Raw genomic sequence first — 144,179 nt, 5'->3', positions numbered from 1 at the left:
GCAAAAAAACTGTTAACCAAGGATACTTTACCTGGCAAAAGTGTCCATCACAAATGAAGGACAAATAAAGACTTTCCCAGATAAACAAAAGATGAGGAATTTATTTCCAATAGGCCTGCCTTTTAGAAATGCTGAAAGGAATTTGTCAAGCCAAAATGAAAAGATGCTAAGTAGTAACAAGAAAACATATGAAAATATACAACACATTGGTAAAAGTAAATTGGTAAAAGTAAAAAGATTAGAATACTCTAGAATTGTAATGTGGTGGAGTGTTAACCACAAAACTCTACTATAATGGTTTACTTACAGAATATTAAAAATAACTACAGCTACAATAATTTGTTAATGGACACAAATATAAAAAGAGGTAAATTGTGATGTCAAAATATTTAAAAAGGGGATAAAGGGATATCATTTTTGTAAGCAATCAAAGTTAATTTGTTATCAGTTTAAAATAGACTGCTATATCTATAAGATATTTTATGTGAGCCTTATAGTAACCATAAACCAAAAACCTATGGTAGATTTTTAGCATATAAAAAGGAGGATATCAAAACATAACATCACAGAAAATTATCAGTTCACTTAGGAAGGCAGCAAGAGAGGAAGAAAGGAACAAGGGAACTACAAAAAAGGAAGAAAAACCAATAGGATGGCATTAATGAGGTCTTAAATATCAATTACTCTAAATGAAATGGATTGAATTCTTCAATCAAGAGACATAGAGTGGCTAGATGAATAAAAAACAACAAGAGATACAATTATATACTGCCTAGAAGAGACCCACTTCAGCTTTAAGGACACACATAGGCTTAAAGTAAGAAATAAATAAAAAATGGAAAAAGATATTCCATACAAATGGAAACCAAAAGAGTGCAGGAATAGCTATACTTATATCAAACAAAATAGACTTGAAGTCAAAAATTGTAACTGGAGACAAAAGAAAAGGTAAACAAAGGTAAACAATATAACAATTGTTACTAAATATGCACTCAACATTGGCACACCTAAATATATTAAGCAAATAGTAACAGATATAAAGGGAGAAATAGACAACTATACAGTAATAGTAGGGGACTTGAGTACTCCATTTTCAACAATGGATAGATTATTTGACAGAAAACCAAGAAATGTTGGACTTGAACCATACTTTATACCAAATAGTCCTATAAGACATATACAGAACATTTATTCCATTCAACAGCAGCAGAATACACATTCTTCTCAAGCACATATGGAACATTCTACAGATTAGATCATATAATAGGTCACAAAAAATGTCTAAGAAAATTTGAGATTAAAATGATACTAAGTTCCCAATCACAATGGTATGAAACTAGAAATCACTAGTAAATAAGAAAGCTGTAAAATTCACAAATATGTAGAAATTAAGCAACACACCCCTGAACAATTTGTCAAGAAAGAAACCAAGTGGAAAATCAAAAAATATATTGAGACAAACAAATATGGAAGCTAAATATATTAAAGCCTATGGGATGTTGCAAAAGCAGTTCTAAGAAGGAAGTTTATAGTGATAAATATTGATATGTACATTAAGAAAAAAGAGAGAGACTTCAAACAATATAAAGCTACATATTGAAGAACTAGAAAAAGAACAAACTAAGGCCCAAAGTTAGCAGAGGAACTAACTAATAAAGATCAGAGCAGAAATAGAGACCAAATAAACATTAAAAAAGATTGAAGTCAAGGATAGATACATAACTTGCTTAATAAATAATGCACTATAATCTGTCTTCACTGATCAAGCTCACTCTGTTGCTAAAAAAACTTGCCTGTCCTCCAAGCGTCATGTAGCCTAAACAATAAGATTTTGCCCAGATTGTTTTTCAGGAACTTGGAGTCTGATGTGTTCAATTTGAGCTCAAGCCAGTTAAGACTGGTTGGGACCACCAACTCTCCAAATGGGCATGCATGAGTGTCAAATCTGTAACATTTTGTCATCAGAGGGCCCAAAACTCCACTATCACAACAGGCTAATGCCACCATTTTTTGAACATGCATCCAATGAAGCCCTTAGCTTAGTTGTACCTGTGTAGAAAAACATTTACCTTACATTTTTCTTATCTTCAATCACCTTTCCCTATGCTCCCCATGACTCAGCTTTATCACATAAATATCCAAGACCCTCACCTTGGAGGAGGCAGATTTGAAATTTTTTCTTCTATCTCTTCACTTGACTGCCTCATGAATAAACCTTTTATCTGCTGTGAATCTCAGTGTCTCAGTGTTTGGCATGTTTCACGTTGGGCAAAAAAACCAAGTTCAGTAACAAGATCAACAAAACTAATAGCTAGTTTTCTGAAAAGATAAATACAATTGACAAAACTTTAGCTAGAAAAATTAAGAAAACACTCAAATAGATAAAATCAGAAATGAAAGACATTACAGTGATACCACATAAATACAAAAAATCAGAAAATGCTACTATGAAAATTATATGCAAACAATTTGACAATCTGGAAGAAATGGATAAGTTTCTAAGAACACACAAACTAATAACACTATATCATGAAGAAATAGAAAATCTGAATAGACCTATATTTTTTAATGAGATTGAATCAGTAATCAAAACTATCCAGTGTGGAAAAGCCCAGGATGAGTTAGGTGGTTTCACTGGTGAGTTCTACCAAACATTTAATGAGGAACTAATAGCAATCCTTATTAAGCTCTTCCTAAAAATCTGAAGAAGAGGGAATACTCCTGAACTTGTTTTACAAGGCCAGCATTACCCTGATATCACACCCAGACAGAGACACTACAAGAAAACTACAGACCAATATCCATGATGAACATAAATTCAAAAATTATCAACAAAAAATTAACAAGCCAAAGTCAATTTTATATTAAAAGGATCATACACCATGATAAAATAGGATTTATCCCTGGGATGCAAGAATGGTTCTAATATGCAAATCAATAAATGTGATGTGCCATATTAATAGAATGAAAGATAAAAATCATATGATTATCTCAATAGATACAGAAAAAAGTTTTTGACAAAATACAGCATCCTTTCATGGTAAAAATTCTCAACATCTGGTTATAGAAGGAATGTGCCTTAACATAAGAAAGGCAATATTTGACAAGCCCACGTATAGCATCATATTTAATGCTGAGTCATTGAAAGTATTTTTCCTAAGATCAGGAACAAGACAAGGGTACCCAGTCTCACTACTTCTATTCAACATAGAATTGAAAGTCCTAACCAGAACAATCAGGCAAGAAAAAGTATCCAAATCAGAAAGGAAAAAGTAAAATGAAGAAGTAAAATTTACATGTAGATAGTATAAACTTACATATAGAAAACCCTAAAGACTACAATCAAAAACTGTTAGAACTACTCAGTTGATTCAGGAAAGTTGTAGGTTACCAAATAAACATCAGAAATCACTTGTGTTTCTATACACTAACAACAAAATATCAGGAAAATAAATCAATAAAATAGTCATTCAAAATGGAATAAATAACAATAAAATAGGAATAAAATTAAGCAAGGAAGTGCAAGGTCTGTAGACTGAAAACTGTAAGATGTTGGTGAAAGAAATTGAAGAACACACAAAAAAATGGAAAGATATCAAACATTCATGTATTGGAATAAGTAATATTGTTAAAATGCCCATATTACTCCAAGCCATCTATAGATCTAATGCAAACCCTATCAAAATACCAATGGCATTTTTCACAGAAATAGAAAAAACATTACTAAAATTTCTATGGAACCACAAAAGATGTCAAATAGCCAACACAACATGAAAAAGAAGAAAAATGCCAGAGGCATCACACTTCCTGATTTCAAACTAGGTTACAAAGTTATAACAATTAAAACAGTATAGTAATGGATAAAAATAGACAATTTGAAGAGATTGAGAGCCCAGAAATAAAACCTGTAATACATGGTCAACTAATATTTCACAAGAGAGCCAAGAATACTCAATGGGGAAAGGACAGTCTCTTCAATAAACGTTGTTGTGAAAGTTGGAACACCAAATGCAGAAAAATAAAATTTGCCCGCTACCTTACACCACTCACAAATATGAACTCAAAATGCATTAATTACTTAGAAGACCTGAAATCATAAAACACCTAGAAGAAAACATAGAGAAACAGTCTCTTTGACATGGCCTTGCAAAATTTTTCTGGATATGACACCAAAAGCAAAAACAACAAAAGCAAAAATTAAGTGGGACTATGTCAAATAAAATAGTTTCTGACAGCAAAAGATACATTCAACAAAACAGAATAGGCAATCTTCAGATTGGGAAAAATAATTGCAAATCATATATCTGATAATGAGTTAATATCCAAAATATAAAACAAATTCATACAAATGAATCACAACCCACCCCCAAATAATCCAACTTTAAAAATGAGCAGGGGTATTAAACAGACATTTTTCAAAGAAGACACCCAAATGGACAATGGGTAGATGAAAAGGTGCTCGACAGAACTAATCATCAGGGAAATGCAAATCAAAACCACAGTGAGACATAACCTTACACAGTTAGAAAGGCTATCATCAAGAAGGCAAGAGATAACAAGTGTTGGGGAGGATATAGAGTAAAAGAAACCCTCGTGCAATGTTGGTGGGAATGTTAATCCATTTGGTCTCTATGGAAAACAGTACGGAGATTCATCAAAAAATTAAAAATAGAGCTACCATATGATTCAGCTATCTCACTTCTGAGTATATGTCCAAAGAATATGTAAACAGCATTTCAAAATGATATCTGCACTTCTATGTTCATTGCAGAATTATTCACAATAGACAAAAGATGAAAACAACCTAAATGCCTATCAATGGATAAATGAATAAAGAAGATGTTGTATATGTATACAATGGAATAATATTTAGCCATGTAAAATGGAAATGGAAATCCTGCCTTTTGCAACAACTTGAGTGAAACTTGAGGGCATTATGTTAAGTGAAATAAGTCAGATAGAGAAAGATACATACTGTATGATATCACTTTTTATATGGAGTCTTGAAAAGCTGAAAACATAGAAATAGAAAGTAGAATGGTGGTTACCAGAAGCTGGAAGTGGAGAAAATGGGGAGATATTGGTCAAACAGCACAAATTCCCAGGTTTAAGATGATAAATTCTGGAGATCTGATGTACAGTGTGGTGATTATAGTCAATAATACTGCTTTATACATGAAAGTTGCTAAGAGAGTAAATCTTAAATGTTCTCACCAAAAGTAGGAAACAATAATCATGTAATGTAATGGAGGTGTTAGTGAAAGCTGCGGTGTAATCAGTTTACTATATGTAAGTGTATCAAATTAACATGTTGTACACTTTAAGCTTACACAAAATTATATGTCAATTATATCTCAATAAATCTGGAGGGGGGAAAATAGGGTTTAAAAATTTTATTTGGTTATTTGCTGAAAATTTATGTCCTTGTGCTTTGTCTCATCCATTAAGAAAATTAATCCTGAATGAGAAGTAAAATTTTTGTTCACAAATTCAAAGTTTCCTCTTAAATCAAATCAAATTGATTATCATACATCAATTTGTGGTAGCATTTTTGAGGGACTATCATAGAATAAACAGTGTTAAAGCATACAAACTTTGCTTTTCCGACTGAAAGCTATTTCTACTAGTTGTGCTACTCAGAAATCTGTAGACTTGCTACTCTGATTTAGGAACTTTCCTAAAAGTTTTCCAATAATAAACTCCAGAGTTAAGCCAAGATCTTACCTTTCAACTCATAAAAAAGTTGGGTTAGCTATGCCTCTTGCCATTCCCTTAGCACTCAGTGTTCATTCCATATTACTTTTCCCTGATAGTAGATATTTACTCATATATATATATATATATATATATATATATATAAAATCTATCTTTATTGGAGTACACTTTCTTTACAATGTTGTGTTAGTTTCTGCTGTACAACAAAGTGAATCAGCTATATGTATACATATACCCCCATATCCTCTCCCTCTTGAGCCTCCCTCCCATTCTCCCTATCCCACCCCTCTAGGTCATCACAAAGCACTGAGTTGATCTCCCTCTGCTATGCAGCAGCTTCCCACTAGCAATCCATTTTACATTTGGTAGTGTATATATGTCAATGCTACTCTCTCACTTTGTCCCAGTTTCCCCTTCCCCTCCGTGTCCTCAAGTCCATTTTCCATGTCTGCATCTTTATTCCTGCCCTGCCACTAGGTTCATCAGTACCATTTTGTTTTAGATTCCGTATATGTGTGTTAGCATATGGTATTTGTTTTTATCTTTCTGACTTACTTCACTCTGTATGACAGTCACTAGGTCCATGCACCTCATTACAAATAACTCAATTTTGTTCTTTTTTAAGGCTGAGTAATATTCCATTGTATATATGGGCCACATTTTCTTTAACCATTCATTTGTTGATGGACACTTAGGTTGCTTCCATGTCCTGGCTATTGTAATTTGTGCTGCAATGAACATTGCGGTCCATAGATCTTTTTGAATGATGGTTTTCTCAGGGTATATGCCTAGTAGTGGGATCACTGGGACATACTGTAGTTCTATTTTTAGTTTATTTAAGGAAACTCCATACTGTTCTCCATAGTGGTTGTATCAATTTACATTCCCATCAACAGTGCAGGAGGGTTCCCTTTTCTCCACACCCTCTCCAGGATTTATTGTTTCTAGATTTTTTGATGATGGTCATTCTGACTGGTGTGAGGTGATACCTCACTGTGGTTTTGATTTGCATTTCTCTAATGATTAGTGATGTTGAGCATCTTTTCATGTGTCTGTTGGCAATCTGTATGTCTTCTTTGGAGAAATGTCCATTTAGGTCTTCTGTCCACTATTAGATTGGGTTGTTTGTTTTTTTGATATTGACCTGCATGAGCTGTTTGTATATTTTGGAGATTAATCCTTTATCAGTTGCTTCATTTACAAATATTTTCTCCCATTCTGAGGGCTGTCTTTCATCTTGCTTATGGTTTCCTTTGCTGTGCAAAAGCTTTTAAGTTTCATTAGGTCCCATTTGTTTATTTTTATTTCCATTCTCTAGGAGGTGCATCAAGAAGAATCTTACTGTGATTTATGTCATAGAGTGTTCTGCCTATATTTTCCTCTAAGAGTTTTATAGTGTCTGGCCTTACATTTAGGCCTTTAATCCATTTTGAGTTTATTTTTCTGTATGGTGTTAAGAAGTGTTCTAATTTCATTCTTTTACATGTAGCTGTCCAGTTTTCCTGGGACCATTTATTGAAGAGGTTATCATTTCTCCATTGTATATTCTTGTTTCCTTTGTCAAAGATAAGGTGACCACATGCACGTGGGTTTACCTCTGGGCTTTCTATCCTGTTCCATTGATCTATAGTTCTGTTTTTGTGTCAGTACCATACTCTGTTGATTATTGTAGCTTTGTAGATATATTCTGAAGTCAGGGAGCCTGATTCCTCCAGCTCCGTTTTTCTTTCTCAAGATTGCTTTGGCTATTAGGGAACTTTTTTGTTTCCATACAAATTGTGAAATATTCTGTTCTTGTTCTGTGAAAAATGCTGTTGGTAATTTGATAGGGATTGCATTGAATTGGTAGATAGCCTCGAGTAGTATAGTTATTTTCAAAATGTTGATTGTTCCAATCCAGGAACATGATATATCTCTCCATCTGGTTTTACCACCTTTGATTTCTTTCATCAGTGTCTTATAGTTTTCTGTATACAGCTCTTTTGCCTCCTTAGATAGGTTTATTCTTAGGTATTTTATTATTTTTGTTGCAATGGTATATGACACTGTTTCTTAATTTCTCTTTCTGATTTTCATTGTTAGTATATAGGAATGGAAGAAATTTCTGTGCATTAATTTTGTATCCTGCTACTTTACAAAACTCATTGATTAGCTCTAGCAATTTTCTGATGGCATCTTCAGGATTTTCTATGTATAGTATCATGCCATCTGCACACAGTGACAATCTTACTTCTTTTCCAATTTGGATCCTTTTTATTTCTTTTTCTTCTCTGATTGCCATGGCTAAAACTTCCAAAACTTTGTTGAATAGTAGTGGTGAGAGTAGCACCCTTGTCTTGTTCCTGACCTTAGGGGAAGTTCTTTCATTTTGTCACCATTGGGAATGATGGCTGTGTGTTTGTCATATATGGCTTTTATTATGTTGAGGTAGGTTAACTCTATGCCCTCTTTCTGGAGGGTTTTTATCATAAATGGGTGTTGAATTTTATCAAAAGTTTTTCTGCATCTATTGAGATTATCATATGTTTTTGTCCTTCAATTTGTTAACATGGTATATCACATTGACTGATTTGCGTATAAAGAAGAACATTTGCATGCCTGAGATAAACCCTACCTGATCATGTTGTATGATCCTTTTAATGTGTTGTTAGATTCTGTTTGCTAGTATTTTGTTGAGGATTTTTTCATATATGTTCATCAGTGATATTGGCCTGTAGTTTTCTTTTATGTGACACCTTTATCTGATTTTGGTATCAGGGTGATGGTGGCCTCATAGAATGAGTTTGGGAGTGTTCCTCCCTCTGCTATATTTTGGAAGAGTTTGAGAAGGATAGGTGTTATCTCTTCTCTAAATGTTTGATAGAATTTGCCTGTGAAGCCATCTGGTCCTGGGCTTTTGTTTGTTGGAAGATTTTTAATCACAGTTGCAATTTCAGTGCTTGTGATTGGACTGTTCATATATTCTATTTCTTCCTTGTGCAGTCTTGGAAGGTTGTGCTTTTCTAAGAATTTGTCCATTTCTTCCAGGTTGTCCATTTTATTGACATATATCTGCTTGTAGTAGTCTCACGTGATTCTTTGTATTCCTGTGGTATCAGAGGTTATTTCTCCTTTTTAATTTCTAATCCTATTGATTTGAGTCTTCTCCCTTTTTATCTTGATGAGTCTGGCTAATGGTTTATCAATTTTGTTTAACTTCTCAAAAAAACAGCTTTTAGTTTGATTAATCTTTGCTAACATTGTCTTCATTTCTTTTTCATTTATTTCTGTTCTGATCTTTATGATTTCTTTCCTTCTGCTAACTTGGGGACTTTTTGTTCTTCTTTCTCTAATTGCTTTACATGTAAGGTTAGGTTGTATATTTGAGATTTTTCTGACTTCTTGAGGTAGGATTTTATCGCTATAAACTTCCCTCTTAGAACTGTTTTTGCTGCATCCCATAGGTTTTGTGTCATTGTGTTTTCATTGTCATTTGTTTCTAGGTATTTTTTTGATTTTGTCAGTGCTCTCTTGGTTGTTTAGTAGCATATTGTTTTAGCCGCCTTGTGAGTATATTTTTTACAGGTTTTTTTTTTCCTGTAAATAATATCTAGTCTCATAGTGTTTTGGTCAAGAAAGATGCTTGATATGATTTCGATTTTCTTAAATTTACTGAGGATTGATTTGTGTCCCAAGATGTCAGCTATCCTGGAGATTGTTCCATGAGCACTTGAGAAGAAAGTGTATTCTCTTGTTTTTGCATGGAAAGTCCAATAAATATCAATTAGGTCCACCTGGTCTAATACGTCATTTAAATCTTGTGTTTCCTTATTTATTTTCTGTTTGGATGATCTATCCATTGCTGTAAGTGGGGTGTAAAAGCTGCCTTCTGTTATTGTGTTACTGTGGATTTCTCCTTTTGTGGCTGTTAGCATTTGCCTTATGTATTGAGGTGCTCCTCTGTTGGGTGCATAGATATTTACAATTGTTATATGTTCTTCTTGGATTGATCCCTTGATCATTATGTAGCATCATTCCTTGTCTCTTGTAATAGTCTTTATTTTACAGTCTATTTTGTCTGATATGAGTATTTTTCTCCAGCTTTCTTTTGATTTCCATTTGCATGGAATATCTTTCTCCATCACCTCTCTTTCAGTATGTAAGTGTCCCTAGGTCTGAAGTGGGTTTCTTATAGACAGCATATATATGGGTCTTGTTTTTGTATCCATTCAGCCAGTCTGTGTCTTTTGGTTGGGGCAGTTAATCCACTTACATTCAAGGTTATTATCGATATTTATTTATGTTATTATTTTTTAAATTGTTTTGGGTTTTTTTTTGTAGGTATTTTCCTTCTCTTGTGTGTCCTGCCTAGAGAAGTTCCTTTAACATTTGTTGTAAAACTGGTTGGTGGTGCTGAATTCTCTTAACTTTTGCTTGTTTGTAAAGCTTTTGATTTCTCAGTCAAATCTGAATGAGATCCTTGCTGGGTAGAGTAATCTTGTTTATAGGTTTTTCCCTTTCATCACTTTAAATATATATTTGCCACTCCCTTATGGCCTGTAGAGTTTCTGTTGAAAGATCAGCTGTTTACCTTATGGGGATTCCCTTGTATGTTATTTTTTGCTTTTCCCTTGCTGCTTTTAATATTTTTTCTTTGTGTTTAATTTTTGTTAGTTTGATTAATATGTGTTTCGGCCTGTTTCCCCTTCCATTTATCCTGTATGTGACTCTCTGCTCTTCCTGGACTTGATTATTTCCTTTCCCATGTTGGGGAAGTTTTCAAATACAATCACTTCAAATATTTTCTCAGACCCTTTCTTTTTTTATTCTTCTTCTGGGATGCCTATAATTTGAATGTTAGTACACTTAATATTGTCCCAGAGGTCTCTGATACTGTCCTCCTTTCTTTTAATTCTTTTTTCTTTATTCTGCTCTGTGGCAGTTATTTCCATCATTCTATCTTCCAGCCCACTTATCCATTCTTCTGCCTCAGCTATTCTGCTATTGATTGCTTCTAGAGTATTTTTAATTTCAGTTATTGTGTTGTTCATTACTCTTCATTACTATTTGCTTGCTCTTTAATTCTTCTAGATTAAATGTTAACCTAGAAGAATTAAATGTTAAATGTTTCTTATATGTCCTCTATTCTATTTCTGAGATTTTGTATCATTTTTACTACCATTACTCTGAATTGTTTTTCAGGTAGTTTGTCTATTTCCTCTTCATTTATTTGGTCTTGTGGATTTTTATCTTACCCCTTTGCCTGCAATATACTTATCTGTCTTCTCATTTTTTCTATTTTACAGTATTTGAGGTCTCCTTTCCCCAGGCTGCAGGGTCGTAGTTCCTCTTGCTTCTGTTCTCTCTCCCCTGTGGTGAAGTTTGTCCAGTGACTTGTGTTAACTTCCTGATGGAAGGGACTGTTCCCAGTTTTCTGGTGGATGGAGATGATTCTTCTCCCCTGGATGAGCAGGGTCGTGTCAGGTGGTGTATTTTGGGGTGTCTGTGAGCTTAGTATAACTTTAGATAGTCTGTGGGATGTTGGGTGGGTTTGTGTTTCTGTTGTGTTTGTTTTTTGGTGTGAGGTGTCCAGCACTGGGAGCTTCTGGCTCCAACTGGGAGCCATGAGAGCTCTCAGTGATTAATCTTCCCTGGGACCTGGTATTCTCTAGTGGTCTAGCATCCTGTACTCAGTGCTCTCACCTCAGAGCCTCAGGCCCAATTTCCAGTCAAGGAACCAAGCTCCCACAAGTGGCTCATCTAAGTAATAAAGGGGATTAAGAAAAAAAAAGACTAATAAAACATCAGACAAATGGTAAAAAGTAAAATCAAACAAACAGAAACAAGGAAACACACACACACACACAAAAGAAACAAAAACAGAAACAAATAAATCAAAAAGCAAGAGAACAACCGGACAAAGAAAAGAATCCAAGAACAAAATCAAACAATTAAAAAGAAAACTGACAAAACCACAAAATCAAAACATAAAACCAAAACAGAGTGACAACTGAAGAATGAAACCAAGAAAAAAAAAAAAAACCTACAAAAATGATTTTAAAAAAGAAGAAAAGAAAAAGAGTAAGGGAAAAGAAGACAACAACAGAAAAGCAATGTAGAAACAGAAATATATTTTTAAAAAAAGAGAAAATATGTTTTAAAAAAAGACAAACAAAATCTAACTAACAAAAACAAGGAAACACACACACACATGAAAGAAACAAAATCAGAACTAAACTAAACAGAAAACAAGAGAACAACCGGACAAACAGAACTCAAAAAGGAATTGAAACAGTTAGGATTAAAACTAACAAAATCATATAACCTAAAAGCAAAACCAAAAAAAAAAGCCAACTGAAGAATAAAACAAGGAAACAGAACAAACCAATAAAATTATTAAACAAAAATAATAATAAAATAAAATAAAAAGGGAAAAAACACAGGACTACTGAAAAGCAAAATAGAAATGGAAGTATAAATAAAAATATATTAAATAAAAAGAAGAAAAAAATCAGGGAAAAGAACACAGAACAACAGAAAAGAAAAGTAAAAATAGAAATATATAAAAAAATAAAAATGAAAAATATGTTATAAAACACAGAGGTCCTAAAAGACTAAAAAAAAAAAAAAAAAAACTAAAAGAGCAACCAACAAACAAATAAAGAAAGAAAAAAAGCCAGAACCAACAACAGAATGAATCAAAACATAATAAAATTAATTGTAATAATTATGTTTCCCTGGGGTCTCCACTGTAGGTGTCCTTGCACTCGCCATGAGCCACAGCTCACCTCCACCTCCCCAAGAGTCTCTCCTCTGTCTCTGGCCTGGTCTCTGGAACTGTTGTGGTCCAGTGGGTGCCACTCAAACTCTGATCTGGTCCAATTCTTGCATGTGCTTGCCCCCAAAGTCCACTGCTGCCAGAGCTAGACCATTTTCATTTGTGGAACATTCACTCTCTGCTCAGGTATTCCATGGATGTAGGGTCTACCTAGCTAATCACATGGATTTAATCTGCAGCTTGTACAGCTGATGGAAAAATTTTTGATCTTCTTCCTTAGCTGCCCCATCCCTGGGGTTCAGCCTTGTTTTTACCCCCACCCCTGCATGTGGTCCACCCACAGGAGTCTGGTCATGAGGCTGCCGTGGAGCTCTTGGGCCTGCCCCAGTGAGGACAGGCCACAGAGATGGTATGCCTGCTTGGATCACAGGAGCCCTGGTGGTGCCAAATGCTCAGGGAAGCTGGAAGCCATGGGCAAAAGAGATATAGCCCTAGTGAGGGCCTTTCCTGGCTCCCAGCATAAGGTGTGTGAGGGCCAGCCCTGGCTGGGCTTTTTTTTTTTTTTTGTCCTACAGCTGGGAGGAGGATTTTTTTATTGCTTCGCAGCTGGTGCCAGCATGTGGGGAGACAGAGGTTACAATACTGGTTCCTTCCCCTGCATGTGACTCAGCATTAGTGCCCTACTTCCATGGAAGTCCAGTCTTCCTCCTAGGCATCCCCTGCTGTGGATTTCCTCCCTCCCATCCCTTCAATCCATCTCCCCACAGCAGTTATTGCTCTGGGCCTGTTTTCCAATCCCCACACTCCAGCTCCCAGCCCCCTTGCACACCTGTGAACACATGTCCCAGTCCAGGACACATAGGACCATGGTACAGACTGTCTGTGTATTTCTCACTCTGTCCTGTCTGCCACAGATTGGCCACTTCACCCTCTTCCGGCAAATTCTTCCCTTCTGTCCCAATCGATTTCCGCATTGGAGTGGGGGTTTCTCCGAACTCAGGAATCTCTCCCCTGCTTCAGCTCCCCCACCCCAGGTGCAGGTCCCATCCTGCTTCCTCTCCTCCTCCTTCTCCCTTCTTTTTTCCATCCTACCCAGTTATGCAGGGATCTTTATCGTCCTTTCTGGTGTCCAAGGTCTTCTGCTAGTTTTCAGCTGGTGTTCTGTGAGAACTGTTACATCTATAGATGTATTCCTGACGCATCTGTGGAAAGAGATGAACTCCACGTCCTCCTACTCCTCGGCCGTCTTGAATATGACCTATAAATCTAGATATCTACTCTTAAATGTCAATTTTCTCCACCTAATAAATTTTTTAAAGGAAAAGGTTAATTTTGTTTGCCATGGTATACCCAGAATCATGTACATGTGAGTCACCAATAGTTATTTAATGGATGGATAAATGGATGAGTGAATGAATGAATGGATTAATATATAGATTAATGTATAGATGTCTACAAAGGAAGAGTATCTTTTTTCCGTTCTGATCATGAATGCAGAAACGCAATTCTTTTGTTTACATTTCTTTCACTTGAGAGTGTAAGCCTAAAAAAAAATTCTATAACTCAAGGGAAAATTTCTTTCAAAATTATTAGTAAGAAGCAAAACTGCTGGTTCCAAGAGAGTGCCTGGAATAAAACTGTTCACAACTCAAAGGAAACCATGTGCAAATCATAAAGTTGATGGGAGAACCAAAGAAATAATAATTAAAAAAATAGATAACAACAACCACCAACTGAATTTGACTAGTTGACTAAAACAGACAGAATCAAACTATTTAAATAAACATTTTCATTTGAATCAAGCAGTTGGTACTGGGTAGCAATTAAAATCAAGTGGGTTTTTGTGTGTTGTCATGCTTCTCAACCAGGGTTGATTTTGCTTCTCCATTCCTTGAAGGAACCATTGACAATATCTGGAGACTTTTTTTTTTTTTTTTTGGTGGTACATGGGCCTCTCACTGTTGTGGCCTCTCCCGTTGCGGAGCACAGCCTCCGGATGTGCAGGCTCAGCAGCCATGGCTTACAGGCCCAGCTGCTCCATGGCATGTGGGATCTTCCTGGACTGGGGCACGAACCCATGTCCCATGCATCAGCAGGTGGATTCTCAACCACTGCCTCACCAGGGAAGCCCTGGAGACAGTTTTGATTGTCACAACTTGGTTGGTTTCTCATGGACCTGTTGAGTAGGTCCAGGAATGCCAGTAAACATCCTACACTGCACCAGACAGCTCCCTCTCTGTCCCTGGTCCTCAATAACAAAAACTTATATAGTCCAAAATGTCAATAGTGCTGACGTTGAGAAACTCTGATGTAATATGTAACAATTAATTACTTGTTAAAAACCTCTATCTAAATATTACTCTTTAAATAAACAAATTGGATACTAAGGTTTCAACAGTTTTCTAAATTTACTCAAATTTAACTGTTCAAAAGTAATAAGTGTCTCAAGTAAAAGTTTACAAACATTATTTCCTTCAGAGCATATCTTACTTACATATATAAGATCCCTATTATTACTTTTTTATTTATTTCAGAAGACTTCTGTGTTCTTTTTTTTATTCCTGCTGTAACAAATTATGACAGATTGAGTGGCTTAAAACCACACAGATTTATTACCTCATCATTTCTACATGTTAGAAATATAGGTGGACCCCACTGGGTCCTCTGCTTAAGATCTCACATTGCAAAGTTCAAGGTATAAGCAATAATATGATCCTTATTGGATGCCCTGGGAAGGATCCACTTCTATATTTATTCACATTAGGCATACCTACATTAACTAGAATAACTCCCTGTTTAAGTGTTGTAAACTTAATTCCATCCAAAGTCATTTTGCCACATAAAGTACCATATTTACAAGTTCCAGCCATGAGGGTGTGGTTATTTGGGGAGGGGGAGGTGCTTTCTGCCTGCCACACACCCTATTTATTATTTTTAAAATATTTTAGGAATAATGACAAAAGCCTTTGATATTTAATTAATATTCATATATACTAGGTATTTTTAGTTACATACATACACAAATGTATTTCACTCACCACTAAAGAGAACTTTCTAATGTTTTTAATATAAACATCATTTGGGGGATCTTAAAACAATGGTTAAAATAGCAACTGTATTGACACATTAAAAATATCCAAATGTAATATTTGATTATTTTTACCTAAACTACCTTTTTTTCCCCCAAGTAACCCATTGCTATCTGGGATTCTCAATGAGAGACCCAAAACAGTTTGGTTCCCATTCTCAAAGGACTTTAGTGAACAGTTCTCTTCTCAGCTGAGTGGAACTCTTGAGGCTCAAGTTAAGGGCACCTTCCGAAATCTTGCAGGAAGACTGAGGTCCAAAATATCAGGATGAAAGCAATAAACTTGGGAAAGAGATGTTTAAAGGGAAGTATGCAACCAGAATATAATGTCATACATATAGTTCTAAAGTAATAAGGCACAACACGAGGGAATGGGCTCAAAGATCAAGGTTATTGATTTCTAATTGAATTTTCTTGCTCTATTAAGCCCATTCGCTCATGGAAAACCTAACATTTTTTTTATTCTGGAAAATTTCATAAGTGGCTTATTATTTTTAAAGTAACCAGCAACGGAAAATAAAAAGATGTTAAAATTATGAGATTAAATAAACAACTTTTAATGTAGTTTTAAGATTAATTTTTAAATAAATTACTAAAAATCCATAATATTTTCTCTTTAACCCTTAAGTAGAACAACAAAGTAAACTTAATAATTACGAAATATATTTTAAAATGCCTACCTATTCAGATTTAATCTACACCACTACACAGCTGAGAAGAAAGGTTGTTAGAAATGTCTGTCAATCATCAGATCAAACAGAGCTATGAAAATCTGACAAACTACAGGAAATAGAGCAGTTAAGTGGGTTCAAGATGATGGAGCTCCTCAATGATGTCATTTGAGAATAGAGTGTCTATATGACTGTGATGTTATAAGCATTGGAGTTAAAGAGGTGAGAAAGGCATCTGTAAGAATGCAAATCTATCTTTATTATGGCTTTACAAATTATAACAGAAGTAATTATAATTAAATTGAATTATATCATGTTGATGGTGTATTCACAATTCATTTTCCCTACTGCCCCAATATTATTTGGTGACAATGAAAAGACCAACATGATTCTAATGGACTTTGGGTGGATATAGATATGTCCATGGTTTCCTCATACAATTGAAGAATAATAAAATTGTGTTCTTATTAAATTTCTTTCTCTATTTGTCATATAATATGGTGATATGGGTTTCATCTTTACTGGGATATAATTCACAAAAAAATAATGTATTTAAGAAATACAATGTGATGTGTTTTTATTGTTGTTGTTGTTGTTGTTTTCTGCTGTACGCGGGCCTCTCACTCTTGTGGCCTCTCCCATTGCGGAGCACAGGCTCCGGATGTGCAGGTTCAGCAGCCATGGCTCATGGGCCTAGCCGCTCCACGGCATGTGGGATCCTCCCGGACCGGGGCATGAACCCGTGTTCCCTGCATTGGCAGGTGGACTCTCAACCACTGCGCCACCAGGGAAGCCCCAAATGTGATGTTTTGATGTAAGTATACATTGTGAAATGATTATCACAATCAAGCTATTTAACATATACATCACTTCACATAGTTACTATTCTTTTGTGTGGGATGACAACACCTAAGTTCATTCTCTTAGAAAACTCAGTATTAACTTGTTGACAATACTTTACATTGGATCTTTATAATAATTTTTTTCATACTGAATAACCAAAACTTTGTTTCCCTTTGACCAAAATCTGACATTCCTCCTACCACCGAGCCCTGGCAAGCTATTCTACTTTCTGCTTCTATAAGTTAGAACTTTTTAGATTCCACATATAAGTGAGATTGTGTAGCGTTTGTCTTTCTTAATCTTAGCATAATGAAATCTCACTTAGCATAATGTCTTTCAGATTCATCCATGTTGTTGCAAATGTCAGAATTTCCTTTTTTTCTCACTCCCATCAATGTGGTTGTGTTATCAGTTAAGATCATGTGTTGTTTGTTTTCCAATTTGGTCCCCTCACCCACATGCTCTTAACTTCCAAGTGTTTTTATTTTGGATGAAATTTTATCCTGGATTCTCAAAGGTTCTCCAGGTATACTATTATATCAACTTCTGATAGATACAGTTTTACTTCTTCTTTGTCAATTATGTCTCTAATAGTTTTATTTTATCTTATTGTATCACTAATAGCTATGAAAAAAATCACATATTTTTACATACTTAATGGACAAATAATACCAAAATAATTCCTGTATAAATGATTTCCTCTACTAGATTTTATAGAAAATGCCAACATTCAGTTTTACATGTTAGAAAAAGTTTTTCTAACTTCAAGAAATATGATAAGATCTTTCATCTTCTTAGGTAAAATTATTCCTAAATATTTTATTTTATTTTTTCTTCTTCCAGTTTTATTGAGACATAATTGACATACAGAACTGTATAAATTTAAGGTGTATAGAAAATGATTTGAAATACACACATCTTGAAATGATTATCACAATAAGTTTAGTGAACATTCATCATCTCATATAGATACAAAATTAAAGAAATAGAATTTGTGTGTGTGTGTGATGAGAACTTTTAGGATTTACTCTCTTAAAAACTTTCACATATTATCATTTTTGATACTAAATATAAGTGGGATTAGCTTTTTTTTTGATAGTTTATTTTTAGTGTAAAGAAATGCAAATGATTTTCAAACAGTGATTTGTATCCTGCAGCTTTACTCAAATTGCTTATTAGTTCTAGATGTGTTTTGATGGAGTCTTTCTGGTTTCCTCTGTATAAGATAATATCATCTGCAAATAGAGACAATTTTACTTCCTCTTTTCTGATATGTATGCCTTTTGTTGCTTTTTCTTGCCTAATTGCTTTAGTTATAACTTCCAGTACTGTGTTGAACTGAAGTGGTAGGAGTATTTTTCACCTTCTGACTGCTAAGTATGATGTTAACTTTGGGCTTTCATATATGGTCCTTATTAGGTTGGAGTACATTCCTTCTACACCTAATTTCTTGAGAGTCTTTATCATGAGAAGATGTTGTATTTTGTCAAATGCTCTTGCCACATATTGAGATGATCATATGCATTGCAAACTCTAAAACATTGATAAAAGCACTGAAAAAGACACAAATAAATGGAAAGGTATCACATATTCATGGATTGGAAGAATTAATTTTGTCAAAATGTCTGTACTACCCTAATCTTTCTACAGATTCAATGCAATGCCTATAAAAATTCCAATTTGATACCTGGAAAACGTTTCACGGATATAAAACAGCTATCTTAAAATTCATACAGAATTACAAAAGTGATCTGGAAGATAGAATCATGGAAATCATCCAATCAGAATAGCCCAAAGAAAAATAAATAAAGACTAATCTTTGGAAAACTGTACTTTGACTGTATAGAGTAAGTCTATAGACAAATAAGAAAAAAGGGAAGACTAAAATAAACAGTGTAGTATTGGATTGTAATGGGAAGTATCAATCTGAATTCATGATTGATAATATTAATACAGATGATAAATATAAAAATAAGTGCACACATGTGTGTGTGGGGTTTAGAATATACCCATAAATACCTAGCTCTATCCTCTGAGAGTAGCCTATAAGTAATGATATCCAGTAGCAGTGAGTACACCTAGAATTTAGATTTTATTTCTAAATACTATTTTTTTAGTAAAAGGAACCAGGAATTATTAATTCCAAGACTGAGATAAAAAAGTACACAAAGAAACTTCTGCACTCTTTGCTTTCAAAAGTAAGGAAACACTCAAAAAGTGATTGGGGGGAGCTTCCCTGGTGGTGCAGTGGTTGAGAGTCCGCCTGCTGATGCAGGGGACACGGGTTCGTGCCCCGGTCCAGGAGAATCCCACATGCTGTGGAGTGGCTGGGTGCATGAGCCATGACCGCTGAGCCTGTGCGTCTGGAGCCTGTGCTCTGCAACGGGAGAGGCCACAGCAGTGAGTGGCCCGCGTACTGCAAAAAAAAAAAAAAAAAACAAGTGATTGAGGCAAGTTGAGAGGACATAAAAGCCAACATGAAAAGTCTCCCAATAACTAAGTCTGAGATAATTTGTGCAACAAAATAAATAATGGTACTAATAGATTAGAATAAATAAAAATCTAATTAATAAAATAAATATCCACAAGTCTATAATCTAATTGAATAAATTAATAAATGAATAGAAGAGGCAGCTCTTCCTTAATGTGTTTACTACAGAGAGACATAACATGTAAATGCAATGTGGAATCCTAGATTGGATCCTGGACAAGAAAAAGGACTTTAGTAAGAAAATTTGTGAGATTCAAATATAGTCTGTAGATTAGTTAATAACATTGATTCATGTTTAATTCCTGGCAAAGATAATTGTACTATTTTAATGCTGGTGAAGAGTGTATGGAAAACTTGTGTAGAAATTTTGTCATTTTTCTTGCTGTTAGACTTTACCAGCAAAAACCAAAAGTTGTTTTAAGGAAAATATATTAAATGTACAATTATATTTATTTTGATGATATGGTAAGAAAATCAATAGACAAACCTGTATTATGGCTCAAATTTGGTCCCTAAATTGCCATACAAGTAACTGCAAAACAAGTATTGTGATGATTAATTTTATGTGTCATCTTGATAGGGCTAGAGGATGCCTAGATAGCTGGTAAAAGTATTATTCTAAATGTGTCTGTGAGGATGTTTCTGGAAGAGATTAACATTTGAATCAATAAACTGAGTAAAGATCACGGTCACGGATATGAGTGGACGTCATCAAATCCGTTGAGGGCTTGAACAGAAGAAAAAGTGAGAGGAAGGGCAAATTTGCTTTCTGCTTGATGGGGACAGCTATCTTTTCCTTGGACACTGGCATTTCTGGTCTCAGGTTTTCTGACTCAGACCAGGACTCATACCATTGGCCCCATTAATTCTCAGGCCTTTAGGTTTGAACTGGATCTACATCACTGGCTCTCCTGGGCCTTTAGGTTGCAGCTGGCAGATCATGGCACTTCTCAGCCTCTAAAATCACATAAGTCAATCCCTCATAATAAATCATTTTCTATATATTTATATGTATATGTATATATATATACATGAATTACTGAAGTGAAACAATTACTGAAGTGATTACTGAATTGAAATAATGAGTAACACATTTATAAAAAATATTCAATATTTTTCATGTTTCAAACTTTATGTAATATCTAATTCTACTAAATGAATTGCTATGATAAGTGATGCTACCATTAAGGGTCCTTATGGAATCTAGTAAACAGAGTTGTAATATTAATAAAATATTCTAGGGCTTCTCTGGTGGCGCAGTGGTTGAGAGTCCGCCTGCCGATGCAGGGGACACGGGTTCGTGCCCCGGTCCGGGAAGATCCCACATGCCATGGAGTGGCTGGGCTCTTGAGCCATGGCTGCTGAGCCTGCGTGTCCGGAGCCTGTGCTCCGCAACGGGAGACGCCACAACAGTGAGAGGCCCGCGTACCGCAAAAAAAAAATTCTAGAAATTCACTTTGAAAAAAGTTGAATGCTGGCCTAAGAAATTTTTATAATAATTTATATATGTTTATATCTTATTGAAATAGAAAATATGGAGAATTCAATTTGTCTAGTTTGTTTTCAGACCAGTAAAGAATTAACCAAAAGATGTATCAATGGAGCAAAAATATTCTTCTTTCAAATCTGAATATATCTTTCAACACTTAAAATATTAATTAAATATTAATTCCATAATTACTATTTCAATATTTGGGTACATTTAAATCTAAAAAATGATAATTTATATTTATTTGTCTATATAGTCACACAAACATATAGATGTATGTGTGTGTGTATACATGTATTTTCACACATTCCATTGACATTCTGTCCAGCCTTATTATTAGTCTCAATCTCTAAAACTAATCTAGTTCATTTTTATAGTCTATCTTGTAATTAATACAGTATGAATTGGATTGACTGATCTAGTTTCCTCAATTTTAACTTTATGTATTTCACTGAGGAAAACTATTCAGAACCTACCACTTCCAACATGTTTGAGCATTAATATCATTTATTAATTCTTATTAGTATGAAAATGCTGACTATATATTTGATAGAAAGGATTTGATATAATAGAGAAATAAATCATAAATCTGATAATATCTCTCACATTTGCATATGTTTATAATCTATAGAGAATCACCAATTAAACTACCACTATATAAACATATATATTTTAAATTGTAGTCTGAGGTCATATACATAACTACTCTAAGTTTCTGACTTTAAATTTCTTTTTTTTTTTTTTTTTTTTTGCGGTACGCGGGCCTCTCACTGCTGTGGCCTCTCCCGTGGCGGAGCACAGGCTCGACAGGCAGACTCTCAACGACTGCGCCACCAGGGAAGCCCCTGACTTTAAAATTTTAAAGTATTTGTAGATGTTCCCTAAGATGGTTGGGGGGAAAAAAAAACTATTCTCATTTGAAGTATTATTTTTGTTAACATAATTTAGTTTTTGTTGTTGTTGTTCTATCAAAGAAGAGGATATGTGGAAAATATATACAATATTTGAAGAACGTTCCCTTGAGAAACTAAATCAAAAGACATTTTTTAACTGAATTTTAAAATAGCATTATTAAACAAAACTGTAATCAAACAAAAAGTAGTAGAAAAGATTGTCCGCAGAGTACATCACTAAATGCTCATTTGATTAAAAAATAGCATCTAAAAAGCTCAAAATAAACATGGTAAATTGCAAAACCACATCAGAGGTAAAAACAAGTGGGTTGCAACAGTTAACTTTAGTAGCTAAAAAGACTTTACACATCCAATGCCCGGGAGATAGAGTTTTGAAACTTCTTTAGGTTGATAATATTGCTTTTATGATACCATGATACCCACTTGTATTGAATCCATATATATAAAATTCTTAAATCTATCAATCAAATTTAAAAGTCTGGCCAAAAATCCCACAGGCTCAATTTTAAATTTCCCCACATTTGTCAAACCTGCTTATATTGAATTTCCACTTACATCAACCTATTAGTTTCCCCAGCAATGCTGTGTTTTTATAGGGCTTTGTACCACTTCCTGGTGCCACAGAGAGGAGGCGGAACAACAGAGTAGACACTACCAATGTGTTTTCCTACAAATATTGAATTACTTTGTTTTATTGAACTCTCTGTCTGTTTTCTGAAAAGTAGATATACAATCAGCTTATTTCACTTTCTATAGAATTAGAATAACGTTGACTGAAATTGTTAAGATACTAAAGCTTGATGAAATATTTAACTGCTTCTCCATATCTTATCCTAATTTTGAAGATTATTATTTAAAAAAATTCCTACAAGTATTTTGGGATAATTTTCCTCTTGTAGAAAAAGACGGTGGATACATTTAGCTTCCTTTTAGATTGTAAAATGTGGTTTGATTTTAATATATGGAGCAGAAATTGCAGAGAGTCTATTTTGGGGTTATGTTTGGCACTCGCGCCTGTAGAGTGGGCTGTAAAAGACAGGATCTTGTAAAAGTATGGATATCGATATCACAATATTTTTTTCTTGTTGTTCAACCATTCTAGGTTAGGCACACAAATTTACTTTTATTACACTTAAAGTAGAAAAGTTCTTGCTGTTGTTGTATTTTGCCTGATTTTAGGAAAACTTTTTAAAAAGTTTCCTAAGTGATACCATGTAGTTTTCATATTCAGGAGAGACATTTGCATTTGGTTTGGGTTTTTTATCATTTGAACTTTGGCTTAATTTTCATAAAAGTTGCCATCAAAAGTCTGTTTTAAGGATAAATCATACTAAAGAATAATGCATTAAAGAATTATCTCTTTTAAGTAAATAAGTTAAGAAATGAACAATCAAGTTTATTCCAAATGCTGAGTGTCTGATGAAAGATGAAGAATAAAACAATTTAAGGGCAAAAAGAGCTCCTGTTTATAGCCAGCATTTTGCAAACTGTGTTTTATGAGGTGTTAGTGTTTTGTGGGAAGAAATCTTCTGAACTGTTTACAAACTAAAGTGGAAATTTATGATTTTGCATTAGAAATATAAAAGTTTGAGAAATATCTATAATTATTGAAATTAATGGTTCCACTGAGCGTAATTCATTTTTAGTGTGCTGTAGAGATTGAAGCTTTCGAGAGATTACTTAGCCCATCGCCCTAAAACCTCATCAATAGAGACTGTTCTAAGAGAAGTTTCGCTAGAGCTATACAAAGTGTAAAAGCCTTTCTATATATCATTGTATGTAAAGAAATTGACAAATCAGAAATTCTTGGTTTGAATCCTGCCTCTATCTCTTGGGCAAAATTCTTAATCTTAATTTACCTAAAATTTAAAAAATAATGGGTATTAAAATTACCTGTGCCATACACTTGTACTGTGGAAAAATGATGCAAGTAAATGATGTAGAATACTGTGTGGAAATTGGTAAAAAATCAATAAACGCACACACACATTTTGTGTGTGTGTGTGTATATATATATATATATATATATATATATATATATATATATATATACAATTCTTACTTATACACAGTGTTCTCTTACATAAGTCAAAGAGCCAACTCCACTCTTACTCCATGGTTAACTCTCTACACAATTTATTCCATTAATTTATTCTTTCAACAAACAATTTGGGCAACTTTTATGTGCAGGAGACACACATATAAAAACATTACAATATTGTATGATAAGTTCTAGAACATAGACAACTAATTAACTCTACCTGATACAGTAGAAAGAGGACTCAGAGAGGAGGCAGAGGTGACCTTTGAACAGTCTCTGGAAGAACAAGTAATTTCCATGCTAGAGGAGAGGAAAAGAAAGTGTCCTGGGCAAATGGGGAGCACCATGTGCAAGGAAACAATGTGAAAAGTCAAGTGTTTAAGTTTTATCACACTTTTTAAAAATGACATTATTTTCAAGAAAGAGTTACCTATGTAAAATGTATACCCTCCTGGTTCTTGTCCAGGGTATAAATCCCAAATTAAAGAAGATGTACTAGAGATTGGCTATAAGCATAGTGACTTATTTGTCATGAAATATACATTTTAAAATAGCATAAAATGGATGATTTTTTTAATTTTGTGTTTGAGGTATAACTTATACAAGCCATACTAATATTAAGTGTTCAGCTTCATGATTTTTTTTACCTGTATAATCATGTAGCCACCAACTAGATCATGTATGCAAAATTTTAGCATGCCTTTCCCTCTTACTCCCTCTCCCATTCACCACCTACCTACCCAGTGTAATCATTAGTCTGACCTCTATAAGTCAGCTTTGGCTGCTTATGAAGTCCATTTAAATACAATCACACAGCATGTATATTGTGTCTGGCTTCTTTCATCAAAATTATATTTTGAGATTTGTCTTTGTTGTTGCATGTATCAGCATTTTTTTCATTTAATTTGTGTTATATTTCATTTTGGGAATATACCACAATATATTTATTCTATTTCATCCTGGTGCACAGTTAGGTTGCTTCCAGTTTGAGGCTATTAGGTATAAAACTGCTATGAATATCTTTAAAATGGATGTCAGCATACATTTCTGTTGGGCATATACCCCAAAATGAAATCCTGGGTCATGTTTAGCTCCAGTAGGTGTTAGACAGCATTTTTTTTTTGACAGCATTATTTTTGAACTTAAAATTTGCCTTTGTATTTTCACATTGTAGGGTATTATAAAAAAACTAATGCTAATGATGCTGTTATTAGTATGCTAGGGCTGCCATAACAAAATACCTGACTGGGGTGACTTAGACAACAGAAATTTATCTTCTCACAGTTTTGGAGGCTGGAATTCCAAGATCAAGGTGTTGGTAGGTTGCGTTTCTTCTCAGGCCTCTCTTCATGGATTGCAGATGGCTGCCTTCTCTCTGTGTCTTCACTTTTCCTTATCTGCATGCTCCTGGTGTCTCTTTGTGTGTCCTAATCTCCTCTTATTATAAGGAGACCAGTCATATTGAACTGGAACCCACCCTAATGACCTCATTGTAACTTAATTACCCTTTTAAAGGTCCTGCTTACAAATACAGACACATTCTAAGATACCTGGGGAGGAGACACAGTTCAGTCCATAACAGTAACATAGTCAGACATTCTAATTGCCAGATATTTTTTTTAACCTCTAAAAAATCCCTTGTTTCCTGAAGGAATAAGTCCATGAATATTAATACTTAGAACTAAATACATGTGATACTTCTCTAAATATTTTCAGAGAATAATTCAAATACTGTGTGTATTTGATGAAGTATTGAACTCACTTTCTATGTACCGATAAACAAATTAGAATTTCTTCAGACATATTCATCTATAAAGAGGAACTGCTTTCAATTATAAAGAACTTTTATTGGGCATCAAATGATTATATACATGCCACTGTATCAAAGTATAGGTATTATTCTCTAAAAATAGAGTTGAAAAAAGTATTATTCTCTGATTTCATATTAGCTTAGGAAAAAATACTCTTCAAAAGAAAACTAATGGAGAGTTTAAATAACTTTGTATACGGTGTACATATAGTATTTCTTTTTAATTCTTCTCAATACTCAGTGATAGACATATTATATCATCTCAGCTTTACAGATGTGAGAACTAGGGACCAGACTGGCCTCATGTTCTAAGCTTGGGCGGCAACATATTTGCCTTTAAGTTAAGGAGTCTTTGTATAATATCTAAATTTTAATTCTAATATATGTTTCCATAAGACAGTGCCCCTGGTTAATAACCAGTAGGCCATATACTCATCATTCATTCATCAGCACTGTCCATCCAAGCATAAAATAGGTATTCACTTGCTTGTGCCAGAGACTATACTGGGTTGTGAGGATAGGGGAATGAGTAAGATAGAAAATGTCCCTTTCTTTATAGAACTTACAGTTCAGCATGAAGTTAGATAATTTTAGAGAGTCAAATAATATATTCAATAAACATGTATTGCTACCAAGTCACTGTATTATCTTCTTTTAATTAAACTTAAATTATACCTGGCTCCTAATCTATTGGTGGAAACATTTTCTCTGAGGATCTGTCCAAATTCTGGAGCACGCTTGGTGCACCAACCTAGACATGGTGGTCAACGTCATCAGTGTGATGGTGGAGGTGGTGATAACAGCATTTTCATAATCCATCCATCCATGCCTGCCATTTACTGCAACATCGTCAGTAGTTTTCCTCCCAGCTCCATTCTTTGTGTGTTTCTACTGTATTTTGTTTCTACTTGTTTCAGTTACAATAGCTCTCTAAGGAATATCTATGCTGCTTTTAGGTACAGAAACCTATCTGTACAATTCTAGGGCTGTAAGAGAGATTTGACGTTGTTTCAGGGTGGAATGCCTGGAAACAGCATTAAGACTTTTTTTCCTACTTTTTCAACATGATGTAGGGTGAGGGACTTTAGGATTTGGCCAATTTCTTGACTTTACCTATAGACATAGTCCAAGTTTTCTGAGCTTCTAAATTTCCACACCTCTTAAATTTCTCAAACTTTTGGGCTCTTGCTATTGCCTACTCTCCTTACCTACACTGACTCTGGACCCAACAAGGTATAAGTGCTCTTGTTCTCTCTCTGGTTCCTCTTCCTTTCTTCAGTTGGGAAGAGCTTTCTATAGTCATGGGCAATTGAATGGGATGTAGTGACACTTGCTTTAACTTAATATATACTTTCTAGGTGGAAAACTCTCTTTGCCAATATATTAAAATACCACACCACAAGAAAACTAATCGCAAAACTTTAATTGTATTGTAGAACAGACTGACCAGGGCAGAAGGCTTCAGAGAGTGTCCAGGAAGATTCAGAGAAATGGAATTTAGAACAGAGATCTAAAGGGTAAGTAGGGATTGACTGGGTAGAAGGGTTACATGTTTATAAGACTGTCCTATAGTAGGGAGGAAGTTGGTGACTTTGAGAGACAAAGCATTTCTGGAGGGCAAAAAGCAGTGAGAAAAGTTATTAGAGATGAGGCTGTTGAGGAAGGCAAGGGCGATATTGTGCAGATGCTAATAGGCATGTTATGACCAAACAGGCACATTTGGTCTTTGCCCTAAAAGTCATTGAAAATCGTTAATGGTTTTAATTGGGGAAGGGACCTAGTCAGATGTGATTTTCTAAATGATCCTCAAATGAGAATGAGTTAAAGGGGTCCAAGGAAGATGCTGAGAGGCCAGAGACTATTTATAAAATTAGTTCCTTTCCAACAACAACAAAAACAATAATAATTATGCTGTGGATAGATGAGAGCTCGGTGCTTCGCAGGTGCCAAACACTAGGTATCTTCACCTATTATCCCACTGAATCTTCACAAGACAATGAGCCTGATTTTAAAGGTGAGAAAAATGAGAGAGATTAAAGAATTGAAACTCAGGCATTCTGCAGCCAGACCGCATATGCTCTGCAAGGGCACTGTTTTTTTTCAGGTCAAAGAAAACTCATTCCAAAAAATACCTTTATTTCCTCACACTCTTGTAATCAATAGCAGGCATGTGCAAGACGGTTATAAAGAATTAAAAATAGAAGCTATAGAAAACAGTTTTCTTCAGGTAACCTTTAAAACAGCTAGAAAATAAAACTAATTAGATCTAATAGAGGATTAACTTGTAACTTGGCAAGCTTTACTTTCTGCCACCTTATCAATTTAAAAAGACAATTTTATATCAATATTAGTAATGATATATGTTTGTAATATAGAATATTGTCTCATATTTAATTCAAATTACTAAATTTAAGGATTTTTCATATTTATTTATCAATTTCATTAATTTATTATGTTTTGAGACTCCTACTAGATACAATATTAAGAAATAATCATATTCCATGTTGTGTTGAATATTTACCTCTCTGAAAATGAAAACATTTACTTTGCACAAAATCACTTTATATCACTATCTTATCCATTGTTTCCAATCTCATTCAGTACAGGTTAAAGGTGCAGTTTCCTTCCAAGTGAAAATAGAATGCTAGAGGAAATCTAACATTTTTGTGAGTAAAATGATTCTTCATCATAAATGCCTCATATCATAAAATATTTAGAAGTACCAGAATATACCATTTTACCATTTTAACTACAATCCATAAATACAGGATGTGGAATCTCAGAGGTGTTCTTGTTTAATATCAACAATGGAAAAGTGAACCACAACATCTGCTGTTTGTGAATTTTCTCCCCATGATGTCTATTTCAGTTTTCAAACTGAGTTGTGTAGGGGCTGGGATTTTTATTTTAAGATGTAGATTCTTTCCTCCCTTTTTATTTTGGGCTGTGTGATTTTATGAATTTATATTTGATTACTAGAAACTAGTGGAAGGAAAATGCTAACAGCTACACTGAGAGAAGTTAATAAGAGTTTAGGAAAATCCTTTTCTAAGAGCCAAGTATTTTCTAAGTGATTTAATAGTTCTATCAGCAATCGAACTCTATAGCATAATGATTCAATTTCTGGAAGTGTTCCTAATTCAATTTTCACACACCCACAAAACCTTCAAATCTTCTCTTTAAAAAGATGTAAAATTATGTAGAAAAAATAGGATAACACACACACAACTAAAAAATGAAAACAGGGCTTCCCTGGTGGCGCTGTGGTTGAGAGCCCGCCTGCCGCTGCAGGGGACGCGGGTTCGTGCCCTGTCCGTGAAGATACCACATGCTGCGGAGTGGCTGTTCCCGTGAGCCATGGCCGCTGAGCCTGCGCGTCCGGAGCCTATGCTCCGCAACGGGAGAGGTCACAACGGTGAGAGGCCTGCGTACCAAAAAAAAAAAAGAAAACATTCTCTCATAGTTGCATCTGATTATTTTATATTTTGACGATATATCATACAAATAATATTGTAATCCTCCATGTTCCCCTCTCCTGCCCCAGAAACAGTAATTATGATTAAATTTGAGGTTAATCATGCTTTTATATTTTAGAACATATATTTATCACAACATAGATCTATGTATGTGTATTTATGATTTTGATTGACATACAATTATTTCATAACTGTATAAAATAGGCTGCATTTTGCTTTGTTCACTCAGTATTAGGTCTGTGAGTCCAATCAAAGTTGATATATATATATATATATATGTGTATATATATAGTTCTGCTTTATTCATTTTGATAGCTGTACAACATTTCATTGCTCAGATAGTCTCCCATTTCTCTTCTGGTAGATGTTGACTTGAAATGTTCCAGTAAAATCCTTGTTTATGTCTTTTGGGGGATATATAATAAATATTCTTTATAATATTTCCCTATGATGTACCCATAAATGTGAATTTTAAGTCATAAGGCATACATATTTTCAAAAACAATACATAATAATAAATCGTTCTGCAGGGTAGTTGTGGCAGTTCTACCAGCTCTTTTCTTCTTTGTCAACATCTTGCTAATTTTTTCTTGATATTGCATTGCCCAGTTTTGTCTGTTAAACTTTCTTTATATAGATGAATCTGAAAAATATAAAAATAAGAAAATAATAAAGACTATGTTTAATTTTGTAACAAGGAATTATATATTTATCTTTGTCTAGACTCACTGTAACTGTTTTAATACAATCAATGTGCTAGTGGCTCCTAAATTTATACCTAGGCTTCCACATTAACTCCAGACTTATGTAAACAATACTCTCAACCTGAATGTTCCCCAGACCCACCCCTGTAACAGTCTTCTTCATCACGGTCAGTGGGAACTCTAATCTTCCGACTTTGTCTCTTGCCATTATTAACTGTTCTTTTTCTCTTATATTCTACATGAAATTGTTTAACAATCCCTGTTGGCTCTACTTTCAAAATACTGTAGATTTAATATTCAACCACTTTTTATTATCTTCACCATCACTACTGTCACAATCCACTATTAAAAAAACATCTCTTCCCTGATTGTTGTGATAGACTTCTAAACTGTCTTGCTGCCTCTCTCTTTGCCTATTTACAGTGTATTCTCAAAATTGTTGTGGTCTGCTAACATATAATTCACATTATGTCATTCATGCTCTCAAAGTCCTCCAACTACTCTAATTAAAATCCAGTCTTTGCATGGCCTTCAAGAGCCTACTTGTCTTGATTCTATTACCTTTCAGACCTCTTCTGCTACATATTCCCCTCCCTTACTTCAGCCACATTGTCATGTTCACTGTTTGTAAAATACAACAACAGTCCCATGTGTGTACCTTGGGCTAGGACACTCTTCTTCCACACACATACAATGTCTACTCCTATGTGAAACTTAGGTCTTTATTCAAAAGACACTTCAGAGGTGCTTTTCAGCCTCTATATCAAAATTTTCAACAACTTTTCCATGCAACACACCCAAAATATTATATTTCCCTTCCCTGCAATATTCTTTTTTCTCCTTAACACTTATCAATAGCTAATATGCATTATATTTTATTGGTTCCTTAGCCCTTAGCAAAGCACCAGGCACATTCAGTAAATATTTCTTAATTTCATGAAAAATATATCTGGTAAATGTTAGTTTTACTGTAAGTTATACTCCATACCACATTACCTTTAAAATATATAAATTAAACATAATTTACCAATTATAAATGTTGAAATACTTTGGAAATGAGTTTCTGAAGTGATATCTTTACAACATCTTGAAACATGATTTTTAACACAGTTGACATTTATTTAATAAGTATCATATTGGGTCTTTTTGTTACCTTTTTATAATTTTATATTGCTGCTACAAAGAAGATGCAGCCATCTTGTTTTTTTGGATATAGTGAAAAAAATTTTTGCATACTAAAGTAAATATTTAACTATAGAACTATCCATATATTTTCAAAATGCTGTTAGACAGTACCCAACTATATTAAGTATGTCTGTGATATATTAGGCAAAGGATAACTTTCATGATGTAAATAACACATGTATTATTACAGTTCCTTTCTTTCTGAAAAAGAATTATTAGTTAAATACATTTTCCTTTATATATATTTACATGATACAAATTTGGCAATGCAGGAACTTTTTTCTAGCTAAGAATATTACAAGAATGGACTATATTTTTTTCAAGTCTTTGAATGCCTTATGTAAATTCAGAGCACATTACTGAGAAATAGATGCGAGTTGAATTTATTTGAGAATGAAATCTCTTAAAATACCTGCTGTGAGACAATCATTAAAGCATAGTAAGCTGTGGTGTTTGCTTCAGTTTTGCTCACAGTACCTAACTCATTATAAATTTACCCATATTTTCTCTAATTTAATAGTATTCACTTGTCCTCATCATCTCCTACCTCTAAGATAAGTGAACCACAAACTTTTGATTATGATCTTGCAGCCATAGAAAACTTGGAAAATAAAATCACAATTTAAAATTAACTCTTTGTCTTTAGGTTGAAAAAAAAATGCTTTGAATTGCATACCTTTTCTTAACCACAGGTGATATTTCATAAGTTTAAAGTACAGTTTCAAAAAAAAGGGTACTTTCAAATAATTTTCCATGCCTTCATTCAGCAGGTAACCCAAACCTTCATAATCCCCAAATGCTGCACTTCAAAGTTATGCTCAGGAAAAAAATATTGAAAAGAACAGCCTCTCTTTCCAGTTGATTTAAAACATCACTAGCTTATTTTCAGTACACATATGGAGTTACTTTTAAAAAGAAATCTTGGAATATTGCCAGATTACATACAGGAAAGGCTTTTCTCCTGAGAGAGCTAAAATTCATTATCTGAGCTTTGGGACACCCATGTTCCTTCAGAATTTGGACACATTTTTGTTCCTCTGTGATTAGTGATAGGAATTTGACTTAAAATAAGAGACTACTCAATGTGTAACTAGAGTCTGAAGAAACCAAATGATTGCCCTGTTTTGAACTGAAACTGATTAATAATTACACATTTAAATAAAATATTAGTTACATGATGATAGCTTTTGAAAAAACTAGAGTATTTTTTATCTGGACTTATTTACAAAAACATAACACATTATGTGTTTATAAGTAACATAAAGTTAAATTGTGGAACTTTTATCTTCTTTCTCTTACAATGGTTGGCTTCCTTTATTTAAATCCATCTGATTGTTATTTTAGAAGAAAATCACTAAATCTTAAGAATCTAAGGGCAATATAATTATTTTGTTATTGTTGTTAAGTGACCATTTCATGGTAGTAAATATTTCAAGGAATTAGATCTATTTGTAATCCATAAAATAAACCTAACAAAGTGGGCAGTAGGGTTAAAAATTAAGAGGAAAAAACTGACATCAACATATTAATTTCAGTAGTAATCTGTAACATTGCTCTGTGAAATACATAGTGATAATTATTTTCTAGATTACTTATATACATATTTTTTCTAATGAATGGAATACATTCTAATTTCTGTGTTTTTGGTGAAATGGTAAAGTAAAATCCTCATAATTGATGACGAAGAGCCTATCAATACCAACAAAATTAATATATATATTAATATAAAACAAATTAATAAGCACAGGCCAGGCTCTCTCTAACTTACACAATACAAATATGTGCAGTGCATCCATAAAATAGAAGGTGTTAAGAAGAATGTTGTTAAAATTTCAATCTTACACATAAGAAAAAATAAGTGCATTTTGTTGTATGCTGAATACAGAAGCTAAGGGACTTGTTTATCCCCATTTTTATTTATTCAGGAAAGAAATGTTTAGAATTTCAGAAACTGCTTAAAGGAAGGAAGAAAAAGGTTTGTCATGTTGAGTGCATTTTATATCACAAATGAACATTACATCACAGAAGAGATTTTAACCACTGTGATTTTGTCCACAAAGATGGCCTGGACACCTTCTGTATCTGCATAATTTGATAGAATCAGATATTCTGAACTTAATGATGAATTATTTCAAATGGAACGAAAGCATAAGTTCTATTTAAAAGAGTAATAGTAGGGCTGGGCAGGATTCCTTCTGTAAAATGAATTAGAACACTGTGAACTGCAATATATCAATGATAAGTCTAGCATATTTCAGTACTGCAGCTATTGGAGAAATGAGTCTGAATCACTTGAGCATCACAAATCCTAGGCCATATTTTTATTTCCTTTGTGCTGCTTCCAAGTATGCAGCTCTAGTTGATTTCAAAGGCAGTAGACGAGAGAGAAAGAAGAGTAAGGATTGCTCCACCTCAGCAATTCACGATCCCTCTAAGGCCACTGATTTTGAAAGAATACGGAGACCTTGGCGTCTCAGCAGAATAGAACCAGCTACTCTTTTCTATTCCACTCCCATGAGGCAGCACAAGCATTTATCCCGTTTACCATAGCAAATGATTCTCTATGTCCAGAAAATTACAACACTCTTCCTCTCTTCACTCCAAAGAGTCATAAAACCTAAATTAAACATAACTGTCCAAAGAATTATTTTCAGCTATGTTAACATGTCAACAAGGGAAATAAATGGAACTATGTTATATGAATAATTTTATAATATTAAGCATGATAATAATTTATAACATTTACACACCACTTATTAATTTTCAAATTGTGTTTTAAAAAGTATTTTATGGACCTAGTGTAGAGCTATATAATATATTACTAAAACGTGTGTTTCTCATTCTAAAATTGTTAAAACTTTCTAAGTAATAGTTCTTTCATGTTCCTTATAGATAAATCCCCTTTCCTCCTTCAAATATATTATTCATTTCCATTTATATAAATTTAAAAGACTTATTCTAATATTCTAGTAAAGTGTTTTGGTGTCCAAAATAGTTATAACTTATCTACATAGTTATGCTAATATTTAACAAAGTGAATAGAATGAACAAATAGTTTTATAAACCATGTTAATTAAAATATCACTTCATTCAAAAGCAGAGACTAAAAGCTATTGAAAGGAGTAAATTTTTAGGTTAGGAAACTTTAGATATATGTTCTAAAAATAGCTAATGTTTATTGAAAACTTACCAGGTTTCAGTCATGTTACTCTTATTATATGCATCATCTCATTTAATCATTGCACAGCCCTGTGAGTTAGTATTATTTTGACCCATTCTGCAGACATTGAAACAACAGGTTACAGAAGGTAAGTAAATTACTCAAGATTGCTGATGGGGCAGAGCTGGAGCTTGGACCCAGATCTGTATGAATTGAGAATTTTATTTTTGACTATGCTTTATCATTATTCTGGTGACACAGTGTTCAGGGCTGGAAAAATTCTAAGGTACGATTTCTAGGTAGACAGGTTGGGTTTTAGGATTATAGTTGTTGAATAAATCCTTGTTAAATTGAATGTATAAAATATATACTATTTTGAAAAGATAGAGTCTCTTTTGTGTGTCAGCTACGTGTCGAGTGCAAACTAAGATAACTAATACATGATCCTAGCAGAGCAAACCACTAAAAAAGAGGTCAGCACACTTGTTCTGGAGAGGGCCAGATGGTAAATATTTTAAGATTTTGGTGTCATACAGTTTCTCAAAACTAATTCACTCTGTCATTTTTTAGCACAGAATTTGGTACAGAAGATCTGTAAATACATAAGCATGGTTATGGTCCAATAAATCTTTGCTAGGAACACTGAACTTTGAATTCCATACCATTTTCAGGTGTCAATAAATATTCTTCTTCTTATTATTTTTTTCAACAATTCAAACATAAAAATATAACTTAGCTCTGGCTGGATTTGGCCAGTAAATCAAGCCACTAGCCATTAGCCATATATGGCTAATATATGGCTACTAGCCATATATGGCTACTAAGCACTTAATTTAGGTAGTCCAAATTGAGATGTGTTGTAAGTGTAAAATACACACCAGATTCTAAAGACTTAATTTTTATACTAAGTCTTTATAATCTGGTGTGTACTTTATACTTTTTAATAATTGTTTACACTTTTTAATAATTTTATGTTGATTTTTATTTTGAAATAATACTCTATTGATATGATCAAATGTGTTATTAAAACTAGGTTCATCTGTTTTATTTTTCCCCCTTTTCTTAACCTAAATCCTAGAAAATTTAAAATTACACATGTGGATCACATTATATTTCTATGTATTTCTAAAATGTTACTTTAGAGATAATATTTGTAGGTAAACAGATACCTACCTATGTTTGTACCAGCTTAAGGACTTGTCAGCTATTGAAATAGGATAAAGAGTCATTAGGGAAAAATTTTAAAAACTTGATCATGTTTTGAAAGTAAAATGAATATTTTCCAGACAGAAATGGAACCAAGGTATTTGAGACACAGATGTTGGCATTATGAGTATATGTCTGGGGAATTAAAAGTTCATTATTGCTGGAAAATAAATTATAATAGAAAAAAAAACAAACGGCAAATGATGATGCTGTACATGTTAACCAAGATCGGATCATGAAGTGTTCTGTCTGGCATGCTGAGGATCTTAAACTTCATTTGAAAAATGAAGTCACTGACAAGTGTTAGGCAGGGGTGGGCACTGTAAAATATTCAGAAAATGTAATAATTTAGAAAATTAGAGGGAAGAAGTAGACAGAGATAAGTCTCATGCTATTAGCTTGTGTCATTGGGTGAATAGCAGTGTCATCTGATGACAAAATACAGCACTAGAAAATGATGTTTTTTATGGTGTGTTTGTAGTTTGTAGGTTTATTTGTCCACTTACTTGCTTTGTGGAGATTGGTGTTCAGGGGTGTTGAGACAGTGAAAAAACGTTCAAGGTCAGACACATGGAAACTTAGCAGCTGAATGGTAGTAGCTTTTCTGGTATGTGGACATTTTGGCTTTGAACAGAAACAGGACTAAGTCATAGACTCACAGATATTGAAAACTGCAAAATAACTTACAGGCTGGGAGCCAATCACTTACCAGATATCTGAGTGTCTTGACTAATATGAATGCCAAATATGCACACTTACTAAGGCTAAACATTTCCAGTAACAGGGAATTTTTCACCTCCTTGATATAAAGGCATTTATGACTATTAGAAAGTCATTCTTTGTGCTTAAAATTAAAATCATGAACTATTCACTATCCTTCCACAAGCAATGCCACCACTACTTTAATTTCAGAAATCCTAATTAGCCATCATATTTTCCAGTGATTGTGTGGATGATGTAAATCTTTGGTGATTAGATGGCCCCAAGGACAGAATTTATTATTGGAGGAGGGATCAAAAACTGTAAAGTTATGCGTGTACATTTTTCATTATGATAAGCAAGTCAGAGAGCTAGTGATTTCAAATGCCAATGGAACATCTCCATCTGGCATATCCTGTAAGCTCTTCAAGCCTAATAAGCCAACACAAGACTTTTCTTCTCCATCTACAATAATGTTATTTCTTTACATTTTATTAGTTAATGACACAGTCAGGTCCATCTGGCACATCAATGAAAGGAAGCCTGCATTCATCAGTGGATGAATAGATAAAGAAATTGTGGTATGCATATAATGGAATAGTATTCAGCCATTGAAAAAAATGAAATCTTGCCATTTGTGACAACATGGATGAATCTTGAGGGCATTATGCTCAGTGAAATTAGTCAGACAGAGAAAGACAAACACCATATGAGCTCTCTTGTATGTGGAATCTATACAAAAAAGAAAATTAAAAGAAAGACAGAAAGGAAAATAAAAACAAGCTAATATACAGAACAGATTGGTTGCCTCAGGCAGAAGTTGGGAGGTGGAGAAAGTGGGTGAAGTCGGTCAAAAAAAAAAAAAAAAGAAAGAAAAAAATGCAGTTGATATGAAACAGACATAAATTTTGAATCATATTCAAAATATTGACTTTACATATGTACATATGTTTATTAAAAAAGAAAAAAATAGCTAATAAAAATGGTACATTTAGATTTATGAGACATAGAAATACAGTAAAGTCAGAGCTCAAGAGATGCTGGTATTTGAAAAGTCCCTGCAATCTTCCAAGCTTCATTCTTACAGAAGAAATAATGATATTCTTTAGCAATTATTTTTCATTAAAAATTAAAGAGGGGAAAAAAAGATTGGCTGCATGTTTGAAGTTAGAGGAGATGACATGGTCAAACTTTAGTAACTGCAGCCCACCATGAATGTGTCACTTCCCAAAACCTACATTAAATTTTTGGCCAATATGCAATATGTTAACAGAATACAATGTAACTCAACATCTCCATGGAGAGAAAGGGGGAAGAAGAATAAGAAGACCTGAATTTGAGGCCTAGAGAGATACAGAAATAAAGCATTTCTCTACTTCTTAAGAAGAAAAAACAAAAAAAAAAAAAGAAGGAAAAGCTTGCGTTATTTTGCTATTCTAACTAAAAACTAACTAAATCACAATTAATGCCCATTTAAATCTCTCTCAAATCCTTTCTTTCTGCCTTTTCTACAGCCACTTTATTGTTTCCTAATTGTTTTCCTAATCTTTATTCTCTCCCCAACGCAGATATGATTTTCAGTCTTCCTTAGTGTAAACCTACTTGTCCTGAATCATATATGGTCTCTAGGAAAGAGAGGTCTTTCAATATGTGCCCTTCGTATCCAGTGGTTTCTGTGGAGGGCTGTGGTTTCATGGGCAGGGAATTGGAGAGAGAGGGAAGGAGATCCACCTATCAAGCTTTCCGACTCTACTTCAATGAAGGCAATTTTTATTTTCTTTTTTGAACATGTAAGTAAGATTTTATCTGTTGAAGTAGTTTTACTGTTTAGAAACACGGCCAAATATTTCATTCTGGCTTCCAAATACTTACCAACTTAATTTTCTTCCTCTCTCACACCTCTTGCAATGAAATTGTAACATGAGAAAATAGAAGATCTTGTAGAGAAAACAAAAAAGGTAAACAATTTGAAATGCACAATTTACTATGGGGACAAATATGAGTTTTGCAACTGTAGGAGCATGGGTCAGATCAGGGAAATAAGGAAGGCTTATAGTTGAGAGAGAGTTGTAAAGCCACATCTTTGGAGAGAAATGAACAATGTTGCTATTTCCCTCTCCAAAGTAAAGAGGGCTGAGGGGTACCACATCCTTTACCTTATGCCTTATAAAAGGACATCCACAGGTCCCTGGAAAGTATCTGCTATGTGCCTTCTAAACCTTAGTGGTGCCAGGGAGAGAGGACAGTTCCTGACTCACCCTTGGGAAAGCAGTAGGGTAGAAATGGCGGCATTAATAGACCTGCACGCTATAATTGTGTCCTACCTTAGAAGAGAGACTGGGCCACACAGGGACTACAGTCAGCCAGGAGTGACACTGGGTTGGAGTCAAGAGGGTTGCAGAATGTGTTCTTTGGTGATGGACTCTGGACTTCCCACAAATGCCCTCACAATAGCAAAAGTCACCTTAACCAACTTCAGGCTCAGGGGTTCAGGAAGTGTGAAGCCACCTAGAAAATAAAAACTTCATTTCTATCCCCAACCTTTCCTGCCTCCTCCCACTTCAGCCCTGCCATGGGAGACAGAGGAAATGAATGCAGAGAGTCGACACTGAATACTCTCCTTCTTCTAGAAAAACACCTCCCGTTACAGACCTGATCATGGTTTACAGGAGGAATAAGCTTCAAGTTTGACTAAAAACAAAATGTGGATTAATATATTGGACTGGATACATTCTAATCACTGAATTGAGACTAATTTGGAATGTAAAATCATCTTAGGACTTTTGTTGACGAGATAGCAGCAATTTCAGAGAAGCTTTTTATTTTGATTACAGCCCACAAGCCATATATTTAATATAACATTTATCCAATTGTTGCTTCAATCTCCCTCTCTCTCTCTCTCTCTCTCTCTCTCTCTCTCTCTCTCTCGCACACACACACACACACACACACACACACACACACACTATACACTATGTCATTCACCTTTTGAAGAATACATTATGCATTTCTATTCTTTCCACCACTGCACTTTCTTCATACTATTTACTTGTTTCAGAGAAGACATCAAAGTGCTGCAAAAACCAGCTGTATCCTCACTTCCTATATGAAGAACCCCTAGTTCCCAGACTTAGGATCTGTGTCAACAGCATTCACCTAGAACTTGGGATGGAGCAGTATCAACACCAATGTTGCAGTTAGAATTCTGAAAGGAATAGTACATGGTCCCTCTCCTCCAGAAGCTCACAACCAAACAGGAGTTGTTTGTGAATGCAAAGAAGAGGCTCAGACAATGGGAGGATCCACCATTTAATTTTTTTCATTTCCTTATTTCCTAAAATGGGAGTAGCAAAACTGCCTACAAAACTAAAATGTGTAATGTACTTAACTTCAGTTCATTGCAGTTATTCTGATTGGAATAACGTTTTTCCTCCTCTCTTACCTGGATGGGTCAAAAAGAAAAAAAAAATTGTTGAGCTTAATTTCCAACAAAAGATGAGGGAGGAAAGAACAAATTAGAGCATTTTAAATATAGCTTGTAAGTCCCAATTAATGTTCCACTTTATGAAAAATCAGATATTCTTTAGCTCCAAACAATATACAGTCTGATTACAATAGCAATCATAAGAAGAAGAAGAATTTAACTTTTATGGAAACCTTTCTTCAAAGGGTTAAACCACTTTGGCATGCTGCAATAAGCAAAATTTAAATCTAAAAGCAAAGTGACATGATCTTTAATTATGATTGCCTATACTTTTAAAATCTTTGTTTTCTTTTCTAATTTTGCATACTTGCAAATTATTTCCTTGTATTTTCATGCATGGGTCTCATTTGAGTCCAGATTATTTTAGAAACTCATATGATGGTGTGCTTTCCAGATTGAGAATAATAGTTCTCTGTCCAATATGATTACACATATTTATTATGACATTTTTCTAAGCCCATTTTAATAAAAACAAAAATTTGTTCACACAGAAACAGGAATATCATGAAATTAAAGAAGGGATTTCTGTGTCAGTTTATCATAACTTTTTCAGCTTGAAATATATCAGAGTCTCTCTTGCTTTTACTGGGTCTATTGATGTGTCCTACCGTTTTGGTTTTTTTATTTGGTTTTCAGTTTTGTTTGTTTGTTTTGTTTTGTTTTAATTCACAGCAGATTAGTCCAGTCTTGCTCCTGTTAAAGAAGGAATCAGTTCAGGTGCCTAGATAGTCTGGAAAATTCTGAACAACAAAAAAATCTGAGATGCCTAATTTTTCAAACCAAAAATAATAAATCTGACCCAGAAGTATTTTACTGTTGTGTTAATTAACTCCCTCCTGAGACTGACTCTGGGTCTTATACTTAGAGGTGGAATCTGGTAGAGGACACGTTATTTTAGATCTTCCTCAGAGCATCTGCTTTCTAGTTTGTAATAAACATTAAATAAAAAAAAATTAGTAGCAGTATAATTAAAATTATAAGGAAAAATATTTAGTATTGTTTTGATGGCAAGGAATTTCATAAATGTTTTTATTTAAAATATTATTAGGACTGAAATTGCTTAAGATACTTTCTGGAAATGTCTTCAAAGATGTTTTACAGTTTCACTTATTTTGAGTATGGCTAATATAAAATTATTAGAACTAACACAAAATGTGTTTTGCCCCAAAATAAGATTTTCCTTTTTTAATTCATTTGAGCAGTTTTTGTTTAAAATAATTTTCTGAAGAACTATTGGTCTTTTTTCATATCGCACACACACAAAACCCTACATACTAAGAGTCCAATGCTAAAAGGATGTTATATCACATTGTTTGTCAGGGAATTCAAAAAATTTTGAATATTACAGTAGCTTAAAGATCTTTGGAAATATTGAAATAGTATTATTATATTCCTTATTCCTTTATTTCATTCACGAAATATTTATTAAGCACCCAGTAAACATCATGCAAATTCTAGTTGTAAAGGATTTTAAGACAATATCACCTGCCCTCATGGATCTTATATTCCAGGGAAAGATTACAGCAATGCCCTTGAAAAGAAAGCATTAGAATTATTACGCTAGAAGCATTCATTGTGCATTTTATGATCAAATTTTCTGTTTTCATTGTTCTCAGAATGTTCTTAAAATATCAAAAGCAACTAAACTACTTTTAAGTATTAACTTTTCAACAAGAATGTGAAAGAAAGAACCTGGAAACAAATATCTGTGCTTTTGTGTACGTATCCTACTCACACTGAAACGAAAGAAACTTTTAACACTAATTTTAAAGTACCTGAGAAGTCAGCTTTTCACAGGCTTAAAAATATATGTTGAAATACTGCTGCACTGGCAGGCATTTCTGTAATACAATTTCTTTGACTTCTCTTTGAGAAAAAGAAACCTTTTTTTTTTTTTTTTGTTCAAAGGCACTTCATGTAGCACGTTAATTCAGCATTAATTATAGAACGTGTCAAACTGTATTTCAGTCAAAGCTCCCTGTAAGTCTCCAGAGCTTTCTTAATGACAGTAATTATAGGTCATAAAAAGAGTCGTCTAAAATTAACATTTCTCTCATGTCTTGATAGGAAAATGTAAATGGCTGCACCATACAGATGTTTTGATTAGTAAAATTTACACTTCCTTTTTTGTTTCAATGCTTGTCAAACTTCACAGTGTTAAACGTAAGGTGCTGCCTTTCTCACATCTCTGAATAGATAAAGGTGCATCAAAGCAGTTGTAGGAGTTCTTCAAATGCTATACCTTATTATTTTGTGCTGCAATTAAACAAAAATAAATCAACATTTTCTTCTTCCATAAGTGCAAGCATACTTTAAAAAGATGAACAAAATGAATTTTGTGCTTTTACAAAATTCCACAACAAAAGTTTAAAAAACTGTATTTGATGCAAGCTTATAAAAATGATTTATTCAAAAGTAGAAAAGCTTCATGCAAAACTATATATCTAAGTCTCCTGGTAAACTGTATTTTATCATATACCATCAGAAAGAATACATAAAACCTGCTCTATTCTGAACTGTCAAAATTTACTTACTAGAAAATGTGAATGGAAACATCCTGGTTTAAACAATGTTAATATCATCAAACATCCAGGGAAATATAACAAATTAAAAGAGAATCACTTCAAAGAATAAAAGACCTACACCTTAAGTAATAAGAAATCTAATACTTGACATTCATCTCCCTGGAAAATAAAATTAGATAAACTTTTACAAGGGCATTCAGAACAGCCAATCCAGTTTATTAATAATTTCCTGTTTTCATATTGGAAGCTCATATTATCTGGTCACAGCCGCAGCAGACCTCCGCAGATACTTAATAAAGCTGCCGTCAGTAATCCTGTCTGATTACCTATAACCTTCCAGCTATAACACACACTCTGCTGTAGTTCCACAGAAAGACAGCACACTGTCACCTGCTATGATGTTTGACAGCTTATTCTGCTACATCAAGCTGGCACAGAATTACTTTTTCCAAATCCATTCCTAGTTAATAACCAAAAGTAATAATGGTATTCAGCATGTGTAATACTTTGAGAAGACAAAATGAGGCAACAGAGGAGAAAAAAAAAAGATTAAACAGTGACTATTATGGAAGGGAGATCAAAAATGGAATCTTGTAACATACAACGATGTTTCAGTTACGACGCCATGAGGAGAGGTCTACATATCACCATACAAAATCCACAATGCAGGACCAAGAAACATGGAAGAGATTTCCTATAGTACTTACACTACGTGTATGATTATTCTCATCACACAGAGCAACATGGAGAATTTTCTTTCTAAATTATTCTTAGATATTCTCTTAGGAACAAGAAATGACTTACCTTTAGTGGAAAATGTCTAGTTAATGGAATGTATTGCTTTGATCTCATCTTAAAGTTTGAAAGAGTAATAAGACATTTTGCTTACAGAATAGGTCAGTCTAACCTTAATCCAAATTTACAATCACACCAAACCCAATTCAATCTATCTTTTGAAGATAAAAAAAAACAAATTAAAAGTCTGAACTGTCAACTGAAAAAAATAGATTTTTTTATTATTATTATTTAGGCAGGATCCAGTATATTACATTTGTCTTCATTACAAACAGGTGAATGGCCAAATACAGGGTTGAATATGACTGTGACAATTAGTGGGGAAAAAAATTAAGCCATGTTTCCTTTCTTCATTTCTTCCCTCTTTCCTTCCCTTCCTTTTTCTTTTCTTTCTTCTCTCTCTCCATTAATTTCTCTTGTTTTTCCCTTCTTTTTCTTTGCACGTCTTCCCCATTTCCTTTTTTTTTTTTTTTTTTTTTTTTGCGGTACACAGGCCTCTCACTGTTGTGGCCTCTCCCGTTGCGGAGCACAGGCTCTGGACGTGCAGGCTCAGCGGCCATGGCTCACGGGCCCAGCCACTCTGCGGCATGTGGGATCTTCCCGGACTGGGGCACGAACCTGTGTCCCCTGCATCGGCAGGCAGACTCTCAACCACTGAGCCACCAGGGAAGCCCCCACCCCTTTCCTTTTCTTCCTCTTCTTTCCTACAATATTTTCCAGAAAGGCTTCATATATTTTACATGTTCTACGTGGCTAACAGTAACTATACAATATTTCTATATTCTGAACAAACACAGATATAATAAAGTCATAAACAAACTAAATATTTCATCAAAAACTCAAAAATTACCCATATATGTGTATATCTCATTCATACACACAGATTAAAGGTGTTTCTCACTGATAATATGTGTTTTATATATTGGACATATTTGGAATATATAATCAATACCTTGAGTGTCTGTTAGGACCACCAAAGCAGCTTTTCTTCCTGTGGCTGACATCTCCTAGATAACATGAACTTGTACCCAAGTGTTCATGATAGAAATGGGATCATGATTTTTGACACCTCCCCCTTCTCTTGTCCCATTTCTAATTCTTCACTCAGTGCTACTGTTTAAATGTCTTTTGAATCCAACCTCCTCCTCTCTCCACCTCCTCTGCCAACATCAGTCAACTCATACACTGTACCTAGGGGTCCCCAAAAAGACCTCTTGCTTCTGCTTCCTTCAAGACTAAATTAGACACTTGAAACAAAGCAACCTTTTGATCATGTCCCTTCTCTTCCTAAAACTCTTCAGGGTTTCCAGTTGCTTTTATTTTATTTATTTTTTTAAAGATTTTTTTTTGATGTGGACCATTTTTAAAGTCTTTATTGAAGTTGTTACAATATTGCTTCTGTTTTATGGTTTTTGGCCCCGAGGCATGTGAGATCTTAGCTCCACAACCAGGGATCAAACCCAAGCCCCCTGCACTGGAAGATGAGGTCTTAACCACTGGACTGCGAGGGAAGTCCCCAAATTGCTTTTAAGATAAAACAGAAATCCATAATATGACTATGAGGAAAAGTATGATTTGGCACCTGCCCACCTCCCCAGGCTTACCCTACATCACTCACCAGTGCTCACTCTACCAGGGCCATGTTGGTCTTCTATCCTGCTCTCAAGACTTTCTCATTGGCTGTTCCCCCCTTTGGAGAAATGCCTCCATCCTATTCATATGGTTTTCTCCTAGTCATCTTCAGATTTCAGTTTCTATATTACTTCTTTGGGGATACTTTCTATGACAGTCCAGTCTAGTTTACCCCTCCCCCATGTCTGCTTTCATAGATCCTTGCACTTTCCCTTCATAGAAATAATCACATCTTTAATTAAGTATATTGTGCATTTAATGCTTGTGTCTGTCAGTAGAATAAGAGCAGGGAGAGATCTTCCTCTCTCCTATGTCCAAAGTTCTTACTACAGTGCTTGGTACCCAGTAGCTTCTCAATAAATATCTCTTTAATGAATTCATTGAATATATGCATTTTCTCTCACAAAGAGTTCATTCATTGGACAATTCTAAAATATACCAATTATTGTACAGGAATATTTTTGCATAATAACTCCCTTGGATTGGATTCCCCAGAAATGGACCTAAGAAAAGGATTTGTATGCAAGTGATTAATTAAGAAGTGATCCCAGGAGAAGCCAGTAAGGAATTGGAAGGAACAGCAAAAAGAAAGGGGATGAGGGGAAACAAGCAAGGAAGTGATTTTAGGTCAAGTTTTTCCCTCAGAGGCTAGCTTCAGTCTGATCTTGCAAAAGATCTATGAAGTTCAAATTATACCTCAGTGTTGTTCTGTCTTGAGGCAAGTGAGCTTGTGTAGAGTGGTATAAATGCAGGCACTGACTTCCGGGTCTCTACAACCATCCAGAAAGTAACTCCAGTAGAACGAGGGAAATTCCCCAAAGAAGAGTAGTGAGTGTGGGCTGTTGGTAGCAAAGACACCCAAGGCCATGGAAAGGGGGTAGAGAAATGGCAAAAGGCTTTGAGTCATAACATCACCAATAACTGTTACTGTATATAAATGTTTATAATATTTTGGGGCTCATTTTTTAAAAGATATAGCTGAGATGTCATTACTTTGGTGAGAAGTAAATCATATAAGCTCTGATAAACTTTCTTTAAAACATACCCCATCATCTTATCCCTTAAAATGTCTTTCTTCTCTTTTGGAGAAAATCATTCTGATTTTCTATTCTTCTTTATAAACATTTAGATAGTATTTTTAATACAATATTCCCAAAGACTGTTATCCACAACTTAACCTTTTTTTCTTTTTTCTTTTTTTTTTTTTTTTTTTTTTGGTTTCAAAGTTATAATGCCTGGTTTAAAAGAGAGGAAAGAAAAAAAAATAAAAATCTGGTGACAAGTCTGCGGTACCCTAAGAAGAAGGGAAAACTGGAGAAAATTTGGTGGCCCCCAAATCCCATTTTTCACCCACAGCCCAGACTTCCTTAGAGTGAAGAATTAGATCAGTTTTGTACAAGAGTTTTTGGTTTCAGTTTTATTTTTCTTTACTCTTCAAAGTTTATTTGATGTTTTAGTTGATATGACACTGATAGCTGACTGCATTATTTATATGTAGACTTTTCTTTTTACTTACATAACAATGTACACCATTCTGACACATATGGTACATAAAATAAGATTCTTTAAAACAGTTATGCACAAGACATGCAATATTGGATTTATACATTGGATCCTAGGATGTGATTGTTTGGAGAAAAGAAAGTTTGACTAGGCATATTGGCTAAAGGAACCAGAAGTTATATAACACATAGTTAACACACATCTGGTTTGAAGGGCAACTGTAGCATATGCTATATTGGCAGTGGTGCCTCTTGAGGAGGTGAGCTCAGAACAATGCCAGGCCCTGACAGTGCAGACTCAAAGTAATACTAAATTATATTTGATTTCAATCATCATATAGAGCTTAGAAGAACTCTGATGTACCATGGCCCCTATGTTCCATATTTCTTTTAATTTGAGAAATCCATAAAGGTTCTTAAACTTGATTCCCTCTCCTAGGGATTCCATGGGCTTCAGTTGGTTCAATGGGATATTTCTGATGGATAAAATAATACCTCCCTAGGCCATGCCATTCTGTGCCATATAGAACAAAGGAAACTTTCTGAGCAAGGCTCAAATATTATGTTAGGCAAAGGAAAATTTAAAGATTCCACATATCCCAAATTAATTTCTAATTAAGTCGGAAAGTACTATAACATCTGAAACCAGGGAACTCTTTAAGAGTTTTGAAAATGTTCTAATCTAGGTAACTTTCTATATCATATTATATTACAGCTGCTATATAGAAGGAGGTTGATTTGAGGTTTTTAATCTCTTTCTGCATATAGCAAGTACAGCATATTTCTGAGATTTTAGAATGTTACTGAAAACCACTATGACTGCTTTTTATTCATTAGGTGTGGAAACCAGGTTTGTAGATTGAGGAGAGAAACTGCCTCATGTGTGTCTTCTTATAGATATCTTTATCCAAAATAAATGCTAACAACTGAAAGCTAGAAGTATGGCAGGACAGTGGTGGGTTTAGTGAACTACTCAGCCTTGTCCTATCCCTGAGAGGAAGAGAAAAGGAAGGATGTGCTGGATAAAATTCTTGAATGACATCCACTTTTCTACCTTTTATTTTTATCCGTTTCTTGTATCTTGGCTGGGAACAAAGACGTTAACCCTTAGTTTCACAGAATTTAAGTGACATACCAAACTTCCGTTTGGGAAACACAATTAACGTTGACTTTATTCTTACTATGTGATAGATACTGTGCTAGAGTCTGAAGCTACAAAATGAATAAGACATCTTCTATCTTCAAAGAGATCTCAGTCTCCAAAATTAGATAATTTTAATAAAATATGCTGACATTCATAAGGCATGTTTCTGCACATCAAGGGGGTGCTTACTTCAGGGATTTAGAAACGACTTGGAAAGTTTCTAGAGCCACCCCACAGATCCAGTCTTACCCACAAAATCTGTAAGGAAGGCAAAGTATGCATCACGTGTTGAAATAGCTTTCTAGACCCAAGAGGGAGTTGCTCCTGCCAGGATCCCCCATTAGCAATCCTAAAATTTAGATAACTTTTGTGTTCCTGTAAATGTACCTTATAACCAGAAATATAGTTTATCCACATGGCCAATCCCCAAATACCAAGTGCCTTCAGACCCCAAACAAAGTTAACTATATGGCTCCAGCCAATCAGGTATTTTCTATTTTTTTCTCTTCCTTGTTCTTTACTCTTTATCTTATAAAACTTTCCTGCCTTCTGCCCCTTCTTGCATTTAGCAGAAAGGAGATGGCCTGCTTCATGAAGTGTTAAAATTTGTTTATATGATCTAAATTGGCTTCTTTAATTTAACACACGATAATTGAATAGATGAGAAAATTGAGGCTCAGAAATGCTATAACTTGCTATCCTCACTTTCTTGGCCAAGACTCTTGATAGGTGTCTGTACCAATCCTCCTTTACCCCCTGTTTACCTTTCAGCACACTAAAACATGAATGCTATGCTCAGAATTCCACCAACTTCTTTCACTAAGAACTTCTACCTTCTCTTTGTTACTAAATTTCCCTGTCTTACTGTCTACAGTATTTCACAATGTTGATTGCTCTCTCTTCTCTAGGCTTTTGTAGTTTAACACTCTATTGGGTTTCCTCTTACCTCCAGTTTCATTTTCCCACACTTATGTATTTGTTTGTTTGTTTATTTATTTATTCATTTTTTTCTTGTTGTTTTTTTTTTTCCTAGTCTTTAAAATGAACTTTGGAAAAGGCTTCCCCCTGCCAGTATCTTCTCATCATTCATTATACATCCATTGTATGGTTGATTTAATCTCTTTCCATTGTTTCAATAATTATTTAATTGATGTACTGAATCACTATAATTGCTCTCTAGATATTTCTAATAAGATTGAAGTTGAGGTCTTAACCATTTACATTTAAACAAAAGAGAAAGAAAGAAAAAGAAAGAGGCAGACAGAGAGAGGATTCTAACACTTCCCTAAGTTGTTCACATGAGCAGCTCAGTAGAAGTTAAGAGAATTCATTCTAATGAGAGAATACAGGATTAGAAAAGGTGTGCAGATGGGGTTTATATATTGAGTTTAATTTACGAAGTATGATGGGCTAGTAGGTCATCTTAATGCTGATAACTAGACCTCATAGGAAGTATATAGGAGGGAGATAATAGATCTGAAAGTAATTAGTAAATAGTTGGTAAAGGAAAAGGAAGCATTGGGAATGGATAGGCTAACTCCCAGAGAACACATAGTCTGAGCAAGAAAGAGACAATATGTGGAAAAACAGATATGAAATATGATTATGAGTTCAATTTGGGATGTATCTATAACACCCAAATAGAGAGGTCCAGGAGAGACCAATTGTTTTTTCATTGCCTCCTGAGATCCCAAGAGTTCCTCAGAGAAGAGTGTGAGGCACAAGAAAGGCAACCTGAGAAGAGTTTGGGGACTTTGGGGCTTTGGAGCTCTGGAGCCCCATTCTCTAATTCAATCAGTTAAGATCCAGCATGGCAGAACATTTTCTTTACTTATTTATTGCTGACATAAAAGTTTGAAAACTGCTAAAGAAAACACATATTTATTTGGCTGAGAAAATTGAGTCTTAGGAAAAGCTAAGTCACACAGCTTCTAAGTGGCCAAGACTAAACTTGGGTGTTTCTCCATTATACCATCTTCTGATACCGTTTTCTCCATTCAGTTTATATTCAAACCATCTTTCAGTTCTATGCTTTTCTTTGGATCCCCACTCATGCTTTTTAAATTAATACTGTGTTCAGCTATCTCATAGATTATAGAAAAAATTTCCTCTAGACTTACCTAACACCATCTCACCCTACCTCATTCTCAATTCACTTTCCAAAATAAATAATCATTCTGAAAGGCCAGTCTGATTATATAACTCAATGTTTTAAAATCCCTCAGTGGCTCCCGACTGTCACCAAGATAAAATATAAACATGTAACTTACAAAAACTCTCCTTTATTTAAGTTTTTTCCATTTTCATCTCATATAAGTCACTCCATTTGTTAAATATTGTATACTTATTGTGTTGCAAGTATTTTTCAGTTTTCATTCAGTTTCATTTTTAATTAAATTTTAATTAAATTAAATTTTATTAAAAGTTCAGTTTAAACTTTCATTCAGTTTAATATTTGTAAAACTGATATTTTAAAATGTAATATCCAAATTATTACATGTTTACATATGGTGATAACTATTTTAAAGGAAAATAACAAGGTTCTCTAAAGAGGTTAACAATAAGGGTCTAATTTAAACTGGATTTTCAGGAGATGCTTCTTCTTGGAAGAATCATTTAATTTGAGACACTCAGGGTGAATAGGAATTAGCCAAAGATTCCAGGGAAGACATTTCAAGCAGGGGAAATAGCCAGAGCAGAGAAGAGATTGGTGTCTTTAGGGAACAGAGATAAGGGTAATGGGGTTAGAGCCCAGTGAACAAGGGGAGAGTAAGAAGGGAGTAAATATGGGACCTACAGATACTACACTTTACAGTTACTAAACAAGGTACGGTAACACTCTCTCTCTCTCTCTCTCTGTCCCTCCCTTCCTTTCTCTCTCCCTCCTCTTGTCCTTTGCACTTTCTATTTCCTCTATTTTAAACTAGATATTCTGTTTCCATAGAAGTCATTTTTACCACTTTTTGATAACTGACTTCACTTCAATCTCTAGGACACAGAATAAATGTTATCTGGAAAGTGTATTAGTCACAACAGGCTGAATGCTATAACAAACAACTTCAAAATCTCTGTGTTTAACATAATAAAGTCTATTTTTCTCTAATAAAAATCCAATGTACATGGCCCGGGATAGACATTTCTTCTGAGGGCCTTTCTTCTTAGTGGTGACTCATGGACTTGACCAACTCCAGATTACATCTTCAGGACAGTAACCAATATAATATATATTTTAAGGGTCTTGAAAGTATCTGCAAGTAAAATAATACTATTTAAACTCAAAATCCTTTAACTCCAAACCTAACAATTCATGAAATCTCAATACATTTGAACGATAATTACAAATTTTCAAATTGTTGATAACTTAGATGCCTTAGGCAACAGTTTCCATTACTATAGGCTCATTAGGAAAATATATCTAATCACTATATAATTTTAAGATTTATTTTCTTGAGATATTGCTTGTAATGATTGGCTCACCATAGTTCACCTCAAACTTCTAAATAAAACCGTTGTTCTTATTCCATAATCGCCCCATAGAAATATGAATTGCATTTCTGACTTATTGTAAGTATAATGGTCCATATTGCTTTCTATCTAAAAAAAAATATGGAAGGTTCTAGTCTTAAAATGATAATTAAGACAAACATATGTACTACTTTGTTTTATAGAGTACTATCTAAGAAACAGCAAAGATGAAAATGGACTGCTTAAAATGACTTTCTGCCATGTATCTTTCGAACAGAACATTTACATAGGCAAAATATTTTTGATAGTAGTTGCCTTTTTTAATTGAAATGAAAAAAATATCCTTTAAGTTTACCAGTCTCAAAAGCATTATGCTCACTGTTTTATAACATTTTCATTCTGTAGAATGCATTTTTTTTTTTTTGGTAAACAAAGATTTTTTTCCTACTGAACTTCCAGTGATATCTGAAAAACATAATTACAGTTCTGTTATCACACATATTAAATTCTCATTTTTTTAAAATAATGCTCACAGTTCTAAAATTTTTTCTTGTTAACATATGTTTTCTTTGTAATGCATTAATGCAATTTGCTGGCAGCTTTTTCTTGGACTTTGAATTTGTGATTTTAAAAAGGCAAATATAGCAATTAACAGCCCAGTAGAAATCCCTCATCAAATTAAAATCAGCTGGCAAATTTAGACCATAACTAATTAACTGTGCTGTTAAGAATTTTTTCTGAGAAATGAACTCAATTTAAACTAAAATTAATTAAATTAAAATATATTCTAAAATCTGATAGATCAAAACGATTAATTTCAGTTTAGCTGGTTCAGTCCAGCCAAGACTTGTCTTCTGACCTGATGTACCTCTCACCCCAAGCAGTTATGAAGTTAGCATTACAGAGGACAAGGATAATCCACTAAAATGTGTCAGATACCATTAACTTGGCCTAATAAAGTTATATGTAGTGTTGTTATAACTCAAGCATAAATAAAAGTGAAAAAAACAGAGTAGTTTTTTCTTTCTAAAGTAGTGTCATTAAATGGGCATAGAGAAAAACGTTTCTACTTTCTCAAACTGAGAATTATTTTTGCTTCAAGTCTTCACTAGACTGGCCCCTACAGCAATTTTACTGTGTGTATTCAACAAAGAACATTTTGGCGTTCTGCTTTTTCCTTTATGTTACACACATCCTCTCCACACACTCACTTTTTTGTTGGTACTTTTCCCACTCTATACGTTTTAGTCTGGCCACTGTTTAAAAGAAGAGAGAAAAAGAACCCACAACAACCTATTTTATTCAATTATTTTAAAAATTGTTATTATATGAAAGATTTTAAAAGTTCAGAAGGAAGAAAATAGTGATAAAATGTCGAAGACCAAGTCTTTTTATGAGAAACTCAGAGGGAGCTAAAAGACAATGGTAGGCTAATTAGTTAGAAACTGAAACAACTATATACAAGCAATTTTCATATAAACAAAGAGCTTCAGGTGAGATATAGTGGGGGAATAGTTATTTTACTTATACCTCATAGTAACCATTATTGGTCATATAAATATAAGCTGTTATTTTCCCAGGACAGTGCTGTTTATGCCTGTTATCTTAGTGAACTGAATAATTATTAACCGTGTCTTGGTTTGGACATAAAATTATATAACTTTTTAATTATAGGAGTCCTTTTGTGGGATATTGGTGTCCATATTTAGAGAACTCTGTTCAGTTGTAAGAAAGTCACATGTTGTGAGTTTCAAGAAAATAGGAGCAGTCATAAAATGCTCAGAAATATAGAATTAAGAATAGATTAAACTAGACTAGAGTAGACTAGAAGGAGTAACTCTTGAAGAGTAAAGGGAATTACACTTATTTACAGTTTTTTAAAAATCCTTTCATTGGACTAAGTGTAGGTTTGGGTAATACTTCTACAGATAAAACCGGCTAGCTTCGGTAAACTAGCATAGTGGTCTACAGAGCAAAGTTTTAAGAGAAACCTAGTTCTGCTGATGTTCAGTTTGACTTCACTTTTTCCGTTCTTCTTTTGTATCTGTTTCATAATGCATATAATAGTTCAATAGTATTCAATAAGTTTTAAATAAATGACTAAATATGTTGAAGGCGTGATCACAAAATCTATACCTCTGGGCTAGGCAAACAAACTGGTATTGCCAAAACACATCTAATAAATGCTGAATCTTTTTTACACGGGCCTCTCACTGTTGTGGTCTCCAGACACTCAGGCTCAGCGGCCATGGCTCACGGGCCTGGCCGCTCCGTGGCATGTGGGATCTTTCCGGACCGGGGCACGAACCCTTGTCCCCTGCATCGGCAGGCGGACTCTCAACCACTGCGCCACCAGGGAAGCCCCATGCTGAATCTTTATTAGGCACTTTATTAGGCAGTATTATGGACACTAAGAGAGCATAATCTTATCACAGTCTACAATTTAAAGGCCCCAGAACTCTATCTATAGCATTTTGACCATGTTATAGTATCATTACCAGTAGTATTATGTAAAAATAAGAACATGACATATGCACAATGTTTTATTTTATTTTTCCACTGTTTGTGTTTGTCATGGTACCTAATATTCTTAGTTAAAAGTCACCTGAATAAATTTGCCTATGCAACAAAATACAAATTTTATTGCCATGATCTAGCATGAGAAAGTTAAAGAGTAATCATTGTTCAGGATATTAACTTAAGTGCATAAAAAGTCATTAGCAGAATAACTAAAATTATGCAAAGTGTTTTAGTATGTAACATTACATCAGTGCATGCAACAATGCTGTTTAGGTTTGGCATACTAGATATTTTAAAATTAACAATGTGGAAACATTACAACTTTAATTTTAAAACATCTCAAATTCCTGGCCATCTTGAATTTAAAGTCAGATTATACAAGACATATAGTGCATTTACTAACACATCTTTCAGGATGATTTTGAAATAGATGTTCAGACTATAGTGCTTATATATGTTGAATTTCTAGTTCTCTTGATGGAGAAATTACAAGTTTACAATTCTTGGTGCATGACAATTTTTCAGCATGTGAAGTTTCTATTTTTACTTTTAAAAGAATATAAAGTGTAACTCTTGAACACTTTAACTACAGATATAGTTTTTATTTTCAATTTATCAAACTAAATTTCTTTTAACATTGGAAGAATACTAGCACATAGAAGAGAGACCATCAGTGCATAATAATTCATTCTCTATTGCCAATATCATACCAAATACTGAAAACAAAGCAAGTAAAATCACATGAAACCAAACTTAAGAACCCATAATTTAGTGCCTACCACTACAGGATAGGTTTATATAGTTGCAAAATTAAGCCTAAGTATAATTTTCATAGTCAATGTAGGAATTCTTTCTGTGAAAGTGGCAAAAGTTTGAGACAAGGGCCTCTGTATGAAAACTGATGTGATATAACTCAAATTCCTCATGACATCATGTTACTGATCCAGTGAGCATAAGAGTCCAAATCTCCATTTTAAAGGCTGAAGAAAAATATATTTGATTTTTTTCTTTAAAGGCAAATTGAATAAAAATACTATGAATAATTTATACCCATTTTAAACCTGTTTTGCCTTTCTTTCAATAGTCTAAATGAATAAAAAGATCATAAGCACTTTGCCCAAGAAAATATAAATCCATACAAAATTATTTGAATGATTTCAATCAAATATATTGTTTATTTTAATCACAATGCTATCATTATGATTAAAGTAGAAAAATATTAACACAATTAATATTATATGGTGCTACCATAAATAAGTTCTTTTATAAATAAAGATATTTCCAGCTGGAGGGGAAAAAATGATTTTTTTATTTTCCTGAACTTATTTGTGCTTTGCTAAGACAAAAGCCTGTCAATATAAAATGATTTAATCACATACTAAGAGCAAAATTGGATAATGAGTCTGAAGTCTATGAAGTAAACACTGAGAGAAATATATAGAGACAAATTGATAAACACTAATTTCCTGAATTCTAAGACACATTGTTAATTAAAAATTTGTTCAGGAAAAACAAATAAGTAAAAAAGTGCTATAATTGTGTATATATATATATATATATATATATAAATGATAGTAAGGTTCAAAAATATTAATATGTTGAAAAATATTCATCTTTGAATTGTGGAAATACTGTATATCTTTATATGTTTACCTGGGCCTCTGCTTTTTAGAAGCTCCTTGTATATAATGCTGTAGATTTGCATAGGTAAGTAGACTACCCTTCTTTTCTGGTGTGGACAGTGTATTTTATGATTTATTATTATTATACTCAAGTATAACCAAGAGATATGAGCTCTAATTCCGTCTGAGTGAATGACCTCACTTGGTAGATCTCTTGCCTCTTCTGAGTTACAGTGTGTAGTCTGCACTGAAGGAGCTATAAAATTCTAGCCTTACCTTCAGATCAGGGAAAGAGTGGTAGTGACAGAAATTAAGGCTAGATTTGCTCCTTTGGGAAATAAATCAATGTAATTTTTTGAGGGAGTCATGGCAGGCAAAGCACTCTGTCAGGTAATAAAGGAGCTCCTGGTCGAGGTAAGCAGTGAGCAATGAGAGCTGAAGGCTAGGCTGTCAGAGCAAGGAAATTAAGCACAGAGAAGGAGTTCACAGTAGAAGAGGGCAGAAGGGAAGTCGTGTACACTCTAAGCCAAGCAAACTTTCACCTGGCATAAGGGATGGGTGAATAATAGCAGGATCTAAGCCACAATTTGTTTACTGCTACTGGAAAGAGAATAGGAAGTGTAATAGTATAGCCAGAACCCTTGTAGGGGCCAAAAGCAACCTCTAACTCTAAAATACATTCTCAAAAAAAATAAAAATAAAAATAAAATAAAATAAAATACATTCTCTGTACAATGGCAAATAAAATTGTCAGAAATCCAATCATTTAATTTTCTAATGTAACTCCTAGGATATAAAAAAATTAAATATGTAATTTGTGATTTGATTTCAAGTGAACAAAGCAAAAACTAGATATGTTGCCTTTTGGGGAGAGAGTATAACAGTGCTTGGGTGAAAGATTTGAATTTACCCTGCCCTAAACCTACAGTATAATATTGCTGTGCAGAGTAAACAAGATTATATAATTAAATCATTTAACACAGTGATCAACACATACTAAATACTTTTTAAATATTTTAAATATTGACCTCCAAAATAATAATTTAAACTCAATATATGACTTTATTTCAAAAATAAAGTTCAAGAAGCTGGACTAGCTACAGTGGGAATCAAAGATGACCACGTCTCTGCCACCCAGGAGTTGACAACTTTTTGGTTGAGATTTTGCAACTGAAGTTTTGTTGTGGAATCAATCTATTATGTAGTCTCTATGGAATCAAGAGCTAGGAGAGAGTTCCAGCATTCCAAAAAATCAAAAGGGAAACTTATGTAAATTCTGATCTTATTAAGGAGCGTTAACTATCAAGCAACTTGTTTGCAGCTAGTAATAACTTTCTTCTCTAAACTGTTATTTTATTTTCTAATCAAAATGAAATAATTGGTGAATCCCACTACCAGCAATGATAGGATATCTTCTTTTGTACCAACCATCTAGTAAAAACAACTAGAAAACTTAGATTTAAAAAAAATAAAGGTATGTGTGAAGTTATTTGAGAACTACATAGACAGCAAAGACTTGAGGAACTAAGATTCAAGACAGAAGAATATCACAGAAAGGTGAGCTCAACATTTGGTACCAAAGAATTCAAAGAAGCAGAAGAATAAAACTTATGATGAGGAGAAAAATCAGTACATTGAAACTGAATCTGAACTGACACAGATATTAACCTTTGCAGACAAGGATGTTAAAAGTTACTACCATGTCCCCCATGATCCAGAAATTAAGTAGAGGCATGTAGAGTGTTAAAAAATTTTTAAATTAAATCAAGCCTCTAGAAATGAAAACTGGAGTGTCTTAGAGGAAAAATACACTAAATACATGTATTAAATCACTATTTTAATAAATACCCTAAAAACCTGTATTAAATCATTTACTTCAGCTTCTACTTTAAGAAACTAAAAAAAGAATAGCAAATGTAACTGTGGTAATCAGAAGTGGGGTGATAATAAAATCACAAAATATATCACTGAAATAAAAAGCCTAATAAGAGAGAAAAATCATTAAAAACAAAATATAGCCTTTTGAGATTAGTAACATTGACAAACCTCTGGCTAGACCAATAAAAACAAAAAGAGAGAAGACATAAGTTACCAATATTGTGAATGAAAAAAGTGGCATCTATACAGATTATGTGGTTATTAAAAGAAAAATAAGTAACTATCATTTAAAAACTTTATGTCAAAAAATGAAAAACATAGATGAAAGGGAATATTTGCTGACAGATACTTGTGTAGTCTTATGTCTATTAAATTCAATTATTTGTTAAAACATTTGTCAAACAATCAATCCAACAAAAGCAACTTCAGGTCCAGGCCATTTTCCTAATGAAACACACCTAAAAATCAAGGATGAAATAATCCCAATTCTACAAAAACTCTTCCAGAAAAATTGAAGAGAAGGAAATGCTTCCTAATTTATTCTATGAGACCAGAATCACCCTTATACCAAAGCCAAAGACATCACAAATAAAGAAAACTACAGACAGCTATCCTCCATGAAGAATGATGCAAAAATTCTTGTTTTTGCAAAGTAAATGTTTAAAATTATTGTATCAATACTTCAACACAAAGGGGGGTTTATTATAGGAATACAAGTTTTTTTAACATTCAAAAATAAATTTATATAACTCACTGTATTAACCAGCTTAAGAGTAAAAAGCTAATGAACATCTCAATAGATATAGAAAAACCACTTGACAAAAGGTAACATCCATTTCTTTTAGAAACAGTGAAGTAAGAATTGAAATAAGCTTCCTCAAGCTAGTTTAAAATCATTTAAAAACATACAGCTAACTTCATGTTTAATAGTAAAAGATAGAATGCTTTTCAAGATTAGGAAGAAGGCTAAGATATCTATTCTCACAATTTCTCTTCAACATTGCACTAGAGGTCTTTGAGAGTACAGTAAGCAGGGAAAAAATTATATTCACAGTTGTGAAAATTAACAAAGAGAAACCTCACTAAAATGGAGATGGACACCAGAATTGGGAGCTCTCATGAAGTACAATCCAGTGTCTAATTATAGGAATAATTGTCAATTATAGACCCTAACAGAAGAACCATCAATAGGAAAGAATCATCAGTTATAGGCCCCAACAGGAGAAGATGTACATTGCATCTCCTACAAGGAATCCAATAACCCAGTAACTCAGTCAATGAGAAACTGTCATCACCCTGAACACTCACTTTTCTCTGATGGAATTTTGTTCCAAACAACCCCTCCCAACTTCTTCTTTTTCTCTATAAATTAATGTTTTTCTCCATTCTTTGTTGGACTTGCCTATGACTTTTGCTATAGCTTGCCTGTTCTGAATTGCCATTCCTCTGTTATTCCTGAATAAATTCATTTTTGCTGGTAAAATAACTGACTGTTTTATTTTTTAAGGTCAACAAAGTTTGAAAGAGAAGAAACAAAACTCTCTGTTTAAAGACAATATGGTCATCTATGTAGATGAAATGTACAAAAAAAAAAAAAACCCTTCCAGAATGTATAAGAAAATTTATCAAGTATGTAAGACCAATATTTATAAAAGCAAGTGTACTTTTATATATTAGCAACAATCAAAATTGAGATTTAAAAAAATACTAATTACAGTGCTACAAAAATATTAAATAGATACTTAGAAATAAATCTAATGAAGATTAACACAATTCAAGAAAAAATTATAAAGAATTTCTTGGTTGATATTAACAAGTTGTTTCTAAAATATATAGGGGGACTCCAAAGATGTTAAGATAGTTAAAACAATTTTGAAAAAGAAGAATGAAGTTAGAGAGCTAGAAATATCCTATGTCAAGAATTATTATAGGGCTTCCTTGTTGGCGCAGTGGTTGAGAGTCTGCCTGCCAATGCAGGGGACACAGGTTCATGCCCCGGTCCGGGAAGGTCTCACATGCCACACAGCGGCTAGGCTCATGAGCCATGGCCGCTGAGCCTGTGCGTCCGGAGCCTGTGCTCCACAATGGGAGAGACCACAACAGTGAGAGTCCCGTGTACCGCAAAAAATGAATTATTATAAAGCCTCAGTAATCAAGACTTTGTGATATTGGCATAAAGACATTTTAATAGACGGATGAAAACACACACACATTATCAAATGTTTGACAAGGCTACAAAGGCAATTCAGTGAAGAAAGGACCATCTTTTTCAAAACAAGTTGCTAGAGCAAGTGGTTCTTCATTAGGAAACAAAAATAAACTATGTCAAAAATTGATTAAAAGATAAAATTGACTGAAAAGTAAAACCTAAAACTATAAAATTTCTAAATGAAAACATAGGAGAAACATTGTTACCATAGTTTTGGCAAAGATTTTTTAGATATAACACCAAAAGTATAATGCAACAAAGAAAATAATAATAATACACTGGACTTCATTAAAATTATGGATTTCTTCTTTTCAAAAGACTATAGTATATATTTGTTTTGTATGGCTTTAAAGAGAAGAAAAAATAAAAGGTAACAAGGACTAAAATTATGTCCCTTTTAGCAGACAACAAAAGCACACCAGAAGAACATGACTTAGAACAAAAGCTAAAAGACATAAGAGAGTACTATATGAAACAAATAATAGCATAACTCAGAATTAGAAAAACTCAGAAATAAGATACCAGAACTTAGAAAATAATTATATATTAAAGGGAAAAAATAGTATCTGCAATGAAGACTAAACTAAAAAGAAACCAAGAACAAATAAACACAACTGATAACACTTTAAAATCAATTAACAATGAAAAAGAAGAAAAAATTAAAATTTATAAGAAATGGAGAAAAAGATAAAGTATTTGAGGGAAATTGACAAATACTGAATATGGACAAAGAAGATCCAAAGACAGATAATAGGATTTTCTAAAAAGGAAAATCAGGGCTTCCCTGGTGGCGCAGTGGTTGAGAGTCTGCCTGCCGATGCAGGGGACGTGGGTTCGTGCCCCGATCCGAGAAGACCCCATATGCCGCAGAGCGGCTAGGCCCGTTAGCCATGGCCGCTGAGCCTGCGCGTCCGGAGCCTGTGCTCTGCAACGGGAGAGGCTACAGCAATAAGAGGCCCACGTACCGCAAAAAAAAAAAAAAAGGAAAATAAAAGTGAGGGAAGAGAGCAAATAAAATTGTATTTCATGAAAAGTGTTCTGACAGAAATTAACACATATTGATTTAATACATTATATAACTAAGAAAAAGTGATCCGCAAAGACCAACACCCAAAATTCTAGCAAAATTACTATAATTTAGAGAAAAAGAAAATATCCTTTTGACATTTATGAAAAACAGCATATGTTTTATAAGACAAAAAAATAGGTTAACATCAGTACTTTTGTCAACTTCTTAAGTCAGAAGAAAATGGAAGAACATATTTAAGTCACACAAGGAATTAAAATGTGAACTAAAGACTTTCTAAGTAAACAGATTTTCAAATATGAAAAGAATAGGCTTATCAACAAACAAGAATGTAAGATATATTCTTGATATGTCTTTCCTGAAGATTCATCTACTAGAGAGTAAACTTCAAACATTCAAAATTGTTAAAGAGACATGAAATTGAATACAAATTGTGAGTGTTAAATATATAATTAATTGTATAATTAAGATTAAATCAAGGTTAAAGATGAGAATATTTTATATAATAGTTATATGCTCTGACAACACAGATATAGTGCACCTATAAAAAATAGGAGGAGAAAGTGTACAGCACATGAAAATAATAAATTCAGTAATTTTATTGTTAGTCTTAGACTGTTGCCTGTGTAAAACAAATAACTAATAATAGAATACTCTGATGCTATTATTCTCTCTACCTATAAAGCCAAGATTCACAGTGTGGAAGGAAAAGATATTGATAATAGAGGATGTTATGTAATCTTTTTAGTCTTGAATTGGAGGTATCTGTATGAATCCATGATGATTATATACACACACACATATTTATGTATATATATAATATAAATATCTTTTTATACCTAAATATAATTATATCTAATATTATTTATATCTACATATAATTTATTTCTGTTATTTATATACGTATATTCGCTCCATCTAGAAACAGTATGCAACTGAGTAGCAATGATCATTCTCTGTACCTAGAGTGTTCTCTTAAAATATCATTGTTCACATACACACACATGCAAAAACAGAGGTCCTTGGGGAAATGTCTGATTCTAGAATATGTCAAAATGAGAGTATAACATCTTGTTACACCAAAGAGCAAGAAAGAAATTACTACCAGAATCATTTCACAATGAATCCAGCTATGAAGAGAGAGAAACCAATGAGCTTCAAAAAAGGTAATAATTGCATAGATTGAAAGCCATCAAATAACTTAAATCCACAAATTCATAATATTATGATACAAACACTGGTGGATAAACTCACCTGAAGGGTTATTTAACCCTATGTCTTTTTTTCTGAGCTGGGAAGGATCAAAGACTAGGATTACCAATAACAGCACATGTGGTATCTTCAAGTTCTTGACCTCCACACAACATTGTGGTCACAGACTAGTCAGATTTCTTACATGACAAACATCATACTGTATAAATTGGTATAGTTTGAAAATCAATTATCTAGCTGGTAAATCCTCTTAGATAGATCATTAGTTCATTAGGTACATTTTGTATGTGTCATACTGCTACAGGTAACAGTTGCTACATCGTCCACAGTCAAATAACAAGAGTCCTTTTTTATCTGCTGTTCTTCTAGTCATCTTGGTGTCGTTTTTGTTTTTCCAGTTTCAGCTCATTGCCCAATCTCAAAGCCAATACCAAATGTTTCAGGATTTTGTTATGGCAGCCCTTCATTTCCAGGTATTAAATAACTGTTTTTCTCTCAGTTTAGAGACATAAAATAATAACTATTTTATTATACAACTTTGGTGGGACAGAATCTTAGGAAAGGCATGGAAGGTGGAGGCTTTGCTCTGTTTCATGATGATCAGAGTTTCAGTTTTGAAAGAGTTGAAGACTATAGGTGACTTGACATCTTGGGATTGGAATCATGTGAAGGTTCATTTACTCATATGTCTGGTGCCTTGGTGGGGAAGACAGATTAGAATTGCTGACCAGAGCACCTGAAATGGCCTCTCTATGTGGTCTCACTTCTGACAGCATAGTGACTTCCGGGTAGTTAGACTTCTTAGTGGGTGGTGGCTTAGTGCTCCAAAACTAAGTGTTCCATTGAGCAGGGCAAAAGTGCATGCACTTTCTGCCTTAACTTTGTAAGTCATACAGTATCATTTCCACAACATACTTTTGGTTATAAGGAAATCGCAAGTCCACCATGTTCAAGGGAAAAAGACATAGACCCCACTTCTTATTGATAAAAATGTGATGGTCACATTGTAAATGAACATGTAGGTTGAGGGTTATTGTGTGGCCAATCTTTGGAAAATACAACCTGTCACAGAAGCATACAGACATCATTTGTGTCCTGAGGAGAGAGGCACCACCACATAATAGTGCATGCACTGTATTTACCAAAACTGATCAAAATCTGTCTTATTAAACATATCTCTTCACATTTCAATAGGCTGAAAATGTACAGACTATCTGACCATAACAAAATCAAATTAGAAATCAATAATATAAAAACAAAAATTTTCCAAATATTTGTAAATTTAAAACATGCGACTAACTTATCAAGATTAGACATTACTTGAAATGAACAGTAGTGAAGATGTGTCATACCAAAGATATCAAAGACAATTCTTAGAAAGAAATATGTAATGTATACTAGAAAATCCTGCAGATTTTTCTAGATATTGGCAAACAAATTCCAAAATGTACATGGAAGTGCAAAGGACCTAGAATCTAGAATAGGAAAATTCAAAACTGGAAGACTTACTAGCCATAAAACTTATTTTCAAACTACAGCAATTTATACAGTATGCTGTTTGTACAAAGATAAATATTTTAATGGCAGGGAATACAGTTTCCAGAAACAGACCCACACGTACATGGTAACCTGATTTATGACAAAGCCACCTCCACAATTCAGTGGGGGAAATGATTTTCTTTTCAATAAATGATGGTGGGTCAATTGAATATTCATATGGAAATGAAATGGACCCTGACTCTACACAAACCATACACAAAAATTAATTTCAGATGAATTGTAGAAATAAATGTAAAATCTAAAATAGTAAAGATTAAAGAAGAAAACAGAGGAGAACATTTTCATGAACTTAGAGTTAATATTAAATGGTTATAATATAACATCACTAACAATAAAACAAATATTTGTAAAAATGTAATTCATGAACATTTAGAACTTATGTTCATCAAATGCACAATAAGAGGGGAAGGTCAAGCCACAGAGTTAGTAGAGATATTTGCAATGCATCATTCAACAAATGATTCATTCCAGACTATGTAATAGGTCTTACAAATCAAAACCAAAAAGACAAAGAAGAGAACAAAATGATGGGTAAGAGTCATGAAAATACACTTTATGAAAGATATCCAAATGGTAATAATCACATGAAAAGGTACTTTATAATATTAGTTATCAGTGAAATAGAAGCACAACCATAATGTGATATCCCAAGGATCCTATGAGAATCGCAATCAGAATTTCAAGTATTGTGGAGGACGTGAAGCAACTGAAACTCTCAGCAATTTCGGGTAAGAATGTATATTGGTAATCCACATTGATAAAAAATGTGGAGAGTATCTACTATAGCTAAAAATGTATTACCCTGTGATCTAGCAATTTCAGCCATAGGAAAAACCTGAACATAAATGAGCACATGTGTTCATTCCATGAAAGTTGTATTCTTAATAATAAGAAACTGGAACTAATTCAAATACACGTCAGGTGTACAATGGATAAATAAGTCATGGATAATTCATACAGTAGATACTCAAGAGCAATGGGTGGGGAGGAAGAACTGAAGCTACATGCAGGACATAGATGAATCTTATAAACCTAATATTTAGGAAAAGAGGTTAGACATGAAAGAGTGCACTGATATACATGAAGTTACAAAACATGAATATAGAGTAATAGAACTCAGAAGTGTGTTTCTGGAATGGGAGGGAATAATGGCTTTCTGGGATATTGGAACCCTTCTGTAACTTGATTTTGGTGGTGGTTACAGAGGTGTATACATATGTTAAAATCAATGAGCTGTACCCTTAGTATTCGCTCACTTTATTCCATATAATAAGTATATATCTTAGAAAAAATTTGTATGTGTTCATTAGGAAAAATACACTAGAATGTTCAAAGCAGCCTTAAATGTTTATCAAGAAAATAACTAAATTGTCACTTATTTTTTACATGAGCCATAAATATACAAATAAAGAAATGAGAGTTATGCATAACTAAAATTAGAAATTGTGGACTTCAAAGTTGCAGGTTTGAGGGTTGCAGAAGGATACTTACTTGTACTATGATACACTTGTGGTACCACTTACTTTATACAAATTAGAACCATGCAATACAGAATTACATATTCATGTAGTAAAATTATAAAGCAATAAATAGTGAGTAACAAGATCAGACCAATATTTTGGAAGGCTATTTTGTAGCAATTTAGATTATGGATTGGATATGAGATATTACTAAAAGAGAATGGGGGAAGAGGCATTGATTAAGTGGGTAAAAAGTTGATGAGAAGAAGATTAATAAGAATATATTCAATGGGAATGGAAAAAGAGGAGAGACTCATAAAATATTTCAGCAGGAGATCAATAGAATCTGTTAATCCATTTGAAATTGGAGGCAAGAAAAGAGGTAATGTATATTTATGAAATATATACGCTTTATATGCCCAGACTCTATGCCAGGTGTTTTACATATGCTATGCCATTTAATCCTGATAATAGCCTTGTGTGATACACATATTTATTTTTATTTTACAAATGAAAAAAAAATGATTCTCTTGCAGGTTATTTAATTTGTCCAAGGTCAAATGGCAAGGAAATGGTGATGCCTTATTCAAAGCCAGGTGTGTTTGATTCAAAGATCATGCTCTTTTCACTTCAATATGAATCCTAATACATCTCATAGCATTTGAACATTGCTGCCTTGGCAAATGCTGATGCCATTAATTGAAATAGGGAATTCAGAATATTAGCTTGTTCTATAATATATAGAAGGGGAAGCTGATTGTTAGACATGTTTTAATTCTGCAAGCTGAATGTCCTCTAAGTTAAAAGTAAAGGTCTAGAGCTGTGCTATCCAATAGAGTGGTCTCTGGTCACATGTGGATATTTAAATTTACATTAATTAAAACCAAGTAAAATTAAAAATTTCAGCTCCTCCTTCACAATAGTCACATTGCAAACACTTTGAAAGTCACATGTAGATAATGGCTGCCATACTGGACACCAGAGCTGTTCAACATTTTCATGGAAAAGTGTATTGGATCGTGCTGTGATCTAAAGTGATCATAGAGCTTGTATCCAGCAGTCATCTCTATGTTAGACTAGAATATATAACTATGAACACAATTATTATAATAATATCTCCCATTTATTAATTAAAGTTCTTGGCATGTGTCAATAATTTTGGACCGATTATGTTATTTATCCTTACTGAAACTTTCTGAAGTCAACACACATATCATTACATGTGAAGAATGTGAAAGAGACAAAAGGTTACACAAACTTTCAAGAAAAAAATTTAGAAAGAAGAGCCTATATGATAAATTTAAATAAATAACTAAAAGAGAATATCATAAATGAAGCTGAAGGAAAAGTTATTTTTCAAAAAGGGGTGGTCCTCAAAGTCAAACGTTGTAAAGATATTAAGTATTCAAGCAGGTTCTAGATAAAGAAGGAGCTGTTGGATTTAGCATTGAGGGATCTCTAATGATCTTAGAGAGGGTCTTTCAGTAGAAGCTTGAGCAAGCTAGTGGGAGTAGATTACATCTTCCAGAAGTTTTCCTATGAGTACAAAAGAGGTAGTGGCTAAAGTAAAGGGGACGTTGGAAGACAGGTTGCTTGTTTGTTTGTTTGTTTGTTTTTTTAGTGCATGGACATCATTGAAAATAGTTGTAGTTGGAAGGTTAAAAAGTTAGTGGAAGATGAATTAACTATTCAACAAGGAATTGATAATTAATGGTATGAGGTCTTGGGGGAAGTAAAAGCTGCAACAAGGGACCAGCTGGGTTTAGAACAGAATAGATCCATCTTCCCATAAGAAAGAAAGGGAAATGATAGATGAAAGTATGGGTACTTTGAGAAGAAGGGCTTGCTTTTTTATGAGTGTATTTTCACAAAAACTGTCTTTATTGGAGTCTAGGAATTGTCTCTACCTTATATAATCTTCTCTGAGAAATCTTCCCTGTTGTCTCCCCAAACGAGGTTCACACTCCTCCTGGTTATTTCTAGGGCACTCAAATGCCTCCAGTTGTATGGAGAGCACCCCAGTGACTCTCACTATGCCCAGCAATAAGTCTTATTTTAATGAAGGGATGAATGAGCCCTCGTGGGGATGGAATGAACTTTATTATTGTTGTCACCACCATGAGGGTAAAGCAGAGTTAGAGATTAATAATTAATAACTTAGATCTATTTAACCTTCCTAGATGTTGCTGTTCAAAGTTGAAGTGAAAGTGAGGAAATATGGATTATGTATTGGAAATTTTCAAAGGATGAAATTCACTTCTATCTCACTTGGTCTTTCAGGATGTACATTTGTATGATTTTGTGCTTTGGCATACACACACACTTGTATGCATGCACACACACTGTGTCATTACCAAATGTGATTTGGTGTTTGAATTCATAACACTGAGTCAAATTTTCTAGTGGATAAACAATAACAAGGGATTGTGGGTATATGCAATTAACATATGAAAACCTTACCTTAATGACGTAGAGCTCCATAATATCTCAGAGATAAAATGTTTAGAAATTACCTAGTTATATAATTTTATTCCATAAGTGAGGCATAAGATTTAGAGAAGTACATAACCTGTTGAAAAATCATAGAGACAGTGGTTAATTTTTAAGTGTGGGTCACTGTGTGACATATTTAAGCAGAGTTCCATCCTAACATAAGGGCAAGTAGTGAGTGATAGCTGTGTTCTAGAAAAGGAATTTTCTGAACTATTTATTCTGTGATGGTTGATAATATATATCATATTTTATTCTTCTAATGTGGTCAAAAATCTGCACTAACAAAAGAAGGAATAATCTTTTTTTTCTCAGAATATTTCTTGATTTAATTGAAATTCATTTTTTCCATTCAAAAGCATGAGATATTTAGTATAATACTCAAGCTTTCTCCCAAATAATCTTTGTATACTAATCATTGCACCTATATTTTTAAATTAAGAAAAAGTCATTAGTTTTACCTCGAAGTACTTTAAAAGCATTTCTGGTATACTTTACACTTATATAGGAATTATAAACAAAAGAAAACAATGTAAAATACTTCTCTAATTTAATATCCATCTGTGTTAGAGAAAGGTATTGCCATAACTTTGTGTTTCCATCGTATTCAGACACTCTTCAATCACAGCAAAGAATGTATGACTTTCTAAATTATGTCCAGAATGTAGCTTACAGGTAGTTTAGAAAATTTTCAGTAATTTTAAAGATTTATAGAAAAGACACTATGAAGAAATTATTCTGTTGATACTTAGAGATTGTTTTTAATTCTACATTAAAATAAATTAAAATTTTATTTTTAATAAAAAAGTTATTAAAATTTTTAATAAATAAAAGTGTGTAAATGATAATTTCTCCATAAAGTTTTTGGTACTTCCTTCCTAAATATCGACAGTGATAAACCAATGTTGTTGCGAATCATCTATAATATGCCATCTTAAGCCTGATAACATGCCTTATTCAAAACAACTTCAATTTTTTGCACTTGTTTTCATGAATATTTGAAAATTTGTCTCACCATCTCATCTCTTCAATGACAATAAAATCCAAGAAATAACTTTAATTAATAAAGTTTCTGATATTTATACAATTATATTACACAATTTAACAAGAGTTACATCTTTCCATCAATGTTTCATCTTTTATTAATGAGTATTTTGAGGAGACACTGATCTGATTTACAATATTCTGAAACATGTTGGTATTTACTATTCCAAAATTTGAAATTGCAAAGACATGGGAATCAACTCATAAACTCACAAATTAATATCATCTTTATCCTTCCTTTTTGGACTGAATTGTGGAAAGGTTTGTTGACTAGCGGTTCAAACATCAATGACTTTCCCTGTAGGCAAGGAAAGAAGAATCCAAGTTGAAGGCTTCTGCTGGTGGAGATAGAGAAAATAGCAAAAGCTTTTGTCTGTTTCAGAATGGAAAAAACAAAACAAAACCAAACCTGCAGTACTTGAAGAATTCCAAGTTAATAGCTTGATTCTCCATCAAAAGAGTTGCCCAAATTCTGAAACTATGTGGAATGGAAGATTAAAAATCTAACCTAAAGCCTCTGAAAAGCAAAGCAGATTATCAGACATTCTCAAAATGCTGAGAAATGATCATTAAAATTCAAGTTATACTGGTAGAGGGACTATAGTGAAAACAATAGGCTCTCATCTGAAATCCCTGGAGATCTATGCCTCAAAAATGAGGCAAACCAAAGGTAAACAGAGTCATACCAAAACTGTGGTCCAGTTTAGAATCAACATAATCCCTGATTTGATTAAGTTTATAGCGCCCACATCTATCTGTCACTAGAGGAAAGGATAGATCCTCTTTGGAGGAAGTTAACATTATTTGGAGTGATACTTTTTTTTTTTGGTAAATAAAATATATGCCATTCAGTGAAAATTACAAGTCATTTACAAGTTCTTATCATTGACAGGAAATTAGACCAAATGACCAAAGACCAAGAGAAATAACAAGAGATGAAAATATTGCTGTTATCCAAAAGGATTTTATAATAATGATTTGTATATTCAAAAATAGAGGTAATGAAACAAAAACAATTTTTTTAATGGATAATTTCACCAAATATTCAGAATCTATAAAAATAATCAAAGGGAATTCTAGGATAGAAAATCAGATTAATGAACTTGATTCTAGGACTGAAAATCAAATAAATGAACTTGAAGCCTCAATATATGGTTTTAATAATTTTGTAGTGAATAAACAATAACAAGGGAGTGTGAGTATATGCAATGAACATATAAAAAACCTTACCTTAATGACGTAGAGCTCAATAATATCTCAGAGATAAAATGTTTAGAAATTAACTAATTATGTCACTTTAGTCCATAAATGAGGAATAAGATTTAGAGAAGTATGTAACCTATTGAAAAATCATACAGATAGTGGTTATATATGGGTTTAGCAACTAAGGTAAAATAAAAGTCAAGATTGTTAGATTTGAAAATGGGTCAATAAAAAATTTGTAAACTGAAAACAGCGGGAAAAAAATGAAAAATAGAGGTGAGAGCATAATACCTATAAATGACTCAGTCAATTTTTCTAGCTTGAATGTTGATGACGTCTCAGAAATACAGAAAGAGACAAAATCAACCTTTGAAAAGTTGGTCAAAGATTTTTCAAAATGAGGAAAGATGTATACCCATAGATGATAAGCAGGATAAATACAAAAAGCATCATGCCTACCATAGTCAAATTACTGAAACATAAAGACAAGAAAGAGATAAAGCCAAAGAAAAATGAGAAATAATAAGACTGAGAGTTAACCTCTCACCAAAAACAATGGAAGTTGAGGAAAACAGATATATTTAAAATACTGAATCCAACAACCACCAACATAGCATTATGCAGTTGGAGAAAATAGTTTAAAAATTAGGGCAAAATAAAGACACGTTCAGACAAATCACAGCTAAGAGAAATCACTAGTAGCTCTTCTTTACAAGAAATATTAAAAGAACTCCCTTACACCAAAGAACAATGATCCCCGAGAGAAACAGTGCAGTGTGAGACATAATAAATATTGACTGTACAAAACAATAATCATACTATCTCCTGGAGTTTAAAACATATGAGAAAACAAAACAAAAAAAACCCGAAACAAAACAAACAAACAAAAATCCCAAAACCCTGATCTCAGTAATGCAAAACATAGAAAGGAAGTAAGCAGAGTTAAAGTATTCTGAGGTACGAGCATTATTGGCAAAGTAGTAAAAATAATAATATTTCAAAACCTTAATGAGTTACAAATTCATGGTTTAATATTTGGGATAAACATTAAAATAATAATAAAAAGAATGTAATTAACATGTTAGTACCTTGTGTTATACAAAGGAAATCAAGGAACCAGACAAGAAAGTGGGTAAAATAGATGTGAAAAACGGAAAACAAATAGTAGGATGACTGATATAAATGCAAACACATTAATGATTATTGGTAAATAGATTGAATACTCCAAATAAAAGACAAACATTGTCATAATAGATAAAATAAAAACCCAAGGATTTAATGCTTATAAAAGATGTTAATTATAAAGATAGAGATTGAGGGAGTGATAAGATGGAAAAAAAATAGTAAACACTGGTAGCAGAACATTTAGAGTAATTTCAGAAAAAGAAAACTTAAAGGAAGGCAACATGGAGATAAAAAGGGACATTTCGTAATGACTTGTAAAGCACCATGAAGAGATCAAAATTTTAAATTTGTTCACATCCAATAACATGTACGCAATCACTCCAAGCTAAGTTCAAAATCTGGCATACGAGAATTATGCAATAAATGACACTTGATTTTGAAATTCATTGATAAAAGAGAAATAACCATTATTACTCTGTTAGCCCACATTTCATTTTATTTATCTATTCACTCATTTATTCACAAGATAGCAATTGAATGTATACTATCTTCCAAGTACTGTGCACTGAGTGGACAATCAGATCTGTATTTTGCATTCACAGAATTTACTGTCAGGGCAGGAGATGGATATTTAAAATGCACAGTTAAATTCATATAGAATTATTCTGTGAGGTATGATTTATAGACAAATATTATAAGAGGAAATAATGGCAAATAGCTGTTAACCCTATTATGTGAAGTCTCATCATAAGGCCTGGTGTGTTGCAGTTAGCTAATGATAATTATTGTGAAATTTAAAAGTTATTAACACGTTTTAACATTCAATAAGCAGCATTATTTTTCACAATTTGTTTTTTCTTGTTTACATACTGATCATAAATACACCACAAATCTCCCATTAAATTCCACATGTATAAAATATGGGAGCACGGAAATATTCTCCAGTGGAACTTCCACAGAGTATGTTTACATTTAATTAATGACTTTGACAATAATTTAAAATTCAGAACTCTGAAGTTTTTCTAATTTGAGTTATGGTAGAATTCATAAATTTAAATATTTACATGATTATTTTTATTTTTTTGTATGAATTTGATCAGCCTATAAGAAAATAGGTATGAATCAAAAGGCTCACATTTCTTTTTCTACAGAACAAAAAAGGAAGGATTGAAAAGTCATATTTATAATTTCTAAGCTGTGATATTATGTGGTTGTTTTTTAATATCTAAAAATTTGTCAGGGATGTGAGACAGTAAACCCCAAACAATCTCCACACAAAAACAAAATGTGTGCTCTAGCAGTGTACAAAATACCACCGGAAGTTACACAACATTTCTTGGCTTGCAAACCAAACCATTATTGAATTTTTTTTTAATTTAATGCTTCATGTTTAAACTATTTTTACATACTCTCCTATTGCAAATGTATGTTTCCCTTGCAAAACTCATCAGAAGTGGAAATTGATCATTTTATTTTGTGCTGTCTCTTCAGTTTGATCTAAGTTCCATCAGGAAAGGAATTGTTTTGTCTGTTTGGTTTCCTGTCATAACTCTCTAGGGTCTTAAGAGGTATCTGGCACATTGCAAGTGACAATACATATTTGTTGGGTAAGCAAAATGAATGAATGAATAAATTACATTTACATAATAATTTTATTTGGATATATCACATAAATATGAATATATATATTTGAAAATTATGGAACAAAATCATAGTATGAATGAAAAGCGACCTATGAGGAAAGTAACAGATTCAGAAATATTTGTGGTTCTAAGTGAATGGTACTACTCTGACTGGTTTCTTAAAAATAGAGTGCACAGTTCATATAAGGAAATATAAACAAAAGACACTACATAACCATGGAGATACTATTTTAAAGAGCCTACCTGTTGCCAGTGTATATATTTCTAGTCTTTATTTGAATAAGGTGTTATGGTTTCTTTGATGGATGTCATCAACTCTGCATATGCATATATATGTGTGTGTACATATATATTTTCAGATAAACATACAACAGTATATGGGTAACACCTATGAGAAGAAAATATTGTAAATGAGCTGCTTTTAAGAATATATATCATTTCTCTGAATTTATAGAAAAAAAATACAATCTCCACATACCACCAGTAAGATTTTCCACTGCTGCTCAAACAAAATGGAATTCATTTGCACCTAGCAGTTCATGCATGAACTGAATTCTTTTCTAATTATCAGAAGCTATGATATTTTCAAGTAAATGTTAGACTAACCTGTATTAAAATCTTCTTAGGGATTTATTACTATTAATCTAATGTAATATTGTAGAGGATTTATATCATGAGTATATTTTGTAAAAGTAAAGATTACCTTGTCAACTGTAGTGCTTCGATTTTTCTCTGTAAAAGTTATTGTGAGTTTTAACTTTCTAATTTTGTAGACTTCAGTACAAAGGATACCACATTATATAGAATAATATAGTACAAAGAATAAACATTCTTGATTATTCATCATGCTGCTACAAGCTTTACTGTAGCTTTATTAATACTTTCTTAATTTAATCTCAAACTGTAAAGAAAGAAAGAACAATATTGTAATGTGATCATAGGAAAATTTTCATGGCTAGTGTCAGTTTCTTTTAGGGGAAGTCCAATATATTCTGTCAAAGAATTTCCTGGTGTGATAGTTAAAAAGAAAACAATAAACCTAACACACTAAAATAAAACAGAAACAGAAAATCTTGTAATAGATTGAATGAGAATTTCTATTTCTGGGAAAATTAGACATGTTCTGTGGGTACAACAATCTGAGTTTGGCATATATTTGGTTTAAAGTATGATCTTTGTCTGAGTCAACACTTATTGGTTGCCTACTCATTCAGAAGAACACTGTACTAGTTGCTGAGAATATACAGAGGGAGAGAAGACCTGGTCCCTGCCCTTGGACGAGCTTACTAAATAAATGGATCATTGGTTTTACCCACAGGGCAGAGGGAAGACCAAGACTAATGAATAAAACACAATTTTTCCAAAATTCTATTAAATCTTATAGTATTTTAAGAGTCAAATATAGTATAACTGAATAAATTTGGCCTTGAAGTTAGAAGTCCTAGATTTGAAATTCTAACCTTCAGCTTATCAGCTATGTGACCTTAACAAAGTTAAAACCACCTCTCTGAATGCTTCTGTTCACTTGTAAAATGATGACATTGAGATTATATTTCTGATGTATGGAAGTTTCCAATAACATTCTTATAGGACATGTTAGGTACTTATTTGAATAAATGTTCAGTGTTTGCATGTTTAGTATATTACCAATGATTCTAGAAGTATAATAGATTAGATCAATATTCAGAAGAGAGAACTTGACAACATGAGTTTGAACAATTTTGCCTTCTGTAATATTTAGGTTGATGGTTCTGTTGTGAGGTAGGACTTGTCTCTCATACTAAACTTTGCAGTAAGGTTTTTCTATGCTAAGCAGAAGAAGTAATCAGGTAAGTTCCTAATTAAAGATTTGATGTCTAGAGAGAAAAAAACAGAAGATCAATACTTCAGCCCTGTATAACAAGCTCAAATATACAGATGCTTCCGAAAGTTCAATCTCCCAAAACTTTCCAACTCCAAAATATGATGGAATATTATTAAATTTGGTACCACCATTTTCTAGGGAATGAGAAGACTTTGCAACAAAACTTTAATCCATGAAGTTAACCTGGAGAAAAGCGGATCTTACTTTGTATTTAGCTTCTACATATGTAATATTTGCTTCAACTTGCATCTCATTAATTATAGTGTTTCATGGACACATTCAATTACTACTCACAGTGATATTTTAGTAGTTAAACTTAATAGAGCCTGAATTTGAAAGCTGAATTCTTCAAAATATCTGTCTATACATCTGGAAAATATTCTAACTATATATCCCAATACCCAATGAAAGAAGCAAAGTAAGTTTGAAGCCAAAGAAAGTGCTTAAATTATTCAGCCACTTATTATTAGATGACAAATATCACACATCATATGGAGACAATAATTCTGACCTATCTCAAGAAATTGTGAGGACAAGCCTAAAGCACAGAACTGCATGCTTACAAAATATGAAGCAGCTATACTGGTTACACACACACACACACACACACACACACACAGTACTATGTATCTGTGCAGCCTTCAATGTCCAAGTCTTCTCTTCCTGGAATCTTCTATGATTGGCCTAAAATGTAGGCTCAGACTCAGAAAATAATAGAGCAGTGTAGGGTAGCACAATTAGATTGTAAAAGTAGAACCATGTTCAGAATAGGAAGCAGATACATCCTCTGAGAAAAACAAAAAGAATGTGAACTCTTGTCAGCAGCAAATTAATCAATCTCTTTCTTCTTAAAAGGGTTATGTTAAAACTATATCTATCATAGTTAGTAAAATACTAAATTTGAATAGATTGCAAGTTTAAAGGGAATACTTCTAGACAATTCTAAGAGAACCAGATTTTTCTTTTCTCTAAATAGATTAATAGTATTGCAAACATGATGCTGCTGCTAGGCTTTGGGGAAAAGCCTTTGTTTTCTTGAGCTGATAGCAGTCAATAACCCATGTGCGGTTGAAAAATCATCCAAAAAATCTTCATTTGGGGTTGCCAGAGACTACTTTATATCCATTATTAACACATAAATAAGGGTAATATCCTCTAAACACATTAATCTGTTTAATCTTGTATCCCTCATGGCCCAGTGCAAAGGTTAATGGTGGAGTTTTGTTATTAGAAAACTTGTAACATCTTGTACCTGATGAATAAGAACCTTTATTTCTAGTTTGATAATGTCTACCAATAATTGAGAATCACGACTGTGTCAGGCAGAGTGCATGCCCTCTACAAAATTGTCTGTTTTCTCATAACCTCCCTATGAAGAAGATATTATTATCTCCATATTACAGATGAAAATACTGAGTCTTAGAAGTAAAGTAATTGGTTCAAAGGGGTGATATCTTAAAAGGATTCAAGCTCAGGTGTATCTGACTCCATTGTCCATTATGAGATGCTGCCCTATTATTCGAGGTCTCTATTGTTTTTAAAGAAATACAAGTAATTCTTTCAATATATTAATTTGAAATATTTTTTATAAACCAAACTGAATTTTGTGTGGATTTAACCATACATGTTGTTTACAATTATATCCAGTATAAATCCTAGAAGAATCACCCCTGTATTACTACTGAAAAGACTGTAAGTGTTCATCTTTTGTCTTCTTTCTCTATGAGCAGTCGAGGGCTCTGCTCCTTTATCTGTAGCAGCCAAATCCACCTAAGAACATTTGAGCCTAGACCTCTAAAAGCTTCTCTAGTGTAAAGCAACATTTCTCTTGAGCCCAGTCAAGCTCAGCTTTGAGCATTACTGTGTAATTTATATAATCTATTATTTTAAAGCTGATGGGGTGGGGTAGGTTGGGCGGTGGGAGTGGAGAAGGACTGTGTGATACAGTTTAGCTGAAGAGGTTTCATTTAAGAAAAAAAAACAAATATTTCTTTGGATAAATGTATCTCCATTAACAAGTGCTTTATCATACTACTCAGTGATTTTGATACCTCAAGGCCACTTATTAATTATAAGAAGGAAAATAATACACTACATTTTACCTAGTGGAACTTATGTCTTGCATGAGCAAAAATTTACTTTAACCTCAAGCACAGAATATCATATTTGAAATATTCACCGAAGGGTAAGAATTGTTTTGCACTTCACATTTTTACTGCTTATCTACTGAACCTCAACTCTCAGACTCAAATTAAACCACATGAACCGGAAATACAGACAATACAGTCCTTTGGTAAAGACATTGTTATAAAGCTCGGATTTCATTTAATGGAACTCCTAATTAGAAGATTATTGATGTTTGTCAGAAAATCAGTGTTCTAGTCTCAGATCCACCACTAGACTGGGGGTATGTCACAGACTTTCTCTATTTTTATTTCTTCATAATTAAAAAAGTAGATGGAATGTCCTACAAATCTCAATACTTGATATATGTATTAATTTTCTACTAAGATAATATAAATTAAAATTCCAGTGTATAGATAAGGCTAAAATGCACTACAAATTCAAGTTGGCATCTTTCTTTCATTTTTTTAACCTTGTTCTTTCTTCTTTTTGTGACTGTATATTTCTTAAATGCTAGTTTAGGTTCTCTTTAACTATGGGCATGGCACTGTGGCACCTTTGCTTGTCTAGGTACACAATTGAATTTAAAAGCAGAGGTAAAGGGAACTCTACTCAATACTCTGTAATGATCCATATCGGAAAGGAATCTAAAAAAAGTGACTGTATGTATATGTATAAGTGATTCACTTTGCTGTACACCTGAAACTAACACAGCATTCTAAATGCTATACGCCAAAAAATTTTTTTTAAAAAAAGTAGATTTAGACTTACAGATTCATCAGGGAAAATAATAAAAGCTGGTCCATAGAAAATAGTGCTCTCCCAAAGTGTCTTCTCTTTGTCATAGAAGCTAGTTTATGTGCTCATTCAGCGTGAAGCATCCTGAAGGTCAGAGAGCAGGGTAGGGGTCCTAAATAGTGACTAATCCATTCATTCCAACAGGGGTATTTCACAAATTCCTTTTTGTTTCTCAAAAAAAAAAATGTTGTTTATAGTAAAACATTAGACCAGAAAGCCTGATTAATTTGTTAGGAGGAAAATAAATCTAAGCAAAGCAGTGTATATTTATTCAAGTGCATAACTTGAATTTTCCTGAAAAGGTTTTTACACAAGCAAGAAAACCCAGCCTTGTCAGGTCATAAAGGTAGCAGAGCTCTATCTGGACTTCAAGAAAATAAAGCCCTGCCTACTTGTTTTCTCTAAAATAATGAAAGTTGATGATTTGACACCATTATTCTGGACTTTTAAAATTTGTCTCTAGTCTCTTTTTGCCGGTGGAATTACTAAACTTTCCCCAAACAGGTTGCATTCCCACTGCAACCTCAAAAGTGGCAGCTATGGCCAGCATGGTGGGACAGGGTGAGTTTCCCTTTTTTTCCTAGAGTCCTTTCCATCTCAGTATTCCAGGTTTGCTCTGAATATCTTCTCTCAAGTAAAATTCCAGCATCAGATATACTAGATTTTAAGCCAAGTATTACTTTGTTCATGTCATATGCACAAATGCACAGATTTTCATAGCTAGATACCTCCTATAATCATTGTACCATTGCCTTGTATTTTTTGTTGTGTTGTCATTTATTTCTATTGAAAAAAAAAAAAGAAGAGTGTTTTAATTTCAAGTCTTCCCAAATTCTTTTTGGACTTAACAAACAAATGCATTAATATATATTTTACAGTTTGAAAATATATTTGTGAACATAATTTCATCACTTAAGAAAATTAGAGATACTTTGGAAGGTGAATACTCAGAATTTTTCTTGAAGTATCATAGAGTCTTAGCTCTGTTAAGTGTCTACTAAGTATATATAGAACTCCATTTCCACTGTCAAGGTAAAACTCATATTCCTGAGTTTCTACAATAACATTAATATAGTGACTCAAATTACATTATTGTGGTTGTATGTGGTGTGTGCCTGTAATAATAGTTATTGTTTGAAATATCTCAAGCAAGTTGAACTACTCCATCACTATGTTTCAAAACATCTCAAAATGTATCATATTCTGAGTCATTGTCCAAGACTGGTTAATCTGTTGTTAAGGCTTTTGTCTAGAATATTATATTTCTAGAATATTTTAATATACATAAGATAATTTTCTATTTATGTTTAAAGTTTATTTTTATAGTTTTTCCACTGTTTATTTCTCATCACATTTATAATTGTGGCAATATTGTCTGCTTATTGGTATAATTCACAGAGGCAAAAATGAACTCTCTGACTCCATAAACAGCTATGTAAATAGGTACTCTACATCTTCTCCAACTATCAACTACATTTTTCTTCATTGCATATTTGTATTCTTTTTCTTTTTTAACTTTTTTATTGCAGTATAATTGCTTTACAGTGGTGTGTTAGTTTCTGCTTTATAACACAGTAAATCAGTTATACATATACATATATCCCCAGATCTCTTCCCTCTTGCGTCTCCCTCCATCCCACCCATCTGGCTGATCACAAAGTGCCGAGCTGATTTCCTTGTGCTATGCGACTGCTTCCCACTAGCTATCTATTTTACATTTGGTAGTGTATATATATCCATATATACACTACCACTCTCTCACTTTGTCCCACCTTACTCTTCCACCTCCCCATGTCCTCAAGTCCATTTTCTAGGAGGTCTGCGTATTTATTCCTGTCTTGCCCCTAGTTTCTTCAGGACCATTTTTTTTTTTAGATTCCATATATATATATATATATATATATATATATATATATATGTGTGTGTGTGTGTGTGTGTGTTAGCATACAGTATTTGTTTTTCTCTTTCTGTCTTCCTTCACTCTGTATGACAGACTCTAGGTCCATCCACCTCACTACAAATAACTCAATTTTGTTCCTTTTTATGGCTGAGTAATTTTCCATTGTATATATGTGCCACATCTTCTTTATCCATTCATCTGTCAATGGACACTTAGGTTGCTTCCATGTCCTGACTATTGTAAATAGAGCTGCAATGAACATTGTGGTACATGACTCTTTTTGAATTATGGTTTTGTCAGGGTATATGCCCAGTAGTGGGATTACTGGGGTCATATAGTAGTTCTATTGTAGTTTTTTAAGGAACCCCCATACTGTTATCCATAATGGCTGTATCAATTCACATTCCCACCAAGAGTGTATGAGGGTTCGCTTTTCTCCACACCCTCTCCAGGATTTATTGTTTGTAGATTTTTTGATGATGGCCATTCTGACTGGTGTGAGATGATATTGTATTATAGTTTTGATTTGAATTTCCTAAAGATTAATGATTGAGCATTCTTTCATGTGTTTGTGGCAATGAGTATATCTTCTTTGGAGAAATGTCTATTTAGGACTTCTGCCCATTTTTGGATTGTGTTGTTTGTTTCTTTGATATTGAGCTGCATGAGCTCCTTGTAAATTTTGGAGATTAATCCTTTGTCAGTTGCTTCATTTGCAAATATTTTCTCCCATTCTGAGGGTTGTATTTTGGTCTTGTTTATGCTTTCCTATGCTGTGCAAAAGCTTTGAAGTTTCATTAGGTCCCATTTGTTTATTTTTGTTTTCATTTCCACTTCTTTAGGAGGTGGGTCAAAAAGGATCTTGCTGTGATTTATGTCATAGGGTGTTCTGCCTATGTTTTCCTCTAAGAGTTTTATAGTGTCTGGCCTTACATTTAGGTCTTTGATCCATTTTGAGTTTATTTTTGTGCATGGTGTTAGGGAGTGTTCTAATTTCATTCTTTTACATGTAGCTGTCCAGTTTTCCCAGCACAACTTATTAAAGAGGCTGTCTTTTCTGAATTGTGTACTCTTGCCTCCTTTATCAAAGATAAGGTGACCATATGTGCATGGGTTTATCTCTGGGCTTTCTATCCTGTTCCATTGATCTATCTTTCTGTTTTTGTGCCAGTACCATACTGTCTTGATTACTGTAGCTTTGTAGTATAGTCTGAAGTCCAGGAGCCTGATTCCTCCAGCTCTGTTTTTCTTTCTCAGGGTTGCTTTGGCTATTCGGGGTCTTTTGTGTTTCCATACAAATTGTGAAATTTTTTGTAATATTTCTGTGAAAAATGCCTGTGGTAGTTTGATAGGGATTGCATTGAATCTATACATTGCTTTGGGTAGTAGAGTCATTTTCACAATGTTGATTCTTCCAATGCAAGAACCTGGTATATCTCTCCATCTATTTGTATCATCTTTAATTTATTCCATCAGTGTCTTACAATTTTCTGCATACAGGTCTTTTATCTCCTTAGGTAGGTTTATTCCTAGGTATTTTATTCTTTTTTGTTGCAATGGTAAATGGCAGTGTTTTCTTAATTTCACTTTCAGATTTTTCATCATTAGAGTATAGGAATGCCAGAGATTTCTGTGCATTAATTTTGTATCCTGCTACTTTACCAAATTCATTGATTAGCTCTAGTAGTTTTCTCGTAGCATCTTTAGGATTCTCTATGTATAGTATCATGTCATCTGCAAGCAGTGGCAGATTTACTTCTTCTTTTCTGATATGCATTCCTTTTATTTCTTTTTCTTCTCTGATTGCTGTGACTAAAACTACCAAACAATGTTGAATAAGAGTGGTGAGAGTGGGCAACCTTGTCTTGTTCCTGATCTTAGTGGAAATGGTTTCAGTTTTTCACCATTGAGGGTGATGCTGGCTGTGGGTTTGTCATATATGGTCTTTATTATGTTGAGAAAAATTCCCTCTATGCCTACTTTCTGGAGGATTTCTATCATATATGGGTGTTGAATTTTGTCAAAAGCTTTCTCTGCATCTATTGAGATGATCATATGTTTTTTCTCCTTCAATTTGTTAATATGGTGTATCACATTGATTGATTTCCATATGTAGAAGAATCCTTACATTCCTGTGAGAAACCCCACTTGATCATGGTGTATGATCCTTTTAATATGCTATTGGACTCTGTTTGTTAGTATTTTTTTGAGGATTTTTGCATCTATGTTTATCAGTGATATTGGTCTGTAGTTTTTTTGTGACATCTTTGTCTGGTTTTGGTATCAGGGTGATGGTGACCTCGTAGAATGAGTTTGGGAGTATTCCTCCCTCTGCTATATTTTGGAAGAGTTTGAGAAGGATAGATGTTAGCTCTTCTCTAAATGTTTGATAGAATTCACCTGTGTAGCCAACTGGTCCTGGGATTTTGTTTGTTGAAAGATTTTTAATCAGAGTTTCAATTTCAGTGCTTGTGATTTGTCTGTTCATATTTTCTATTTCTTCCTGGTTCAGTCTTCGAAGGTTGTGCATTTCTAAGAATTTGTCCATTTTTTCCAGGTTGTCCATTTTATTGGCATATAGTTTCTTGTAGTAGTCTCTTATGATCCTTTGAATTTCTGCAGTGTCCATCATACTTGTATTCTTAAACTTATATAGCTTATTTAATGGTCGAAAATGTGAATGCTAGGTTTAATTTCACAGGAAGTTAAATAACACGTATGGATATACTGGCAAATTCTTTAATCTCTACAGTCCTCAGTTTCCTTATCTGAAAGTGATAGCAATAATATTAATTTTAATCAGTTGATGTTAGGACTAAATGAAACAATGAAAGTCAAACAATCAGTACACAACACATACTCAATGAAATAAATGTCAAGTATTCTCTGTAATTACCATGCTGTTTTCAATTCTCTCTTAACGTTTTGAATAATTTTACCTTAGTTCAGGCTTAGATTAAATATAGCTTCACCTAATAATTGTGGGTACTTGATTATCCAAGAGTTGTTGTATTTCTTCTTTCCACACTAAGATTTGCTGTTGGACAGCACAAGAATTTCTCCTCATTACATTTCACCTTTTCAAGTTTACATGGCAGTAACAGTGGACATTTTGCTCACTCATTCTTGTAGATTCCATCCTCGATTTTGTAGAAAGAAGTCATTTCTGATGCTCTGGATGAAGGTCTTCAGTTACATATAAATTTGACATTCACTTACATTTGAAATGTTGTTGGTGGGAATGTAACTTGATACAGCCATTATGGAGAAAAGTATGGAGGTTCTTTAAAAAACTAAAAATAGAACTACCATATGAACCAGCAATCCCACTACTGGACATATACCCAGAGGAAACCATAACTCAAAAAACACATGCACTCCAGTGTTCATTGCAGTACTATTTACAGTAGCCAGGACATGGAAGCAACCTAAATGTCCATCAACAGATGAATGGATAAAGAAGATATGGTACATATATACAGTGGAATATTACTCAGCCATAAAGAGGAACGAAATTGGGTCATTTGTAGAGACCTGGATGGACCTAGAGACTGTCATACAGAGTGAAGTGAGTCAGAAAGAGAAAAAAATATATTGTATATTAATGCATATATGTGGAATCTGAAAAAAAATGGTATAGATGATCTTATTTACAAAGCAGAAATACAGACACAGGCATAGAGAACAAACGTATGGATACCAAGTGGGAATGTGGGGGGTGGGATGAACTGGGAGATTGGGATTGACATATATACACTATTTATACTATGTATAAAATAGATAACTAATGAGAACCTACTGTATAGCTCAGGGAACTCTACTCAGTGCTTTTTGGTAACTTAAATGGGAATGTAATCTAAAAAAGAGGAGATATATGTATATGTACAGCTGATTCACTTTGCTGTACAGTAGACACTAACACAATATTGTAATGTTACTATACTCCAATAAAAATTTTTAAAAAAATATATTTTAAGAGTTACAGGGTTATGAGGCTTCCCACTTGGCTTGGGATGGAATCAGATAGTCTTCAATTAAGAGAGTTATCGAATGAAATTAGGAAAGTTTCTAGAGTCATAAAAAAGTATATATCAGTCTCTAGAGAGAGGGGGAAAAAAAGCAAACACAGAACAAACAAACAAAAACACATTTCTTCCTGTCAGCAATAGGTATATTAGCAACTTAAAGTATGGCTTCAATTAGATGGGTAGGTTAGGCATGATGTCATAGAAACATTTTCTGTTGACTCTGGTAGGAAAATCCAAACCCTTCCTAAGGTCTATATTTATCACTGTTTTATTTGTTGACAATTTTTATTTAAAATATTAAAGTAATTGGTTTCTGAGTGGATTCTTCTGAGCTCCCTTGAGATGTCTAGTTAGGCTTGGTTTATCTGTTGTCTTAATTCAAATCAAGAATAATCCAGATACAGAGCAGTCACCACTAGCTTGAATCTATCTTTGGTTAAGTCTTTTATGAACAGACTATGAGGAAGATGGCTCAGGCCTCAAGGAAAGTAGAGAGATTCAGTGCCAACAATGATAAATAATAGAATAATTTTAACATGAAAATTAAATTAACTTTACCAGGATCAGAAAAAGCATGGGAATGAGGGGATCCTTGATACTTCTGTGTGATAGCCCAGAGCTCTAACACTTTGGATTCATCTCTGTAGGTGAAGCCATGAGATCGACAGTAAAGAGAAGAGCCAAAAGAAGAAAAAACTGAGACAGATTTTAGAATTGCATCAAAATTAAAAGAAGAGAAAAAAAATACAAGATGTCTCTAAATAAATGTGAAAATGTGATTTGGGTATGTACTGTAATACTTTGTCAGTCATTGTCATAAAGTTTTCATGGCTTTTATTATAAATAAGCATTAAAATGTTCCATTTTCTAGTCTTCAGAAGGAAGGTAAATCATAAAACTCAAAGGACTGGATTCCTGGGGAAAAAAATATTCCCAGAACTGGAGGAAGCTATGTCATTCAAGTACTTTTGCATCCATAATAACAAAATTATGCAACAAGGACTTACTGTATAGCACAGGAAACTATACTCAATACTGTGTAATAACCTATAATGGAAAATAATCTAAAAAAGCATATATATATATATATATATATATATATATATATATATATATATATCTGAATCACTTTGCTGTACACCTGAAACTAACACAACTATATTTCAGTAAAAGTTTTTTTTAAAAAGAAAGACCAAAAAAAGAGAAAATTACAAAATCTATGAAAGATACAATTTATACTGTATAATTTTGTCAAACATTTTGTTTTCTTTTTTTTATCTGACTCCCCACTAGAATATAACCTCTTTGAGGGCAGGAATTTAGTTGCTTTGTTCACTGTTTATACTTAGGATCAGTGTCAGGTGCAAAGCAGGACCTAAGGGAAGCAGTTGGTGAATGAACTAACTTGTACTTTCAAATTCACTTTAACCCAGTAATCCTTGCCCCTTACACTCTCAGTACCTTGTGAGTCTAATTTTCCTTATGCACACATTAGTATATGCTGTCTTCACATTTTCCACTCAATGGTCAATGATTTTACTCCTTCTTGACAGTCCTGTTCACAGTCCTCTAAACCCCTGCTATACTCATTCTGTCAGATGATTTTATTTCAAAAACTATTCTAATTTTCCTGACATGTTCTTGAATTTTCCTGACATTTGTACACATCATCCACCCATATCTTTTCTCAGATGTAAAGGACACCCCTGTAAGTGTCTATCTTTACACTTCATAAACATCTGCTGTATCTTCTGATTCTTTGCCGTATCAGTGACCCACTTTCAATCTTATATCCTCCTTGTCCACTTTCTTCTTATCTTTTGTCTATTGTCAAGTTCAAGTCTATATTGCATGAGGACTTAGTCCTTCCTCACTCCTTTTAATCAGTTACTTTACTTTCTCTTTTCCTTTCTTTCTCCCCAACTGTCTTAGTGTGTTCAGGCTACTGTAACAAAACACCAACCACTTGGTGGTTTATAAAGGGCAGAAATTTATTTCTCAGAGTTCTAGAAGCTAGGAAATCAAAGATGAAGGCACTGGCAGATTTCATGTCTAGTGAAAGCCTGCTTCTTGCTTCATACACAACTGACTTTTTTCTGTGTCCTCACAGGATAGAAGGGGTAAGGGGGCTTTCTCAGGCCTCTTTTATAAGGGCACAAATTCTATTTATGTAGGCTCTACCCCCATGACATAATCACCCAAATCCCCCACTTATTAATACCATCACTTCGGGGGTTAGTATTTCAACATACGAATTTGCGGGGACACGTATATACAGATCATAGTGTCACCAAATATTTAAAGCAATAATGTGGGTACCTCTTGCTTACTACACACTTACTTATTATATTTTTTGCAAACTAGCATCTCTTTCAACCCCCATCTACGCCAATAAAGCTTCCATTTTCCAAACCCATTTCTCTCAGCCTTGACCACACATAACCCAGGGGTTAAAGATTGGTACAACACTTTGATAAAAATCAAGTTTTCCTTTGATATTTTCAATATATGTAGAAGTCAGTCCAGCTATTCGGCATGTTTCATTAGGTGATGGATGATATATTGCACCAGGCACATAGCTAAGTCCATTCCTCAATCCACTACTAATTTAACCAAAATTTGTTAAAAGGTGGCAGTGCCTACAGTAGTCCAGGATGATAGTAATGAACACAGAGCTATCCAGTGGGGAAAATGAGCCTTTACTATTACAACAAAGGGTAAAATAAGGTGAGATGCTCACTATAGTAGCATAGGCATTGGGTGCCATGGAGGCATGGAGTATGTAACATAATTCCATCTGGAACGAGTGAGGAGGCAGCCACAGGCAGGAGGTGGCCTAACACACCGGTGTTTAAGGATGAGTAAGAATTAGCCAGGTGAAATGTTAAGAGAAGTGGGTGAGAGATTCAGACATTAGTGTGATCATATGCCCTTGACTATTCATAACTCTTCATAAACTCCCCATTACTTCTAAGAAAATTGTAAATTCCCCAAACTGGCATAGGGAGTACCCACAATGTGCTTTCCACTTGCCTTTCTGCACATCCAAATGTTCTCTGCAAAATAAATCATTTACAATTTTCTAGACCAAAAATATGCTTTCTCATTGTGTTTTTGCTTCTCAGTCGTTTTGCCCATGTAAAGCACCCCGTCAAATACTTACACATTTTGAAAAGATAGTTACCAGTTAGTGCCCCTTTAATTACCCATTCTGAGGTAGTTATTTCAATACTATGATTTTTTCCTTTCAATTTAATAGACAAATCACACATTACCTAGTTTTGTGAATGTCTGTTTTCATGAATTTTCCCCCAATTAGCTTATGAGCACTTCATGGTAAAGAACCCTACCTTAGCTATTTTTTGTGTCCCTCACAACCTAAAGAAACAATGCCTTTAAAACATTAGCTTTTCAATAAATTGTGGACCAACATATAACTTGATCAATAAATTTTCCTAAGAAATACAGTTCTGGTAATTTTGTTTTAGTTAAGAAAGTAGTTCAAAATTTTTGCCCTAGACCTCTGTGACTTTATAAAATTTATAAAATTATTGGTTCGCTACTTCGCTACTTCATTATTAATCTAACACAGCATTACCCTGAAAACAAACTGGAAATGTTAGATTCACTACAAAAGCCAAGGACTTGCAATGAATCTCAGTATAATTACCTCATATAATTTTTGCAACAGGATACAAAATGTGCCATGGTGGAAAATATTGCTTATCACCCTGGAAAGGCAAAGTGCCATATTACTCAAGATAAAAACTGCTTTTTCTTAAAGGGGCCCCAAATATTTAAAGGGAAGAAGTAAAGCACAAAATGTTTACTCAGTTTACATTTTACTAGGTACATTAAGGAATAGATTCTTATGGTAATAGCTAAGAAAAATTATATTAAAAGTTTTGGAGAGGGAGGTAATATATTTTCAGTCCTAGCCATTAATTTTAGACAATATTTAATCTATAAAATGTAGAGAAGAAGCCTGTATTTGTGCTCAGGTTTGCTGTAGGCCTCTGCTCCTTTAGTAAAACCTAGAACTTCCAATAATACGAATGGATTTTGATACTGTACTTTAGTTTTAGATTTTATAGGGGCATCAAATTACCTCTCTTTGATTTGGCTTTCCCCTAAATGCTGAGTCTATGCCTAAGTGTCCACCAGAGGCCAGGCAGTGGGTTTCTTTTAAAATGTGACATGTCTAAAAGATGATAGCTGACTTAATAAAAATTTCAAGTTAGAAATGTCATAATAAGCATGTGTTTCCATTCATAAAGTATGTCTTGAACACACACAAACTATCTTTTGTCATCTGGTTCTGCCCCATTTTGAAATTATTCTCTGCTGTTAATTAGAAGTGACTACACTTTGATTAATCTCAAACATGTGTCACATATAAATGATGTGGAGAGCTGAATTCAATATTTTTCCACTTGGAGTATTCATAGTATTCATAGAAAGAAGACAAATATATTTTTAAACCTATTGGCAATCTGATATTATCAAACTAACAGGACGTTATCAATGTAACATATTCTAGTTTATTTGAAGTATTAAATTCACAGAAGAACCTAATTATAAGCATATTTTAGATTGAAAATGTAAAACTGAAGAGGACTTCTCTCTCATGTTGTTATGCTTCAGAAACTCTTATTCCTGGAATCTGTTTTTTCACCTTGAGAATTCACCTGATCTTGGTCCCTGTTTGGTTTTTTATTTAAATCTTCTTTTGACAACAGCTTCCCAATACCTGCAGACTCACAGTAGACAAATACACATGGATTTTGCTTAGAGAAAGTAAAGGTTCAATTAACAAGGGAAAAATGTCTCTTTGACTTAATTTGAATTATCATTATTATTATAGGATATATACTAAAACACTCATTTTTCAAAGTGCTAATTAAATTTCCATAAATATACTAAGCCTTTAACCACATTATAAGAGAAAAATTATATGATAAAGTAGTTGTGATTTAAGAAACAATGATTCCAGTTAGGTTTTTCTGTTCAACTTTCTAACCAAAAATGGTTTTCTTTCTTATCACACAGGCTGCAGTAATAAGTGAAATATAATCCTAATTAATTTTTCCTACAGCTGTATATAAATCAATAGCTGCAACATCCCAAAGGAAACACACACTGCAGTCCTCTGGTTTTCTAATGAATGCAAATAGAATGACCTTTTTCTGACAACTATGAATATTGTTCCACAATTTTACCATTAAAATTGCTGCTATCAGCAATTCATACAGCAAACATGGAGACTACAATAGTTGTAAATAGTTATTCATTATGGTAAGAAAGGAATGGAAAAAAACTAAGCCTAAGTTATTCAACTTTTAAGCCTCAGCCTGATTTTTATATTTCATTTTTTTGTTTGTTTGTTTTCCACATATGATCATAGCATTTATTTGTACTTCTGGCTTATTGTAGATTTTTTTAGTTTTTAAAATTATTTTAATTTTTATTTTATATCGGAATATAGTTGATTTACAACGTTGTATTAGTTTCAGGTGTACAACAAAGTGATTCAGTGACACATATATATATGTCCTTTCTTTTTCAAATTCCTTTCCCATGTAGGTTATTGCAGAATATTGAGTAGAGTTCCCTGTGTTATGCAGTAGGTCCTTGTTGATTATCTATTTTATATACAGTAATGTGTATATGTTAATCATTTTGATATGGAAATTCTGTCTTACATGTAACCAGTCATCACTTAAATTCTTTCTTCTCTATTTCAGAAGAAAATAAATTAATTCAATGTTTTATATCATTTAACTGAGAGGTTCAATATTGAAATATTTTTGCAAATGAAGTAAAATCTCTCAATAAATAATATTATAAGGCTCTAATTACTATATTCAGATCATTAGGAGACTGTGATTATATTCCACCAGAAATACCTCTGTGGAAAATCCTATTGGTGTCCTTACCCTATCAAGACATAATACTATTCATGTAATGAGCATGAGATGAATTTAGAAGCTATGAAAACAGATAATGACGTAAGGATGACATCTATGGGAACCTGAGAAAAGGTAAGGAGTAATTCAATGGAATTTTTGTCCATTTTGACTGAAGAACCACTTTATTTCAAAATGCAATAAAATTGCATGTACTTATGCTAATGCATATTCAGTTTCCCATGAAACTTCATTATAGCCATGAAGATATCTCATTAAGTAGAAGTTAAACTCAAATCTTATAAGAAAAGTAGTTAAGTGTGTTAAACCTAATTCTGCTGATCATAGATCTATATACTGGAAACTCCTGTTGTTCACGAGAGTCAAGAATACAATTTGCCAATAGAATTCAAATACTCATGAAAAATAAGACTCCCCAATTTGCAACAAGTTTCAAACAGGAACTCACAACAAGAGTACTCCATTTCCACAAAATTCCAAAAATATTTCTTCCATCCCCTATTCTATGATTAATTTATATACCTCTGTACAAGACTGGAGACCACTATCACAAAATTATTTGATATCCCAAATATGTATTAGTTTATGTAGACTATATTTATAGAGAAATATTAATTGTCTTTGGTAAGTAGTTGTATCACTATTTTCATATAAAGCCAACTTACTATACTTTTAAGTCGAGAGCTGTTTTAAATCCCATTCAATTTCTTGAAACTGTTAAGAGAGCTTTTCTGTGAGTGTGGTTTGGCAATATCGGGCATAGATGGCATTTTTTAACTGTATTAAACTATCTCCACTTGATGACATCTGAAGATGTCTATACTCTCACACCTGTAATGCTTTCATGTTCAAAATGAATCCCTGCTACATCTCACTCAATATTGATCTTTAAGGCATTTCTCCCAATCCTTTTCCCAGTGTGGTCACTGAACAGTATCAGAGTTCAATAGGAAGATCAGCTGCTCATCCACTTTTTGCTAAAGCAATTTGTATTATGGATTTATTTTAGCAGTCTACAGTGGCAGTTGTTGTTTTTACTATTTAAATGCTTTGATTATCTGACCTTGCTTACTTTATCTTTCTAAGTGCTATGCATGGGCTTTAAAATTGATCAATAAGTGGGGATTCCTCTACAGGATTATGCTGAAATCAATCTCAATTCAGACTTTTTGTATTTTATGTTTATTACTAGATCCATCTTAATTGCACTCATTTTGGTAAATAATTTTAAAACCTGTACTTGATTACAGAGGTTAAGCATCTTCCAAGAGCCACACACATTATAAAAATAACCTGTATTCGTTATACATTATTTTATTCATTCTTTTAATGTGAAGCAGGAAAGAATTAATTCCTAGATATTTTATTCAAATACCTTTGCATTATAAATAAAATATCTATTCCATTAGAAGAAAAAATATAATTACATATATATGTGAATAACTGAAAAATCTGGAAATACATTAATGTGTTATATTAATTGTGATAACTGTGGAACTTCAACAAGCACTGTCTGTATGCATATTTTGCACATAAAAGTGTTTATAAGACTTTTCACAGAAAATATTAACACTCCCTGGAAGAAAAATCAAAGGAAATTCTCAATATTTGTACCTTTGAAAGTCAATGGGAAACAAGTTATAAGATTGTTGAATATCAAAAAAAATAATATTCAGTGTAACGAGAAAAATTTTTCAGTTTCACATTCTCACTACTAAGGTGGGATGCTTTACTCATTTTTTTGGATTAAAAGAGAAGTAAATTAAAATCTTAAAATGCTTTGAATACTTCTTAACTCAATCTATGAATTTTATAAATTCCATATTAATTATTAATGATTTTGAATATAGATAAGATTCCTAAAATTAACTATGTAAGACATAAACATTAAAGAATATGAACTATATTGCATAACTATTAAAACTTGTGCTAAATTTTTGGTCTAATTTAATTATATTTCGTGCCTCTGGGTGTAGTCACATGAAGCTCCTGAATTTTATCTTTGGATCAATTTATTCTAACATTAGATTTTTCAAAGTCATAAATAAAAGAAATGCAGATGGGAGTTAAAAAAAAGGAATTGATGTCATCTTTTTTTAATCCCATTTCCAAAGCCAATCTAATGTCTAAATATCTCTGTCATCAACTCTTACATAAAATTACAGTGAAATACTTTCTACATATGTAAATGACAGTATAAAATCTGCAATTTTTTCCAGCGACCAAAAATGCAAGCAGTAAAGAACTCGAGGTAAATAAACATATGATTATATACAGAAAATGTGCAATATTTTCACCTGTGCAAATACATGTTTTGCTTAAATAATTTAAAAAACTTTCACAGGACTAGAGAAATATCAAATATATCCAATAGGTATATATTCACATTTTCAGACTTTGAAATTATTGGCCAAAATGATTTAGTATTTAACAGCTTTCATTTCAGACTAAATTATAGCCTATTATTACAATATCTTCTGCTGCTCACATTAAATAAGATGTAAATTATAAGTGAATAAAAACAAAGCCCTCACAAGACAATTCATCTTAATAGTTACATGTATGAAGTTAGGGTAGGAAAATTAAGATTCCTAAGCACAAAGAGAATGAGGAAGATAAATAAGAAGTTTAATTACCAAATAGTTGCCATAATGATATTTCCATAAACTGTTAAAACCAGTTTTGTTCCTTTCTACTGTTTGTGGTAGAATAGCACTTGAGAGAAATCATTTTCCAGAAAGTTTTGCAAATCTGTAGATCACAACCTTGGCAAGACATATCCATACTTTCATACTTTTTTCCTCAAGTGGGTAAATGTTAAGAGAGAAGAATCCAAGTTTCATGATGCAGCAACACAAAGCTGGGAAGTGAAAATTATGTTACAGTGGAGTCTTGAAAATATGACTGTAAAAGTTAATCAATAAAATGTCTATTCCTGTCTATTCACCGGAGGCCCCAGCTGCATAGCTTCACTCAATCGATACTACAAATTATTACGATTTCCAGGTTCCCACTGGACATTCAGAACAAATCTTTCAAGTGTAACAGGCTTATACTGAGTATAAGGTGTGTGTTCTCTTCATTTAGTTCAAAAAGAGGAGGGGAAAAATAAAATCTAAATCCTAGGTGTTTTTTAAAACTTCAGCTTTATGGAACCAGTAACTTACAGGTCACCTTTTAATGTTAAAAAATCTTCCTTTTGATTGCCAATTTTTTTGTATGCTTCTTTTTTAACTGTTTCATATTTAGTTAAGAAATGACTTAACCTAGTAATAGATTTTGGTGATATAGGAAACTGGTTAATTCTGAATGATTATCCCAAAATAAATGAATGAAAAATAATTTTGAGTTAAATACTTATCAAAAAGTCACTTGGATACATTATCACTATTAGAGAGAGAAATGTACGGGACCCTGATTGACAAATATTTCAAATTGTAGCAGATCCCTTAGAATATACATTCAAGTTATTGTTTTCATGACTTATTCCAATGCATTTTAAAATCATGTTTGAGGTGTTCCATTTTTTCTATTTTTGTAAAATAAAATCATAATTTCAGAAATGAGTTTCTCTTCATCTTAATAAAAGTTTCAGATTCTTTTTTCTAGTGAGATTCTCTGCTCTTTGCAGGAATATTCTACTGTGATTGCAAATTCTAGAAACTACTCAAGACCTTAAATTTATGCTCCATACATTTTGTTCCTGAATCTTCTAGTCAAAATCCAAAGACTTTTCCAAATAAAGGGATAACTGGTTAAGGGAACTAACTATAATGCTTGCATGCCTTATGACTTATGACACCTAACATGGCCTTTCTTTCTTCTGACTGGGGAGCACTATGGTGTCTGGCACTGCCCCAAACCAGATCAATTGGTAAATTTGATCAATTCATGCCACCTGTCGATTGAGTGGGAAAAAAATCAAAATAAATAAACAGAATTTTTTGTTTGCTAGGCCAAAAAGGCTTTGATTTTTATTTGACGTTTAAACAATAGTATATTTTTTCACATATCATAGAAAATATATAGACACGTGTATCTAGCATGTAGGCACATCCTATGACAATGTATGTTGAGGCTATATTTGAAAAGAAAGATAAACCTGTTTCTCCTAAGAAACCATTACTGCTTTGATTATGATATTTATCAGTATCTTTAAAATTTGTCAATAATATTTCTGATTTATGACTTTTAAAATATTTAATTGCTAAAAACCATTTCAAATAGTTAGACTTCAAAAAAAGACTGTTACAATTTTAAATACTCTCTGAGATGATATTTGTATACCTTGACAGCAGTTTCACATTAAGAGTGAAATATCATACTTAATTTCATGATCAGGCTGTGTTGTAAAATAAAATAGATAAATATAGATCAAGCATATAGAACTTAAGTTTGATTTTTATTGTAATTTAACTGAATGAATCAGTGTCTGGTGTATTTACTTATAAAATTCAAGATTGAAAGCAGATCTTTGCATGCCAGTTTTCAGATCAAAAATGTCATTTTTTGTGGGTCAGAATAACGTGCCTTTATAGTAATGTTTAACTGTAGAAAAAATGTTGGCATTATTTTAATAACAATAAGAACATCAAAAACTGTCATTAGTTTTATATGTGTTCATAACCATTGTTATATATTTCATATTCTCTAAATATATCTTAAGCATATTATTGCCCTAATATAAGTTTGCTTTTTAAAAGACCATAATATTTATAACAATAGTACATTACTGTAGCCATTCCCAAAGAAACTTTGCCCAATATGCTTTTAATCCTTGGTACCAATTTCTACCCTTTAATATTTGTTAAATGTGGCTTTTTTGTTGTCTGTGTTCTGGCATCTGACTAAAGTTACATTAATGGCAAAGAGCATTTATCATAGTGTTTAATTTTATTTAGAAACACATAAAATGTCATCCTAGATTTTATAATTATTTTTAGGGTTTTGTCATATTAAATCATTGGATTAAAACAGAAATAAATTGCTCATGAATAAATTTCAAAAATTTTACTTTTACGTTTTAATATGCTTTATAAACTATAAATCAAAAAAGAATTTTAATGTTTATCATATGTAAGATTTTGAAATCCTCTTGATAGATATATCAAGATAAGCAGTAAGTAGTATAAGTTTAGACTTTGACTTCCAAAGATCGGTTAATATCAAATGCACATTTTTAGTTTTGGCCTCAGGACTGTGTTCAAAGGTATGAGTGATGAGGGAATAAAAAACATTAGATGTGTATGCTTTATCTAACTGCAATTACTCAATTTAACCAAAGTTCAGTGAGTAAAGTGTAATTCTTGACAAATAGAGACAGAGAGAGGGACAGAGAGAGATTCATCTGGGCTATGCTACTTTCACAATTATTTTTAAAAACAGATTAAGAAAATGAAGCAAAAGGCAGAGAAGATAGAATACTTAATTACCAGAACACTCAAAAAAAGAAACTAACGTTTATTTGAATAGTAGATGACAAAATCTGAGAACATTGCAGAGATATAATAATTACATAAAGATTTAAATGATAAAAACAGAAATTAAATACTAGGTGTTTCACTAAGAACAATTTTCATGAATGTTTCAAAACAACATAGATCTTTATTACTTTTCATCATAGTTCCTTACATGCCTCAATGGTCTGACCAAACATTTTCTACTCTAAATGTCTCTCAATTTAATACTGTCTTGCTTAGAGCTGCTACTTTAACAAAAAGAAAGGCAACAAGAGCCATATGTAACCTTTGGACTCTAAAGGAGAAAGATGAGAATGCCATTGGCAGATAGGTGCTACAGAAACACAGTGTATTCTTTGCCTTGAATCCTACCTTGAACATTTCTTGATAGTTAACAAGAAAGTTGACTGCCACGTCATTACTCAGAATCTGGAATAGGACAGTTACCGTTTTCAATATGTGCCGTTTCATTTAAGAGATTTTGGAAATTTAAAGTTTATCTATTTTGGAACGAACAATTTATTGAACAAGCTAGTATATTTACACATAACCTTTTGCAAGACAGAGAGAATTAAATATTTAGCAGCTAAAGTCAAAAGGACTGACTTGATTTCAGTTTGTAAAGTAAAACTTTTTGAAATACTAAAAAACAACTCACTTGTAATCATTTTTTTCTTCTTCAGAAGCAATAATCCCTTCTGTCACTGTCTTCAGCTCTGCCTTGGGTTTTCTACTGTTCTGTTCTTGGCGAACTGTTTCTGCTATTTGCTCAGTTAGCTGCTCTTGAGTAGCTTTCAAGCTGGATTCCATTAGAAGAAGTTTTTCATCTTGACTGGCAAGTTCTTGGGCTGAAAGATAAAACAAGAACATTGCCTTTTAAAAAACTAAGCTAATGTGTTTTTTTTTCTTTTGTTTTTGGTTTAAATTTTATGCAATGCAACTTTGAGGAAGATTTAAACAGATCCTTCTTGTCCAAATACAAGCTCATGCATTCAAATGTTCAGATTCCTTTATTTAAAACACAAGTAAACAAACGTATGTATGAAGAGATACAAGATGCGTGTCAGTAATCTCGAGTTTATAAAACATTTGAATTCAAAAATTAGATGTTTTAATCAGACAACAATTCCCTGAGCTTATTTTTGAGACTTCTGCTGCTACATAAGTGTATTATAAAAGAAGAACATTAATGTATACTTTTCTTGTTCTTTCTTTAGCATAGGCCTCGGGTATATGTATATATGTTCATATAGACAAAGACTGATACGTTATAAATTATGCCAAAATGATGGCTCTCCACTGATTTATTTTCATGTATAATACTTATGAAATTTAAACACTTTTTCAAGGTCATCCAATAGATGGCAGTCTTTCATTAGACCAAAGCAGACTTAGGCAGTATGCTTCAAGCTCTCAAAAAGTAAGTGATTTAAAGACAAAGACATTTTTCCTTTGTTCTTTGTTGACCGTATTCCTAGAGATATATATCTGTATATTTTATTCGCGTATTTCCCGCTTATAAAGTATTTATCTGTTTTTTTCTTTTCAAATTTCCTCAAAAACATATTATCAATTTTAAATGTTTTCAGGTTTTTTAATTTTATTTTTAATCACATGTTTGGGTATATATTTATATACATTGCTAAATAGTGTCTTTTTAGAGGTATTCTTAAATATAACTGGATATATAATTCATTGCATTAAAGATCATGATATTTTATGAAAATTAATAATTTCAATCTTGCAGTTCAAATGAAGAAAAAAAAAAAGAAATACTTTTAGTATCTCCAGATCAATATAAATAGAAATGGAGAAGGTCATATTTTTTCAAGAAAAGCATCTTCCCTTTTAATGATTCTCATTTTATGTCTAAAAAATGGTGTTTATATTAAGCTTCAATAAAGTTGGAAACCAAGGTATTACAGTCTTACATCAGAGGTATCTTTTACAGCCAACCTCATAAAGAAGAAACTCTATATAAATATTCTGCATTTATCAGTCATCTTTGAAGTTGAATGATGTCTCCCTTATAAATTAGATCTAAGAATATCTGATTCTCAGTTTCTTATTTATAGATTTTGAGCAACTGAGTGCTTATATTTTAATAAATATGTGCATACATGTTTGCTTTGTTTACTTGCAAGTATTCAAAATGACCAGTTTTGCCCCAGAAGAAATTACAGCATCTACTATTTTTATAGCTTAAACCTGCTATATATTAACAGTTTAAATTTGTGCCTCAGGAAACCACAGAGCTAACGCAAACAGCTAAATATTTAACAAGGAAGAATGCATCATCTAGAGCTCATCTTTATTAAATTTCAAATACATTGAAATCTCTCTGAACAAATGAGTAAAATGTTTAATAATTTCAACACATGTTCAAGTATGGAGAAAAATCCAATAAAGATTACAACAAGTTCAATTTCAAACTTTTTTTAAAAACCCTTCAAGGTTAAAAATATATAAAGGCACTTTAGCTTTCCCTGCTCTTGACCAATAAGAAAATGTAATCAAGTAAAAACAATCAATATTTTCATAGTGATATGTTTTTAGCATTGTTAATGTAGTTGCATAAGTAAAGTGCAATGTTTCATTTTATATGCCTTTTCACCTTCCACAGTATACATATTTCTTATGAAAAAAAAAAACCTTACGCCAAAACTTTTTAAATAAGGAGAATTTTCAGACAGTGAAATTGAGAGGTTAACGGTCATTAAGTTAAAAGGGCTTTGAGCAATCAGACTATATACAAACGATTATGGATATAGGAATGTTTCAGGAAGTTTCTTGTTTGAAGAACCTACCTGTACCAATAGACTGACTTCAAGACTACTTGAGTAAACTTGTGGCACATATACAAAAAAGACCTTTTATCAACTATGTATGATGTGAATTTTCTACGAAGTTTGTCACTTCAAACTGACTAAGAGATTTATGTCCCACAGTTCTCCTAAGAGTCTACTCTAATTCATTATATGCTGGTTAAAAAGGGGTAAATTATTTTAAGTTTACCTATGCCTTGGACTTGAGCCGGAGTTGATCCCAAGCCAGAGGCGCTCGCAGCTGCATGCTTTATTTACAATCCCTTTGTCAGACTTACAACTGCCCCAGGCTATAACATAGTGTACCTAATGTTCAAACTGGCAGGTAATCTTATGTCAAACATACTTCTTTGATTTAAAGTGATCAATAGATTCTTGTAAAGAGGTAATTTCTCTGATGTTTCCACCTTGCCTTTTTTACAGGTGATTCACACAAAAGCCTGCTTATATGATGTACGAACAATAAACAGAAAGCTATAATCATGTTTTTTCAGATGTTTCCGGTGCACAACGATTTTGGATCGATACACTGTGTAATACAATTATCTGCAATGATCTGGTTGTATTGAAAAAGAATTTGCAGGAGACCTCTAGGGGGTTTTATCCAGAAACACGTATCTGGCAACGTTGTGAATAGTGGAAGGAAAAATTAAGGGGTTGACGATGGCTGTCTATTACGTACCCAGTGACTTCATTCAGATATTATTTCATAAAAGTATTACACCACAAACTTTAGTCAAACAATAGCTCACATGTAATAAAGATAATAATGCTCATAGCTTCATACTATTTATTTACGTGAAAAAAAAACTTAGCAAACATATAGACTTCTAACTATAGAGATTCAATGTTGTGTGAATATTATGCATCACAGATTATAAGCACAATTGATTACTTATTTATGCTATGAAATAATAAATTATATTATTTCTATCTTATCTAAGTTATGTAAATACTAGCGTCTGTGAAATACTTTGATATCTCTCCAACTACATTTTTTTTTACTAGAATGTTAAGATTCTAGGCAGAATATCAATTTGAACTGTTTAAGAGCACTATAAAATATGCTCTTTATTTCAAGCTTCTTTTTTCCCAAATGAAGATTTGCAAAATCAGGGAAAAAGCTAAGATAGAAGAAAGTCTGTATCCAAAAGACATTACACAGTTTCTGCAAAGATCTCTGTGTGTGTAAACAACTCAGTTTTGTTTTTATGGTTCTTTGGAAGATGTTGACTCTTAGCAGCACCTTCCTCAAAGCCTGAAAAGATCCACATTTTCTATTTTGAGCCTCTAATCATATACCTGGAACATGAAATTCTCTTTTGTCAGGCTGAACAGATTTCCATACTGGTGAAGCTCACAGTTTGGGGTACACTGGTTTCTCTCACAAAGCCCTGCTCTATGCAGATTCGGCAGGTCCCCACGTGGCTGCTGGAGACCTGCTCTGACGACTAGGAAGATTGCTCTTCGCAAAGCTTCCCTCCCTGTAGATCCTGGGATTTTCTTTCAGTCTCCTGACCGCACTGTCTAGGCGCCTCCCCCTTATCCACTTTGACTTTGATGGCTTCCTGTGCCTGCAGGAGACCAGCTTCTGACTTTCTTAGAAAGTCCTATTTTTTTGCGTATTGCCTGTGAAGACAAAAAGCATTCCAATAGCGCCTTTTATGATGGACTTTTTATATTGCATCCTGCTATTTTGAGCTATAGGATACTGGAGATTATACAACTCCTCATTAGCAACTGGGTCAAGTATCCACATCTTTTCTAGGATCAAAACCTTAAAGGGACTTTCATTAAAAAAAAAAAAGTCAGTTGGAAGATTCACCCACCATTAGCCTAAATGAAGTGTTAATCAATACATAAAGGTTCCAAGACTAAAGAATACTATATCCCATGATTCTTAGGGAATTAAAAAGGAGACTTGTTAGATCAAAATGAATACTTTCTCTTTAAACTGTAAAGAAGAATTTAATGAATACAAAAAGTGTATTTAATCTCTTAGAGTTAACACCTATATGGCTCTTTCATTCAGCTCTAAAGCAAACTACACTAATGTGACACACAGGGAAATCCCTTCACCATAAAGATAATTATGATACCCTCCTAATGACTTCTCCACAACACTTGAACTAATTAGCTTTAGAAGAACACAATGTTTGTCACTTTCTTTTTCAATTGTATTGCCTTTCTAACGCACCAGGTCTCAGCTTTAAATTTGAGTGAGGAAAGAAATAAAAAATAATCGAAGGCTAAAATGATAAACTAATGTGCTTCCTTAAAAGAAAATTCACCAAACTTTACCGGTGCTGTTTTCATATCCATCAATATGGTATTCCTGGCTGTTTTTTTTTATTGGCTCCCTGCCACACCTTGACACTCTATCATGCCCCATCATGCTTCTTTAATCTGAATATTTAGTGTTCTTTCATGTCTTAATTACAGCAAATTGCGGCAGAGTTGGCACCATTTCTTGAAATTAATCCCAGAGTACTTTGTTTCTGTCAAGCAGTCAAAGCCTTGGAGAATAATAGTAAATGTTATTGCAGATCTAAATTTAAATGACTGTCTATGTATTTAACTTAAGCCTTTAATTATTCGTGCCAAACTGTTTTTGGTTCAAATGTTAAACATTATTCATTGAGAATGTAGAATTAGATTAGACAGTTAAAACCTGCAGACATGTTTGGCTATAATTTTAGCACAACAATTATCTATATTAACATATTTTCTCAGGTGTACAAAACTTAGTAAATGGCATGTGATATCTTCTTATGAATATGTATTTCAATGTTCCATTACTTCTGTCATTATTAATAAAAGGTATGGATTTAGGTCCATTTGATTCTAAATGGCTTTTCCCTAACCAATTGTTAAATTGTAAGCCCAACCCAAGAATGATTTGGTATTACTATTGCTAATAGTCTTTAAACAATTCAACATAATGAAGCACTTCAAAAGTTCTTACAAACATAAGAGTTATATTGTTTTGTTTGTTTTCTATGGAAAATTTAAAAGTCCTAGAACTCTCAATGACCAATTTTTCCATGCCCTTATTCTGAGCAGGCTGTACAAATATCCAGAGTCAAAAAAACAAAGAACAAAACAAAACAAAACAAAAAAACCCCCTACGTTATAAAAGTTATAGGGCTTCCCTGGTGGCGCAGTGGTTGAGAGTCCGCCTGCGGATGCAGGGGACGCGGCTTCGTGCCCCGGTCCGGGAAGATCCCACATGCCGCGGAGCCGCTGGGCCCGTGAGCCATGGCCGCTGAGCCTGCGCTTCCGGAGCCTGTGCTCCGCAACGGGAGAGGCCACAACAGTGAGAGGCCCGCGTACCACACACACACACACACACACAAATTTATAAAATAATGTTAGCTTTAAAAGTACTAGGAAATAGAATTCATTATTCATGTTTTATGTATATATGTTTAAAGATTTAGAAATTGGAAAATTCTGGGATGTAGAGACTACCTATTTGTTGATTAGATTTCAGATAATTGATTTTCACCCTAAATTTTGAAAAAGGAAACCTATTCTTAAGAATAATAAAAATTGCATACTTTGTAAAGTGAATATATTTTTTAGTGAACATAGTAGGAGACTGTGTATTACAGTGGTACACTTAATGAACCCCCATCAGGAAATGAGCTCCAGGTAGATCAGGACTTTGTCCTATTATCTACCTGTGTGTTGCCAGCTTCTAGCCCAGAGTCCTATATTTAGCTCTCTATACAATAAGAGCTTAGTCAATTGAATTGGATAGATGGTGTTAATTTCACCTGTCAGACATGTGTCATTTTCCCCACTAGGAAAAATGTGTCGTTTGCTTTGCCTCTGAAATACAAAGTGAATAGGGAAGGATTTACACTTACAGTTTTGGCAGATTTATCTTCAAGCCATCTACAGGCGTAAGTTAATAAATACTGCTTTTTATTTAGTTTTAATATCTATCTAAATGAAGCTAGATGGCATTTCTATTACCAACACTTGAGGTATATATTGAATTTAGAGACAAACGAGAGAAAGATGGATTCACAAAATTTATGGTAAAATAGATATTTCTCAATAATTCAGAAAAAATGTACAAAGCAGTGTTTCCAGTTCTGTCTCCTTATCAATAGCAATGCAATTTTTAAACAGATATCTGTTTCCCCCATGTCTCAGAATCTCAAGGGTGTAGCTGATCTTTCTAACTACAAAGTTTCCTGGCAGCTGTAAAGTCGCTTTCAAGCTGTGTTATCTGCTGTTCTAGCTGAGCAAGTTCCACTTTGTGTTTCTGTTGGGTAGCTATTACATCCAAATGCAGTGACTGCAAGGTCTTTTCTAGCTTTCAAATGACAAGCAGCTTTCTCCCCCCCCCCATATTGGGCAAGTATATTAGCTGTTTCAGCTTTTTCTTCCTCTGTGATCTACTCACATTCTTAAACTTTCATAGATGTTTGCATTGCATTTAAAAACCATGGTTAAAATGAGAAATTAATGTGCATGATACCAGATATATTCCGTTCATTATATTCTCTAAACATTATTATAGACCTACTTAGAAAAAAATAAACAAACATGTCTTTCTGTTAGTACAGCTAATGCAAATGTAGAAACTGGGGAATATAAAAGTGAAACCAATTATCTCAGCCCTGGGGTAGTTTCACCTATACTGTTTTGACATCTTAGGGAGTCAAGCAGCTCTCATATTTTTACAAGAAGTCTAAAAGCAGGACTTCTATACATTTGTTTTATATAATTGAGGTGGTTCTCTCCTAAGCATTGTTCCAATATGCTTAGTCAATATGATGTCTTATTTTTACAATTAATTACCAGATACTTATCTAAATTAAAACTTTTATTGCATTTTATAAAAGCATTTTATATGAGTTTTCTTGTTTTGTCCTTATTGTAAGTTTGTAAAGTACCATCACTCCATTTTAGAAAGAAACTAAACTTCAAATTCTTTCGTCTTTCTACTATACTATACTATTATTTTTCCTGAGAGATTGGGTTTCATGATACCAATTAATGGGTTAATAAACTGATTTTTAAATAAAAACGTGTTTCTATTGCAATAATCATAATATAACATTGAGAATGATAACATTGTACTCAATGTAAACCTCAAATCAGTGCAAACCACGTATCTAAACGAAGTCATCTCTAAAATTTTGACATAATTTGAACTCTTTACCATACACTTATTTTGTGTGATAACTACAATTCCCACTTAGCAATAGAAAATAAATCTCTCTCTTACTTGTTTTTTTTGTTTTGTTTTGTTTTTTGTTTTTTTTTTGCGGTACGCGGGCCTCTCACTGTCGTGGCCTCTCCCGTTGCAGAGCACAGGCTACGCGCAGGCTCAACGGCCATGGCTCACGGGCCCAGCCGCTCCACGGCATGTGGGATCTTCCTGGACCAGGGCACGAACCTGTGTCCCCTGCATCAGCAGGCGGACTCTCAACCACTGCGCCACCAGGGAAGCCCATCTTCCTTGTTTTTTAATGGGGCTGGATTTTTCCCACTTGCATCGAGAGACGGCAATTTTGCATAGTGGAGGATTTCCTTGAAACCAGAAATGCAATTATTTTCAAAAGCCAGATAACACTGTTAGCTATTAATATTTAGTTTGACCATATTGTGGTTGGGATGTTGGTCAGAAGATAAGTAAAGATGGAAACGTGCCTAATAACAGAGAATAATTCGAAGAGTCCTGAAGAATTGGGGATACTACCCTGAATTCAGTCAACCCTGTGTTTCATAAAGTAGAATCAGGGAAACTAGTCTATAGGCAGTTAGTAAAAAGATTGTAAGGTAGAATACTAGAAGACACCAAAGATTATAAGTTAGAATCAAGAAATATTAGACTGTAGGCAGTGAGTACCCAGTGTTGTCGTAAGTATAGAGCAAAGTTAGTGTTTCCTCTAAATCTCATTTTACAAAGGGCCCTAACTGGAACCTACTGCTGTTTAATGTGTAATAAAATCAGAAAATTAGAATTTTGGCCAGTCTCATTATTAGGAGCTTAACTGATCATTTTAGATTGGGATTAAAAATGAAATTCTGTAATTGCTACTCTATACAATATACTAGAATTAGGCCATTATTTTATTGAGGGCAGGGATTATGTTATTAGTTTTTCATTCAGCAGCTCTTGCTCTGCACTGACACATAGGAGTTGCTCACGAAGACCTGCTGGATTGAACTGAAGTCTTCAGCAGCAACAGTAAATATGAAAGTGTGACATGTTAAATACACACCCAGTTCTTACATTGGGAGGACAATATCCCTAAAGAGACCATATTATAAAAACTGATAAATTCACTAATTTGGAATTTTTTGTAATAAAAATGTGGCAATAAATGACTATTAGTTTCCAAAATTTGGAAAATGAGTAGCTTAGGAGAGTAACGGCAGTTAACAGTTGTAGTCTATAATATTCTCTCATAAGCATACAGTGAATTTTGTGAAAATAAATGTCTAGTTCTGAGGAAGAATCAAGATAGTTGATCATATTTATCACAAAGAACATACAAGTCTTTGAAAAGCAAAGTAAAAAAATCTCATAGCCAGGCTTGTTTAAAGATTCAAAAGTGGCATTCTTTGTACGTTTTCCAAAAAAAACCCAATATTTGTTATTTATATGCAGGTATGTGACTGTCAGCTAGAGCAGGACTAATTCTCACTGGAATTTCTGTGTCAGTGTTTTTTTTTATTATAATATAAAGTAGTCAAAATATTACATATGCCAACAGTTAATATATCATCATGTTGAACTGGAATCCAGAAGAGGGTTTCCAAGCAGATTTCAATTTCCATCAAAACTTCACTACTTATTAGCATGTAAACTTAATTAAACCATTAAGCCTCCTTGAGTCCCAATTTGGTCACCTTAAAATGAAGATGTAATACCTATCTCTTAGAGATTCTGTTAAGATAAAAATATAATAATAATACATCTGTACATTTCTAACATCGTAGGCACTTAGTAAAAAGTCTATTAATATTATTATACTGAGTGATTATTTTTTACGTTAAAAGTGTATTTAAATTTAAGAAAGTTTAAAAATTATTATAGAGGGACTTCCCTGGTGGTCCAGTGGTTAAGAATTCGCCTTCCAATGCAGGCGACACGGGTTCGATCCCCCGTTGGAGAATTAAGATCCCACATACTGGGCTTCCCTGGTGGCGCAGTGGTTGAGAGTCCGCCTGCCGATGCAGGGGACACGGGTTCGTGCCCCGGTCCGGGAAGATCCCACATGCCGCGGAGCGGCTGGGAGCGTGAGCCATGGCTGCTGAGCCTGCGCTTCCGGAGCCTGTGCTCTGCAACGGGAGAAGCCACAACAGTGAGAGGCCCGCGTACCGCAAAAAAAAAGAAATCCCACATACTGCAGGGCAACTAAGCCCGCGTGCTGCAACTACAGAACCTACGAGCTCTGCAGCCCGTACGCCACAACTAAAGAGCCCACGAGCCACAACTACTGAGCCCACGCACACCACAACTAGAGAGAAACCCACACACTGCAATGAAGAGCCCACATGTTGCAACAAAAGATCCTGTGTGCCGCAACTAAGACCCAAAGCAGCCAAAAATAAATAAATAAATATTTTAAAAAAGTAGTATAGAGCCACCATGTATAAAAGTTACTCTACTTTTTAATCTCATTGTTTCTGAAAAGTGACTTTCTCCTTATGTTCTTATACCAATATGTTTTGAAGGATTTCCTCAGCAATCATGTGTTTGTCTCCTTAATATATTTTTTATATTATAAAATAAGTCTATTAAGGGAAGTCTATGGAATTTTTTAAAACAATCTGCTTTGTTAGATTATTAAGAAATAAATCATAATTCAATAAAAAATTACCTTTGACAGAGTAATGTGCCATCATTATTTTTTACTTATTTTCAAATGGAAGACTCTGGTGTTCTCTTTCTGAGAGTTGGAGGTTTAACCCCACATGATCTAATGTTAACCACACATGATCTAATCTAGGGGTCAGAAGTTAAGGTATAGACTAATAAAACCATCAGGTCAGAATTTGGTTGTCAAGTCAGACATAACAACATGAGGCCACTATAGTGGCTAGAAGAGAGAGAAAGAGATTCTATGTGCGTTTGTGAGTACAGCAGTGATGGGGTCCTGGAAGGAAAAGAATCTAGTTCAATGAGAATGAGATTAAGATACCAAAAGTGCAGAATATCCATGAAGGAAGTAGGTGCCAGCAACTAGCTGCTGCTTCTTAACTGTGGCCAGTAGATAACCTGTGAGTGATCTGCCTGCTTTACTTTCTCTATGAGGAGCTGTGGGATAAATAAACATTATCCATAAACAAGCAAAATAAACATTTTATTGTCTCACAGATTGGTTCATGGACTTTATTGATTGTTTCTATTAAGTTTGACCCTCTGGCATGTAGAATTATGTGATGTACTCAGAGGTCTTCACAAGGCCCAGTTTACATAGGTATTCATGAGTGTCTTACTGATAAGGAAGGAAAAGTAGGGTCAGGGGATGTACATAAAAATAAATTTTAGGCATATCAAATAAATTGACATACTACTAGAGGAATTTCCATTGCAACACTTGAGAAGACTAGCATACATAACAGTTTGAGGTAGGAAAGCAAATAAATACCTGCTCTTTCTCTCAGGATAGGGGGTATCTGTGGGCACAGAGCTCATAAAAGCATAACCAGTAAGTGATGTTACTCAGGCTTGCTTCCCAGGACGTCTTAGGTGGACTTTGAAAAAGTTTTGCGTAAACTGTAAGTACTACCTTAAATTAATGCATTTTCTTGAAGTTATGTGTCAGGCACTATTCTAAGTGTAATTTTATTAATTTCATTTAACTTAAGAAGATTAGAATCCTGCTGGAAGATGTTCTGTAGATAAGGTGCTGAAAAAGTAATGATCAATTGAAATTTTCTCCAGAAAATGGGCAATAAATTGATAAAGAAAGTAGAAGTCACTAGGAATAATTTTTGCCAGTAGCTGCCCCTGTCACAAACAGAGGAAACTGATGATAACTGCTATCACTATATAAAGTTCAAAATGGTCTACATGGCTTTCAGGCCCCATCTATCTCAAAAGTGTCATTTCCCCATTACACAGTAAAATTTCAGTTGTGCTGGTTTTCTTTTAGTTCTCAGAATGCCCCAAACTCCTTCCTTTCCACATCAGGCCCCAGTCCATGTTGTCCCTTTACTCTGAATGTTCTTTCTGCACACTTCCTTGGCCCCCACCACCTTTAACCCTGTTATCACCCTCATTTTTTAGTATCATCTTAAATTGTACCTTCTCAGAAAGCCCTCCCTACCCAATCCACTAGAGGAGGTAAGGCTCCTTTGACATACACCCTCCTCAATCTTACACATTTTCACAGGATTTTAAATAATTGTAAGTTTAAAAAATTGTCTCATTATGTGTGCTATGTCATTTCCTCCCACGAAATTTTATGTTCTCTGCATGCATGGGCAATTCTAACATGGACTGTGTTCTCTGTACCTAGCTAGTGCTTGGCAAAGGCTTGTAATCTTATGCCTGATGTCTAATATGTGAACAAACTAAATACATACATACTTACATAAACAAACACACTAACTCCCACTGAAAGAACTACCACTGGAATAGTGTTAGACTGATAAACCTATGTGATTCAACTATGACATACAGATGAAAGTTTACAATTATTATTTTCCTTTTTATTTGGAGAACTTCCTTTAAAGGTAGTTTAAACATTCTTTAAAGATAGGTAGGCTGATGACAAATTCTCTTAATTTTCCTTCATCTGAGAGTGTATTTATTCCTGAAGAATATTTTTGCTGGTTATAGAATTCAGGGTTGACAGTTCTTTTCTTTCAGTACTTGAAAAATGAATTACACTTCCTTCTGAATCCATACTTTCAGATCAGAAATCTACTGTCATTCAAACCAATGTTCCTGTATAGGCAATGTATCATTTCTCTTTAGCTGTATGTAAGATTTTTTCTTTGTCTTTAGTTTTCAGTAGTTTGATCATGATACATCTTAACACGGACATCTTTGGGTTTATTTTGTTTGGGTTTTACTCAACATCTTGAATCTGCTGGCTTATGCATTTAACCAAATTTGGGAAATTTTCAGCCATAATTTCTTTGAATAGTTTTTCAACCCCATACTCTATTTTCTTCTCATTTTGGGATTCTGATAATAAGAATACTAGATTCTTTTTGATATTGATCTACAGGCCATCGAAGCTCTGTTAACTATTTTTTCTTTACTGTTCAGATTAGGTAATTTCTATTGTCTATCAAGTTCATGATTCTTTCCTCCGTTGTTTCCAATCTACTATTGAGCTGGTGCAGTGAGATTTTATTTCATTTTTCATATTTACATTTTTACAGTCTATATTTCCTCTTTGTATTTTAAAATATATTCCATTTTTGCTGATATTTTCTATTTTTTCACTTATTAAAAGAGCTCATAATTGCTCATGAAGCAAGTTTATGATTACTGCTTTCAAATGCTTGCCAAATAATTCCAATAGCTGAATTATATCAGTGTTGGCATCTACTGATTGTCTTTTGTCATTCAAGTAGTGATTGTTCTGGTTCTTGGAATGATGCGTGATTTTGGATTGCATTTTGGACTTCTAGGATATGTTGTGAGATTCTGGATTCAATTTAATCTGTTTTAGTGGAGATTCACCCTGTTTAGTTGTAGCACATAGGTCTGTGTGGAGGTAGAGGTTCAGATACCCACTGGGCTCTACTGACACTATCCCTGAAAAAGCAGATCATGGCATTGTACTACCTTGTTGCTGGTGGATAGGGATAGAACTCAGCTCCCTGTTAATCCACAAATATACTACCCTATCAGCAAAAGCAGAATGCCAGTTAGTACTGCCTCACACTGTCTTGTACTGCCTCACTGCTGACAACAGGGTGGAGAACAGTGAGGATGGAGGTTCATCACTCCACTGGGCTTCATTGATACTGGGGGAGATGTGGGTGCAACGTCCTGAATAACACCAACTCACACTGCTTTATTCCACCTTGTTACTGCCTGGTAAGGTGAAAGTTCAGCTCTTTGCTTAGCCCAAACAAGAACAATCTGGTGAGATAATCAGAGCACTATCTGTTGCTGTCTATTGGCAGTAGGGGAGAGATGTGTGGAACTTTGGTTCTGTGCTCAGCTCCCCTTACACAAAGAATGGGGGGGCGGGGCGGGGGAGTTTTTCCACTGGTATTTAGGTGGAGTACAGTGGGCATTGTCAATAAGTTTACTACTCTATTAGGCTATCCTTATCCTTTTCCTTCTTCTTTGGCTAGGTAGAACAGGCTTCTCTTGGGTCTTTTTGTCTATATCTTTTGATAGTTTCAGATTGCAGTCCCCTGTGCCTCAACCTGGCTATATAGAAGGCAAAGCTAACACACACGGAGCTCACTGTCTTTTCATTCCTCAAATCCCATGGTCCTTAGTCAGCCCATATTTTTTTTTCCATCATTCAGAGTCTTCCTGTGTTTGCTTGTTGTATTATGCTCACGTTTTTAAGTTGCGTCAGGAAGGAAAATTTTTCTCTACCCTTGTAGGTATTTTTGATTCATTTAGTAATTAAATTGATGTAAGGTAGATTAACAGGAGAAAAACAAACTTAAGTTCATGTATACAGGAACCACCCATAGACATGAGAGGCTCTCAGACATTCAGGCAATTGAGGCTTATAGGTCATCCTGAGCTAAGGAGAAGTGGATAGGGGTCTAGGTCCTCAAAGGGAAGGAAGACAATTCACAGCAAGATGGGAAGAGCAAATGTTTGGTAAACAAGTGTTTTCCATGCCTAACAGAGACAATTTGACACAGAGAGGACTCTGAACAGGCCCTGTCAAGCTCTGCCAGCTTATTACACATAGCCCATACTCTTTATAGCTATCTCTGGTGATAGTTTCTTGCTGGACCAGGCCCTTTATTTAAAAATTATTTTAGGCAGTTAAGGCGAAGGTCAAAAAGCTTTCTTTTCTTGAATCTGCTGTGTCTTGATTGCCTTTAGCTAAAACAATCCACATGCCAACACGGCACATTTTGAGGCAGCTTATTCTGTTCTTCAGTTGATAAGAATTACAACTTGAAATTACATCTTCAAGGAATACTTGTATGTATGCATATATCTCTACATATATTTGTTTACATATACAACTATATATACCCATATATATCTAGCTATCCATATATATCCGGATGGATAGGTAAATAGATATAGATAGATAGATAGATAGATAGATAGATAGCTCCCTATATATGCAATGTATATATAGTGGCATTGTATATATTTTTATGCATTCATATAGAATGTGTCAGTACTTATGAGTTATATCCGTTAGCATTTTTTTCTTTTATTCTTTAAAAAACTTGTGTTCCTGCAAGTAGCCAACCATTTGTTGCTGTTGTTGTTGATGTTCTGAAAAATGGATAAAGTAGAAATTTTATTTAGCAAATTTACTCTTTATTAGCGATATTCTATATTAAACTAAGTTTGTGTTAGGAATCAGCAATGTGAGTATTAATTCCTTCATTACCACTCATGACTCTAGGCAAGTTAGAGAATTTCCCTGAGTGTCACATTTCTCATTTGGAAGTGGATTTTGTGGGTATGTGATGGAATATATTACCTCTACAATCCTTTCTAGCTCTCAAGCTTTCTTTTTAAGTTTTTAAAACATAAACTTTAAAATTTGCATACTTATTCTTTAGAGATACTAGAAACAAAATATTACTCAAATCAGTCAAAAACAAACTACTTTGTATATTTTGGAATAGGAAGAATAAGTATTTAACACTATCTCACCAAGTAAATTTTGCTTTTCTTGGAGACACTAGCATTTATAATAAATTTTTTCCTTAGTCCAATCCTTCTATGACAGCCACAGCTGTGCCTTCTCTGAGCCCTCTCCACTCTGGTGGGTGGCCTGCTGTTTTTCTTTAGGAAGTCTCAGATATGCTCTTGCTAATACTTAAGACCTATCTCTCAAACTTGAGCCTTATCTCTCTAATGAATGCCTGTTCACCCTCAGAGCTAAGTGCCCAGGGAGAACCAAACCTCTTGATCCTTGCTTTATGAACATTTACTTACTGGATCTCAGGGTCAGAAGCTCTGTGTTGTAGTCACTCTGGTATTGTACTCTCTCCAGGAATCTAGGGTTCAAACAGCCCCTGCAGCCACTAACTGCTATGGTGATAGATGGCCTCAAGCTGGTTTGACTGCTCCGGACTTCAGGTATATGAATTCCTGTAAGTCTGGACTTGCTACTGCACTGCTCTCAAGCCGCAGTGTTCCTTCTGCTCTCTCTAGGCAGCCTACCTTTAATGAGGTGCTTTCGTAGCAGCTTGGCTCCCACCTTATCCAGGCGTCTTTTATGCTAGTCCAGGCAAAGCCCAGAGCGAACCACCTTATTTTTAGTGTTCTTCTACAGCACCTATTCTAGTCTCATTCCTTCTTTCAATAAGAACAGAAAATGCAGATAAAAGCCCTGCATTATACTCTTTTCTTATTATACCATGATATGCATTGATACAAGGCCATGGTATTTTTCTCCTAATCAGGACAGACATTTACCTCCATTAGTACGATAATCAGATGCTGTCTATTGCCCTCAGAAAGGAATCCGAATGTACAGCTTATACTAAAAGTCTTTTTAAGTCTTATGTGAGAGTAGAATTTTAAGGAATTTCAAGGAAATGGTTAGATAATAGCCCTATAGAAAGAGAGATGGATAAACGTAATAGACAGATTAAGATAAAAGAGAGAAAAGGAGAGAGATGAGAGAAAGTTGTTCGATCTCTACTCTAGATGTATTAGTTTTAGTATATCTTCTTCTCAATTTGACCACTAACTGAATCAGTTTTTTTGGTTTGTTCATTCTTAAAATTTGAAAAATGTTACATTTAAATATTACATTGGTGTTTCATTTGAGTTTATCTTGAATGCAAAACTACCAATGTATACATTGCATTTAATGCTAAACTACCACTATATATCTAATTAGTTAAACAAATTGCATACAAAAGTAAATAGTGTAGAACTGAAAGACCTAACAATTAATTCTGGTCCAGGGAAACCTCTGCCCCTTCACACAAACACAAAACAAAGCTGAGATGAAATGCAGGATAGAATGCAAAGGAAAATATAGCACTGGACATTCTTGAGACTTGAAAGAAAAATCGGAGAATAAGCCATTAACCATGAAGTCATTTACTAAAGACTAACAATGATTCAAGTCACCTAGGAGTTACCACCTGGGCATTAGGCACTATGACCACCAGTGAAAAAAATGTCAAATGTCCCCAAATGTTATTCAAATGCTATAATGCCATATATGTTGGTACTAGAGCAGTCAGGTTCAGGGAAATAGCAGAATAGGTGCATACATGGAATAAGACTCACTTAGTCTTGATTAGTATGATTCTGGGTAATGTTTGGTAGGTTTTATTTAATGTTTTGTAAACTGGTGTCATGGGTGAGATTAGTTTGGAGTTCTCTTTATTTTTCTTCATTTTTTTGGAGGGGCAGGGGACTATGTAGCTGATGGACTATATCTTTTGGACTACATCTTTTATCACTGTTTGGTGTCAATATTTTGCCGATTTCATAAAAAAAAAGTTAGAAGCTCTCTTCTTTTTTCTGTGCTTCAAAGGATTTTATATAGCTTTGGAATTAACTCTTTCTTAACAAACTGCTCTAGGAAACAGTCCACTTTTTGAGCATAGCTCTTTGACAAATCTGTTTCTTAGGTGGTATTAATCTGTTCAAATTATCTATCTGTTCTGTGATTGGTAGTGGCAGTTTACATTTTCCTAAAAAATTATGTATATATATATATATATATATGTATATATCATTCAAGTTTGTAAATGTGCTTACATAGAATGGAGAAAATTAGTCTCTCATGATTTAGGTAACATCCCCTATATCTGTGATTATTTCTATTATCAGTGTGTATGTCATGTATTTGTGTGATATCAATTTTCCCTGTTTGGTTTAGAAAATTATTTATATTTTATATTATCTTAATTTTCCTCCAAAATAGTTCACTTGTTTATTAGGTCTATTAATGTTACTGAGGTGACTTTTGGAAAGCCCCTAGGTAACTTGAGGATGGAGTCTGGTTGCCAGGGGAACCCACTTTGCAATTAGTGGGTTGGACTTTCAATCCCATCCCACCACACCCTCACCTCTAGGGAAGGGAAAACGTCTGGAAATTGAGTTCAATCACCAATGGCCGATGATTTAATCAACCATACCTAGGTAATGAAGTCATCATAAAAACCAAAAAGGATGGGGTTTTGAGAGCTTCCAGTGAATACATGGAGATATGGGGAAAGCGGTGCACCCAGAAAGCATAGAAGCATGGCATCCTTTCACCATACCTTGCCTTATGCATCTCTTTTAACTACCAGTTCCTAAGTTATATCCTTTTATAAAATAAATGGATATAAAATGTTTCTCTAAATTCTGTGGTCCACTCTAGTAGATTAATAGAACCCAAGCAGGTGGTGGTGTGACCCTCCTACTTATAGCTGTTTGGTCAGAAACACAGGTAGCAACCTGGACTTGTGTTTGGCCTCAGAAGTGTGTGTGTGGGGGGGGGGGGAGGGCCAATCTTGTAGTACTGAACCCTTAACCTGTGCTATCTGATGCTATCTCCTGGTAGATAGTATCAGGATTAAGCTAATACCTTGGTGGCCTTGAAAAAAAAATACACATCAGAGCTAATAAGTACATAACAAGTTCATCATTAGAGAAATATAAATTAAAACTACAAGATACAATTTCATATCCACTAGATCAGCTATCAAAAATAAGACTAACAGGGCTTCCCTGGTGGTGCAGTGGTTGAGAGTCCGCCTGCCAATGCAGGGGACGCGGGTTCATGCCCCGGTCTGGGAAGATCCCACATGCCCCAGAGCAGCTGGGTCCGTGAGCCATGGCCACTGAGCCTGCGCGTCTGGAGCCTGTGCTCCACAACGGGAGAGGCCACAACAGTGAGAGGCCTGCGTACCACAAAAATATAAATAAATAAATAAATAAAAATAATAAGACTAACAATAACAAACAGTGGTGACAATGTGGAAAAATATCATACAATTCTGGGAGGATGTGAGATGGTATAGCTACTTTGGAAAAGAGTTTAGAAGTTTCTCAAAAAATTACACATAAAATACCATAGAACCCAACACTTGTAGGTCTATACCCAGGTTATATGAAAATGCAAGTCCACAGAAAGACTTGCACATGAATGTCCATAGCAGCATTATTCACAATAGCCAAAAAGTGGAAACAATCTAAATGTCCATCAATTGATAAGTGAATAGACAAAGTGTTGTATATCCATACAATAGAATACTACTCAACAATAAAAAGGAAGGAATTCCTGGCCAGGCTATGTCCTGGATTAACTTCAGAAAACATTATTCTAAGTTTAAGAAGCTAGACACAAGAGACAACATGTCATATGGTTACAGGTACATAAAATTCCCAACTAGGGCAATTTATTTTTTAACTTCTTTATTAGAGTATAATTGCCTTACAATGGTTATGTTAGATTCTGCTGTATAACAAAGTGAATCAGTGATACATACACATATATCCCCATATCTCTTCCCTCCCACCCTCCCTAACCCACCCCTCTGGGTGGTCACAAAGCATCCAGCTGATCTCCCTGTGCTATGTGGCCACTGCCCACTAGCTATTTTACATTTGGTAGTGTATATACGTCTAGGCCACTCTCTCACTTCGTCCCAGCTTACCATTCCCACTCCCTGGGTCCTCAAGTCCATTCTCTACATCTGAGTCTTTATTCCTGTCCTGCCCCTAGGTTCTTCAGAACCATTTTTTTTTTCAGATTACACATATATATAGGTTAGCATACGGTATTTGTTTTTCTCTTTCTGACTTACTTTACTCTGTATGACAGAATCTAGGTCCATCCACCTCACTACAAATAACTCAATTTCATTTCTTTTTATGGCCGAGTAATATTCCATTGTGTGTGTGTGTGTGTGTGTGTGTGTGTGTGTGTGTGTGTGTGTGTATATATATATATATGCCACATCTTCTTTATCCATTCATCTGTTGATTGACACTTAGGTTGCTTCCATGTCCTGGCTATTGTAAATAGAGCTGCAGTGAACATTGTGGTACATGACTCTTTTTGAATTATGGTTTTCTCAGGATATATGCCCAGTAGTGGGATTGCTGGGTTGTATGGTGTTTTATTTTTAGTTTTTTAAGGAAGCTCCATACAGTTCTCCATAGGGGCTGTATCAATTTACATTCTCACCAACGGTGCAAGAGGGCTCCCTTTCCTCCATACCCTCTCCATCATTTATTGTTTGTAGATTTTAAAGATGGCCATTCTGACCAGTGAGAGGTGATATCTCATTGTAGTTTTGATTTGTATTTCTCTAATGATTAGTGATATTGAGCATCCTTTCATGTGTTTGTTGGCAATCTGTATATCTTCTTTGGAGAAATGTCTATTTAGGTCTTCTGCCCATTTTTGGTTGTTTGTTTTTTTGATGTTGAGCTGCATGAGCTGCTTGTAAATTTTGGAGATTAGTCCTTTGCTTCATTTGCAAATATTTTCTCCCATCTGAGGGCTGTCTTTTCGTCTTGTTTATGGTTTCCTTTGCTGTGCAAAAGCTTTTAAGTTTCTTTAGCTCCCATTTGTTTATTTTTATTTCAATTTCTCTAGGAGGTGGGTCAAAAAGGATCTTGCTGTGATTTATGTCATAGAGTGTTCTGTCTATGTTTTCCTCTAAGAGTTTTATAGTATCTGGCTTACATTTAGACCTTTAATCCATTTTGAGTTTATTTTGGTGTATGGTGTTAAGGAATGCTCTAATTTCATTCTTTCACATGTAGATGTCCAGTTTTCCCAGCACCACTTATTGAGGCAGCTGTCTTTTCTCCACTGTATATTTTTGCTGCCTTATCAAAAACAAGGTGACCATATGTGTGTGGGTTTATCTCTGGGCTTTCTATCCTATTTCATTGATGTATATTTTGGTTTTTGTGCCAGTACCATCCTGTTTTAATACCGTAGCTTTGTAGTATAGTCTGAATTCTGGGAGCTTGATTCCTCCTGCTCAGTTTTTCTTTCTCAAGATTGCTTTGGCTATTTAGGGTCTTTTGTGTTTCCATACAAATTGTGAAATTTTTTTTTCTAATTCTGTGAAAAATGCCATTGGTAGTTTGATAGGGGTTTCATTGAATCTGTAGATTGCTTTGGGTAGTATAGTTATCTTCACAATGTTGATTCTTCCAATCCAAGAACATGGTATATCTGTCTCTCCATCTGTTTGTATCATCTTTAATTTCTTTCATCAGTGTCTTATAGTTTTCTGCATACAGGTCTTTTGTCTCCTTAAGTAGGTTTATTCTTAGATACTTTATTTTTTTTGCTGCAGTGGTAAATGGGAGTGTTTCCTTAATTTCTCTTTCAGATCTTCCATCACTAGTATATAAGAAGGCAAGAGATTTCTGTGCATTAATTTTGTATCCTGCTACTTTACCAAATTCATTGATTAGCTCTACTAGTTTTCTGGTAGCTTCTTTAGGATTCTCTATGTATAGTATCATGCCATCTGAAAACAGTGACAGCTTTACTTCTTCTTTTCCAATTTGGCTTCCTTTAGTTTCTTTTTCTTCTCTGATTGCTGTGGCTAAAACTTCTAAAACTATGTGGAATAATAGTGGTGGGAGTGGACAACATTTTCTTGTTCCTGATCTTAGAGGAAATGGTTTTAGTTTTTCACCATTGAGAACGATGTTGGCTGTGGGTTTCTCATATATGGCCTTTATTATGTTCAGGTAAGTTCCCTTCATTCTTACTTTCTGGAGGCTTTTCTATCATAAACCAGTGTTGAATTTTGTCAATAGTTTTTCTGCATCTATTGAGATGATCATATAGTTTTCCTCCTTCAATTTGTTAATATGGTGTATCACATTGACTGATTTGCATATATTGAAGAATCCTTGCATTCCTGTGCTAAACCTCACTTGATCATGGTGTATGATCCTTTTAATGTGCTACTGGATTCTGTTAGCGAGTATTTTGTTGAGGATTTTTGCATCTATGTTCATCTGTGTTGTTGGCCTGCAGTTTTCTTTCTTTGTGACATCTTTGTCTGGTTGCGGTATCAGGGTGATGGTGGCCTCGTAGAATGAGTTTGGGATTGTTCCTCCCTCTGCTATATTTTGGAAGAGTTTGAGAAGGATAGATGTTAGCTCTTCTCTAAATGTTTGATAGAATTTGCCTGTGAAGCCATCTGGTCCTGGGCTTTTGTTTGTTGGAAGATTTTTTTTTTTTTTTTGCTGTACGCGGGCCTCTCACTGTTGTGGCCTCTCCCATTGTGGAGCACAGGCTCGGGACACACAGGCTCAGTGATCATGGCTCACGGACCCAGCCGCTCCGCGACATGTGAGACCTTCCCAGACTGGGGCATGAACCCATGTCCCCTGCATTGGCAGGCAGACTCTCAACCACTGCGCCACCAAGGAAGCCCCTGTTGGAAGATTTTTAATCACAGTCTGAATTTCAATTCTTGTGATTGGCCTGTTTCTATTTTCTATTTCTTCCTGGTTCAGCCTCAGTAGGTTGTGCTTTTCTAAGAATTTGTCCATTTCTTCCAGGTTGTACATTTTATTGGCATATAGTTGCTTGTAGTAACCTCTCACGATCTTTTTTATTTCTGCATTGTCACTTGTTACATCTTTTTCATTTCTAATTCTATTGATTTGAGTCTTATCCCTTTTTTCCTGATAAGTCTGACTAATGGTTTATCAATTTTGTTTATCTTCTCAAAGAACCAGACTTTTAGTTTTATTGATCTTTGCTATCCTTTCCTTCATTTCTTTTTCATTTATTTCTTATCTGATCTTTATGATTTCTTTCCTTCTGATAAATTTGGGGATTTTTTGTTCTTCTTTCTCTAACTGCTTTAGGTGTAAGGTTAGATTATTTATTTGAGATGTTTCTTGTTTCTTGAGGTAGGATTGTATTGCTATAAACTTCCCTCTTAAAACTGCTTTTGCTCCGTCCCATAGGTTTTGGGTCATCGTGTTTTCATTGTCATTTGTTTCTAGGTATTTTTTGATTTCTCTTTGATTTCTTCAGTGATCTCTTGGTTATTTAGTAGTGTATTTTTTGGTCTCCATGTGTTTGTATTTTTTACAGGTTTTTTCCTGTAATTGATATCTAGTCTCATAGTGCTGTGGTCAGAAATGATACTTGATACAATTTCAATTTTCTTAAATTTATCAAGTCTTGATTTGTGACCCAAGATATGATCTATCCTGGAGAATGTTCCATGAGCACTTCAGAAGAAAGTGTATTCTGTTGTTTTTGGGTGGAATGTCCTATAAATATCAGTTAAGTCCATCTTGTTTAATGTGTCATTTAAAGCTTGTGTTTCCTATTTTCATTTTGGATGATCTATCCTTTGGTGAAAGTGGGGTGTTAAAGTCCCTTACTATGATTCTGTTACTGTTGATTTCCCCTTATATGGCTGTTACATTTTGCCTTATATATTGAGGTGCTGCTATGTTGGGTGTGTATATATTTACAGTTGCTATATATTTTTCTTGGATTGACCCCTTGATCATTATGTAGTGGCTCTTATAATACTCTTTATTTTAAACTCTATTTTGTTGGATATGAGAATTTCTACTCCAGCTTTGTTTTGATTTCCATTTTCATGGAATATCTTTTTCCATCCCCTCACTTTCAGTCTGTTTGTGTCCCTAGGTCTGAAGTGGGTCACTTGTATACAGCATATGTACAGGTCTTCTTTTTGTATCCATTCAGCCAGTCTATGTCTTTTGGTTCGAGCATTTAATCCATTTACATTTAAGGTAGTTATCAGTATGTAGGTTCTTATTACCATTTTCTTAATTGTTTTGCATTTGTTATTGTAGGCCTTTTCCTTCTTTTGTGCTTCCTTCCTAGAAAAGTTCCTTTAGCATTTGTTGTAAAGCTGGTTTGATGGTGCTGAATTCTCTTAGCTTTTGCTTGTCTGTAAAGGTTTTAATTTCTCCATAAAATCTGAATGAGATCCTTGCTGGGTAGAGTAATATTGGTTATAGGTTTTTCCCTTTCATCACTTTAAATATGTCCTGCCACTCCCTTCTGGCTTGCAGAGTTTGTGCTGAAAGATCAGCTCTTAACCTTATGGGGATTCCCTTGTATGTTATTTGTTATTTTTTTTTTGTCCTAGCTGCTTTTAATATTTTTTCTTGGTATTTAACTGTTGATAGTTTGATTAATATGTGTCTTGGAGTGTTTTTCCTTGGATTTATCCTTTATGGGACTCTCTGTGCTTCCTGGACTTGACTATTTCCTTTCCCATATTAGGGAAGTTTTCAACTATAATCTCTTCAAATATTTTCTCAGTCCCTTTCTTTATCTCTTCTTCTTCTGGGACCACTATAATTCAAATGTTGGTGCATTTAATGTTGTCCCAGAGGTCTCTGAGACTCTCTTCAATTCTTTTCATTGTTTTTTCTTTATTCTGCTCTGCAGTAGTTATTTCCACTATTTTATCTTCCAGGTTTCTTATCTGTTCTTCTGCCTCAGTTATTCTGCTATTGATTCCTTGTAGAGAATTTTTAATTCCATTTCTTGTGTTGTTCATCACTGTTTGTTTGCTCTTCAGTTCTTCTAGGTCCTTGTTAAACATTTCTTGTATTTTCTCCAATCTATTTCCAAGATTTTGGATCATCTTTACTATCATTATTCTGAATTCTTTTTCAGGTAGACTGTCTATTTCCTCTTCATATTTTTGTTCTGGTGGGTTTTTACCTTGCTCCTTCAACTGTTGTGTGTTTCTTTGTCTTCTCATTTTGCTTAACTTACTGTATTTGAGGTCTCCTTTTCACAGGCTGCAGGTTCGTAGTTCCCATTGTTTTTGTTGTCTTTGGGTAAGGTTGTTTTTGTTGTCTTTGGGTAAGGTTGTTTCAGTGGGTTATGTAGGCTTCCTTGTGGAGGGGAATGGTGCCTGTGTTCTGATGGATGAGGCTGGATCTTGTCTTTCTGATGGGCAGGACTGCATCCGATGGTGTGTTTTGGGATGCCTATGTCCTTATTATGATTTTAGGCAGCCTCTCTGCTTATGGGTGGGGTTTTATTCCTGCCTTGCTAATTGTTTGGCATAGGGTATCCACCACTGGAGCTTGCTGGTCATTGAGTGGAGCTGGGTCTTTGTGTTGAGATGGAGATCTCTGGAAAAACTTTTGCTGTTTGATATTATGTGGAGCCATGAGGTCTCCAGTGGACCAATGGACTGAACTTGGTTCTCCCACCTCAGAGACACAAGCCTGACACCTGGCTGAGCACCAAGACTCTCTCAGTACACAGCTCAGAAGAAAAGTGAGAGAAAAGGAAAGAAAGAGAGAAAAAAAGAAAGAAAGAAAGGAAGAAAGAAAGAAAGAAAGAAAGAAAGAAAGAAAGGGAGAGAGAGAGAGAAAGAAAGAAAGAAAGAAAGAAAGAAGAAAGAAAGAAAAGAAAATTAAATATATTAAAATAAAAAATAAATTATTAAAAATAAAAAATTTCAATGTAATTAAAAAAAGAAATGGACAGACAGAATGCTAGGACAAATGGTAAAAGCAAAGCTATACAGACAAAATCACACAAAGAAACATACACATACACACTCACAAAAAGAGAAAAAGGAATAAAGTATATATTTATATATATATAATTTTTTTAAAAAAAGAAGAGAGCAACCAAATCAATAAACAAATCTACCAATAATAATAAACTCTACATATTAAACTAAGATAAACATAAAAACGGAAACCAATTAGATGCAGAAAGCAAACCCCAGGTCTACAGTTGCTCCCAAAGTCCACCGTCTCAATTTTGGTATGATTCCTTGTTTATTCACGTATTCAGCAGATGCAAGCTACATCAAGTTGATTGTAAGGATTTAATCCACCGCTCCTGAGACTGCTGGGGGAGATTTCCCTTTCTCTTCTTTGTTCACACAGCTCCTGGGTTTCAACTTTGGATTTTGCCCCGCCTTTGCGTGTACGGGGGTTCTGCCTCACTCAGGCCGGGGGGTGGGGGGAGAGAGGGATGTGGAATGTGGGCCAAGCCTCTGGCGGCAGAGGCCGGCATGACGTTGCAACAACATGTGGTGTGCTGTGTGTTCTCCTGGGAAGTTGTCCCTGGATCACAGGACCCTGGCAGTGGCGGGCTGCACAGTCTTCTGGGAGGGGAGGTGTGGATAGTGACCTGTGCTTGCACACAAGCTTCTTGGTGGCTGCAGCAGCAGTCTTAGAATTTCATGCCCGTCTCTGTCTCTGGTGTCCGTGGACACCCGTCTCTGGAGCTCTTTTAGGCAATGCTCTGAATCCCCTCTCCTCGCGCACCCTGAAACAATGGTCTCTTGCCTCTTCGGCAGTTCCAGAGTTTTTCCTGGACTCCCTCCCAGCTAGCGGTGGTGTACTAGTCCCTTTCAGGCTGTATTCATGCAGCCAACCCCAGTCCTCTCCCTGGGACCTGACCTCCTCCGAAGCCTGAGCCTCAGCTCCCAGCCCCAACCAGACCCGGTGGGTGAGCAGATAAGGCTCTCTGGCTGGTGAGTGCTGGTTGGCACTGATCCTCTGTGCAGGAATCTCTCCACTTTGCCCTCTGTACCCCTATTGCTGTGTTCTCCTCCGTGGCTCCGATGCTTCCTCCCCCACCCCCCCCCCGCAACCTCCACCCCTGTCTCTGCCGGTGAAGGGGCTTCCCGGTGTGTGGAAATTTTCCTCCATCACAGCTCCCTCCCCAAGGTGAGGGCCCGTCCCTATTCTTTTGTCTCTGTTTTTCCTTTATTCTTTTGCCCTACCCAGGTACATGGGGAGTTTCTTGCCTTTTGGGAAGTCTGAGGTCTTCTGCCAGAGTTCAGTAGGTGTTCTGTAGGAGTTGCTCCATGCATAGATGTATTTCTGATGTATTTGTGGGGAGGAAGGTGATCTCCATGTCTTACTCCTGCACCATCTTGAAGGTCCAGTCCTGAAGGCAATTTTATAGAGATAGAAAGTAGATTAGTGGGTGCTGGGGACTAGAAGTGGGAATCTGTGTGGGAACCAGGCTGAACTGTAAATGGGCATGAGGAATCCTTTTGGGAGATGTGAAAATACTCTAAGGATTATTTATGGTGATTATTAAAGCTGCCAATAAAGTTAAAAAAAATCATTGAATTGTACACTTGAAATGCATTAGTTTTGTGCTATTTAAAATACAACTTAATAAAGTTGTTAAATATATGTTTACACACACACACACATATACATATAGTTTTTAAGCTTCGGACATTATACTTTTTATATTTTCCCATATAACTTTGTGCTCTCTTAAATTAAATCAGAGGGTATAGTACATAAAAATTTGACTTTCCAAAGTTGATTGAAATGCTTCATGACATTATACATGACCAAATTTCAAAGTTAATAGCATTTTTAAAAGAATATTTTCTATATCAATATACAGAACTTAAAAATTATAAGTATATATTAATAATATTATTTATACTGTTTACATGTTTATTTTTGTTTTAAATTTAATTTAACGTAAAATGGAAAAGAATTAGTTTCCTGTTACAAATGTGTTTCTGTCTTTTTCTCTGGATTTCCTGATGATTTGGCTCTTACTGTTTTATTTGATGAATGAATATTTTCTTTGATCTTTGTTGTAAATTTTATTATTTTTAAATTTTTCTTCATTTAATTATGTCTTGCCCTGAAGTTTTTTCTTTTCTGATTCAATATTGCTAATCCCACTTTTGGATTTTTGTTTATTTACATTTACCTTGGCTGGCTAGATCCACCTTTTCCATATTTGGCTTTTCTGGGTTATTTTGCAATGTGTATATTTTTGTATACAATATATTACTAGGTTTTGTTCTAATAAAAATTTTTACTTTAAACGTTTGAGTTAAGCCTATTTACATTTATTTAAATGATATATATGTTTGGTTAATTATGTCATTATTTTCTCCCACTGCTTTTTAAAAATATTTCACTATGTAAACAGTGTTTTCTTTTATGCATGTTTGTGGGGTTTTTTCCTGATAATTTGGAATGTTTATACATTTTCTAGAGGTTTTCTTTATAGGTATTACTTTTAGCCATATTCTTAGTTATCTAAATCTTTAAACAAGCTCTATTGAACTTCCTCTTCTACTATGTCCTAACCACTGCTTATTTTGTGTCAATCAGAAAAGACTAGGTTATACTGCAGTAAAAAGAACACAACATTTCAGTGACATTTTGACAACAAAGTTTATGTCTTGCAAAAAGTACCTTACAGTCTGGGCATCTCTCCAAAGCAGCTATTCTCCAAGTGGCAGCTCAGAATCTCAGGCTGCTTCAATCTTGTGGCACTTACTTCTCAACATAATGCTTCTGGTCCACTCTGCAGGGGAGGGGAACATGGAGGAGTCTGCGCAGGAATTCAATGTGTCAGCCCAGAAGTGACAGCAGTCATTTCTGTTATCCTTCTTGCCATAAACTAAATCTTAAGAAGGAGACAGTACTCCTGCTGGTACCAAGAAGGAGATGTGAGCAAGATATGAGTAAGTGCTTGTAACACCTACTACATGATTTCAACTATATTGAATTATTTAATAAGTCTACTTAGTATCTTTAAATATATAGTCATTCTTGTATTAATACTTTTAACACTTTGATATAATACTTGATCATAAAATGATTACTTATTATAAAATATGAGAAAACTGGACTAATTATTGTATCTTCCAGTTTCTGTCCCCTTCCAGTCTTACTTTTATGGTTTATATCATTCCTATACAGTCAGAGGTTATAAAATTCTTCACCGTCTTTTTTTATGAAAAATTTTAGCAAGAACTTTACTTCATTTATTTTTAGCTATCTCATAAATACCAGAAGATAAATTGGACAGTTTGTGATGAAATTTAGAAAAATTTTTCCGTAAAGCAAACTTATAACTTTTCCTTTGGCTCTGTCTTCCAATCCCCCTTCACTGTGTTGAAGAGATACCTAGTTCTTCCTGATTTTTGGTTATGAGAGTGGTTTTCAAACTGACTGGACTCTCTGAAAAGGTAGTTTCTGAGCTGGGTTTTATGGTCACTAGATCCATGACTTTTCCCACTTTGAAAATGATCTCAGCCAATTCATGTCTCACATGCTTTGTTTGTAGGACAGGTAAAGCTTTGAGAAGCACAATATCCCCAACTGTGCCCTGCTGAAGAGTATCATTTTCACTGTTTTTTGAAATGCAAGATCTAAGTTTAAATTCCATAACCTCTTCACAGACTTATTTAATATTTGTAATATATCACTTGGTATTACTCTTTTTCTCTTCCGGTATCGAAGTACAATTAAAACACAATGAAAATGATTAGAACCTAATTCTATTGGAATTAGTTACCTGACTTTGTTGTCATTCTTAGTCTTATTTCCATAATTATACTGTAAGTTCTTTGTGGTAGGAAGAGAAGTGACATATTTTTCTATAGCACCTAAAAATTAGTAAGGCACACACAAAAAAAAACTTCTTAGATTTTTTTTTTTTTTAATTAGAAGCATGTTCAGTTCTGAATCACCTTCCAGAGAGAATTTCTTGGAGTTTTGGAGCAATGTAGAATAAATACAACAGACTAATCCACACAATTTTTACCCAAATGTGGTAAATGGAGAGGGAGAATGTGATTTCAATCTTAATTAGGTTTTATTTTACTATCACTATATGGAATTAGAATGGGAATTGGAATGCAAAGTTATACATTTTGTTTTAATTAATAAATTTTATTTTATTTTTACCCTGTTATTTCAAATGTACTCTTCAAATTGGAGACCAGTTGAAATAAATTCATAGGATAAAATTGTGGGAAAGAGTTTTGTTGAATCAGAACAATAGTGCATAAGTCAATGATAGCAAATTCTCTTTACTAAGAGAATAGAAAGTAAAGTTTTTCCGGGGGTCCCATTATCCATCAACATTATATCTCTCTATATATCTATATCTGTATATCTATATCCAACTATCTGTCTATCTATCTATCTATCTATCCATTATATATGTATTGGCTATGCATATATGCAATGCATATATATCAAAATGTAAAGAAAGAAATCTTAAAAGTAAATGGGACATATCTATTCAAGTTATTATTTAAAACCTATTGAGTATTGAGTGTTGTTTATATACATTATTAGGCTTCCTAATTTCATACATAAAGTAGTACTTCCCTACATTATACTACCAGATAACACTAAAATTTATTAAGAATATTTTCCCTATTAGGTATCAACAATATAAAACAGAATACAAAGGATTTTAAAATTTATTCATCAATTTCCAATGTAACTTTTGATGTTAAATGAAACTTCTGACTATTGAAATAAAGACAATGGAAAGTTTAGAAATGCAAATGAATGCAGAGATGCTGTCTATATTATTGAACACAGTTCCCCAAGTCACCTATGAAAATATAATTCTAAAGCCTTAGATACATACTACTATTTATTTCAGTGATGAATGGATACTTTTTCATAAGGAAAAGAGTCATCATAGAACTTAAACTTTAATAAAATTTTATTTAAGTAAAACATACATAAAGAGGACAAGATCTATATTATCAGTGGGCAAAGAGATTTCAGCACATTTTTAGAAGCTGAAAGGAGCATCACACTCAATTCCATACATGAGTTTCAAAACATATTAGACACAGCTGGAGAAAAGATTAGTTAACTAGAAAATAATGCACTGGAAAATACTAAGAAAATTGTTGACTGAAGCACAGAGAGGCAAAACAATGGAAAATGGGATAAAAATAAATAAATAAGGGAACCAGTGAAAATGTTAAACATACATGTAAATGGAATCCTAGAAGGAAAAGAGAAACAAAAAGAACAGAAATTTTATGGCAAGAAATAATGGTTAAGAACTTGCAAAAACTGTTTGTGATGTTAGCCTACATAGTCAAGAATCTCTATAAAATTAAAACAGGATAAATACAGAAAATAGTATTTAAGTTTAACATACTCAAAATTCTGTAAATAAATCAAATAGAAAAACATTTTTAAACAACTAAAAGAAAAAAAATTAAAGGAGCAAAAATAGGACTAAATGCTAATACATTAACAAAATTGATGGAAAATCAAAAGTCAATGGAATAACATCAATAAAGTTTTTTCCCACTTTCCTCCATTATGAAACAGCTTTCCATCATGCCTAAAAATTTTTAAACCTTATGAAGTTGCACAGATTAGCCCTTCAAATTGAACATATTTTCTTATTTAATTAAATTCAGTACCATGATTTAGATACTCTCACAAGAAGAACTTTGGATATTTTTAATCATATTTGGTTTATAGATCTATTTTCTTTACATCTCTCATATTTTAAAGGACAAACCCACACAAATAAACTAATTTTTAAAGTTGGCATTTTAAATCATATGTTGTATTGCATCATCCCTGCATTATTTTTCTGAGCCTTTCCTCTCCAGGGAAGAATTGAGTGTTCTCTCATTTAGGTACCTGTCTAGTACATACAGTATTTCTATTTTAGTATTAACTTTATTATTCTGAAACTGTTTAAACATGCTTTTTCTAATAAACTGCAAGCTCTTTGAGGGCAGAAACATTTCTTCTTTTGGTTATCATCTACCAAAATGCCTGGTACAGAGTAAGTGCTCAATAAATGTATAGTTTATGAATAAATGAATATAATGTAAAAATATTTTACACTACTTTAAGATTCAAATTACTATGACTAATCTCCCAATCAATATTCAATGTTCTTCCCAACATATCAGATCAAATTTCCATGGTAGGTAATGTTTTTCATTACCTACTAGATTAAAGTTTATCTAATAAGGTGAAACATGAAGAATGTCATATGAAATAAATAAATAAAATGACATGAATAGTCTAAAGAAGACATTCTATCATCTTTTCATAAATTGCACTTGATATATTATAATACTGTGAGGATCAGTATCATATATTAATTTTGAAAGAGGAGATATAGTAGTAGGACTGGCCTCACTTTGAGGTAAGACAATTAAAAAAAAACAAAAACAGATTTTCCAGTTTGCTGATTTGCCACTCCCATTTTTCTATTCATCCAGCATGTTCCCTCTCCCAGCATACACCATCATGGGGTGAAAAAGTATTTAAATGAGAACACATTAAAAGACTACGTTTATTAAAGCTAAGTTCTCAGCATCTAATATCAGATCCATTCCTACAGTTTGGAAACAGAAGAGACTGAAGAAATAAAGTCTGCTCCTTACATTATCAGAGCCATAGTACATCCCACTTACATACGTGGCAGTTATTTCTGGTCTTAAGTCTTGTTGGTATTCACTCCTAGAGGCCTTCTGCAGTTCCCAGTAGGGCTTCTGCGAAGAGTAATGACCTCTTCTAGCAGTGGTTCTCTCATCATCAGCACCTATCAAAGGATCCCAGTTGTCTCCTGATTTTTTCAGCTGTTCCTAAAAGTCTGATGTACAAGAAAGCTCAGGGCCATACACAAACAGCCATGTAGACAGAGCACTCATATTAGCTTCCCTGAGGAAAGTTCAAGTGGGAATTTTATGCAGCTGGACAACTCTTTGGAGAAACTTAGAGTTGTGTTAGAAAATTAAACTGTAAGGCACTACAATGCCACACTCTAAACCTCTGCCACTTTCTTCTGTACTATGGGGCAGGAAATAGTTACCTAGGTTTTCCTGACTTACAGTAAGCATAGATAATTCATGGCTGAAACATCTGAGGGAGTGTGGTCTGTTTTATAACTATATGACCTTGGGCCTCACTTCCCAAGTAAAGGGGAATAATATTTTACCAGATAAAATTGTCATAAAATAAAATGAGGTAGCCCATTAAAGTGCTGAAAACATTTATAACAAATAGCAAGCCCTCAATAAATGTTACCTATTATATATAAAACACAAAAGATCAATACAAATTCATAAGTAAATGAATGAAGTTTTCTGTCAACATGTGTTTTTTCTGTAAGAGAAAATGTACAAAAAACCCCTGCAACTTATATGCATCATTTTACCTCAGTATCAAATTATGATCTTAAACTTTTAAAAAATGTATAGGACATAAAAAATATATCGATTATTTGAAAATAAATGTCATTCTAAAGTTAACAAATTAATTAAAATAATTTTTGTCAACAGATGGTCTTAGATAAAAAAAAAATACATGTCACCTGATACACAAAGATTAGGAGTTGAACAGATAGTTGAATATTGCTTGAGTTAAAAAAAGTACATTTACCACTCTTATGTAAGTGTCTACAATCCTAAGGGAAACAAGTGTAGTTTTTTAAAGTGTAGGTAATAATTTGTGAAATTTGAGTAATTTTCTTTTTAGTTTTTTTTTTCATGTAGCCCCAAAGGGGCAAGAAGAGACTTTAATTCGAGGAAGGGGGATTCACCAAAATAAGAAAAGGTGCAGAGTGTGGTGGAGCAGCAGAGAAAAAGCAGGCTGGAGGACCCCAGCCAGGAATGTGTGGAGGACTCACCTTTCCACCTACAGGAGCACAGGTACTGCACTGACAGATTAGAGGAAAGAGTGACCCCCTTGCGAGCTGGGAGGGTAAGAAGTGGCCCCCGTGGCCAGAGCTTGCCTGTCTTTCGGGCCCTGGCTCCTACGTGTGGCTGGTGACCACTGTTTATCCCTTGTCCCCAACCAGTGCTGGGTGACCATCTCCAGGCAGAGCTCAGGAAGTTGGCAGAAGGTCTCCAGTGCTTCTACTGAGCCCAAGAGGGAAGAGGGCAAGAGAGAGGAACTAGAGTCTGAGACCTCCCTCCTTCTCCACTAGAAAATTCCCAGAAATTTCCTCCTGGGATTTCCCAAATCCGTGTCCCCCGAAGTCAGCCTCTGGACTCTGATGGCTGTGGGTTTGCTTGAAGCTGTTAAAAGATTATCAGTCCTTTCACGCACAGACAGCTAAGAAACATGCCTAATTCGTCCATCTAAGAGTCGTTCAGTACCAATTATCTGGTCTGAGAATAATTGTTAATGGATTGTTTGGGGCTGTGTAGTTACTTCATCCCAATCCAAGGGGAGACTAAATAACATGTCTAAATTTGCAAAGATAAGATATTGTAGAGCCTAGATATGAAAGAGATGGTCTAGTTGGAGAATCAGTGCTCTAAGATTCTACACTATTTTGCTTCTCTGAGGAGATGGGGCCTAACCATGCTGCCATAAAATATTAAAATATTAAAAGGATAGTGGAAGCAAAATGACTTATTAACACAAAGGTATGGAGGTCTCAATTCTTAGGGAGAACAGTATATATAAATAAAAATTTATAAAAATCTAATTCCAAAATAGTGTTTTTTAGATTTTCCTTTTAAGCATGAATTATTCCAAAGTTTCAATATAGGACTATTTTTCTACTTCATTTGTAACCTGCTTCTATTTCTTATAGTTATGTAAAATATATTATTACATAAATTATCAAGTAACTTTCTGATCAATATTTGTGGTTATAACCTGCTTCTTTAACTTTTACCTTCATAAAATCTGTGTTGTGTCAAAAAATTTGGGATCCTGATTTAGTTTATCAGCTGACAGCTGTCAACTGAATGTAGCTAACCTGACAAATGGGGCATCATTGAGACTGGTTTAGTGTCGCATCTTTCATGTTAATATTTCAAGGGAAAATGGTGAATTTACCTATATTGAATAGCTATCATATATCTCTGCTTTCAAATAATTTATGGCTTTGATCTCTGAAATACTTAGCAGAAATAATGACTTAACATAATCTGAAAAAGAGACTGTTATGTGTTCCCGTTCTTCAGTACTCTGCATGGGAACGTTTTTATTTGTTTGTTTTCGGCATTTGGTTTGTTTCTTTGCTTGTTTGTTTTTGATCTATAGTGACCTCAAGGACCATCTGTTTAAGATGGCAGCCCCTCAAAATTAAATGAGCCCAAATCTCCAAGTCTCCGTCTCTGCTTGAAGGAAAGCTTTAGGCGAGGAACATCTCAATTGGGCTCTCCATGACAGAGAAATAAATTTGTGTTGTGATAAGCTACTGAAATTTGGGGGGTTGTTTGTTGCCCCATTACACAACCCCCCAAATTTTGTATTGAGATATAATTGATGTATAATATTTTATTAGTTTCAAGTGTACAAATAATAATTTGATATTCACACATACTGTGAAATGATCATCACAATAAATCTAGTTGAAATCCATCACTTTACATAGTTACAGAATTTTTTCTTGTGATGAGAACAACTCTCTTAGGAACTTTCAAATATACAGTACAGTATTATTAGCTATTGTCACTATGCTGTACATTATATCCGCAGGACTTATTGATTTTATAACTGGAAGTTTGTACCTTTTGACCACCTTCAACCATTTTGCTTACTCTCCACCCTCTACCTCAGGCAACCACCAATATGTTCTCTATATCTGTGAGTTCAGTTTTATTTTTTATTTTGGTATGTTTGTTTCAGATTTCATTTGTAAGTGAGGTCACATGGTATTTGTCTTTCTCTGACTAAAATTACTTAATATAATGCCCTCAAGGTTCATCCACATTGTCACAAATGGCAAGATTTCCTTCTCTTTGTTATTACTGAATTATACACGCACACACACACACACACACACACATATATGTATACACACACACACACACATATATATTTCTTTATTCATCCATTGATGGACACCTAGGCTGCTTCCACGTCTTGGCCATTGTGAATAACCCTGCTATGAATACCGGGGTGCATGCATCTTTTTGAATTAATGTTTTTGTTTCCTTCAGATAAGTACCAGAAGTGGAATTGTTGGATTATAAGATACTTTTATTTTTAAATTTTTAAGAACCTCCATACTGTTTTCCATAGTGACTGAACCAATTTACGTTTTCTCCAGCAGTGCACAACAGTTTCCTTTTCTCCACATTCTTGCCAACACTTGTTATTTCTTGCCTTTTTGATAATAGTCATCCTAACAGGGGTGAGGTGTATCTCAATGTGGCTTTGATTTGTATTTCCCTGATAATTAGTGATACTGAGCACATTTTCATGTACCTATTAGCCATATATCTATATGTCTTATTTGTAAAAATGTTTATTCAGCTCCTCTGCCCATTTTTTAATCAGATTGTTTTTTGGTGTTTTGTTTTTCTTTCGATATTAAGTTGTATGAGTTCTTTATGTATTTTGAATATTAATCTCTTATCAGATAGATGATTTGTAAATATTTTCTCCTATTCGGTAGGTTGCTTTTCTTTTTGATGGTTTCCTTTGCTGTGCAGAAGCTTTCCCGTTTTACATAGTCCCACTTGCTTATTCACTTGTTTGTTTTTGATTTTGTTTCCTTTGTTTTTGGTGTTAATTTAAAAAAAAAATCATTACCAAGACTAATGTCAAGGAACTTACCACCTATGTTTTCTTCTAGAAGGTTTACGGTTTCAGGTCTTATGTTCAAGTCTTTAATCCATTTTCAGGTAATTTGTATATATAATGTAAAATAGGGATTATGTTTTATTCTTTTGTGTGTGGCTGTCCAGTTTTCCCAACACCTTTTATTGAAGAGACTTTTTTTCACCATTGCATGTTCTTGGCCCCATTGCTATAAATTATTTAACCATATATGAGTGGATTTATTTCTAGGCTCCTCTTGTTTTCCGTTAATCTATGTGTCTGTTTTTATGCTAATACCACACTGTTTTGATTACTATAGCTTTGTAATATAGTTTGAAATCAGGACGTGTGATGCCTCTAGCTTTGTTCTTTCTCAAGATTGCTTTGGCTTTTAGAGTCTGTGCATTGAGTAGTATGGTTATTTTAACAATAATAATTCTCCAGTTTCTTTCATCAATGTCTTATAGTTTTCATTGTGCAGGTCTATCACTTCCTCCAATAAATATATACCTAGTTTCTTTTTTTTCTTGGTAGAGTTGTAAATGAGATTGTTTTATTAATTTATCTTTCTGATTGTCTTGTTATTGTGTAGAAACACAACAGCTTTTTTATGTTGATTTTGTATCTTACAACTTTACTCAATTTGTTTATTAGTTCTAATAGTTTTGGTGGAATCTTCAGGGTTTTCAATGCATAATATGTTATCTGCAAATAGTGACAGTTTTACTTCTTTCTTTCCTATTTAGATGAATATATATTTTTTTCTTTTCCCAAGCTGCTTGACCTGTGGCTCAGACCCATCCCTGACACCCTCACCCATGTTGGACCCAAGGCCTAACCAGATGCTGCAGAGCCAATGCCAGTCCCAGCCCTGTGAGTAAGCCATTTCCCACAGCCCCTGCCAGGAGCACCATAGGCACTTCTCTCCTCCAATCTGAGGATGTGTGGGAACTTATGGACAAGACAGGCTTCTCAGCAGACTAGATCCAGCAGTTCTAGTGGAGGTTTAAGAAGCTGAGTGGAGATCAGCCCACCATTCCTAAGGAGAACTTCAACAAAGTCCCAGGCCTGGAACTCAACCAAATACAATCCAAATAGCCATCTGCCTTCTTTGACAATATTAATATGTGCAAGGGGCTCAGTGGCCTGGTCCAGGAGATTAATTCTAGAGCTTCCTGATTACCATGTCTTACTTCCAACCCATGGAGGAGGATCAGGTGCAGGTGCACTGAAAAGAAGCTAAGAGTTTTGTTCTGTGTGTATGACTCAGACAGGGAATGATGCATCAGTCTGGAAGACTATCAAAATGTGGTTGAGGAGCTTCTCTCCAGAAACCCTCACACTGAGAATGATTCCACTCACTCCTATGCAGAGGGGGCGATGATAGAGTCAGCCAGAATCTGCATGGGGCAGGTAGAGCCTGATCAGGTGTCTGAAGAGATCACCTTTGATGACTCCTTGAAGCTCTGATCATGGGGTAGACAGCAAGACCAACATGCACATCTCCTTCCTTAGCATGGAAACCATCACCTTTTGTCACTGACCCACTGCCTACCCCCCGAAGAAACTACACTTGCAATGGGGCAGCCTCCCTGGGTGGCCTGGAGTAGCTGGCATCTTTTTGCTACAGCTCTTGTAAGATTCGTTGTTGATATGTTCTTATTATATATACATATTGGATATGAGTGTTGGCTATGGAGTGGGTGACAAGAGGAAGACAGATAATTTGTCTTTTAGTTTAGAGGATGCTGGGCCATGATAAGGCAAATTCAGACCTAACCAGTAGGACTGCACATTTTCCAGAGATCCTAGACTTTGAGTAGGATACAGTAACTGGATGGGGCATTGAGGTTGATTCCCTGAAAAAAAGGCAAGTACATTCAGATGCATGAGAAGGAGGTTACAAATGGATATTTAAGAGAAGAAAAGTGTAGACTATAGCAGTGTTTACTATATGTCCCCTAATATATTTTTTCTTCTATATTAATAGAATTTTTAGTTGCGTACTTGGCTACCCATAGAAAGACTACATTTCTCCAGATTACCTGCAGCTGAGTGTGGTCATGTGTCTAATTCTGTTCCATAGCATAGGAGCAAAAGTTACATGTACAATTTCTAGTTAGTACCCTTAACACAAATAACCATGTCTTTATATTTCTTCCTTCTGTAGCTGGAATGGGGATAAAATGGCAGCACCTGGAATAAGCATTTCAAACCAGAAGACGAAAGCTAGGTATTGAGGGTTACTAGCATCAAGGTAGACCAAGCCTGGACCCCTGATGACTTTATGGAGGAAAGCCTTGAGCATAGAGGATCTTTTACAAGAAAGAGAATTAAATGAGATATAATCTTTCATAAGAGTTAATCTCTTGTGAACTATGACTGTCTATTTCAATGGCAAAACCCATATCTTAAATAATACTATCAGATTTTGTAAATTAAATTGGTTTACTATGTGGCAGGTAAATTATTTACAAATTATATCTATGATAAAGAAAAAAAAATGCCTTCAGATAGATGGGCAAGAAGAAGAAATGTCCACAAAGAAGACACAATCAGTCTAGCTTCAAAACCAGATGATTATGGGGTATATTCTCCAAGTTATTTTGTCCAAAGGATGATTCAAAAATTTTATAACCAGTAAAATTGTTGTTTGTATATGAAGGAAACTAAAATAAACATTCTCATCTAGGAAAGGACTAGAAAACATGTTACTCACATTACTCCACCAAGTTTTTTAATTAAAAATATACTTACTGTTATGTGAATATGATTTGTGTCACCCTGAAAATTCATATGTTGAAGTCCTAAACCACAGTGCCTCAGAATGTTTAGGAAAATGGGATTGTTACCAATGTAGTTAGTTAAGATGAGGTCATACTGGGTGGTGTAGGCTCCTAATCCAATATGAATGGTGTCTTTATAAAAAGGGGAAGTTTAGGGCTTCCCTGGTGGCGCAGTGGTTGAGAGTCCACCTGCCGATGCAGGGGACACGGGTTCGTGCCCCGGTCTGGGAAGATCCCACATGCCACGGAGCGGCTGGGCCTGTGAGCCATGGCCACTGAGCCTGCGCGTCTGGAGCCTGTGCTCCGCAGCAAGAGAGGCCGCAACAGTGAGATGCCCGCCAAAAAAAAAAAAAAAAAACAATAAAAAGGGGACGTTTGGATACACACACACACACACACACACACACGGGGAGAACATCATGTGAAGATGAGGGCAGAGATTGGAGTAATACAGCAGGACCCCAGGAACATCAGACTGCCAGGTGGGATAGAGACATAAAACAGATCCTTCATAGTTCTTAGAAGGAACCAACCCTGCCAATATCTTGATCTCAAACTCCTAGCCTCCAGAAATGTAAGACAATACATTACTGTTGTTTAAGACACCCAGTCTGTGGTACTTTGTGACAACAATCCTGGCAAACTAATACATTTACTCAATTGAGATAGTTAAAAAGGTAAAGAACTAATGAATGGAAAATCCATCATATAAAAGGACTAATTATGAATAATAAAACCAGTTAAATATGGAAATACTCTTTGAACGATTGTGAATAAGATTACAAAATAGAATGCAAATATCAAAATGTTATCTTTAAAGAGAATAAGACAAAACATGCATGTGTGCATGTGAATGATAGATCAATTACCTTTATCAACTCCAATTTCCTTTGAAATGTTTCCCCCTAACTCAGAAATCTTCCTCCATAAGTACATAAACATAAAAATGTAAATATTTCTTACACAAAACATGAGTATATCAGTACACAAAATTGAAACAGTATTTACTCAGTAATAAAGCTTGAGGTCACTGGAAATGCACTTTGAGTTTAAAAAAAACTGAAAAGTTAATAAGTTGGACATGTGACCTTTATGATTTCTGACTCTATATCAGAACTTTAAAAGTAAAGCTTAAATTTTAAATGTTGGTCTTTGAAATTATTTTTAAAGGGTAATGTATAACTGAATGTACAACTATTTTATTCATGCTTGATTTATACAGTAGATTTAACATTTATTCAACAAAGCTTTGCATATAATAAGAGTATACATGATGTTTTAAAAAGCTTACTAAATACCACTTAAATTGAAAAAAGTGTGTTGGGATTCAGTTCCAATATTTAGCTCATTCCACACTATGGTTTTCTCCACCTAAAATAGACTTTATTTGAACTGAAAAAACTTTTATAAACTTTATACAAATATTTTATTTTATGTATGTATTTATAATAAAAAATTAAAACATGGGTGGTTAAATTATTTCCTCTCACCTTTTTCATGAAGCAACGTATTTTTTGGGGGGCCAGTTTTTGCTTCAACTCTGAGTTTCGTTTCTTTGATATTCTTTCAAATGTAAATAGATTCTTCTGGCAGTTCCTAGTGACAGAGTAACTTATTTCTGCAGTAGCAATATTTTGTTTTTCTACTAAGCTCATGCAGTAACCTGAAACTGTTCAACTGAGTCTACTCTAAATATAAGTACCGCATAACTTTCAACTTTTTATAAGCCTGAAAAGTTCAGAATTTTTTTCCTTTCGTGGCCACTCAGGAATTCTCAAAACCCGAAACTTACAATCACTTTATACTTTAAACAAAAAGCTTGGCAGGGTTTTCATAATGTTGGTAAAACAAAAATTTTAAATATAGCCTCTGCAAGTTTTGCTCAAGACCAGATGACAGCATTAAACAATTAAAAAAAAAAACAGTTTTAGTTAAAGAATCATCGTCACTTCCGAAACCATCGTATAACTTCAGTTAATAAAAGATTTACTGTGCTTATGTGAATGTTAATTTTCTAAAGATTTGTTACCATGCAATGTAAAATTTATTTGGGAACTATTATGAAATAACCCAGTCATATCTTTGTCCTTATGTTGATCATTCTTATTTAATGAACATAATAAAAAGCCATATTTTAAGGATTATTAAATTTTAAGTGGGGAAGTTACTGTCTGTATAGAGGGGAGAGATTTTGTTTTTAAAGGAAGGCTTTTATTTTTGAGTGATTTTTTTTCTTTTTTAAAAGAGATATCTTTATTTTGCCACAATAGGAAAAATTGAATTTTCCAGGAGAACACCACTCCATTATGTATTTCATTACTCCATTCTGTGGTTCCAGGAGGTACTTGTTTGAATTGCAGTGTTATTACCCTAATTTTTAACTTTTTTGTTAATGTGTATGATATTGACTGGGTCAGTGGTCAAGGTTAATATCCCCATTTAACTGAAAGAAAACTGAGAGACAGGATATTCATATTCTGGCTGTTAATAAGAATTAAATGTTATTTTTCATATTTGTATCACACAATTTGATCACTTTGCATCATTCTCTTTTATTTTAGTTAAAGTTGATTTGTTAATAACTTTAATTCCATTTATGCACTAAAGGCTAGACTTACATTTCCCAGAATGAAGAACCATTTAGAGCCATTCAAAGCATAACTATCTGATTTAGAATCATTAACTATTTGCTTTTAGATAAAAGAAAAAAAAAGAATTGTCTAATTTAAAACTCATATTTCTACTGTTTTGTGCCTCTAAGTTCTCCAAATAATGATTACAGCAGTTTTATTTTGAATATATTTATTTACTTTAGAAACAGCAGAGAAATATGTGTATCATACAGAAATAAAGAATAAGCTAATAATGAGTGAAAGGAAAAGAAATCCATATGCATGAACATGATTTTTTTTTCCCTGTAGTCTGATGGGACATAACCATTGGCAATAATTTAATGTATAAGTTTTCATTCTTTTGTTTCCCACAAAAACAAAAACAAAAAACTAGAAATTTCTTATGAGTTTATTGTACTTGTACAAACTAGAGTTAATTTTAAATGTTCATGACTAATAACCTCATTTAAAAGTTTAAAATTCAATTGATTGACCATGTCCATTTTTAATCTTATTTCTAGTATTAAAGTAGATGTATATTCATCTATAAATGTACATGAACCTGATCCTTATATATTGCAATGCATTTTCTAGATCCTTTGGCATGCCCATGTAAATACAAAGGCCCAGATGAACTTAAATTAATAGAATTTCAGAAAAATCACCATTTTTTAGGTAAATTTATCCCTGTATATTTTCACATCTTCAGTGATTATTTCCTCATATTGTTTTATAATCTTGAACATTTTGTGAGAGAAGACTGTTATTAAGAATTCATCTGTTCTTAATTTACTCCTTACCTAAAGCCACAGCACAATGTTCTATTTGTAATATCAAGGCAGTTGGTTGATGTAAAAAAGGACTGATATTAATTACAGAAAATTGTCATCAAATGGAAAAGAAAAATGAAGAGTCTTATGGAGGCTTAATCCTGATTACAGCTTCAAATTGCTCTCTCCATTAACACAATTGACACTCCCAGCTAGCAAATTTTATAGAGAAACAAGTAACCAGATATTTTCTATGGAAGATCTTTTTTCATTTTTTATGCTTTTTAATTTCTTTAATTTCTGCCAATGTAGCAATTGTTAACTTTTAAAGTCTGGTGCAAAACTTCATTTCAAAAGTATAAAGAGAATAAAACCTACCTAATTATTAACATTTTTCATTTTTTTTTACTATGCATGTGTCCAGTGGTTGTAAAACAGCAGCTACACAAATCCACTGACACAAATATTTTAAATATAAATTTAAACATGAAAAGATGGTATTAGCCAATGTAAATAGTCACTAGATATACACATTTTAACCATGTGAATTGGATTAACTTCAAAGGATCAGAATGACGTTTGGTAAATAATCACTTCCAGTACATTAGTACACTGGAACCTTCATATTTCGGGAAGAGATAATTCACCCCATTTTGGTGAGCAATTTTCTCACTATAGAGTTAAATTACTGTACAATCAGATCCAGTACCTTATATCCATTGGACACCTGGTTTGAGAAATTAAAGGTATTTCAAAAACACTGTTTCAGCTACCTCCACAACACTATCTGCCGCATTAGCCACTAGTCCACTCCATCATCTATTCATCAATTCCCTAAGTTTATATTAACTTACCTGCCAGGGCAAACTAGGATATGAGTTTTCACAAACTAAGTAGTGGAATGCAATCCTTATACAGTATCACGCAGTATCAGCACATCTATATTTCCTTATATTCTGAGCTCTCTGCAGACAACAGATAAGAAAATACAAATATAATATTGATGTTAAGGACAATGAAAGTTTTAAAAGTTTTTATTTCACCAATAAAAAAGGGAAAAAGTGTGATAATTTAAAAATAGCTTTTTTTACCCTTTAAGAACATCAGGTAGTTAACTTTTCATATTAAATATTGAGTTTCACCTTAAAACCTTTGAGATTCAATCTCTACTCAATAGCTTCAAGGTGTTCACCTATAATTTCAATGTCACCATTTCCAGCTGAGAATATGATCAAGCATGAATCAAGGAGAAAGCTTAAGTTAGAGAAAATTACATTCAAATACTAGGGTTTTTTTGCATTCTACTTCTAGATCAACAGTTTTTTCCACAGTCGCTGAGGTGCTAATGCCTTTCTTCATATACGACTTTCTGGGATGGAAGATGATATGCCTTTTACTGAGATATAATTTACATATCATAAAATTGATCTATTTCAAATGTACTGTTCATTGAATTTTAGTATACTTATACAATTGTACAACTATACCACAATCTAATTTTGGAACATACCCATCATCCTAAAAGGAAACTTTGTGCTCATTTGCAGCCACATCTCATTCCTACACTCAGCACTGAGCAAATAATAATCTATTTAGTCTCTGTAGATTTGCCTTTTCTGGATATTTCACATGAATGGAATCATATAATATGTGTTCTTTCATGACTAACTTCTTTCACTCAGCATAATGTTTATTAGGTTCATGCATGTTGAAATATGTATCCGTATTTTATTCATTTTCATTTGTGCCTATGTTTTTTAACATGATTTAAATACTTTGTTTCCAGAAATAATTGTGTAGAGATATGTGTATTTTTTTTTTTTTTACCTCTTGGGCTATTTTCTGTTAGAACTATTGACCTAAGATAAAACATATTTCTCATAACTTTAAAAAATAAGCATAGGAAATATCAGAACAAAGAAAGAAAAATTTAAATCAAGTAAAAGAATGTTATAAAGAAGGAAGTGGAGGATAGTTGTTGCTTGCTTTAAATTTCATTTTAAATAATTATTTTTATGAATGCCTTCCAAGATTAATTGTATTTCCTAGTTGTTGATTGTGACTTTTATGGACTGGTTCTTATTTATACCTTCAATAGCAAAGTCTAATCTGTTCCTTTTTATTTAAAAGCTGAGTGTCTTCAGCCCCTCATACAAAATAATTGTGTGATCTGAAAGAATATATAGTGTTACCAGGACAAATATTTGAAACATGTACAGATCTGAAGCAGCTTTGCAGATCTCAAAAGGGATGGATTTATTTTATAAATATATAAATATTTATAGATTGAAAAAATTAAGTTTATGAAATATACTTAAAGGGGTTATGATGACTAAAGAAGATTCGTATTCCAGCTCCTGGAAGGAATTATGGGAAGAGTGAGTGAATTCCCTCTGTTAGTTCAAAATCTTTATAGGCATATTTTACATAAGGAGTAAAAACATTATAAATAAAACATTTAATTGTACTAACTGAATTTGAAATGGACCTGTGGAAAGGGGGTGAAATAAAGACTGTGAGAGCTTCACATATTTGTGAAAAAGTGCTAGTACAGGTATCGATAGAATATAAAAATGAAGACTTTATGGAAAAGCAGGCACAATTTTTGGATGGAAAAATGTATAATTTAAGATTGTTACGGTATAAATATGAATATTGAATTTGTTAAATAAAGTAAGTAGAAATGAGCCTTAAAAGGTTTAGATTACCTGTAAGACTCTTATTTTCTTTAAATGGTGTCAATGATTGGTACAAATTTAGGAGAGGATATGTAGAATTTGAATCCTGTAAATTCTGAATAGATTATGTAAATTATGCAGTGGTAAATATTTAAATATTAAAAAGAACTTTGAAAACAATTTGTGGGGTGAAAGCTCTGTATTACTTTCCCATATAATTACAGTATATACTTTTAAAATACTGTTCAAATATTTAAACTTGAATATCTTACACATCCATCTAGGTGGCATTGGATTAAAAAAGTTTCATGATAATAAGTTCATTTCATTTTTCTGCCAATTATATAAATCTGAAGTCATTTTAGTACAGAATTTTGACATCCTTCCTATTATAAAAAATGGGTTTGTATTCCTAGTATTTGCTTAGTTATAGCAGACTTTACCTTAGATTAAGCATTTTTTTCCAACAAATTATTTGAGCACCTACTCTGTGCTAGATACCATGCCAGATACCATATTTACTTTGAGAAAAAATATGAAGGACTTTCCCTGAGGGAGGAAATATATTGTAGTATCTACTTTAAGACATAGCTTCTAGAGGGAGATTTTCTGGTTTCAAATTCTAAGTCTGCTACCCCTTAGTTGATACCTTTATACTATTTATTTAACAACTCCAAGCTTCAGTTTCCACAGTCATGAAGAGATATTTTCTTCTTCTTATGGTTGTTGTATGAATTTAAAGAACACACAATACGTAGCACATTGTCTGACATATACAAAATCCACAGCAATGCATAGAAAAAACGTCCACTTATTCACTAATGATGGCTCTTAGTCTAACCAAATCTGATATTATTATTCATTCTAAAAGGAATTTGAAACAAGGAGCATGACATCCATTGTCTTTGTAAAGATTCAGTTGACAACTTGTAATATAAAGCTTCTTCATAATAAATAGGTCAAGTTTATTTGAATGCAGCAGTTCAGATATAGGTACTACAATCAACAGAAACTATCAATAAATCAGTGAAGACTTAGAGAAAAATATGTTGAGTATCACTAAAAACTTTGTCTTTGAGGATATGAAGAAAAAAAAGCCTCGAAAGAACAGGTCATCTTAAGACACTGTGTTTTTCAAAACTTGAATTACTCATTATTCATTTATTTATTAATTCAATGCATATCTATTTACTGTCTACTATGCAATAGGTATTATCTCAGGCATTGAGTATACAAAGGAGAATATGTAGAAAATAAGGGAGCACAAATTTTTTGGTAACATTAGGTTTAGCTGGAGATTACTTTGCAAAATAATTTTTATTTCCCCCAGAATTTACATTTACTTCCTTGTAAGACATGATTCTTTTCAATGATACATGAATTAGAGTATGAAGAAAGGGTGCTACTAAAATAAACAACTTTATGTTTACAATTATATATTAGACAATAAATTCATTGTTTCCTATGTATTGCAAATATTCTGTACATACACATAATTGTCCTCTGCAAATGAGTGCAAAAATGCTAGGTATACTTTATTATTATTATTGAGTCTAGCTTTATGTCTATCAACAACTCCATACATTTCATAGAGAATGAAGTAATGGAATTTTAAGTTAGACTACCATGGATATTAAATATCATCCTGAATATAAACTAAACACATCCAGAGACTTTATATCAGTGAGTGGCTGAGATATTTTTTAAAAAAAAATAATTACTTTGAACAGTATCTCATTTGTACTCTGAATATAAGTAAATTATTTAAGAAGTTCTGGCCCAGAAGCTTGTAATAGGTCAACATTTGTAATATATCAACATTTAGAGGAATTCAGGAAAATATGTACAAAGGCACAAAGAAGAGGGAAGAAAGATAGATCCCATATCCCTAGAAATGTATTTGACTACTCAGGAAGGGAAAAGAGGGAATAAAGAAGAAAGCTGACCATTTTAATACCCACTGTATGGGAAACAGATGAAGAATAAAGTTTGTAGAGATGAAAATTACATAGGTTCATTAAAGTTCACATATGTCATGCTAACAATTTTCGACATAATCGTATTCAAAATGGTTGACATTTTTTGACATTCTTCAGAATGAGAGTGACATGATAACATTTGTGTCTGTTAAGCACTTTCTTAATTGTAAGGCAGAAGAATCCATGGGGTGCAATACTGAGAACGAGGAAACATTGAGACTTGTAAAATAAAGTGATCCATATTCAAAACAAAATTAGGTTATAACTTTAGAAAAAATATTGTGCCATTTGCCATTTTAAGTTATCTGGATAAAAATAATTATGTGGGTAAGATAAAAAATATATCTGTTGGATATCACTGAGACATGGTCTCTTCTACTTGGAAAAAAAAATGAGTAAAAAAGTTAAATTTTGTTTACTCCTAGCAGTATTTCCCTGAGCTTCAAAAGGTTAATGTGCACTGTAAATTTCCAAGAGGGAGGTATAGAATAACATTTTCCAAATTTATTTGACTAATGAAACTTCTCCCTCCTCTAAGAATCCTGAGTTTTTATTACCTATAGCACATTTTAGAAAATGTGAAATGTTCTCATGAGTCAATAATATAATAGGCATTATTGAAGATGGATGCCACCACAATAATAGAAGTGTGTGTAAAATAACTGACTGAACCCTGTAGTAGTAATTATCTCAAGAACTAATTTACAAATTTATTTTCAATAAGACCTAGGGTTTTTCCTAAGTATTATTAAAATATAACTTGAGTTTCAATTGAAGAACTGGGATGCTTTACAATTTCAATCAAGGAGAGAGAATTATAAAATGTAATCAATTTGTAATGTGCACAAGACAATATTATCATAATGAAATTCTGATCTGAATAGACTAGTAAAACAACAATTTGTCGTTAGACTCCAGCACATTCTTGGACACAGGCCACAATAATATGAATGACTAGATAATCAATTAAGGGCTTATAATATTCATGCCAAAGGCAAGAATTCCCCTCCTTCACCAGTTCATTTTGATATTGTACTAGAAGTACTAGTTAATGCAATAAGGCAAGACAAGAAGAGAAAAAATGTTTAGACTGGGAAGGAAAAATAATTTTTTTTGGTCACAGATGACATGATAGTTTATGTAGAAAATCTGAAAGAATTTACAAAAAAAATTCTTCTGGAACTAAGAAGTGACTATGGAAGAATTGGAAAATACAAGGTTAATATATAAAAGTCAAACACTTTCTTATAAATGAGAAATGAAAAAGTGGAATGTGAAATTTAAAACACAATATATTTTACATTAGTACCCCCCAAAATGAAATACTTAGATGTGAATCTAACAAAATATAAACATGATCTATATGACGAAACCTTTAAAAATATGGTGAAAAAATCAAAGAACTAAATAAATGAGGTATAGTCCATGTTCTTAGATTGGAAGGTATTGATATTGTCAAGATGTCAGTTCTTCACAACTTGATCTATAGGTTAAATGCAATCTCAATCTTTGTAGACATCAACAAATTGATTCTAAAGTTTATATGGACAGGCAAAAGAGCCAGAATAGCAAATAGCTTATTGAAAGAGAAAAACAAAGATGGTGGACTGACCCAACTTTAAGACTCACAATAAAGCTACAGTAATCAAGACAGTGTGGTGCTGGTGAAAGAAAAGGCAAACACATCAATGAATCAGAAGAGAGAGCCCAGAAATAAACCCCTATAAATACAGAAAACTGGTCTTTGACAAAGGAGCAAAGGCAATACAATGGAGCAAATATAGTCTCTTCAACAAATGTTGCTTGAATAACCGGACATCCACATGCTAATAATGACTTTTGACTCACGCCTTACACACTTCCCAAAAACTTAACTCAAAGTAGGTGAAAAACCTAAACGTCAAATGCAAAACTAAAAAACTCCTAGAAAATAACATAGGGCAAAGTCTAGATATCCTTGAGAAAGTTGTCTTTTTTGATACAACATCAAATGCATGATCCATGAAAGAAATAATAGATAAGCTGGACTTCATTAAAATGAAAACCTTATTTTCTGTGAAAGACATCTCAAGAGAATGAGAAGAGTTGCCATGAATGATGAGAAAATATTTACAAAAGACTTCTCTGATTTAAAAACAAAACAAACAAACAAAAAAGCTGTTACCCAAAATATATAAAGAACTCTTAAAACTCAACAATAAGGAAAAAAATCTTATTAGAGGTGTCTGTGAAGGTGTTTTAAAGAATTTATAATTTTCAGACACCTCACCAAAGATATACAGATGGCAAATTACCATCTGAAAAGATTCTCCACATCTGTCCAAAATCTGGAACACTGACAACATTAAATGTTGGTGAGCATGTAGAGCTCAGGAACTTTCATTCATTGCTGGTGGGAATGCATTCATTCAACAGGAACTTTCATTCATTGCTGGTGGGAATGCAATGGTACAGCTGTTTTGGAAGAGTTTTCTTGCAAAACTAAACATACTCTTACCATATAATCCAGCAATCCTGAATCCTGCACAAAGATATTTATTGCAGTTTTATTAATAATTGCCAAAACTTGGAAGCAACCAAGATGCACTTCAGCAGGTAAATGGTTAAATAAACTGTGGTACATTCAGACAATGGAATATTATCCAGTGCTAAAAAGAAATGTATTATCAAGCCCTGAAAAGACATAGAGGAACCTTAAATGCATATTACTAAGTGAAATAAGTCAATCTGAAAAGGCTACATAGCATATGATTCCAACTATATGACAGTTTTAAAAAGGAAAAACTATAGAGACAGTAAGAGAATATCAGAGGCTGTCAGGGGTTGGGTAAGAGGAAAAGAGTGATGAATAAGCAGAGCACAGAGGATTTTTAGTACAGTAAAAATACTCTGTATGATACTATAATGATGAATGCATATCATTATACATTTGTCCAAACCCATTGAATTTATAACACCAAGACTGAACTCTAATGTAAACTGTTGACTCTGGGTGATTATAAAGTGTCAAGGTAGGTTCATCATTTGCAACAAATGTACTACTCTGGTGAGGAATGCTGATAATGGGGGAGGCTATTTATATGGGGCAGGAGGTATATGGGAAGTCTCTGTACCTTCCTCTCAATTTTTCTGTGAATCTAAAACTGTTAGAAAAGTATAAATTCTTAAAAAAAAATGTCATCTGGATCTGTGTTATACTTAGCCTTTAAACACTGAAAATAAATATAA

General features: G+C 33.8%; 1 long non-coding RNA gene and 1 pseudogene across 1 annotated transcript; one reads left to right on the top strand and one right to left on the bottom strand.

Annotated features, from left to right (window-relative positions):
* Positions 1–49,836: 49,836 nt before the first annotated feature.
* On the bottom strand, positions 49,837–94,636 carry LOC132508241 (uncharacterized). Its single transcript, XR_009536487.1, has 4 exons — positions 94,548–94,636; positions 68,032–68,153; positions 66,745–66,853; positions 49,837–50,579 (listed from the first exon to the last, which is right to left on the bottom strand). It is a non-coding gene; the product is annotated as an uncharacterized LOC132508241 (long non-coding RNA).
* Positions 94,637–129,036: 34,400 nt separating this feature from the next.
* On the top strand, positions 129,037–131,669 carry LOC132507933 (calcineurin B homologous protein 3-like; annotated as a pseudogene).
* Positions 131,670–144,179: the final 12,510 nt, after the last annotated feature.

This window comes from Lagenorhynchus albirostris, chromosome 17 (genome assembly GCF_949774975.1).
Source record: "Lagenorhynchus albirostris chromosome 17, mLagAlb1.1, whole genome shotgun sequence".
NCBI lineage: Eukaryota > Metazoa > Chordata > Mammalia > Artiodactyla > Delphinidae > Lagenorhynchus > Lagenorhynchus albirostris.
This window is presented reverse-complemented; position numbering and strand designations above follow the sequence as displayed.